The sequence below is a fragment of the Dasypus novemcinctus genome, chromosome 20 (assembly GCF_030445035.2).
Source record: "Dasypus novemcinctus isolate mDasNov1 chromosome 20, mDasNov1.1.hap2, whole genome shotgun sequence".
NCBI classification, from domain to species: domain Eukaryota; kingdom Metazoa; phylum Chordata; class Mammalia; order Cingulata; family Dasypodidae; genus Dasypus; species Dasypus novemcinctus.
The window spans coordinates 16,324,183-16,432,434 of NC_080692.1; the positions used below are offsets into that span (position 1 = coordinate 16,324,183).

At 39.5% G+C, this 108,252-nt stretch overlaps 1 long non-coding RNA gene and 3 pseudogenes across 1 annotated transcript; 1 reads left to right on the top strand and 3 right to left on the bottom strand.

Annotated features, from left to right (window-relative positions):
* Positions 1–14,431: 14,431 nt before the first annotated feature.
* On the bottom strand, positions 14,432–24,931 carry LOC101439569 (aldo-keto reductase family 1 member C23-like protein; annotated as a pseudogene).
* Positions 24,932–35,937: 11,006 nt separating this feature from the next.
* Positions 35,938–67,786, bottom strand: LOC101439143 (aldo-keto reductase family 1 member C1-like; annotated as a pseudogene).
* Positions 67,787–69,433: 1,647 nt separating this feature from the next.
* LOC105744589 (uncharacterized) lies at positions 69,434–87,703 on the top strand. The gene is made up of 3 exons (XR_001117600.3): positions 69,434–69,558; positions 75,909–76,077; positions 84,171–87,703. It is a non-coding gene; the product is annotated as an uncharacterized lncRNA (long non-coding RNA).
* Positions 87,704–91,816: 4,113 nt separating this feature from the next.
* Positions 91,817–98,837, bottom strand: LOC101438716 (dihydrodiol dehydrogenase 3-like; annotated as a pseudogene).
* Between the last annotated feature and the right edge of the window lie 9,415 nt (positions 98,838–108,252).

Below are 108,252 nucleotides of genomic sequence, written 5' to 3' on the forward strand. Positions count from 1 at the left end.
CATTGAAATATCTTACAACACATGCACATATCAATGAACAACTAAAGAGCATTTTTCAAAATTTCAGTTTCAGTTAAAAACAAATTATTAAATTAAAGGAAAAATTGGCCTTTAACCATTTGCATTGGTTTTTTTCTCCTTTTCTTGTTTTGTAATAAGATTATGTCATCTGTTGATGGTGCAATAAAACCAGGGCCTCGCATGCAGATTGTTTTCATATAAATGTTTAACAGATTTTGGATGTCATTTTCTGTTAAGTAACCAGAGACTTTGAAATATTTGTGTCTCTGACACAATTTAAAAACTTTTAGAAAAATATCATGTAGTGACTCTTAAAAAATGTAAAATAGAGTTTATATAATGTATGATCTTTCTCAGCTGAATCCATGAGAGGAAAACTTGGAAATAAATTATATAGACCTAGGAATGGTTAGGTTAACTATGATGCTTGAATACAATGGAATATTATGGAGCCATACAAATTGAATATATAACATGGTATTTATGAAAAACTTAAAAATATAGGGTTGAGGGTTTTTAATGTGATAATTTAAAAAGGCAGACTGCATATTATACATACAGAATGATAACATAACATAACATAATATATTTTAAAAGGAGGGCAACCCACTCGTGTTTACTTATAAAAGGAGAAAATTCTGATCCTGGCAGAATTGAACAGAATGAACATGGCAGATGTCTAATACTTTAAACTTTTATCTCAAAAGTGCCACAGGTTTTGCTTTTTATCCTTAGCATTTATTACTTGCCCATCCATCCCTTCAATTTGTTACACAGTTTAGAATATGGTGTCTCCTGACTTTTACCATGGCTGGGTTTCCTGAACTGGCACCACGTCTCTTCTATCATGTGTTCAGCATTTTTCCTGACAACCTGGATTTCTGCCTTCAGCTAATCCTGGAATTTCCCAGTTACCTAGATTTTGTCCAGGTCTCTATTCAAGTGGCCCAGACTTAGGATGCGAACTACCTGCTGTGCACACAACACACTTAGCAAGTCAGTGTATGCTCTCAACAAACTTGAACAGCCAAGTCTGTATCTCTTCCAGATTTTTTGAAATTCAGTTTTCTATGGACAGCATCCAAATGAAACGAGGTGATCATTATTTCCAAGTCAAGGTGGCCAAGTGTGCCCTGGTCTCTTCCCCTAATCTCTGTTTCTGTTCCCCTCCCACACCTCTGCATTTTCAGAGATATGCCCTGCGCCCCCGCCCCCCGCCGGCTCCCTGTGCTGTGAAGTCTTGCTACAGGATAAATCTTTGCTGCGACACACTTAAGTGACTCCAGGTGTGAGGGGAAACTGAAGTCCACCTTGAAGCATAGTGAAAGAATCAGGTGAGAACCAGGAATAAATTAGGACAGTAGAGACACATTTTTATTTTTAAAGCAGTTTATATTACTCTATAAGAAAGATTCTCATTTTCTCCAAAGATAAATCCTGAAGAGCTCACCCGTGGCTCAAGTGCCTTCCAAACCTTCTTTAGGTATTCCTGTGGGCTGTGCCTCAGTGCGGAGTTTCATCAAGTCCTGGAGAAACCACTCCATTGTGCTGGCTCAGATAGTTAGAAAAATTTTCATTGTATAGTGCATGAAAATTTCCATCCACAAGTTCAGGTGAGTAATGTTGGAGATTTGGACCCAAAGGGTATCGGGAATGAAAGAAAGTGAAAGAAAGAACGAGAAAGATGGGATCAGGGGGTCTGGGAGTAATAACTCTTCAGACAACTTTATTGTTTTCAAGGGGCTCTTTATATACCCCAGTGTATGTGCTAAGAAGCAGGCAATCATAGCCTACGTGCCAATAAGCACAAACATAGGGTACGTGACATTAGGCAGTAACATGTATTAACTATCAGCATTACCCATAGTCTAAGGAATTTTTAAAAATCTTATCTCAAAGTACAAAGTCTAAGTGTTCTATTTACTACAAAGGTATATGCTCATCTTTTCTTTCAGCCTTTAACAGCTTCATCCTATCTGCTGGGAACTCTTAATTATCACATTCCTTAGGTTGCAAGCATAGCCATGGAGACAGCACTAGCATGGAGACAGCACGTCTCTCCTTGTGAGGCCACTGTGCCTCAGTTTCCAACAGAGTAAGATAATAGCGCTCTTTGTTTCTTGAAGTCACTTTTATATTTCAACCTTCATCATGCTTGGGTACTGTTAGTGGAGGACCCTGCAGTCTCAGAGACTTGGGAAGTGTCTCTGGTCTCAATCCCTAGTTCCACTGAAGGAAGACAGTCAATATTTCTCAGCAATGTATATTGATTTACTTGGAAAAATTGATCTTGGAAGGAGAATTTATCCCTAGGAAGTGGATGATTTAAATGAATGTATTTTGGAGTTTAAGATGGAATGACGTTTTGTCTGTTGTGAACAATGAATGCATAAACTTGCATAATAAAAGTTTCGGGGGTCTGGTGTGAGGGGTAAGGAGCTGTATCTTCCAAGAGACAGAATTTAAATGCTTTGGAAATGGGGTGATGGTGAAAGGTGTATGGGAGAAGGGAGTAGAGAAGAGGGCTGGATGTTAAAGGAGCACCATTTTAGCCTTGGGAGTGATGTGGGCTATAGGTGGGAGGCTCTTTGTCTCTTCAGAGATAACCTAAACTATCTGTGACTTGTGGGTGTGGGATGATAAAAGGCTGCAGTCCTGCCCTTGGTGACCATGGCAAGAACTCCAGTCCCGGGAAACAGTTTAACAATGCAAGGTCTATAAACTTTAAATATTCAGGGGAAATGCAAACAAAATATGCTAAAAGCTTATCTAGAATGCCTGAAGTCCATGCTAAAAGCTTACCTAAAATGTGAAAGATATATATGCTAATTCAAGCCTATTGAGAACTGAAACAAAGGGACCATTTAACCTTTCCTCTCTGTACGAAAGGAACTTAAAAGTCTTGTTCAGGGCTCAGGATTGAACAGAAAGCTCCCGAGTCCAGCTGGCCATCAATAAACCATTTTTCCTTCTCAAAATCATTCCTGAGTCCTGGCCTCTCTATACGCAAGTAATTGAACCTCTCTCAAATTCTACAACAGGAGCAACTTTGGGAAAAAGAAAAGTGGTATTTAAGGGGATTTCATGATGGTTTTCTTCTGGTATCTAAGGAAATTTATATCCATGGAATTTTAAGTAAATTCCATTTCACTAACTCTTGTGTCATAGATTCTGTTCTGTCTGAACATTCCCACATATCATCCCCTATGTGAGTGAAGGAGAAATCTGAGGGTATTCATAGAAATATTACCTTTTCTGAATCATTTTTATTTTAATATCACCCAATACTTGATCCAAAATATTAGAACACACTGAGGATCAGTCATTTCCATATATGCTACCAATTGGTCTTTCAATATGAGACTTTAATGCATTTACATTTCAATACTGAAAGTAACCACATACTTCAGACATTTTCCTATTTGTTTTTAAATGTATCTTCTATATTTTTGATCCTCTTACTTATGTTGTGATTTTCTATTGCACCATTTTAATTCCCATCTCATATTTTTCCATTATTTATTTTAGTTGTTTTTCTTAGTGGTAACCCTGAGGATTAAAATTAACATCTTAAATTGTTAACATTCTAGTTAGAAGTCACACAGATCTATCTTTAATTGTATGAACTAATATGTTATCTATGGCCCCTAGTGTTCTTTTGTTTAGTGGTACTGCCCTGTATTTGTTAAATTGATATTTGAGAGTCAAAGACAGAACATAACATTGCTTTGTGTTAAATTTGTCTGATCATTTTCAACCGTCCTTCTGGTTGACTGATTCTGTTATTCAGTGAATTTGGCACTCATAGCAACATTGTGTCAGGTATAAATCTGAATAATACACCCTTTGTGTTTCATAGGTAAAAGTATCAAATAAAGCAGTTTCAAATTATGTGCCAAACCATTTTTTAAAAACCCTCTATTTTAATTAGTGTTATCAGCCTTGAGACTGGCATCCAACAGGTTACAAATTGTTCAAAACCATTGAAATACTCACCTGAACTTTTCACCAAATGTTTTGATGAAAGGCTTAGACATGATTCCTTCCTCATTTTCCTTATTGAGCTTTAGGAACTTTGTGTTATTTAGCTTTCATAAGTCTATGGACTTTCCTGTTCTCTGCCTATTAGTAATTTCCAGTTTCATTCCATTATGACCAGAGAAAGTGCTTCATATAATTTCAATCTTTTTAAATTTATCAAGACTTGTGTTGTGACCCAGCATGTGGTCTCTCCCATTTTCAAGGAAAGAATGTCTTAGACTTATGAGAGAAGTGTTGAAGACCCATATACTTCTGCCCAAATGGCAAGGAGTTCATCATGAAGGAACAAAGGGAAACATTGCCACACTTTCTGTGATGACCCATTCCACCCCGACTTCACCACCATGCACAAACCAAGCAGTCCAAATGATTGCTAATCTTTTAGGTTTCTAGAATGGTCCTTGGAGAATCTGGCCCGGTTCAGGCCTCCTCCTCACTGTGCAAAGGCAGCCGTTGGAGCAGGGCAGGCTGTGCCCTGGGGAGGCTCCTGCCACTCCCTCCCAGGCCTTGCTGCTCCTATGCCAGGATCGACCTGTGGTTCTCTGGGCTAATCCCAGGTCACTCCCTGGACAAGTAGAGCCAATCATACACCCTCCCTCCACTGCAACAATGTGTCATGACATCATTCTAGTCAAAGAAGCTCCCAGTTCTCCACTTCTCTTTCCATTGCATCCCTTGGTCTAATTTCTTTGGAACAATTACCATTCTCTGAAAGCATCTTATTTTTTTCATGTATTTGCTGGTTTGTTTTCAAATATAATGTATAAATTACTCAACACTGCAACAGCCATGCCTAGGATGTCTCCCCAGTACATAGTTCGTGCTCAAAAGGAATTTGTGAATGAATAATAGTGAGTTCTGAGCATAATCGACTATAATGGTTTTGAGTTATTCTGTTTTCTTCTTACATTTTATGATCCCCAACCTCTCAAAATCCTTATTCAGAGTTCCATGCAAGTTCCACATGCAAAGGGAAATTGATATGCATATCCCAATCTTGGGGCATTTTAATGGAATTGTTAGATGAGTTTTATTATTAGAAAATTGATGCAGTTGAGCAATCATCACCACAATCCCATTTGGAATCCTTCCATCACTCCAAAAACATTGCCATGTGCAGGCAATAACTGCTCCCAATCCACAGCCAAGGAACCTCTTACTTACATTCTGTTTATAGAGAATTATTCTTTCCCGAAATTTCATATAAATGTCATTGACAGTATGTAGTCTTTTTTTGTTTCTGTTATTTCACTTAACAAAATAATTTTGAGCTTAACCCAGGTCATTATGGGTAGCAATAGTTCATTCCTTATTTTTACCAAATAATATTCTGTTGAATAGATATACCACATTTTGTTATTTCACTCACCATTTGATGGCCAGTTTGATTGTTTGTAGTTATGGGTTATGAAGAATATTGCTGCTATGAATATTTGTGTACAAGTCTTTGTGTAAACATAAGTATTTATTTCTTCGGGTGAATACCTAAAATGTGGAATTCCTGGGATATGATAAGTTTATGTTTACCTTGGTAAAAAACAACCATATCATTTTCGGAAGTGACTGTACCACTTTATTTCCCACTACCCACGTATGATGGTTCCACATCCTAGTCTAGTCTTATCCTGCTTTTGTTGGTTTCCTTGCTTTGTTGTTTGTGCCCACTGGTGTTTCCACTTTGTGAGCCTCTCCATTTCCAGACTGGTACATATAGGAGGCTAAAGGAAATCCCAGGAAACCTGCTACCCAGCTGGTAATTGAATCCTGAGGTCTAGGTCCCAGGACACTTCACTTTCTTTTCTCCACCATTCAGAATCCTCAGATGCTTTTAGGTATAGTAGGGACAGAGGAATAATGTGGAATGTGGCTCTCCCCTTTGTTGGCGCCAGCAGCCGGTGCAGTTGTTAAGAGCATGGACAACTCTAGGGCCACACTGTTTAGGATCAGGCCTGGCTGTAGCACTTCCTAGCTATGTGATTGGCCCACAGTCCCCCTATTCCTAAAGGGGGGATGTTTGAGGATTAAATAAGTGCATTCAGATAAAAGCCTTGAACAGTTGTGAGCATGTGCTAAGCATATAAGGCTGTGGTCATAGCTATTGTATGAATGCAAAACCTGACTCCTTCTCCACAACATTCTTCTGCCTCCCTGGAAGGACAGTCGTCTGAGTCATCAGCATTCCCTGTCTTGGTGTGGAGATCCTGATGTCACAGAGCTAGTCACTGGGCTGTAACTGTACCGGAGCTACACTTTCAACTTTATAATTGACATTCGAAACCAGAAATAATGTAAATGACTTACCAGTTTTAACTTCTTGTTTACTGTTGCGTTTTTAGTACTTAACTTAGTGTCAAGCATATAATAGGAATTCAACAAATTTTTAAATACTAATACAATTTTTTAGAGCCTAATACATTGGTGTCACATTCCCATTTCTCCCAGTCATGTTGCCTGGTAACCTCGTGGTCATCTTGACCTCGTACACTATTAGAGCTTAAGGGAAGCTGAAAGTTCAGCCAGGATTAAGACACTTTAAAATAATAATGATAAAAGCTAATAGTTATTGAATGTTCAGTTTGTGTCACACATATTAACTTGCAACAATACCATTAAATAGAAATTATAATTATTGCCATTTTATACATGAGGAAACTGAGTCAGAGAGACAATGTAATTTCTGTTGAAGCACCCTGGAGGTGACTGGATTCAGTGTCTTTTGTTTGTTTTGAAGTTTGTAAAATGAAAGTCAGGTGATTATGTTCACAAGAGTGTCCTTTGCAATCTCTGGGTAATGACATTTCATCATTTTCCATGCATAGCCTTCTTTTATTTTATCATTTTTATTGAAAATTAATATAATAATAATTGTGACTCCCATTCCATGTTTAATTCAATATGCGAATTGTACTTTTTAATTCCACGAAGGGTTAGTGAATTTTCTATGCTCACATATATGTTTTGTAGAGCCAAGTCTTAAACCCATGTTTCCTGAGTAATGAGCTGGAATTCCTTACAGCTCCTCTTTTCCTTCTATTTCCCTCATTCATCTCTATCTTTCCCTCCTATTCCACCCCCCCGCCCCGCCCCATCCCACCTCCAGCGTTTCTCTTTCTGACTTTCCAGAAGTGAGGCTGAGAGTGAAATGGATAGTCTGGAAGGGCAACAAAGTAACTGGACAGGGTTGCTCAGCTAATTAATGAGTATTTAACATTTTTTCATTACCACATATTGATTTTTTTTTTCACCAGAGAAACTCAAATTTATAAGATGCTGTTAGATCACAGCTTGCCTACCACATCCCCTCCAAGATACCCTGAAATGGAACTTGAATCTGCACAGAAGAATCACTTCTTCCCAGGGAAATTTATTTATTTCAGTAGTTCTTAATGGTTATACCAAGTTTTGTCCCTATAGTTGCCATTCCTTCTGGTTTTCATCACCTGCAAAGTTGATGAGCATCTTTTTTGAGCCTCTATTCAAGGAGGTGAACAACAAAATGGGGTTAAAGACAGGACTGTAAATCTTTACAGAAAACAATCAGATAGGCCAGCGTTGGCCAGTTAATTCACTTTGATCATAAACATGTAATAATTAGCCCAACTGATTGCCTTAACTCAAGCCCATGTTGCTCCATTCTACTCAAAACCTGGAAGAGTTTAAAAACACTGGGGTGATTGCATATCTGTTGTCCATCCAGGCCTATGTAATATTGGTCATCATCTTTACATTTGCCTTACCTTCCAAAATATATGCCAGGCATTTTCATGTTCCCCAAAGTGCTAAGGAAACACCGGGGGATACATATCAGCTAACATTTCTAACATACTACATTTCTAAGAGGGTGAAAATCATACCCTTGGTCCCACCCTAGAATGTCTATAAAATAGATGCTATCTCTCTCATTTTTTCCTTAATCTCTAGACAAATCATAATTTTGGCCTTATTGAACAAAAGGAAACAGAGACAGAGACTGGATTAGGTGGAGATCATTATGTAAAATTAATTGTAATTCTTTTTGCAGAGACTAAAGATTTTCATGCCTCTCCTATAGATTACAGACTTGCTGAGAGTGAGTTGCTAAATAACATGGATTTCACCACAGGAGATGTTTCCAATGTCAATCTGCACATGCCGGAGATCTTCGTAGGAACATGGCAAAGTCTTCCTTGTTAATATTCTTCAGTAAATGGATAATTAAGGTGGCCCACGAAACTAAAATAAGAAAGAATGTTGGGTATGTCAATCCAATGTTTTTATCTCTATTATGAGGCAAACATGGTTTCCGTGAAGATGACATATGGTGAAAATTTTAAATTTTATTTACTGGCTTTTTGATATAGTCTACCTTTCTAAATTCTGTAAACTTGATGTTCTAATAAGGTTTCTCTTCAAAGGAATTGAGTAATCAATTTATATTCCCGTACATGCAATTTGACACACATCAATGGAATACTGGAAATATTCAAATACATTCTCTTCCCTTAACTACCTCTATGACATAATAAAGAGATTTCCTGGTTTTTTAAAATTTGGAATCTCCCTGAAAGCAGGAACTCATTCTGACTTATGATTAAAAAAAAAATTTCTAACTACATATTCAGCACTAAGAACTATTTTGCATGCTACACATTACTGGTAGCAATTTCACTTTCATTGTAATAATTCATTAATTATTTGCTAACTGCCATGTGCAACATACTATATCAGATTCGCAATTGGATAAAATGAAATGTAAAATATTTGGTCCCATATCCAAGTAGATTATTATACCTTAAAGATGATTTTTGTATAGTAATAACAGTACATGATATAAAGAGATAACAAATGATTATGACTGAAATATTTAGTTGGTGGTCAGACTTACTTGTTTCTTCTCAGTTTCCTGTACTTTTTCCATTAGTTCCCTATTTTATTCTTCTTTCTTCTTTATTCCATAAAAGATTATCAATACTATATAACAGGTTTTGAGTAATTAACTATCATTGTTACTCTTAGCATGCATTATCACTGGTATTCAGTATGAATTAAATTCCAAATAGCTTTCGATACTTTTTATTGCACATCTATAAACGTAGAACCTTAGAGCATGAATGAAGAGTAAGTATCTATTGGCTGTAAATTATCTCCATCAGTGGAAGTTTTTCCTCAACATTCTTCTTTTGGTTTTAAATCTTTCTTCCCTTAACCTTAGTCATTATTTGCACTGAGATTTCCATAATTCAGAAAATGAAAACCAGTGGTTCTTAAACACCAAACCAAGGCCAGCCTTGAAGCGTAAAATACAAAATACAGTCTTTGGGACCTGCAGTAACATGGAATGGGAAGAAAGGGAGAGATTTGAAAACTATTAAAGACATAAAATTTACAGAACCTAGTGAGTTATTACATATTGGGGTGATGGTAATTTTTGATTGAACAAATATAGAAATGATGGAGATGTCTCTTTTCATCATAAGGAATTGCACGGGTTTGGAAGAACAAGATCATTTAACTGAGCTACATTTGCAATTACCATTGTGTATTTCCACCATTTTGTTGTGGAAATAAGAAGCTAACAGAGAAGCTGCAGATTCAGCAATGACATTGGGTTGCTCTGTAAAGTGACATGGAGTGATGAGTGCAGAGGAGCATATGTGGAGGTCAAGTCTGACGCTGGCCATGCTCACCCCCTTGCTGAATCAGTTAACAGAGCTCTGGAGTATATCCAGTTTGAGCATTTCAGGAAAACTTCTGTCTCATCCCTATCTCAAACTGTCCTCTGCCTTCCTGGTATTGAGACAAATTTTCAGAGCTCTCTTCGATTCCTTACTTGAAAACATAATGAAGCAATAATTAATTTCACTTATATTTGAAAATTCATATAGTGAAGATTTTGGTTTATTCCATCTAAGACCTCCATGACCTATATGACAATTGAAATTCAAAAACCTGTTAGGAAAGTAGGAAAACATTTATTATATATTAGATTATATAACTGTCAATTGGATAAAACAAAGAAAATACTATTAAGAAGGAAATTACAATATATCAGTTATAATATTTTAAAGATATATAAATATATATTTGATACTACAGAAACTCATCAGAAATTAAAATGGAATGTAAGTTCTCATCCATAATGGCAACAGTAACATAGGTTTTGATTTAGTAGGACATATAGAAGAGATTTAAGTAGAAAATTCTAGAATGTTATTAAAGAATATATTAAAACAGCTGACTAAATTGAAAGTGATAATTGAAAGTTATCACTTTCAATTATCTCCTATGGAAAGTTGATAGTATAAACATGTCATTAATTATTACTTTTTTGTATTGCAAACATCACTAACATATGCCCGAGTAAGAGGGAGTTCTAGTATGGATAAGACACTGCTGTCCCTAGAACAGGTACACACTGCATATCCCTGGGAAACCAAGACTTCTGTTCTCCTTAGCTTCAAAATATTTGTTGAATCCCATGACTGAGCATCATTGTGTTCATTTGTTTTGCTTCTACCAATTGAGCAATAGAGAACAAATAAAAGGAGTCAAAGGCTGGAGTGTTCCACAACTTGAAAATTTAATAGAAAATTCTCTGCCATAAACTTTAGACTCTAAAATGCTGTATAATCCAGATAAGCATGAACTACTCCAATAAAATTGGTCTGTTTAAATATTGGCATTGTGGTAATATAAAAGACAGCTTTAATAGCGCATTAGACACAGTTGAAATGAGAATTAACTAGTTAATCCTTCTAGTTAACTAGAAGGTAGTAATGAAGAAGTTATCCAGAATGATGTACATTGAAACCAATATATGGGAAAATAAAAGTGATTGAAGACCAAGGGGAACAAGTATAAAGTTCTATGATATATCTATTCAGAGTTCCTGGAAGGATAGAGGGACACGTGTTCATAGAAATACTCAGAAAGGTGATAGATGAGAGGATAGATAGTACATAGACATAGAGAAATCATGCATAAGTGTTAATATTTTAAAATCGAGGACTATAGATAATAGGGCTTTATTGCACTATTATTTTAACTTTTCTAAATATTTAAAATTTCAAACTGAAAGTTTAGGAAAAAACTACCAAGGAACAAGCGAAAAATTATTATTAATCTATGAATGAATTTACCAAAAATGATACATCAATGCATTTATGGAGATAAAATTGGTATTAACTAAAAATATAGGCAAGCGGACTTGGCCCAGTGGATAGGGCATTCACCTACCACATGGGAGGTCCGCGGTTCAAACCCCGGGCCTCCTTGACCCGTGTAGAGCTGGCCCATGCGCAGTGCTGATGTGCGCAAGAAGAGCCGTGCCACGCGGGGGTGTCCCCCGCATAGGGGAGCCCCATGCACAAGGACTGCACCCCATAAGAAGAGCTGCCCAGCATGAAAGAAAGTCAGCCTGTGAAAAAATGGCGACGCACACATGGAGAGCTGACACAACAAGATGACACAACAAAAAGGAGCACAGATTCCCGGTGCCGCTGATAAGGATAGAAGCGGTCACAGAAGAAAACACAGCGAATGGACACAGGGAGCAGACAACTAGGGGGGAAAAGGGAAAGAAATAATAAATAAATCTTTTAAAAAAATAAAAATATTAAAGAACTCCTAAATAATTCGATATTCTTATTATGATCATAATTTGGAATTTTCAGTCTTGTAAAGAAGTCCCTTGTCTACATTTTGATCTATGGTTTCAATGCATCTTATGGAAAACCTTACATTTTTTGGAAATTAATGATGTTATTGTAAATTATATATAAAAGAAAAAGCAGTCAAAATAATCAAGACAATCTTAGGCAAAGAGAGGAATAATTATTATCATTTTGGATGGCAAGATTTATTTGGTAAATAAGCCAATAGAGAAAAGTGAGCTCTGAAACAGAATATATAATAGGACAATGAACATTTGTGGGAATACAGTCACTTTAGAAAAAGTTTGATGTAATTAAATAAATATAAACCTCCTCATACTATATTTTCCAGCAATTCCATTCCTAGATCTTAGAATATACCCAATGGATAGACTTGTAGCAGGAGACACATGGAAAATGTATCTAGAAGCATTATGCATAATGACCAAATAAAACCACAAGTAAACAAAAAAAATTGCAAATGGTCTTAAGTGTTTTGATAAATTATGGTGTATTCATCAAATGGAACACTATGGAGATGTAGAACTGAACAAAGAAAAACCACATGCAATAATATTGATGATTATCATACTTACTGTTAACTAAGGGAAGCAAATTATAGAAGAATACAGTTTGATTCCACATATACAAAGTTCAAAGAAGTCAAAATGAAAGGCATCTTGAGTGATATACTTGTAGGTAATAAAATATAAAAATAATCAAGGAACATAAGGATTATTATAAAACTTGGTAAATGGAAACTCTGAGAGAAAGAGATGATCAGTAAGGATCAGAGAAAAGATATGCTATTTCATAACCTGATAGTCCAAGGATTTTCAGTTGATTGTTGTTATTTTGGATATACTTCTATGTATAGACATACTTTATGTTTTTGATATATTTCTTATTTTTAGATAACTTTTGGCAAGCAAGTTCACCTGCTCAACTCACTGCTCAAATTCACAACACATAATTCAAAGCCATAGTTTATCTTTTTCATGTCAAAATTGAATTTTGTGTCTCTGAAATAAAAATTTTAAATCTAAGTGTATATCATTTTGCACTGATTTTTAAGGAATGTATATAATCAGGGAATGTCTCTGAAAGTGATACAGGAATAGGCCAACTGATACTGACATGGGAAGAAACATGAGGTAATTTTGATTTTTTAAAATTAAATTATCTCTTTTTTTTTTAAAGATACATAGAAACCAAAAATTGTTACATTAAAAAATATAAGGGGTTCTCACACCCCAACTCCCCATTCATCCCACATCAACAACCTTTTTCATCATTGCGGCACATTCATTGCATTTGATGATTATATTTTGGAGCACTGCTGCACCACATGGATTATAGTTTACATTGTAGTTTACACTCTCCCCCAGTATATTCAGTGGGTTATGGCAGGATATATAATGTCCAGCATCTGTCCCTGCAATATCATTTAGGACAACTCCAAGTCCCCAAATGCCCCCACATCTCATCTCTTCTTCCCTCTACCTGCCCTCAGCAACTATCCATGGCAACTTTCTCCACATCAGTGTTACAGTTTCATCTTGTAGTGTTTAAATTTTTAACATAATTTTTTAAAAAACAAATCATTAAAAGTTTAAAATACCAGAGATGAGAAGAACATTTCACTTTACTATAAGAATGGGACCACTTCCTGCAGGAATTCAGGGAAGAAGAGATTTTCATCTGGACATTGATTTTCTCACTTTTAAGATAACAGCAAATATGCTGGGGATTATCCACTGTGGTGGGTTAGGTTGTCAGTTCTGGCTCAGAGCTGGCAATTAGGTCTTGGCAAAAGTATCTGCAAAATTTGGGATCTGAATAACACCTAATCAAACAGCTTTATGTTAGAAAGGAAGAAAATTAGATGTCACTTGACCAGGGTAACAGATTAAATTATAGAGAGATGGCGAGAACCCAAATTTCAGGCTCTGGCCCAAGCTTCTCTCTATCCAGTTATACTTTTCCTGGTTTTGTGGAGGAAGGAGAAAATATTGGTAGTGTAAGTGGCACATATATGAATGTGAAAATTTTGGGAAATAAATTAGGCCAAAAATGTGCTGAGATGCTTACAAATCAGAACACATGTGAGTTAATATAGAGGCCTCCTGAGGCCCACAGCATTGCTAATTTCCCAAGTTTTTAGAGTTAAGTTAGAATGACTAACCAGTCTGAGAATAGATATTTTAAAAGTTAATTTTAGAATATGGAGGAGAACTGGACTAAGATGTAGATGAAAGATTTGCCTTATCTTTCTGAGAATAGTCCCTTTGGTTAGATTTCCTCCACCTTTATCATCAACATAAACTGCCTACTTAATGCCTGAACCATGGATTACTTTAATAGTTTCACGTTAATTTTTGCCATATGGATGCTTCCTGTGTCAAGAATCAGAACAAAGGAATATGGTTTTCCAAGCCCAAGACAAACCTTAAAACGTCTCTCATCTTATTTTGACTTATCCTTAGTTTTAACTTAAGTTTTCACACTTAATGAATGTCCTTACTAAAGCAATTCATGCCAAACCACCCTCACCACCCAATCTCTGGTCATGCCTAAAAGCTCAGATAAAGTCCATCTTCATCTTAAAGGTGTTTTTAACTCTTCCAGCCCTCCTTGATCTCTTCTCCTTTCCTCTAAATTCTGTCATATACTTATGTGCTAATGTCTCCCTATCATTTTCACTAAGACTTTACAAGGCACAGATACAATTAACGGTTCTATGACTGCCCTTCGAGACAGGTAAGGTGCGCTTTAGAATATTCTGGTCCACAAAGGTAAGATGAGTAGGAGGGGAGGATAATAGGCATCTGGAAGAAGTGGAGGAAGAAGTATGTAAACAACAGAAAAAGAAAAGTTCCCAATGGGCTAAGTAGGCTACTCACCTGGTTGCAAACAGGCTTGTACTTGAGTCATGGCTTGTTCAGGATCTTTTCCAGCTGCTTGTGGTTAAAGTTGGACACACCAATAGACTTGGTCAATCCTGCATCCTTACACTTCTCCAGGGCCTGGAAGGAAGAGGCTGTGAAGACTGGTTATGATAAATTCAAGAAACGATGAAAGAACAAGTGCCAAGAAATGACCATGAAGCTGACTGAGTTTGGTTTTCTCAAAGAAGAAAGTGAGAAATGAAAAGGGGGAGGAGAAGAATTACATAGAAAGAAATGACTATTTTCTTCTAGGCAAAAAAGGAGAGACTTGTACATTGAGGGAAATAGCTGCTTATACTCACTTTCTCTATAAAACTCCAATAAACTCCCCTCCTTGTTTTCCTCCAGTCTTTGTCAAAATCATGAATTGCTAAATTCAGTGTTGCTTATCTCTTTTGACCAAGCAGCAGCATTGGACACAGTTGATAATTTTTTCCTTGAAACACTTTCAACACTTGCTTATAGGCAATGAACTATTTTGGTGGTCCTCTTAATCCCTTGGATCTCCTCTTGCTAGGGTTTCATTATCGGTCTCATTGGAAGCGTCTAGTCTCAGGCTTCAGAACTCATGTCTTCTCTATCTTCTCTCACTCTCAAGTGATCTCATCCAATTCATGCTTTACATCCCATCTATTTTCCCAGATTCACAACTTGATATCTCCATCTTGTACCTATCTCTGTTGGAATGTCTGAATAGTCATCTAATACTAATAACCAAGTCCAAAACTGATCTACTGATCTTCTCCCTAAACTGTTCTTCCTGCAGACTTCTCCATCTCAGTGAATGCCAGTTCCACCCACCCATTTCCTCAGATCAAGGAACTCAGGATTAATCAGTTCTTCTCATTGTCTCAAACCCCTCTTCCATTGTAGCAGAATCCCTGTCTTCTCTGCCTTCAGAACCGGTCCAGAATCCAATCTTCATTGCCTCCATGCTGTCATATCATCTTCACTCTTCTTGATTGTTTCAAGTGTGTCCTAGCCAATCTTCCTGCTCTTGTCCTCTACTCTCTTGTCTGTAGTCCACAGGATTTAGATACAGTGCTCTTCAACAGAATTTTCTCTTATGATGCAAATAGTACCTGTACACCCTGTTTAATATGGTAAATACTAGAAAATTGTGGCTATTTACCAAATAAAATATGTGCTTGAAATACTGAGTTTTTCATAGTTTTGATTTATATTTAACTTAAATGTAAATAATCTTATGTAGCTAGTGGCTGCTGGATTAGAGAGTGCAAAATACAGCAGCCTTATGAAAAACTAAACCAGATCAAAACCCTCTGATAGCGTCAAAGTTCATATTGAACAAAAGTCAAAGTCCTTCCTAACATGCCCTTCCAGATCTGATCTCCCATTTACCCTCTGGCACTCTACCCTCTTACAGTCCTATGAGCTCTCTTGCTGTTCTTTAGTTACAACCACTCTAGCACTTAAAGGCCTTTGAACTTGCTGTCCCCTATCCTTAGGTAGGCTTCCCTTAGATATGTCAAGATTCACACCTCATTTATACCTCTGCTCAAATGTCTGAATTTAAAAGAAGATCTCACTTAGATGTCTATGAAATTGCAAATCCACTAGATACTTCCCCCAAAATATGCCCCATCTTCCTTATCTTATTTTATTGTTTTCACATAACTTATCACCCTCTGACCAGTTGTGTTTATCTTTTCATTTGTTTATTTTCTGTCTTCTCTGATGTGGATGTGGGAACAATGAGGGCAGAGACTTTTATTCCCTGTGCCCCATACATAATAACTGATCAGTATGCCTTCAGTATGTCAGAATACCTTCAGTTTGAATGTAGAAAGAAGTAGGTTGAGAAATGGTAGAACATACTAGATTGACACACGGAATACCATATGATAGAGTGGGTGCCAGGCTGAAAACCATAGTGATGGGTAAGTCAGTGGGAAATCACTTCCTTATCTCTTGCCAGGATAGGTACAGATTCATTGGCTCAGTGAGGAGCATCAGATAATAGACGAAGGATAGGCATTGGCAGTTATTGAGTTAACTGGACATTTTATGATTAAACTTATCAATGAAATTCTGTTCAAGAGGTAAAACTTCTATGCAGCAAATAGACACAGAGAACAGACAACTGGGGTGGGGGAGGAAGGGGAGAGAAATAAATAAATCTTTAAAAAAAAAGAGGTAAAACTTCTACCTAGGTTATGTTAATTAAAATTAGCAAGAATCAGGTTAACTAAGCAAAGTAAGATTGTTCGGAAAAAAACTTCATTTCTGAACTTTTGTCAATATGCAAGTGGAGACATAAAAATTCTACATGTCTTACTCTCCCTTCTAGCGGAGGTTTAGGCTGAAGGTAGGAGTGTAGATGATGTTGCAATTCCAGTTACTTTTCTGAGATTTTATGTGTGCCAGACACTCACTAGTCTTGGGAACAGAGGATTGATGAAAGCCATAATATTAATATAACTCAAAATGCAATTTCAGGTGCCTTTCTAGAACCAATAGACAATTTCCCTCTTCCATCCTCCAGAAGGTTTTCCTGTTTGTACAGAACCTCAGTAGCCATAGGGTTGTGTCAGCTTCACTTATTAAGACAGGTCACATGTGTTACCAGGAAACTGCTACTAAAGAATAAACCAATTTTAGAGCTTCTAGAGAATTTTGTGATCCTTTGTCCACAGCTGACTATAAATTTGAGAGCACTCAGGTTAAGATTCATCTAGGGACTATCCTAAATTCTTACTGGTCCAAGAGTGAACCACACCACCCCTCTCTTGGCTTTCTCACCTGAGCTTACTCTTCTGAGGAACAACACTCACCTCCCACATGGCACAGAGATCCACTGTGTTGAATATAGGTTTTCCATGTTCATCTTTTGGCAGAAGGTCCTTCCTGGGCCAGAATAGAAGGAGTTATTACAGGGAGCTCACAAATGAATGCCTCTGTCCTTGGTTGTACTGACAGGTCATCAAGAGTTGGGTTGGGACCTTGAGGATCCATGAGGTTAGTAAAACGTTCCAGTTCTAATTTTTTCAATGTGGTTTGTATATGCAGTGGTAATAAATGTCTTCAGAGACAGGCTTTATAATCTCTTCAATCTATTAAATGTTCAATAACTATATTTTGCCCAAGATTCTAATGGGGAATTATAATGGACTTATGTTACTTTTGCCTGCCCATTCTATTCTGGAAAGGTCTATCATTCATCTGAGAATGCAGTCTATTATGTGTCCTCAATTTGCACCAAAAAATGCAGTATAACCTTGTCCCAAACTGATGATCACATTTCCTTATCCCATAGACACATGAAGGCCCAGAGGTAAAGACACAGAACACAGTCTATCTAGATTGTTCTTAGGACAAACATGGAGGCTGGAAGAGTCTCTAATATTAATCTCCATGTGTTACTCCAAGGGCATATTGGACACCATGGAAAATCTGGGACAAAATAAAGCTGAAATGAGAGAATTCAGAGATAAGAGTAGGAAAAAATGAGGCATTTCTGAAAACATTGAATCATTAAATCTAGCATTCTCTTGGATATCCCATTTGCATAATAAAAAAACCTCTTACTTTTGCATAAGTAGCTTAATCATATTTCTGTTATATATATTTAAGAATCCTTACAACAAAGTCATTGGATGAGAGCAGGATACCAAGCCCTGATTGAAGTGGTGCCAACCATAAGAGCAAGGGCTGCAGGACCCTGTAGAGCCTGCTAATTTTAGGCCAACCCAGAGAGCAACGACAAACCTCTTTTCAGCTTCAAATTGGTGAGAGATGAGAACACATTGTAGACCAACATGAGGCAGTTTCATTGTGTACAACAGCTACATGAAAACTGTGTCTGTGAAGGTCCCCAATGGATTCAGAAGACATAATTATGTCTATGCCTTGGACCCAACCAGGGATATTTATTCAAGATTTTGAGGCAGAGGCTTTGAGTTGCTAAACCTTAATCATTTGGAGGCATGGTGTAGGGAATTTAGGGATATAAACATTCAATAAAACAGAGTTGAATGAATGCAGGTTCACAATCCCTGCATCCAACTAAAAAGTATATTTCAATCATTCATATGAATGAAAGGCATGTGGCTAGAGAAAGTAAAAATGGTTTGATCATGCAAATTGCTGACCTTCAGAGCTGTTGGGAAATTAATGTGTAGAGGTCCACACAGTCCAGCTGGAGTTTCATCAGTGATCTTTCCAAGGCTGGTTGGACCAACTCTGGTCTAAAGAAAGTGATCCAAAGCTGCAGAGGTCAAATAAAAGACAGGTTGCATTATAACTTCAGCTGACTTGGTGAATGAGATCAAGGAAGAGAACACAGATGGAGTGTGACTAGTTGAGCAAATCCACAACTGAAACTTTTTTTTTGGATGTTTTGATATTTATTTATTTTTTATTTTTTTTGTCATTTCTTTTTTTTTTTTTGTAATTCATTTTTTAAAAAAATATTACATTCAAAAAATATGAGGTCCCATTCAACCCCACTGCCCCCACCCCCCACTCCCCCCACAGCAACACTCTCTCCCATCATCATGACACATCCATTGTACCTGGCAAGTACATCTCTGGGTATCGCTGCACCCCATAGTCAATGGTCCACATCATAGCCCACACTCTCCCATGTTCCATCCAGTGGGCCCTGGGGGGATCTACAATGTCCCGTAGTTGTCCGTGAAGCACCACCCAGGACAACTCCAAGTCCCAAAAACACCTCCCCATCTCATCTCTTCCTCCCATTCCCCGCACCCAGCAGCCACCATGGCCACCCTTCCCACACCAATGCCACATTTTCTCTGTGGACATTGGATTGGTTCACAACTGAAACTTATTCACCATTTTTACTAAATATAAGTTATACTTGGATCATTGATCAACCCAGAATGTAATCAGTATGTATTGACCTAATCTTTGAGTTTCATTCACAATACCATTCCTTTGTTAATATCTTTTATATTTTATGGCTCTCTACAGTGTAAAACTGATATGAAAATTTTTGAAAGGAAATAGAAGAAAATGAGCAAAGTATTATGAAAGAGATGGAAATCTTGACAAAGTAAAACAGATGATAGGGGAATTCTAGCGTGCATAGTAAATGATGAACACTGAAAAATAGGCTTGCTGGAAGACTTTGGTACCCAAAAAAAATGTTTCCCACAGGCATTTTTTTAAGGACTTTAATGTCAAATCTTGAATGGTTTACTTGAACCAATATTTACAGTTTTCTACTACTTGAACACTTGATTACCTCAGAAAAGAAGTTTCCTTTTATCTTGGGTTTTCTTTTCCCATGACATATTAATAGAAACTATTATTTTTTGAATATGTTCCTCAATGGAAGGAATTAACTCAAGAAGTAAAAATCATTATCAAGTAATAAGAATGTCCATCATTTGATTTATATTTTGTAGAGTTTACAAAGCACTTTCTGGCAATTTTTCTAGTTCCACCTTCATAAAAAGAGTTAGAATGAATATTTTATATTACTCTGGCATGCATAAGGAAAGGGAAGTTGGTTTTCCATGGTGGTATGTGCTGACACATTTTGAGAAACTTTAGAAATCTATTTTCAGACACTCTGTAGGCTCTTTTATATTGCTTCCCTTTTCATTTTTATTTTTTAAAAGCCTCTTTTATTTATTTATTTATTTTTCTTCCCTTTCCCCTCCCCCACCCTGCTATTTTTGTTGTGTCCATTCACTGTGTGATCTCTGTTTCTAGCTCTCATTTTGTCTTCTCTTCTTCTCATTCTCCTCTGGGATTCAAAGGGACCTCTGATGTGGAGAGAAGCTCCCTGTGATTTGTACTACCTCAGTTCCTGGTCTGTGCTACGCTTCATCTTGACTCTCCCTTTCATATTTCTTTTGTTGCATCATGTTGCTACGTAACTCACTTGTGCGGGCACTGGCTCACCATGAGGGCATTCATTTGCTGCATAGGCACTCGGCTTGCCAGGTGGGCACTGACTCACCATGTGGGCAGTCATGAAAGCACTCGGCTTGACATGGGGCATTTGGTTTGCCACATAAGCACTCACACAGGCACTGGCTCACCACATGGGCACTCAGCTCACCATGCAGGTACTTGACTTGCCACATCAGCACGTGGCTTGCCACACATGCATTCGCATGGGCACTCAGCTTACCACATGGGCACAAGACTTGTGACATGGGCACTGGGCTCACCATGTGGGCACTTGTTCACTGTGAAGAAAGCTTTCTCTTCTTCTTTTTCACCAGGAAATCCCAGGGATTGAACCCAGGTCCTCCCATACGGAAGGCGAGGCCTTATCACTTGAGCCACATCTGCTTCCCTGTTCTGTCATTTTGCCTTTGAGATTTGAAATTCAAAATGTTAAGATATTTCACACTGTCTCAGAAACAAAAAGGAAATCCATCCTGTTACCATAGGTCTGTCTGAGGCTATACTCCATGCCATACCATAGTGTTTTAGGCTAGGCTCAGAAAAGTAAAGTGATGAAACTTAAGACCACAAAATATGAGAAACCCATAATACATTTGTGAATAAAAGTCACACAAATTAACATAATTCATAAAATAGCTACTCAATTGATCATATCATTCCACGTCTACACACAATCACATTTCACAAATGTTCACACACACATGTACACACAACATATACACACACCTTCAAAGTATAGAATATGTCTTCTCTCTTCAGAGTGCCATCTGTAATCTTGACTCAGATGGCCCGTCCAACCTCCTCTTCATTTTGTACACATAGGCAGCATCAATATAATACCCAGCATCAATAGCTACTTTGGTGGCCTCCCCTACTTTACTCTTAGAAATCTAGAGGAGCAATGAAGGCAGTAGTTAGAGATTCGTTTTATTAACAGATAGTCATGTCTCAATGGCAGCCTTCACCAGAATCAGTTATTTCTCACTTCTTGTGTTAGTACTCCATGTAGGTTGAACGATTTATTCCAGTTTGTTTGGGACTTTCTCAGGTTTATTTTGGACTCTTATGGATGCAAGGAACACTTTCCGATCTAGAAAAAACTGAATGGTAGTTCATAGGCATTGGAAGTCCCCATGACCACTTTCAGGTCAAGCAATTCACTAGAAGTTCTTAAAGGACTAAGAATATAGTTGTTGTCATAGCTATGATTTATTACCATGAAAGGATACAAAACAAAATCAGCCAAGGGAAAAGATTCATACAGCTAAGTACACAGGAACTGGGTGCGGAATTCAAAGATTCCCCCTCCAGTGGAGGTACACTGCACTCACTTAACCCTTCAGTATCAAACTTTGACAATATATGGGAAATGTTGTCCACCAGGTAAGTTCACTACAAACTCAGTTCCCAAGCTGTTTAGAGGGGGATACTCATATAAGTCCACTCTGCCTAACACATGACAAATGTTCAGTCCCCTGAAGAAAGGAGCATTCAGCATAAACTTTCATTGTTTGTACAAACACATTCCACACAATCAATCACTGTTCTTGATGAGAAGACTATTGAACACTTCCTGAAATACAAGTGAAACTTGTAAGCAGGCACTTCTGACAAGAGTGGACAGCTTCGTTAATTCTTTTCTACACAGTCACTTTAGTCACATGACAGGATTATATATTAGAAGGAAAAATGTAATTCTACAATATAGGTTTACATAAGAGGTTATTGAAGTACATATGAGTCCTTACCAAGGCCAAGGATCCTTACCACATGGACTTCACTGTACTTGGTAAGAGGAAATATTTCTTGAATTATAGAAATGTACAGAGAAGCTACTCACTGCAATCAATCTAAAGCAGACAGCTGACAGCAAGTGCCCTAACTGCTGAGGTTCATTTCTTCTAAGAAGTTGGAAACAAGAGGAAAAGTCATGCCCAGAATAATCTATAGGTGACCAAACTCAGACCCTGAAGCACTGACTGAAGACTTTATCCCTGGACTGTCTCTAGCATGGTGAAACAGTGACAAAGAGGATTCCCCAGTGTCACACAGGAGCTGAATCTATGGCAGCCTAGGCTGGAAACCACCCATCCACACTAATTTCCTTTTAAAACCATGACCCCAAGCCCTGTACTGTTACCTCTTCAGGTGAATAGGTGCCAAACTCAGCACAGGCATGAAGTGTCCATAGTTTAGTTGCACACAATGTTTGAGATCCACTGCTTCTCACCCTTCAAAATACACAGGGACTGCTTTCTTTCCTTTTCTCCAGCAGATTTCTGAACAGCACCAAGACAATACCCTAACTGGAAAGGAAATGTCCTAATGGCAAAAGACATGCCCTAACTGCAGAAGAGATGCCCGCACTGCAAATGAGAAGCCCCAACAGCACTGTACAATTTTTAACAAAAAACGTGGTAGGAGTGGCCATGCTTAAAGGGAAATTACATTGAGTGAGAATAGAACTGGCACCATTTCACTTGTTTTTCTTTTCTCGTCAAAGGATTTACTAAAGTTAATTTTTCTAAGTGAGAAAGAAATCAGTTACCTGTTAGCTCATGGAGTTATCAAAGGCCAGTCACACGCTCCACTGGAGCCTGGATTCACTGCATCCTCCTGCTATCACTAAGCCTAATCCCTACAGCCACTGGTTGTTCAGTCTTTTCCCAAGTTCACTTTCTGTTCTTATATGATGCAGTGTCCTGCTCACCCAGGCTGTGGGTATATGAGATTTATAACTTCTGTCCATCTCAATTGTCCAGCATTTCATGTCACACATTTATCCAGACTGATAATCCTAGGATGAGAGCCACTCTTTCGACAGCAGGTGAACAGTATGTGAATAAAACTATTGGAATCATGAACAAGAGGGCCAATCATCCACCAAGGTCCCCTGGTCAATTGTAACAAATTGCACTTTGCTAAGTAACTGATTCGTTGATATGGCAAATTTTTCTGGAATTGCTAGATCAAGTAAAGTGTTGTTGCTGGGTGAATATCCACTATGACCTACCTGTCCTCCAGGAACAAATTTGATTCCTGGAGGAGGCCTTGATGTTAGGCTTAACTGAGATACCCTCAGGAGAGAAATGAGATGTAGGTGGAATCATCCTAAATATTCCTTGGAGAATTACAATATACTCTGAACTCTAGAATCTGAGAAGACTTCCAGTTTAAAAAATTTTTAGTAAGGATTATACTAATAAATATATTTGTACAAGGAAAGAATTTGTTCCATACTTATAACTTGCTTTTACATATAAACTCACTCAGTTTTCCATCCACACTCCTTAATCAGTATCTCTTCCTAAACCTCTACCCTAGCCCACATGTATGCAGATGGGGGAAGGGGTTGACAAGGGATTTGTTTTAGCTATAGGGCTCATAGTTATACCCATTATTTTTCCTTCCTAAAACCATTGAAATAATCAGGATTGGGTAAATTTGGTACAAATCCACAAGACAATTGTTTCTTAAATATTAGCAGCCTTGAGCTTGTCATTGAATAGGCTACAAATATGTCTACTACCCCATGCATATTTTTCTGTTTTTCACTAATTCTTTTCTGTAGTGCAAAGACATCCTTTTTCCCTTCATTTACCTGAATCAGAAGTCTAGGATCTTGATCAGTGAAAGAAAACAGGTCAGTATAATGCAGGTCTTCTTTTGTGAAGCCAAGGAAGATATTTATTTGTCTTTTAAGAGGCCTTATAAAATGTGCATTTAAAATTTATCCAAATACTTTTCCATAATCTGATATCATGGCTTATAACATGTTGTTACAGAATCTATCTTCCCTTCATAATGGGAAAGATATGTATCTCAGGCTGCCAGGCACCTCTTCTTTTTCTAATATTTCTTAAAGGACACCAGTGACAGATGATGCTCTCAAGATGCTCATAATTCTTAAGTGAACAGGGAACAGAATTCAAGATAGTCCACAATGATGCCCACCTCTTGTATTCACACCCCAATATAATCCCTCCTCTTGAGTGTGGGTTGTACTTGTGATTCATTTTTTAACCAATAGAATATAGAAAAGGTGAGGGGACATTAATTCTGTCATAATGTTTACAAGATTGATATGTCAATCCTGCTAGCAGACTCCTCTTTTGCCTGCTCAGATCACACACTTTGATGAAGCAAGTGGCCAATTGGTAGAGGTCTAGGTGGCAAGGAACTGGGAGAGGACTCTGGCCAATAGCCAAAAGGGAACTGAGAGCTTCAGTCCAATCACTTGCAAGGAACCAAGTTCTGCCAGTGAGTTTGGAAGTGGATGCTTCTCCAATCAAGCCTTCAGATGAGACTGCAACAGCTGAGGCTGGCACCTTGATTACAGGCTATGAAGGACCCTTCATGTAATGCATAGCTAAGCAGTGTCATGTTGACAAACATTGCTACAAACTTAGTAGCTTAAAACTGATACAAGGGAGACAGGTCAAGTCAACCACAATAGAGCATCATGTGTGCAATACAGAAAGACACATATAGAATAATAGGGCAATATATAGCGAGGAACAGTTAACCCAACCTGAACTTGTCAGACAAAGTTTTAAGATGATCCCTTAGTAGAATGTTCAAGAATTGTGTGACAAGTTATAACATTAAAACAATAATTATTGAATAGATGTAACCACTTAATGTCTTAGTAGACGCTAAGAATATAATAGTGATAAAAACAGACAATATCTGTGACCTCATGGAGCTTACTTTCAAGGAGAGGATTAACTTCTATACATGTAGGATGAAGAGAACATCAAATGATGAGAAGTGCTATGAAGAAAAATAAAGGAGGGGCAAAAGGATAGGAAATGGAAGGAGAAAAACTTCATAGAGAACCATGCCCGAACTGTACAAGGTATTGCCACCTAAGTGCAGTGTAACCGACTCTTCAAAAAGCCATTCCACCCTTTATCAAGCTAGCTATTTCAGGATGATGAGAAACATGGTAAGTCCAAGGAATTCCAGGAGCATGGGCCCATTGACACCCTTCATTTTTTGTGAAGTGAGTTCCTTGATGAGAAGCAATGCTGTATGGAATACTGGGATGGTAGATAAGGCTATCTAAATCCATAGATGGTAGTTTTGGCATAAACTTTGCCTGCAGGGAAGGCCAGTTCCCTGCCTAGTAGCTATTCCAGGATGACTAAAATGCTGCTCTTTCCATGATGAAAGTGGTCTAATGTGATCTAGCTACCACCTGGGTACCTGACCTGGGGGAATGGGGCCATATTGGAGACACCCATCAACTAAAGGGGCACTGACGCAAAATACCAGAAATCTATTGAATTTTATAAAGGGCTTTTATTTGGGGAAGGAGTTTAGTTACCAGGCCATAAAGCATAAGTTATTTCCCTCACCAAAGTCTATTTCCATGTGTTTGGGCAAGATGGCTGCTGATGTCTGCCAAGGTTGAGATTTCGTGGGTTTCTCTCTTCCCAGGTCTTGCTTCTCTCTAGGATCAGTTCCTCTGTTTTCTCCACAAGGTCAGCTGTAGAATATGAGGCTCTCTAGACTTTGTCTCTCTCCACATTTTCAGCTGTAGACTATTAGGTGAATGATTTTGTCTCTCTCCCTGGGGTTTCTGCTGTGTCCAAGGAGCCATCACAATTCCTCTGTGTTCTCCTGACTCAGGTCCTCTCTTCCCGAAACTTGCATTTCTTTCCTCTGTGAGCTTACTTCCTGGGGCTCCAGCTAAAGACCCCAGCATCAAACTCCAAATCAAAAATCCAACATCAAAATCTCCAGCTCTATCCTTTGCCATGTCTTTTATATGTGAATCCCCACCCTTTGGTGGGTGGGGACTCAATGCCTACTAACATGGCCCAATCATAATTCAATCACACCCAAGTATAGACCAGTTTACAAACATAATCCAATATCTATTTTTTGGAATTCATAACTGTATCAAACTGCTACACAATGTCAGTCTCCATTGCTGGAAAATTTCGCATTAACCTGTGGCTTTAACCAGGTCAGCCTTGGTGAGTGGAAGCCCATGTTACTGATCCAATTCATAATCTCCATCCGTGTCACTGGGGAAACATTGTTTATGATCTTATTGGACAATGATAGGAGTACCTGGGTGAGAGATGGACAGCTATCCACAGAATGGGATAATACTAATACAAAAAGAAAACCCTCATTTGCTAAGGTCAACCTTTGGTGACCATTCATATGGGTCAAAAACTTCTTTGTGGTTTTTGTCCATTCAGAGAAATTTATCCACCTGCTTTTTCCACAGATCAACTTGTCACAAATTTTACAATCATGTTCCTTCTAAGTTCCATACCATCCATCCAAATCACTGAATCAGTATATAGCTATGCCTCTGGTCATTTCTTCTTCTTTCAACCATCTGTACTATTTAACTAGTTGGGTCAAAAAAAAAGTCCGTTTATGATGGGAATCTTTGTCCATTTTAGTAATCCCAAGTATTTATTCTCTAATAAAGCCAATTAGGAGGCCAAAGTTGTTCTTCAAAAGGAGACTATTTATCTCCTGGATTATTGCCTTTTCAGTGGATTATAGGACTTTGTTCCAAAATTCTAGGGTCTGCACTGTGATTCAACTATTGGACCTCCCAAATACTCCAAACAAATTATTCATCTGCCACTGGTATTTCAAGAGCCATTAGATCTGCTGCAACATATGGCCCAAGTGACAGAACAGCTTGCATGGAAGACTGGACATGTTGCAGGCTACTCTTGTTCTAGAACCCATTCAAAACTAGCAGGAACAGCACACATAAAAAATTGCCTCCAAACTTCAAAGAGGCCAACTAGGTGTTGTGCTCCTTTTTGGGTATAGAAAGAGCCACATGCAACAACTTATCATTCACCTTAGAATGGATATCTTAGCATGTCATACACTACTGGACCCCTAGAAATTTCATTGAGCTGGAAGGCCCCTGATTTTTTTCAGATGTATATCCAACCCTCTTTCATGTACCAGTCTTACAAATAAGACTGGAGTACTTCCTGCTCACTAGGTCCAATCAGCATACTGTCAAAAATGTAATGGAACAGTATGATGTTCTGTGAAAGGGAAGTTGACCAAGAACCCTGCAGATCAACTTATGGCCTAAGACTAGGGAGTTCTTATACCTTGAGGTGTGATAGTGAGAGTGTATTGCTAGCTAAGCCACCTGAAAGCAGACTGCTTCTGATGCTCTTTACTAACTGATATTGAGAAAAAGAGCATTTTCCAGATCATATATGCCTATCCGGTACCAAGGAATGTATACTTTTCATAAGCAATGAAACAAAATCTAGAAGAGCAACAGCAATTGCATACACTCCCTGATTAAAATTCCAATGATCCATTATCATTCTCCAAGATCCATCTGTTTTCTGCACAGGCCAAATATGCAAACTGAATAATGATACAGTGTTATTCATTACTCCTGCACCCTTTGAGTATTTGATAATTAATTTCTGCAATCCCTCCATGGAAGCTATTGGTTTACTATTTTCCTAGAAAGAGGTAGCTCTGTGGTTTCCTTTTGTCCTTTTTTTACCATAATATTCTTCATTCCACAGGTCAGAGAAGCAATATCAGAATTCTTCCAGTTGCTATGTCTATTCCAGCTATGCATTTTGGAACTTGGTAATTAACTACAGGAAGCCTTCAGGGACCCACTGAACTAGACCTAAATTAAAAACAATTGTTCATCTGACCTCCATAAGCCTGATGGACCTCTGTCTGGTAGACCACAGTTTTGATTCTCCTGGATTATTGTCTTTTCAGATCCAGTGTATAGTGCTCTCACAAAAGTCTGATTATTTTTTTCCTCTGTGACTAGTTCAACCTGGTAAAATGCCATACATCCTTTGGGGAAGTCTGAAAACAAGATTAGCAGTAAAAATTTGTGGCATTATATCAGAGTCCTTCTTGAAGGGGATCCAGTCTCCTTTCAATCAATGGGTTCTGCACCTGTAAGCTGGCACAGGTCTGGGCATTTTTTAAGAGACCATGACTCTCTGATTTGGTGATTCAAGTAAACCTTCTCTTCACTTGTCCTAGAACACTTCCACTATACAGATCAAGTAAAAATTAGTAGACTACACAAATATTTTTCTTTTAGCGACACCATGATCAACTAGCCACAATAAGCCTCTGCAAGTCAGACTATTTGGACTACTGCTTTGAATCTGCTGTCCATTAAGGTACCCTTGCTTACATTGTCCTTACCAATTAGTTGCCACCATTTTGCCCTTGCTACACTGGGATCCAATTATCTAATTGCATTAATGGGTCCTTGTTTAGTAGCACCTGCTCCCATTGTAATTCTCTACCTACAGGGAAGAGTGACCACAGAGTTCTTCAAAGATGCTGGGGTGCTCTCACAAATTTACCTTCTCATTGTGAAAATCATTGTGAAAGTCATGTCCTCTGGATTCTCCCAAGTTGGATGGAGTGATTTATCATTATTAGTCCATCCTACAGAGCCAATCTCTATAAGGCTCTGGATACCTGACTCTACAGTGTATTAAGGCAGTTGTGGCATTTCAAATTCATTTAGTGCAGCCCACTTTTTGGAACATGTTTTTTACCAATCAAACAAACAAGCAAACTGTTAGAGCTCTTTCTAAACCCTCACACTATGATATTTAATATATGAGCCTATGTTAATAAATGTTCCTACCATTATTATCCCACACTTTTAATGTCCTTTCTAACACATATTCCCCAGATTTCTGTCTGTATCAATTGGAGAAATCATGCAGTTATTTTGGTGTGTATCACATTACTTCATGAGTCACATTTTGTACCTTACCTTTGGGGCTACTGGGACTTGAGTCTAACTATAGGTCTTAAAGAAAATAGAAGTGATGGGGATAGATCCCAATGAAAACCAGAAATATTTTGAGTGGACACTCCCTCAGTAGGGGCCAAGAATTTTGTAAAGGGATGCTAGATTAGCCTCCTGGTGTGGGTGGAAAGGCTGCTTCTATGGGAAAGAAGACTCAGCAGAACTGAAGGGTTCATAGTCCCCACCTACATCAGGATATTCCCATATGTCACCATACCAATTTTCAGAATCCTAATCCCACCTGTTCGGTGCTCTCACTTTACCAGCTTGTTGGGAATTCAGTTTATATTGCAATTAATACATTTTCAGGATAAGATTATGGCTTTAGTTTTCTGAAATCCCAACCCTGTTATTATAGGAGATAAAGGTTTCTTTCAAGGCAGACATAGAATAATCTCTTTGCTCATTTATATGTACATGAACTGGAAATTTAAAGTATTGAAACTCAGCCTATTATTTTCCTACTACATCAATTAGGGTTTTCTCAATAGGCATAATTAGGAGCAACAAGTCAATCACATTATATTTGCCAGTTTGATAAAAAATTTGCAAAGTAGCAATACCTATGCGACGGTTTGCTCGGTCGGTAGAGGTGGGGTCTGGCTGCAGACGAGGGGTGGGTCCAGCTCTGGATGAGGGGTCGGTCCCGCTTGGGACGAGGGGTCGGTCCCACTTGGGACGAGGGGTCAGTCCGGCAGCAGACGAGGGATCGGTCTCACAAGGGGTTGCGCGGTTCGGCTGACGGGGTTGCCCGGCGAAGCCGGCGACGAAGGGGTCACCCGGAGAAGCAGGCGATGAACTGGGGACAAGGGAGGCCAGGCCCTTGTCAGGGGCTCTCAGGACTGGAGGGCGCACGGCAGAAGAACTACCGCGGAGACAAGGTAAACACGCAAGTCCACTTTATTGAGGGAGAGGCAACAGTTTTATAGGGGCTGGGGAAGGCTGATTGGTCGAAGCCACGCCCTGTTCTGATTGGTTGCCAGAGAAAGGTCAGTGGGTGGTACTGGACGGGGGAGGGGTGGTGATTAGGGATTGGCTGTTGCTGTTGCTGGGGGAAGTGGCAGGGTTTAGTGATTGGTGGCTGCTGTTGCTGGGGTAGAGGGCAGACTTGAGTTTCCCACCCACGCCTGGCTGTTGCTGCTGTCGGGGGAGGGGAAAAGGGCAGACTGGATTTTTCCGCCCACGCCTGGCTGTTGCTGCTGTTGGGGGAGGGGAAAAGGGCAGACTGGAATTTTCCGCCCTGCGCCTGCGCAGGGAGAAAGAAGAAGAAGGGTGCCACCCCACAGGCATCGTGTGGCGCCATCTGGGAGGAGGGGCGGCCGCAGAAGCATGGCTGCCGAGAAGGGGAGACCCGAGGGCACTCTGCGCCCATGCCGAGCTTCCTTCAGAGGTGGCGGTGAGTCCGACCAGCCACCCTATTATGGGGGCAGCGGCTTGGCCTGCCGCGGCTGCTCCCCCGCCAGGCCAGCAAACCACACTTCAGCCCGAGGGGTGACCGCAGAAAACAAAAAAGATAAACAACCCATTTAAAAAATGGGAAAAGATTTAAACAGACACTTCTCCAAAGAAGAAATACAAATGGCTAAAAAGCACATGAAAAAATGCTCCAAATCTCTAGCTATCAGGGAAATGCAAATCAAAACTACAATGAGATACCATCTCACTCCAATAAGATTGGCAGCTATGAAAAACAGAAGAATACAAACACTGGAGAGGATGTGAAGAAAGGGGAACACTCATCCACTGCTGGTGGGAATGCAGGAGGATCCAACCATTCTGGAGGACAGTTTGGTGGTTTCTCAAAAAACTAACCATAGATTTGCCATATGACCCAGCAATACCACTGCTGGGTATATACCCATCAGAACTGAAAACAAGGACACAAACAGATATATGTACACCAATGTTCATAGCAGCATTGTTTACTATCGCCAAAAGTTGGAATCAATCCAATTGTCCATCAACCGACGAGTGGATCAATAAAATGTGGTACATACACACAATGGAATACTACTTGGCTGTTGGAACAAATACACTACAGTCACACATGATAACATGGATGAACCTTGAGAATCTTATGTTGAGTGAAGCAACCCAGGCATTGAAGGACAAATACTACATGACCTCAATGATATGACATAAGCAAACTGCCTCAGAGAGCTAGACACTGGAAAAGAGGCTTACAGGAAATTGGGGGGTGGAGGAAAGATGTGAGTTAACGTCTGGAGGGGTGGAATCTGTGATGAGCTGGCAGTAAGTATGAGCACAAAGAAGGGACAAAATGGGGGCAAGGGGTTACCTTCGGGTGGGGCTTTGTGGGTTTGAGGGGGGCTGGGGATGGGCAGAGGGGTAATATTGTCCAAAAATCGGGGGGAGGGAGGGGCAACATACGAACATGAGAGAGTGTCAGGTGTTAGTTGAGAACAAAATGTTGAGAAAATCATATCAAAGTATAAGTAGGAGGGTTACCTGTTTAGGATGCTCAGGGGGTATGGGCTGATGCGGGACGGACTCTGGGCGAATAGGTGAAGGCTCATTTTGCCAAGGTGGGTTGTACCATTGGGAAGAGACCCAAGAAGTGAGAGTTGGGGTGGACCCACATCCTGGGGAGGACTAATGCCATCAAATAGAGAGAACTGTGTCTCTAGTGAGAAAGGATGGCTCCCAGGGCATTAGGGCAGTTGAGAAAGTCAGGCCCTGAATACTGCTGCAAGTATCTCTGGACATGGCTTCTCAGGAAAGGGAGATTGGCTGGCGTTGTGGGCCCCAAGGGGAGGGGAAAATGGATGTGGAATGGATGGAAACAAGGTAAATATGGGGGCAAGAGAGGAGTTTTGTGAGAGTACACAAAGATGAATATAAAACATGTAATATTACTCCAAAAACATATAGGGGATGACAGACTAATAATGTAAACCATAAGGCAAAACATAGGATAACTAAAAAATTTTAAAAACTGTACAACCTAAAGTATGGACCACATAGTAAGCACAGATGTCATCTTGTTTGAAAGCTATTGTCTCGGAATCTGTACACCAGTTTCAGGAAATATGATATGAACAAGTTAAGAGATTATCGCTGTGGAAGGGAAAAGGTTTTATGGTGAATCTGGGGAAGTACTGTATATTGTATATATGAATTTCGGTGATCTAAGACTCTTGTGAAGCTGACATTATGCTGGGATTGACTTTACAGGAAGTTTTGGATCACAGAGTGGTTCAACAATGGCAGCGGAGGAATACTGATATAGGATGTTATTGACAGGATATATATGGTTGACAGGGAGTTATACAGGGCATATGCCCAGGGTATATAATAATGTCTAGATATACTCATAGTGGAAACAATTAAAAACAATAGCTGGGGGGGGTACTGGGCCCTTGGCTGGGGGGTCACTGTCATGGACCCTGGGGGAGCAGCGGCAGTCCCCCAGGGGCAACAGCAAGAACCAGGAAGGAAGGAGGGCCCAACAGTGGGCTCCTGATACTAATGGCTATGCTTTTGAGCCTATACACCTGCAATAAGAATAAGGCCTAGAGTAGCACTGTGCCTGGGAGTTTCCTCCTGACAGCCTTCATGTTACTCAAATGTGGCCACTCTCACAGCCAAACTCAGCATGTAAATGCAATGCAGTCCCCCCAGCGTGGGACATGACACCCGGGGATGAGCCTCCCTGGCACCGAGGGATCACTACCACATATCAGCTGAAGAAGCAACTAGAAAAGGACCTTGAATTAAAGGTTCAACACGGATCAGCAGAATATCCCTGTCTACATATAATAACAAGACTTCAAAATGCTGTTTGACCTAATGTAAGAGGGAAATGGAAAGGAGAAATGAGAATATAAGGCTATGAGTCTCTAAAAAAGAGTCTGGAGGTTGTCAGAAGGAATGCCCTTATGCACAACTGAGCAGAGTCTGAGAGACAGATAAAGTAGATACAACCCCAGGTATTGGTTCTTTTGAGGACTAAAGAGACCCACGGGTTCTATGATCATGGCAGATGGGGTTCACTACCATGGCAGATGGCCCTTCTTTGGAGCTGGTGTTTCTGCATGATGGAATTGAACTCAGAGGGGATCTCTTTTCACAAGACTTGCATGCTACTTTAATGGAATTGTAGTTGGTGCTGGGGTTTTAGATATATTTAGGGGATTTGAATCTCTGGACTGATAATATGACACCCAGGCCCAGAGCCTCAACAGACTTCAGCTCCTACACTTTGATTTATTGGACTTACCCCACTCAGCTAACATCGAGTTGAAGAAGGTCAATCACCACACCATGGAGCCTAGAGTGCCTACAACTGAAAGCAGGAGGATTGCATCCAGTATCCATGTGGAATCTAAGCCCCCACTTCACATAGATGTGCAATGGACACAACCAATCCAATGTCCACAGAGAAAATGTGGAATGGGTGTGGGAAGGGTAGCCATGGTGGCTGCTGGGTTTGGGGAATGGGAGGAAGAGATGAGATGTGGAGGCGCTTTCGGGACGAGGAGATGTCCTGGGTGGTGCTTCATGGACAATTACGGGACATTGTAGATCCCCCCAGGGCCCACTGGATGGAACATGGGAGAGTGTGGGCTATGATGTGGTCCATTGACTAGGGGTGCAGTGATACTCAGAGATGTACCTACCAGGTGCAATGCATGTGTCACGATGATGGGAGAGAGTGTTGCTGTGGGGAGAGTGGGGGGTGGGGGAGGTGGGGTTGAATGGGACTTCATATTTTTTTAATGTAATTTTTAAAAATAAATAAATAATTAAAAAAAAAAAAGAGGGGTCTTAGATTCCACATGGATGCTGGATGCAATCCTCCTGCTTTCAGTTGTAGGCACTCTTGGCTCCATGGTGTGGTGTTTGACCTTCTTCAACTCCATGTTAGCTGAGTGGGGTAAGTCCAATAAACCAGAGTGCAGGAGCTAAAACCTGTTGAAGCTCAGGGCCTGGCTATCACGTGGTCAGTCCAGAGATTCAGGTCCCCTGGGTATATATTAAACCCCAGCACCAACTACAGTTCTGGTAAAAGTAACAGGACAGTCTTGTGAACAAAGATCACATCTGAGTCCAGCTCCATCACACAGAAACACAAACTCCAAAGTAGGGCCAACTGTCATGGCACTGAACTCGATCTGCCATGACCATAGAACCTATGGGTCTCTGTAGCCCTCAGAAGAACCAATACCTGGGGTTGTATCTACTTTATCTGTCTCTGGGACTCTGGTCAGTTGTGCATAAGGGCAACCCCTCTGATAACCTCCCGGCTCTTTTTGGAGACTCATAGCCATATAAACTCATTTGTCATTTCCATTTCCTCCTTTGATTCAGGTCAAAAAGCATTTTTAACTTCTGGTATTATATGTAGATTGAGATATTCTGCTGGTCTGAGTTGACCCTTTTATTCAAGGTCATTTTCTTGTTACATCTTAAGCTGGTACTTGGTAGTAATCCCTGGGAGTCATGTCCCACACTGGGGGGAAGGCAACACATTTACATGCTGAGTTTGGCTTCGAGACTGGCCACATTTGAGGAACATGGAGGCTCTCAGGAGGTAACTCTTAGGCACCCTGCAGCTCTAGGCCTTTTTCTTCTTTCATGTGCACAGGCTCACAAACATAGTCATTAGTATCAAGGGCTCATTGTTGGACCTTCCTTCTTATTTGGTCTTTGCCGTTGCACTTGGGGGATTGTTGCTGTTCCTTTAGGGACTGTGATGGAGCTCCCCTGGCTAGGAAGTCAGTACTTCCTCAGTTGTTATTTTTAGTTGTAACCCCTATGAAAATATCCGAACATTTTTATGTACCCTGGATATATGCCCTATAGAGCTCTCTGCCAACCATGTGAAAATGACAGGTATCTTAAATGACATGCTCTTAGGTATAAAACTATAAAAATAATCAAGGAAACATATGATTATCTAAATGTTAGGAAATGGATTCCCCTGAGGGAAGGAGATATGATCAGTAAGGATCAAATTAACAAAATGTGCTCTTTAATAATATGAATGGTTCTATGGATTATGTTTGATTGTTTTTATTTTAGGTATAAATGTACGTCTTACACAGATTTTGTGTTTATGATATATTTCATATTTTTAGAAAGCTTGTGGCAAGTAAATTGACTTACTCAACTCAATGCTCAAATTGACAGCATGTAATAGAAATAGAAAGCTTACATCTTTTTATATCAAAATTAAAATTTGTGTCTCTGACATCAGAATTAAAAATCAAAGTGTATACCATTCTGTACACTCTGCTTCATTATTATATAGAGTATGTACTCAGGAACGTCTCTTGGAAGTGTTACAGGAAAAGGCAACAGGAATTGATATGAGAAAAAAAGATAAAGCAATTAGGGACTGAGGAAGAGATCAGAAGAGACTTACTTTTCACTTGATATCACGTCATACTGTTTAGAATTTTTTAATTAGTTTTTATAATTTTAGAATTATTTAAAAACTAAATTCACTAAAAGTTTAAAATTTCAGAGATGAGAAGAATAGTCCATTATTCTTTATAATGGACCTTTTTCTGTAAGAATTCAGGGAGGAGATTGTCATTGAGAGTATGGTCTACAAAACCTCAGAAAATAAGTAAATACAAAGGGAGATTATCCATTCAGTCTGGTTGGTGGACACTTCTAGCTCAGAGCTCTCATCTACATCCTGGAAAATAGAGCCTACAGATTCAGATATAGAAGATCACATAATACAACTCCTTTATTTTAGAAATGAAGAAAATGAGACGTCATTTCACCAAGGCTACAGATTAAATTACAGAGATAGGGCTGGAACGCAAACCTTGTCCAATTCTCTCTCCATTCACTTAATCTTCTCCTGATGTTGTGGAAGAAGGAGGAAAGTATTGGGACTGCACAATGAGACATGCATGCGTAGGAAATGTTAGCGAAATCAGTGTGCCCAAGGATGTGTTGAATTGCTTACAAAGCAGAACACATGTGAGGATGATACAGAGGCCTCCTGAGGCCCCCAGCGCTGCTCCTCACCTGCATGTTCTCTTTGATCTGCTTCTCATTGAACTCTTGCCCAGGACCACGACCCCACGCTGGATCTGGTAGCGAAGGGCAATCAGGGCTGGGGTTCACTTGTGCTTTTTTGCTATATCACAAAGAACTGGATTATCCAAGAGAACAGGTGAGTTCTGGTCCACCCTGGAAGAAATTCAGAGAGACTGAATATATGTTGCCAGGCAATCAATTTTTTACAATGCTCCTAACTGAATAAGGTGATCTGTATTAGAGCAATAGTTATCAAAATATGGTCCCTAGAGGAGCAAAACTATACAAACTGGGAAATTATTAGAAAGGCAAATTCTAGAGCTTCATTCCAGATTTATTGAATTAGAGCCCCAGATGTGGAGTCCAGCAATCTGTGTTTTATCATGTCCTCCAGGGTCTGGTTTTGTTTTTTATACACTTTTTTTTATTGATTGAAATATATCACTCATATGTACATACATAAACAAATGTATAATAGTTGTGAACTTACAAAACAAACATATATAACATCAAACAAACATATATAACATCTCACCCTACCACCAATAACTTGCATTGTTTTTAAACCTTTTTGATTAATGATTAAAGAGCATTGTCAAAATATTACTACTAAACAAAGTAGTTTTTCCCTAACCAATCCTATTATTATTATCTTTATATCATTTATATATGAACATGCATAAACAATTAAGTGTGTAGTAAAAGTTGTGAACTTACAAGGCAAACATGCATAACATCATACAGGGGTCCCATACATCAACCCTCCACCAACACCTTGCATTGTCATGAGACATTTGTTATAAACTATGAAAGAACGCTGTCAAAATCTTACTACTAATCATAGTTCTCTTCTTACATTTGGTGTGTTTTTCCCCCAACTCACTCTTTATTATTTTGTAAATATATTTTTTATGACAGAAGTTGTAAACTTATAAAACAACAGTGCACATGTGCAGAATTCCCAAACAACACCCCTTCATCAACACACCACAATGTGGTCTGTCATTTGCTGCAGATAAAATAATATCATCTGATTATTGCCATGTCCATAGCATACATTTGGCTCACATTTTCCATACTGCCTCAGTATCAACACAGTACATCTTTTGCATAGATGCAAGAATATTATATTATTACTACTAACCACAGTTCCTAGGACACTTCAGCTGTAATTTCCCATGCTTCTCCACATTACCAACACCCTGCAGTAGTCAAAGACATTTGTACTAGCTAACAAAGGACACTCTTGCATCTGTACCATCAACCACAATTCTCACCCACCTCTTGGTTTATTGTGCTATCCAGTTCTTAGATTATTCTCAAACATTCTGTCAATTGGCATTTGCATAACTAGCTACCATTTTCAGTCACATCCCCATTTATAAACTAGCTCTTACTCACTGTGTGTTACCATCCACTCTATACATTTCCACACTTTTACAGTAATGCTAATTAAAACTCCTACATACATTAAACATCAGTAGTCCACTCAGTCCTTCTCTTATCTCCTTTAAGAATCCACCACCAATCATCAGGTCTTGATGATATTTTCCAATAATTTCTTCTAGAAGTTTCATGGCTCTTCCTTTTATTTTTAGTTTTTGATCCATTTTGAATTAGTTTTTGGATAAGGTGTGAGATAGGGGTCCTCTTTCCTTCTTTAAGGTATGGATGTCCAATTCTTTCAGCACTATTTGCTGAATGGATTGTTCTGCCTTAGCTGTGTGAGTTTGACAGGCTAGTCAAAACTCACTTGACCATACATGCGAGGGTCTGTTTCTGAACCATCAATTTAGTTCCATTGATTTATTGTGTCTATCTTTTGCCAGTACCATGTTGTTTTTACCACTATAGGTAGGTATTATGATTTAAAGTCTGGAAATGAGGGTTTACTTTTCCTTTTATGATGTTTCTGGCTCTTCTGGACTCCTTACCCTTCCGAATAAATTTAATGATTGTGTTTTCAATTTTTTCTTTAATGCTCGTGGAATTTTTATTGGGATTGCATTAAATCTGTATATCAATTTGAGTAGAATTGGCATCTTAGTGATATTTAGTCTTCCAATCCATAAGCATGGAATGTTCTTCCAGTTATTTAGGGCTTTTTTGATTTGTTTTAATATTGAGTTGCAGTTTTCTGAATACAAGTGCTTTACATCATTGGTTAAGATTATTCCTGACTGCTTGAGTTTTATGTGTCATATTTTATTTTCACCACTCTTTTGACACTTTTAGTTACTTTTATCAATATAGTCTTCATTTCTAGACTCTCTTCCAGACCTCTCTCTCCTGTCTTTTCTTTTTGGACTCTAGCACACCCTTTAGTATTTCCTGAAAATCTGGTCTCTTGCTTAGAAATTCTCTCAGTTTCTGTTTATCTGTGAATATTCTAATTTTGCCCTCATTTTTGAAAGACAGTCTTGCTGGATATCAGATTCTTGGCTGGAAGTTTTTCTCTCATAGTATCTTAAATATATCAGACCACTGTCTTCTTGCCTCCATGGTTTCTGGTGAGAAATCTGGACTTAATCTTATTGGATATCCCTTATATGTTATGCATTGCTTTTCTCTTGCTGCTCTCAGAATTCTCTCTTTGTCTTTGGCCTTTGACATTCTGATGAGTATGTGTCTCAGAGTTGGTTTATTTGAAATTTTTCAGATGGGAGTATGTTGTGCTTCTTGGACAGGGATTTCTATGTCCTTCTGGGACACCCATGACATGTATGTTTGCATGCCTTTTGCTTTCATTTAGTTCCCTGAGACCTTGTTCAATTTTTTTCCATTCTTTTCTTCATCTGTTCTTTCGTATGTTCACTTTCAGAGGCCATTTCTTCAAGCTCACCAGTCCTTTCTTCTACCTCCTCAAATCTACTATTATATGGTTCCAATGTTTTTTCTTTTCATTTATTGCACCTTTCATCCCCATAAGATCTGCTATTTTTCTATGTATGCTTTCAAATTCTTCCTTTTTACTCTTCCAATGTCTTCTTAATATCCTTAATCTCTTTAGCCATCTCATTGAATTTATTAAGGAGATTTGTTTGAGCATCTATAATTAGTTGTCTCAACTCCTTTACGTCATCTGGAAGCTTATCTTATTCCTTTAACTGGGCCATGGCTCCCTGTTCCTTATCATTTTTTGTTGGCGTCTTCCCCGCTGGCTTCCTAGAGCATTTATTCTGGGTGCAGTTTTTCTCTCTAGTTTAGGGATTCCTATAATTTCTCCTTTGCTGGTTATGCAGTAGGAGCCAAGCATGTAGTTGGTGCTGTAAGCTGTGGAGGCTCAAGTTGCCCTCCTCACCAGGAACCAATGAAGCTTCTTCCAACTGTCTCCTTTGCCAGAGGTAGTGACAGAGTCACAGCTTTGTGGAATAATTCACATGCAGGCCTAGAATGTAGATGCCCAGAGAGACTGATAGAGCTTCACATCCCTTTTTCCCCTACCTGGGGCAGGGATGGGGCTGCAGGTGTGGGCAGCAGTCTATGCAGTATGGGTCCTAAGATGACCACAGTTACCCTGGAGACTTCTGATTTTCAGTCTATGCCAGCCAAAGTTCCCTGCGGTTACCTGTGTAGGCTGGTGCAGGGCTCCTCAGCCTCCTCCCTGCCAGAGGCGGGACTGAAGCCTAGGCTTAGGGCTGCAGTCTGATCTGCGTGAAAGAAACTGTCAGCCTGGCTTCCCCTCAGGCTGGGGGCAGAATCAGAATGGTGGTTACTGGCCTCTTTCAGACTTGGGCTGGTTCTCACCCCAGTTTTTCCCAGGGTTATCTCTGAGCCAGCCATGTCTCCCAATCAGTAGCTGAAATCAGCAGCCAATCGTCTCCTCCTCACCTATCGCTCATCTAGGGTTTTTTAAGTGTTTCACTTTGTGAAAAATGGTTCTAGGCCCATCAATTTTCTTTTCTACTTCTCTTTGTTTATATTCTTCTCTTCGTATAACCCTAGAAGCAGGACAAGAAACTGCATAGAAGAAAGAGAATACTTGGGTCACTTTCATTTTAACTTTTCTAACATGATGTTGAAATCATGTAGGCTATAAATGAGAACTATTCATTATCATTAAGTATAATGTGCAATATTTCAATAGAAATTTATGAAATATTTTCAAATAGTTTTTTCTAGCCTCATATAGCTGGGAGTTACATAATATCATTATTATTTAGAGATAAAGTGATGCTTATAAAAGATGTTACTTGAACAGTGTTAATCAGCCAAAAAGTAGCAAAATTATGCCTTAAGCTTATGCCTTTGCTATTACTTTTATGTATTATTAAACAAACTATGTACAATATACATACACACAATGTAAAAGCAATGGGCTGGATTTGGGTTTTAAAGGAGTGTTTCTGAAGTCCCTATTGAACATTTAAACAAACACTTGAGAGCTATATACAGGAAACAGAGCTTGGTATAATTGAAAATGTTTCACCTATAATGGAATTTTAGGTAAATCCCCTATTCTCATTACCATTTTTCATCTCATTGGGATCCTAGAGCACTATAGGCAACAAGCACAATATCTTTTGACTTGCAGAAGTCCAACAGTTTTCTCTGGTTGAGATAAGGATGACATTCTACCTGTGGAATGCCAAGACAGAAATGTGTTAGCATATATGAAAAAAAATCACATTAAAATGTGAAAGAAAGGGTAAAAGTCAAAGAAGGCAACCCCCTTCATGTTAAACATGAACAGAAATTAATAAGAAGAACTAATGAATTGAACAAAGGTAAAATTTCTATCACGTTCCACTGGAAAGTCAACACTGTGATGTTCCAGAGAAAAAGCAACTCCATTGACCAGATCTTTCTTCTAAATGTCATTGCCTTCCACAAGGAAAAATGGCTTGTCCTGGATATGAGGTAGGGAAAGAATCATTTGGGCTATGGAAATCAAATTGTTACAGAAAGGAAGAAATCAGTCAATGACTTAAAAGGGCATGTGAAAAAGACAAGTAAACCATTTTGGGAGTGGAAGCTCATTGGCCACATTTGGATAGATATGATCATCAAATGGAATTTTCTCCTTTTTTTTTTTTAGGAGGTACCAGGGATTGAACCTGAGACCTCTTACATGGGAAGCAGGCATTCAAACCACTGAGTTATACCTGCTCCCAATAGTTGGGTTTTTTTTTTTTAGGCTTAAACCACTGAACTCAAATGTATTTTGAATACCACATTTCTTAACACATTGAACCAGTAGATATATCCATGAGTCCATCATGATGAGAGACAGAATCATTACCATTGAACATGATTATTACAATACTCCTCATATATTTATAATTAAAGGAAAAGAGATAAGTATTTACCTTATCTAATAATTATAATTTTGACTTATTCTGAGTTGATGAACAAAATTTTCAATGTAGAAAAATCTAAGCTAAGAAAATTATAAACAGTGATTGTATTAGCCAAAGGAGTGCTGATATAAAATACCAGAAATTGGTTGGTTTTTATACAGGGTATTTATTTGGAGGGGGCGCTTAGAGATACCAGGCCATAAAGCACAAATTATTTCCCTCACCAAAGTCTATTTGTACATGTTGGAGTAAGATAGTTGCCAACATATGTGAGGGTTCTGGCTTCCTGGGTTCCTCCCTTCCAGAGTTTGCTTCTCTCTAGCTTCAGGGTTCCTCTCTTCCCAGGGCTTGCTTCTTTTTCCTCTGTGAGCTTACTCCTCAGGGCTCCAGCTTAAGGCTTCTGCATCAAACTCCAACATCAAAACTCCAACATCAAAACCCCCAACTCTGTCCTTTGCCATGACCACCAAGCGGTGGGGACTCAACTCCTTAAAGACATGGCCCAATTAAAGAACTAATCATAACTTAATCATGCCCAGGTAATGACCAGATTACAAGCATAATCCAATACCTATTTTCAGAATTCATAACCATATCAAACTGCTACAGTGATAAAAATTGGAAATTATTATTATTATACTCCAATCAAATAATGATTTCAGGCAAAAATCTTATGTGGATATCAACCATTAGGTCAAATTACCACCCATTATATTACTTGGCAATTGCAAAGGGAAAAACATATGTAATAGAGTAGCTCTGGCTCCCAGGTAATCCAGAGATTAAATCTAGCCTCACTAATAACAGGACAACCTGTCATTATATGCTTCCTAATGAACTGCAATTGTAAGGACTTAGCATCTTGATGATATTTTGGTCCCAAAAATGTTGACTCTGAAAATCATTAAATCTTCAGATGTAACTTCTATTGCATAGAATTATGTACTAGAGAAACAAATTACCCAGTATCACAAAGGCAGCAATTCTGATAAATCTACATTATTTAATGAAAACCTGTCAACATATCATGGGATAAGAAAGGCCTGAGTGGTGGCTACAATAAAAAGAGCATAAAGAAACATAAAAAGGAATATACAAGCTGCAATGGATCCTGTTCAAAAAAGAAGAACCATAGATGGCAATATTAGGACAAATGGGGAAATACAAATATGAATTTGATAGTATATGTTATTGGAGAATTATTGTTAGTTTGCTAAGGTAAATAATAAAATTGTGAGTGTATGGAAGAAAATCTTCATTTTTATGAGCTGTATCATGAGGTAGGTAGGGATGAAGTGTAATATTTATGCTTACTATGAAACAGTTCAGTAAACATGACACATATAGATGCATATGTACTTACATATATATATATACACATATGATTTAGCTTGCTAAGCTGCTCAAACAGATACCACGAAATGTGCTAACTTAAACAATGGGAATTTATTAGCTCACAAACCTACAGTTTTGAGGCTGAGAAAAATGTCCAAATCAAAGCATCACGAGGTGTTGAGGTATTGTTTTATTCCCAAAGACCAGCTGCCAGGGATCCTGAACTCCTCTGTCACATGGCAAGCACATGGCAGTGTCTGCTGGTCTTTCCCTTTCTTTACTCGAGGTTTCAGTGCTTTCAGCTGCTTGCTTCCATGGCTTTTTTGTCTATATTCATCCCACTTTGAGAGGATTTCAATAAGAAAACTAAGATCCAGGCTGAGCCATGACCCAATTAAGAAACCTAAACAAAATTTCCACTTACAATAGGTTCACACCCACAGGAATGGTTCAGCTTTAAGAACATGATTTCTGGGGTACCCAAAGTTCCAAACAACCACGTTTCACCCTCTATATTCCAAAATGACATGTTCTTTCCATATACAAAATGCATTCATTCTATCACAATATCCCAAAAGCCTTAAATCATTCCAGTGACAATGTTGAGTACAAAATCTGATTAAAATTCTATTTCTTTAATGTGGTATTTGTATAGGCGAAAGCGCATTTAAAAATTTAAAAAAAGAGTTTAAAAAATCAATTACAGATGTGATCTGTCCTGGGACACAATTCCCTTCCAGATGAAGACCTATGAAACTTAGAGGACAAGTTATCTGCTTCCAATGCACAAGGAAGGGACAGTTATAGGATAAATATTTCCATTCTTATAGGGAGAAATTGGAAGGAAAACAGGAGTCACAGGTCCCAAACAATTTTTAAACCCTGCAGGGCATAATCCATTCGATTTCAAGGTCTTAGAGTCATCTATGGAAGGACGGCTTGTCCTCTGGGTCTGAAGGGGTGGTAGCTCTACCCTCTCTAAGGACTTGCACCATGGCCACGCTCTCACCAAACACTGGGGTAAATGCTCCAACATCTTTCAGCACTGAGGTCATGACCAGGCTCTTGGCTCCATCCTTGACAAACCTTGAGATGGTATCCAGGCTCTCCTCAATCTCCTAGACATCTGAGAAAACTGGGGTGGTAACCCCCTTCCTGAACAACAGGGTAGAAGAACCATCCTCTCCAAGCACCCGTGCATCCTCACCCTTTCCACACATGTGTGGGTTTGCATTCCTGGTTTGAGAAGATATCTTCAGTCTAGACCTCAGCATCCATGGTCTTGCGTTCAAAATTATGTTTCCTTCAATGTGCCCCTTTTCTGTCACTTTCAGTCCTGGCTGGCAGTGATTCCTTTCATACAGATCTTGCAATAAACTTGGTTTCACAAGTGGTACACAGGAGCCCAAATCATCAGACAAAAGAACTTTCTGGATAACTGCATATAAAATCCTGACTTTCACTGAAATAGCTGTTCTGCTTCCATGTTCAATTAAACTCTCATGGAGCACTATTCTCTGGGGAATTCCTTTCTGGAGGTTCAGAATTTTTGCAACCATCAATTTTCTGGGTTTTTGTTTTTTGTTTTTTGTTTTTTTGTACCCAGGAGTTCGGTCCACAGCTTACCCCTTTCCACTCATATTTTATTAGAAACTGCAAAGAGAAACCAGGTTTTACTTTCCACATTTACTTTGGAAATCTCCTCAGTCAAATACATAAGTTCATCACTTCAAATTCTGCCTTCTATCTGACATCGGAAATCAATTCTGCCAAGTTCTCTGCCACTTTAAAACAACAATCACCTTTCTTCAAGTTTGGAATAATACATTCATTATTTCTGTCTGTCTAAGACTTCATTGGAAGTACTTTTTTTTTTTTAAAGATTTTATTTTTATTTTATTTAATTTCCCCCCCTCCCCTGGTTGTCTGTTCTTGGTGTCTATTTGCTGCGTCTTGTTTCCTTGTCCGCTTCTGTTGTCGTCAGCAGCACGGAAAGTGTGGGCGGCGCCATTCCTGGGCAGGCTGCTCTTTCTTTTCACGCTGGGCGGCTCTCCTCACGGGCGCACTCCTTGCACGTGGGGCTCCCCCACGCGGGGGACACCCTTGCGTGGCACGGCACTCCTTGCGCGCATCAGCACTGCGCATGGGCCAGCTCCACACGGGTCAAGGAGGCCCTGGGTTTGAACCGCGGACCTCCCATATGGTAGACGGACGCCCCAACCACTGGGCCAAAGTCCGTTTCCCTGGAAGTACTTTTCACATCCATATTTCTACCAACAATTTCTTCAAAGAAATCTAGGCCTTTTCTCTATTGCACCTTGCATTTCTTCCCAGTTCTGCTCATTACCTAATTAGAAAGCCTTTTTGACATGTTTGGTAATTTGAAGATCACCCCATCTACTGTAACCAAAATCTGTTTTAGTTTGCTGAACCACTCATACAGACACCATGAAATGCATTGACTTTAAAAATGGGAATTTATTAGCTTGACAAGCTTACAATTTTGAGGCTGAGAAAAATGTCCAAATCTAGGCATCGTGAAGTGATGCTTCATTCCTGAGGACAGGCTGGGAGGGAGCCTGGATGCCTCTGTCACATGGAAAAGCACATGGCAGTGTCTGTTCTCTCCCTTCTCTCCCAGGTTTCATTATTTTCCATTGCTTCTTTCTGTGGCTTTTCTTCCTCTGTATTCATCCCATTTATAAAGGACTACAGTAAGAAGATTAAGACCCAACCTGGGCCATACCCTACTGAAGAAACCTATTCAAAAGGCCCTACTAACAAATGGTTCTCACTCACAAGAATAAATTGACAATAAGAACATGATTTTCTGGGTTATGCGAAGTTCCAAACCATACACATAGCTTTGGCAAAAGTGGCAAATCATTTTTTATATCAGGATAAAATATGTAGGTTAGCTATATCATACTTTAATATTATTTTTTTGGAAAATTTTTATGAAAATTAGAGGCAAAGTTAATGCTAGAACCCAATAACATTTTAAATGTTTTTTTATTTAAAGCCATTGTGCTGCATCACTAAATATAAAAAACATGTTCTTGAACTTTGTGATTATATTGTCCAATCTAGGACCATCTACCTCTCCTAGGTTCCAAGTTCTTAAAAAGTAAGTTAAAGCAAGGAACAGGTCTCAGAGTAGATACCTTTAAACAGTTAATTTAATGGTAGAAAGCAGAGAGGAGAAACAGACCAAGATCTCATCAGTGACAAGATCTGCCTATATTCTTACTAAAGGCCCCTTACACTTGGTTTCCTCCACCTTTATCTTCACCATAAACTGGTTATTTCATCTTTCAACCCGGACTCTTGTTGATTTTTGCCATATGTATGCTCCCTTGGTCGTGCTTCCTTGGTCAAGAGTTGGAACAAAGGATTCAGGCCCCAAAACCCAGCAAAAGCCCTTAACACCTATCTGATCTTATTTTACACTTCCTTCGTTAATACTCACACTTCCAAGATTAGTGGATTTCCTTACTAAAGGCAATTCACTCCAAATCATTTTCACCCACCAGTTTCTGGTCATGCTTTAAAGCTCAGGTAAATGTCCACCTTTCTTCTCAAGGTGTTAGTAAATCTTCTAGCTCTCCGTCATCTCCTCTTTTTTCCTCTAAATTCTTTCATATAATTAAATGTTAAGTCAAACCACCACCACCACCCCCTGCTCCTTTTCACTAAAACTTTACCAGGCAGAGATACGATTACGGGTTCTATCGCTGTCCTTCTAGACAAATGATCTGCTTTCTAGAATATTCTGTTATGCAAAGGTAAGATGAGTTAATGCATAGGCATCTGGCAGAAGTGCAGGAGGAATCTTCTGAAGAACAGAAAAAGGAAATTTCCTGATGGGTTAAGGAGGCTACTCACCTGGTTGCAGACAGGCTTGTACTTGAGCCCTGGTTTGTTCAGGATCTTCTCCAGCTGCTTGTGGTTAAAGTTGGACACACCAATGGACTTGGTCAGTCCTGCATCCTTAATTTTCTCCAGAACCTGGGAAGAAGAGATTGTGAAGAAGGAATATGATAAATTGGCTATACATCAAGAAATGCTGAGAGAACTGTTTGTGAGAACAAGGTCGAGAAACGACCATGAAGTTGACTGACTTTGACTGTGCCACAGAAGAAAGAAGTAAAAAATGAAAAGGAAAAGAAGAAGAATTAAATAGAAAGAAATGACTGTTTTCTTCTATGGAAAACAGGAGAAACTGCTGCATAATGAGGGAAATAGAAGCCTATACTCACAGCTCCCAATCCTTCCCTCCCTTTCTCTCTTTAACTTTGAGAAAGGCTCTCCCCATCACTATTCCACCAAAGAGACTTTGTCAAGCTCATGCATTGCTACATCCAATTGTGCCTTTCTCATTTGACCTAGCAGCAGCCTTTGGACAGAGTTGATAATTTTTCCTTAATCCGCTTTCATCACTTGCTTCCAGGAACTGAACTATTTTGGTGGTTCTCCCAATTACCTGGATTCTTCTCTTGCTAGAGTTTCATCTTTCTCAACTGTATTATATTGGAAGCTTTTAGGTTCAGTCTTCAGAACCTGTCTCTTCTCTGTCTTCTCTCCCTTCTTAATGACCTCATCCAGATTCATTCTTTAAATACCATCTATTTGCCCAAGACTCGCAAGTTGGTATCTCCTCCCAGACCTTATCAAGACTTTGAAATTTATAGAATCCTAGATTCCCCTGCCTACACAACATCTTTATTGGGATGTCTGAATAGGCATATCATAGTGAAGAAATCCAAAACACAGCTCCTGATCATCTCCCCTAACCTGTTTCTCTTCCAATCTTCTCCGTCTCAGGGAATGCCATTTCCATCTATGGCAGTTTGAAATTCTTTTATGAATCCCAAAAAGAGAACAATTACGTTTGTGAACTAAATTAATTCCATTGTGTATGAGACACTTTCAAATTGGACTACATCAGTGAGGCATGACTCAGGTTGAGTCTCTGCCCCCTTGCCGAGTCTGATATAAATGGAGACACACAGGACAAGGCAACTCCAACATATTTGATCCTGCCATGTGAGAGATAGGAGAGGCTCAAAAAGCTGAGGCCCAGGGAGAAATCACCCATATGCCAGCTGATCTCAGAAAGAAAGCAGAGAAGCCAGAACTGAGAGGCCCAGTAAGAGATAAGCACTCTGCCTGATTTGCCCACAGCTGTGGAAAAGCAGAGACCTTGGAAGAGATTGGTGGCCATCTTGCTTCACTACAAGGCAGCTGACTTTCATGAGAAAGCACCTCTTATGGTGACTTGAATTGGACTTTTCATGGCCTTGAAACCATAAGCTTTATCCCAAACAAATCCCCCTTATAAAAACCAACCTAGTTTTGGTATTTTGCATTAGCAGTTCTTTGGTAATTTAATATTCCACCTTTCCATTTGACCAGGCCAAGGACCTCAGTGTTAATCATTCCCCTCATTGTCTCACATCCCTCATCCGTTCCAGAAGAAAACTCTGTCATCTCTGTTTTAACTATAGAATCTAAAATCCAAAGTGATTCTTACAACCTTCACAGCTTCTTTGTATAATACCATCATTTCGCTTCTTGATTATTTTAGCAGCACCTTACCTATTCTCCCTACTTCCAGTCTTATCCTGCTAGATTCTAGTCCACAGCCTTTAGATACAGTGCTCTTCATTGGAACTTTCTCTGATGATGTAAATAGTCCAAGTCCACCCTGCCCAATAAGGTACCCACTAGACAAATGTAGATATTTTCAATTAAAATATGTTATTGCATGTAGCAGTTTGATGTGGTTATGAATTCCAAAAATAGATATAGGATACTGCCTGTGTTCTGATCTGTACTTGGGCATGATTTGGTTATGATTAGGGCATTGAGTCCCCACCCCTTGGTGGGTAAGGACTCACAGGTGAAAGGAATGTCAAAAAACAGAGCTGGGGTTTTCTGACGTTGGAGTTGTAAGGTGGGAGTTTGGTGCTAAAGACAAGCTGGGGCCCTGGGAAGTAAGCAAACAGAGAAAAGAGAAGCCAGCCCCAGGAAGAAAGGAACCTTGAACCCAGAGAGAAGAAAGACCCTGGAGGGGAGGAACCCAGGAAGCCTGAACCCTCACAGACGTTGGCATCCATATTGCTCCAGCAGTTGAAAATAGACTTTGGTGAGGTAAGTAAATTATGTTTTATGGCGTGGTATCTGTAGGCTCCTACCCCAAATAAATACCCTTATGAAAACCAACCAATTTCTGGCATTTTGCATCAGCACCCCTTTGACTGTCTAATGCAGAATTTGGTACCAAGGAGAGGGGAAGTGCTTTTGCAATTACCAAAATGCTGGAATGGTTTTATAAATGGGAAAGGCTATTTTTTGGAGGAATTGTGGGATGCTTGATGAAAAGGTCTAGATTGCTTTGAAGAGACTGTTGATACCAATATGGATGCTAAAGAGATTATTTATAATGCCTTATACTTCGGTGAGGAAAATAATTTATGCTTTATGGCCTGGTATCTGTAGGGTCCTACCCCAAATAAATACACTTTATAAAAAACAACCAATTTCTGGCATTTTTGATCAGCAACCCTTTGACTGACAAATACATTGATGAACTGATTTTTTCATCTTAACGGTTTAAAATTAATGTAGTTAAATAGCCACATGTGGTTTTTCACTAATGTGTTAGACAGTGCAAATGTATGGTGACCTTACTTAAAAGTAAACCAAGTGAAACCTGTAATGGCTTCCAAGATCATACTGAAAAAAATTAAAACTCTTCCTAAAGGCTCTCCTTCAGCTGGTACTCTGTTTTCCTTATGACTTCGTCAATTGCCATCCTTTCCTCTTCCAGTCTTCTGAGAACTCACTATTCTCATACTCAAAGCACTCTACCACCTAAGGGCTTTTGAACTTTCTGTCTCCCTCCCCAGATTATCTTTCCCTGGATATCTGCATGACTCACGCCTCTGCCTATCTCTCCTCAAAGTCTCCATTTAAATAAGGATTTCACATAGAACCTTCTATAAGATAACAAATCCCCCTCCTCCATGAAACTCCCCCTTCTCCTTATGTTGCACTACTTTGCTCCACATAATTTATCACCATCTGACAAACTTATGCATACCTTTCTCCTTGCTTATTGTCTGTCTCCTCTGACTTGAACATAGGATTATGAGGGCAAGGACTTTTTTTTGTTCCAATGCCCTACACAAAATAACTGTTCACTAAATATTATTTTGAATAATAGATTAATAGATATATGTCATAATTTCAAGTCTATGTGTAGCAGACAGAATAAAGCAAAATTATCAGAAGGTCTTTGGTTAGATTACAAAAAGAAATAGGTTGAGAAATGGTAAAATATCTACTAGTTCAGCAAACAGAATAACCAATTGTAGGTGGGCACTAGACAGGTAGCCAGAGCAATGGGAAAGTCAGTGGGAAATATCTCTCTCATCTCCTGCCAGGCAGTTACAGAGATTCATTTTTCCAAGTAGGAGCATGGGACACTAGAAGAAGAGTAAAATATTAATAGTCTTTGAGTTACCAGGGCATGTTGTTCTTCTTGATTAAAATTATCAGAGAAATTCTGTTCCAGAAGTGAAATTGTAACCTAGTTTATGGTAATAGACATTCCCAAGAATTGTATTAGCTAAAAAAGAGCAAGATTTTTTAGAAAAATTAATTTCTGTTTGTCAAAACCTGTGAGGGAGTCCACTAAAGTTAAACATGTCTTACTCTACTTCCCAGTGGAAGTGGAGGTTTGAAATTGGGCTGTACTTGATACTCCTAATTCCCATAGTTTTTCTGTAATTTTGCATGTGCCAATATTTTTGGCAGCGCATGATTGGTAAAAGTGATATTTATCAGTGCAACCATAAATCTGTTGTCCAAGTTGCTGCATCCTTATAGAAGGGATAGATAATTCCCTCTTTCACTTTCTAAGAAAAGGTTTTTCTGTTTGCTTCCTGATTGCCATGGTGTTGTCATCTTCTTTTATGAAGGAAGTTCTGCTTTCTGACAAAAACTGCTATACAGAATAAGTATATGTTAGTGCCTGAAGAGAACTTTGGGATCATTTGGCCAATTCTTGACAGTAATTTGAAAGCACTGGGTGGAAAGGCATCTAGTGACACTCCCAAATTCTTACTGGAACATGAGTGAAACAGATTCCCTATCCTGGTTTCCTTGTATGAGCTCAATTCTCTGAGCAAAAGCACTCACCTCCTATGTGGCACAGAGATCTACTATGTCTAATATGTATTTTCCATGTTCATCTTCTGGAAGAAGCTCCTCTCCAGGCTGGAATATAAGGAGGCATAATAGGAGGGTCACGAAATAATGCCTCAGCCTTTCAGTCGTGGTGTCATGAACACCTAGAGCTGGGACACTAGGGCTCCATGAGTTAGGTGGAGCAAACTTCCCCGATACTAACTGTTACAAAGTCGTGGGTGTATAGAATTGTAAGGAATGTCTTTTAGAAGACAAACTTCTTATAATCTCATATCTATTATGTTTTAATAAATATCTTTTTGTTCTTAGTCCCAATATGGACTCATAATGGGCTTATGCTATTCAAATTTGCTGTTTAGAGTTTGGAAGCCTCTCTTCTTCACCTGAAAAAGCAGTCTTTTACATGATCTTAATTTCTACCAAAAAGGGATTGTTAACTTGCCCCAGGCTGACAATCACAGTCCCTTATCTCCTGAACACATGAGGGACCAGGTAATAGACACATGGACCAAAAAGAGCCTATCTAGGTTTTTTTCAGGATTAATATGGAGCTGGAAGAGCCAGAGATGTTCTCAAGAATTAATCCCCAGACTCTGACCTGCCCCAATGGCATATTGGCCATTGTGGGTCAATAGTAAAACTGAACTGAAGGAATGCAGAGACAAGGGATGGAGAAAAATAGATACTTCTGAAAACAACTTTGATTCCTTCAATCTAGTATCACCTTGGACCTCCCATTTACATAATCAAATAAACTCTTAGTTTTACATAAGTAGCTTCTGCTACTTAATCTAGACTCTTACAGCCATTAGTGGTTAAGAGCAGGCTACAAACCCGACTTTGAAGTGGTGTCAACAGTTAGAGCAAGGGCCAGTAGGTCCCTGTGGAGGCTGCTACTTTTAGATCCAACCAGAGTGAGGAAAAACAGAGAGGTTTTTTGTTGAAATTGTGAGAAATGTGGAAAAGACCTGGTAGGCCAACATGAGGGAGTTTCATTGCTCACCATAGCTGCATGAAGTCTGCAAACTTCCCCAAGAGATTTGTGGGCCAGAATCAGGCCTGCGCCTTGGACCTAGCCTAGTAATTTCCTCAAGATTTTGAGTCAGAGACATTGAGGTTATTGAACTCTAATTTCTTGTAGGTGTGGAATAGGGAACCAGGGATATAAAGATTATTCAGTAAAATGTGAATCATGGAATATTATTTAGGATTCTTCCTCACTTTTATTACCTTCTATAAAAGGATAATTCAACCATCTGTGTAAGGTGAAGATCATACTGCTATAGTAAGTAAAATTGGTTTGATCATGAAAATTTCTAACCTGCATAGCAACTGGAAATGTACAATATAGAGGTCAACATAGTCCATCTGAAGTTTTTTTAGTGATCTTTCCAAAGCTGGCCGGACCAACTCTGGTCAAAGGAAAGTGGGCCAAAGCTGCAGAAACCAAAAGAAAGGATATATTGCATTATTACTTTAGCTGCAAGGAGATCAGGAACTAGATAACATATCTAGAGCAACTTGTTTAGCATATTCAGAAGTAAACTTGTTTGCCATCACTATTGACTTTACCCTAAACCTGGGTCATTGATGAACCTAGACTGTAATCCGTAGTAATAGAACTGCTCTTCAGATTTTTTTTAGAATCTTACTCCTGTATTAATATAAATGTCCCTTTAATTATGTGGGTTTCTACAACCTAAGATTGATATAGCCTATTTTGTGCTGCAATAGAGCACAGAGATCAAAGATACATACAAGAAATAAGAACAAGGCCTAGAGCTGCAGGGTGCCTAAGAGTTCCCTCCTGAGAGCCTCCATGTTCCTCAAATGTGGCCAGTCTCGAAGCCAAACTCAGCATGTAAATGTGTTGCCTTCCCCCCAGTGTGGGTCATGACTCCTGGGGATAAGCCTCCCTGGCGCCGAGGGATTACTACCAAGTACCAGCTGATGATGTAACTAGAAAATGACCTTGAATAAAAGGGTCAACTCGGACCAGCAGAATATCTCAATATATATATAATACCAGGAGTTAAAAATGCTTTTTGACCTGAATCAAAGGGGAAATGGGGGGGAAGGGAGCAAGATGACATCTGAGTGAGTGCACCTTATAATCTCTCTTGCAAGGAAGCGGCTGAGTAGTGTTGGAATTTTGCTGGACTGGGCTGTTTCAGGTGTTTGCAGGGCAGGAGGTGTCTGGACATCGATTTAGTAGGATGGTGACAGAGAAGATACCTGTAAAAGATAGAATTTTAGGTCTCTTTTATGGAGATCAGGGCTGTGTGTGGGATGCTTTCCCTTCAGGCTGGGAGCCCAGTGGCAGCAATTCCTGGAGGCTTTACTGTACTGGGGAGTTCCCAAGCCCTGAGCAGGCTATTCAGGGGCTTGCAGGGTGGGAGGTGTCTGGAAGTTGATTTGGTGAGACAGAGATGGAGGCAATTCTTGCAAGACATGGAATTTTGGGTTTCTGACATGGAGATCAGAGCTTCCAGCTAGAGCCCCTTCCCCTAGGGCAGACGGCCCATTGGCATCATCCCCGAACTGCTTGTAGTACTGTGATACTCCCAGCAGGCTGTTTCGGGGGCTTGGAGGGCGGGAGGTGTCCTGAAGTCGATTTGGCGAGACAGTGACAAAAGAGACTCTTGTGAGAGGTGGCTGGTGCCAAGCTGCGGGGATCCCTGAAGGCTGTTTTGTGCTACAGTGCTCCCAGGCTCCGTGTGGTGTGAACTGGATGCATGGTTCCCGGGTCTGTGTCCCCTAAACCCTGGTGGCCCACACCCCAGAGACTCACACTTCTTGAGTCTGCAATATCACAGACTTCCCATCCCTGAATCCACCATGCTCTGAGGTCCATCTGAGGTCCTTGATTGTCCTAGCCCTCAGTGTTTCTGGGTTTTTTTTCCTTTTTCTCTTTTTTCTTTTTTTTTATTGCCTTGGTTGATAATATTGCATTATCTCCTGGTCTTTTCTCCCATTGTATCCCCCAAGGTCCTTTTTTGTTTATTTAGGTTTTTTTCTCTTTCTTCTTTTCTTTTCTTGCCTGTTCCCCCTTCCTTTTCTTTACCCACCCCCCTTTTTTTCTTCTCTTTTTTTCCTTTTCTCACTTTTTCTTCTTATTTTATTTTATTTTATTTGTACAATAGGTGCTGCAGGGAGCGCCCCACATTTGCTGTGTTTCTTCATCCTCCTTTTCCTCGTTTCTCTGTGAATTGATTTTGGCCACTTACACTACCCCTTTCCCCCACATCTTGCTATCCTCCATCATCTACTATCTCTCTTACATTCCACCTCCCTTTCTTTGGCCCCAAATTGTCTAACTTTTAATTTCTAATACATTTGTTCTGATTTCTGTCTTTTATCCACTCTTGATATTATTGTCTTTCTTTTCTCTTTCCCTCTCTCATGAAAACACTGGATTTTTAATTCATATTATATTCCTCCCCACATTCAGTTGACTATTTCATTATAGGCACTCTACTTATTGCTATAACTCTACAAAACGTACATGAGTCTAATATCCATTCTCCCAGATCTCAAATAGTTGCTCTGTTAACATTTATTACCAATACTACTTTACACATTTTCTTTTCTTACACAATTTCCTTTCCATGGCCCTAATATTTTCCTTCAAAGTGAACTCATCCAGCAACAAGAAATTAGAATAAGAAGAACAAAGTGACAAAGAGAAGACATAACACTTACACAAGAACAACAACTAAATAATCCCCAAGACTAGACAAAGAAGCTAAGGAACTGATTAAACTGATCAAGATAAAATGATGACCAGAGAGCAACAAAAAACTACAAACCAAACCAATAATCAGGGAAACATGACTGAATCCAATGAACAAACTAAAAACCAGAAAGGGGAGCAGAACATCGGACAAGTAATTAAAGATCTCAGAACATATATTAGAGACCAATTTAATGAAGTAGGGAAGAGTTTAACAATATGAAGAAAACACTTGAACAGGAAATTGCAGACATATGCAAAAAGATAACAGATATGATGGGAATGAAAACCACACTACAAGAAATCAAAAATACATTCTCAGCAAATAGCAGCAGATTGGAAGAGGCAGAGGAGAGAATTAGCAACATGGAAGACAGTACATCAGATATCAAACAGATAGTAGAATTGATCGATAAAAAGATAGAAAAAATCCAGCTAGGACTTAGAGACCTGAATGAAAATGCAAAAAGTACAAACATATGTATTATAGGCATTCCAGAAGGAGAAGAGAAGGGAAAGGGGACATAAGGGGTGTGGCAGGAAATAATGGCTGAAAACTTCCCAAATCTACTGAGAGAGACGGATGTACATATCCAGGAAGCACAATGCACCACAAAAATCATAAACCCCAACAGGCCCACTCCAAGACATATAGTTGTCAAATTATCCAATGCTCCAGACAAAGAGAAAATTCTAAAAGCAGCAAGAGAAAAGAAAACCATCACATACAAGGGAAGCTCCATAAGATTAAGTGCTGATTTCTCATCTGAAACCATGGAGGCAAGAAGGCAGTAGTATGATATAGTCAAGGTATTAAAAGAAAAAATTTCCAACCAAGAATACTCTATCCAGCTAAAATATCATTCAAAAATGATGGAGAGTTTAAAATATTCACAGATACACAGAAATTGAAAGAGTATGCCAACAAGAAACCTCCCCTTCAAGAAATTCTAAAGGGAGTTCTGCAGGAATAAAGGAAAAAACAGGACAGGCAGAGTTGGAGGAGAGGGTAAGACCAACAAAAAAGACAAAAAGAGAAGAAAAAACAAACAAAATTATGACAAACACAAATCCAATCAAAATATGGCTAACATAAATAATTCCTTGAAAGTAATAACACTGAATGTCAATGGATTAAACTCACCTATCAAAAGATTCAGACTGGGACATTGGATAAGGAAATATGACCCATCTATATGCTGTCTACAAGAGACACATCTTAGACCCAGAGATTCATGGAGGCTGAAAGTGAATGTTTGGAAAACAATCTTACAAGCAAACAATAACCAAAAAAAGGCAGGAGTAGCTATATTAATATCAGACAAAATAGACTGTAAATGTGAAAAAATTGTGAGAGACAAAGAAGGATACTACATATTAGTGAAAGGGACAATCTAACAAGGGCGCCTCCAAATACGTAAGGCAAACACTGGAAAAACTAAGTGAAAGAATAGATGCCCCTACACTTTTAGTGGGAGATTTTAATATACCACTATCAGCTTTGGACAGAACATCTCAAGAGAGAATCACTAAAGAAACAAAATATTTGAACAGTATACTAGAGGAGCTGGATCTAATAGACATATACAGGTCATTACACCTGAATAGAGCAGGATATAGATTTTTCTCAAGTGCACATGGATCATTCTCCAAGATAGACCATGTGCTAGGCTACAAAGATGGGCTCAATGAATTCAGAAAGATCAAAATCATACAAAATAATATCTCTGACCACAGTGGAGTGAAGCTGGAAATCTGCAAGGGCCAGAGACCCAGATTTCACACCAAGATATGGAAATTAAACAGCACACTCCTAGAAAAATAGTGGGTCAAAGAGGAAATCTCAAAAGAAATTAATAACTACCTTGAAACTAATGAAAATGATAACACAACATACCAAAACATATGGGACGCAGCAAAAGCAGTTGTGAGGGAATTTATAGCCATAAATTCATACAACAAAAAAAGAAGAAAGAGCAAAAATTGAAGAACTAACTGCACATTTGCAGGAATTAGTAAAAAAACAACAAAGTAACCCCACAGGAAGAAGAAAGAAAGAAAGAACAAAGATAAGAGCAGAACTAAATGAAATAGAAAACAAGAAAGCACTTGAAAACATAAACAAGACCAAGAGCTGGTTCTTTGAGAAGATCAACAAAATTGACAAACCCTTAGCTAGACTAATGAAGAAAAAAAGAGAGAAGATGTGAATACACAAAATAGGAAATGAGAAAGGAGATATCATGACTGACCCCATAGAAATAAAGATTATCATAAAAGGTAACTTTGAAAAACTCTATTCCAGCAAAAATGACAATACAGAGGAAATGGACAAATTCCTAGTAACACATAAACAGGCTATATTGACGAAAGAAGACATTGATGATCTCAACAAACCAATTACAAGTGAAGAAATAGAATCAGTCATTAAAAACCTCCCAACTAAGAAGAGTCCAGAGCCAGACGGCTTCACAGGTGAATTCTACAAAACATTCTGGAAAGAACTAACACCAATCCTGCTGAAACTATTCCAAAAAATCAAAACAGAAGGAACATTACCAAACTCATTCTATGATGCCAACATTACCCTAGTACCAAAGTCAAACAAAGACACCACAAGAAAGGAAAACTACAGACCAATTTCTCTAATGAACCTAGACGCAAAAATTCTCAACAAAATACTTGCTAACCATATTCAACAACACATTAAACGAATTATACACCATGACCAAGTGGGATTCAATCCAGGTATGCAAGGATGGTTCAACATAAGAAAATCAATCAATGTAATACACCATATAAACAGATTGAAGGAAAAAAATCACAGGATTATATCTATAGATGCAGAAAAAGCATTTGATAAAATACAGCACCCTTTCTTAATAAAAACACTCCAAAAGATTACAATACAAGGAAATTTTTTGAACATAATAGAGAGTATATATGAAAAACCCACAGCCAATATTGTTTATAATGGTGAAATCCTAAAATCCTTCCCTCTAAGATCAGGAACAAGACAAGGATGCCCACTCTCTCCCCTCCTATTTAACATTGTCTTAGAAGTACTTGCTCAAGCACTGAGGCAAGAATCAGATATAAAAGACATTTAAATTGGAAAGGAAGAAGTCAAAATTTCATTATTTGCAGATGACATGATCCTATACATAGAAAACCCTTAGAGGTCTACAACAAAGCTTCTAGAACTCATAAATGAGTTTAGTAAAGTCTCAGGTTATAAGATCAATGTGCAAAAATCAGTAGCATTTCTGTACACCAATAATGAGCAAGCTCAGGAGGAAATCAAGAAACAAATACCATTTACAATAGTCAATAAAAAATCAAATACCTAGGAATAAATTTAACTAAAGAGGATAAAAACTTAAACACAGAGAACTACACAAGACTGTTCCAGGAAATCAAAGAAGACCTAAATAAATGGAAAAATATTCCCTGTTCATGGATAGGAAGACTAAATATTCTTCAGATGTCTATCCTACCAAAACTGATCTACACATTCAAAGCAATCCCAATAAAAATCAGCACAGCATTCTTTAAGGAACTAGAAAAACTAACTATGAAATTTATTTGGAAAGGAAAGAGGACCCAAATAGCCAAAGACATATTGAAAAAGAAAAACGAAATTGGAGGAATCACACTACCTGACTTCAAAACATACTACAAAGCTACAGTAGTGAAAAGAGCATGGTATTGTCACAAGGAGAGACACACAGACCAATGGAACTGAATTGAGAGTTCTAATATAGATCCTCACATAAATAGCCATATAATATTCGATAAAGCCACCAAACCCTCTCAACTGGGAGAAAATGGCCTATTCAACAAATGGTGCCTGGAGAACTGGATATCCATATGTAAAAGAATGAAAGAGGATTACCATCTCACACCTTATACAAAATTCAACTCAAGAAGGATCAAAGACCTAAATATAAGAGCCAAGACCATAAAGACTTTGGAAAGCAGTGTAGGGAAGCGTATACAAGACCTTGTAATAGAAAATGGCTTCATGAACTTCACACCAAAAGCACGAGCAGCAAAAGAACAAATAGATAAATGGGAGCTCCTTAAATTTAAGCCTTCTGCACCTCAAAGGAGTTTATCAAGAAAGTGAAAAGTGAGCCTACACAATAGGAGAAAATATTTGGTAAACACATATCAGATAGGAGACTTATAACTTGTATATATAAAGAACTCCTATATCTTGAAAATAAAAAGATAAACAACCCATTTTAAAAAATGGGAAAAAGATTTAAAGACACTTCTCCAAAGAAGACTAAAAAGCACATGAAAAAATGCTCCAAATCTCTAGCTATCAGGGAAATGCAAATCAAAACTACAATGAGATAGCATCTTAATCCCATAAGATTGGCAGTTATGAAAAAAACAGAAGACTACAAATGCTGGAGAGGATGTGGAGGAATGGGAACACTCATCCACTGCTGGTGGGAATGCAGAAGGATCCAAACATTCTGGAGGACAGTTTGGCAGTTTCTCAAAAAACTAACCATAGATTTGCCATATGACCCAGCAATTCCACTGCTGGGTATATACCCAGCAGAACTGAAAACAAGGACACAAACCGATATATGCACACCAATGTTAATAGCAGCATTGTTCACTATCACCAAAAGATGGAATCAACCCAAATGCCCATCAACAGATGAATGGATAAATAAATTGTGGTATGTACATACAATGGAATACTACTTGGCTTTAAGAACAAATACACTACAAACACACGTGATAACATGGAGGAATCTTGAGAACCTTATGTTGAGTGAAGAAACCCAGGCATTGAAGGACAAATACTACATGACCTCAATGATATGAAATAAATAAACCAAGCTGCCTCAGAGAGCTAGAGACTGGATGATAGGCTTACAGGAAATCAGGGGGTAGAAGAAGGACATAAGCTGACATCTACATGGGTGAAATCTATGATAAGCCGGAGGTAAGTATATGTACATGGAAGGGATAAAATGGGGGCATAGGGTTACCTTTGGGTGGGGCTTTGTGGGATTGAGGGGAGCTAGGGATGGGAGGACGAGTAATATTGCCCAAGAAATTGGGGGGAGGGGGGGCATCATATGAATATAGGAGATTTTCAGGTGTTTGTTGAGAGTATAATCCTGAGAAAACCTTTCCAAAAATATAATAAGGAAAGTTACCTGCTTAAGATACTTAAAGGGGATAATCTGACAAGGACTCCTAGGGAATATGTGAATGCTCATTTTACCAGAGTGCATTATATCATTGGGTAGAGACCCATATAATGAGAGTGAAGGTATACCCACATCCTGGGGAGGACTGAGGCCATCAAATAGAGGGAACTGTATCTCTCAAGAGAAATGGTGTCTCCCAGGGCATTAGGGCAGTTCAGCATGTCAACCCCTCAACAGTGTTGCAAGTATCTCTGAACATGGCTCTTCATAAAATGAAGATTGACTGTCACTGTGGGCCCTAAGGAGAGGGGGAAATAGGTACTGAATAGATGGAACAAATGTAATTGTTTGGGCAATAGAAGTGTTTCACAAGAGTATGCAAGAATGGATATAAGACATGTAAAATTACACCAAAAATAGGGGCTGATAGGCTAAAATGTAAATCATAATGTAAAACATAAGATAACTAAAAATTTAGAAAATTGTATAGTCTAAAATATAAACCACATGTAAACACAAATGTTACCTTGTTTGAAAGCTATTGTCTCAATATCTGTACATCAGTTTCAGTAAATATGGTATGAATATGTTAAAAGTTTATTGTGTGGAAGAGAAAAGGTTTTATGTTGGATATGTGGGAGTACTGTATATTGTATGTATGAATTACTGTGATCTAAGACTCTTGTGAAGATAAGCTTAATAATTAGAAAAAAGAAAAGAAAAAGATAGAATGTAGGATTTTTCCAAATTAATATGTATTCTATATCTAACCTTTAAGCTCATCGCTATATTCCATTTTACTATTAAGGGAACCTGGCAGTATATTGGGCTTCACTTTTCAGGAAGTTTTGGATCACAGAGAGGTTCAACAAGGGCAGTGGAGAAATACTAGTGTGGAATGTTATTGACAGAGGACACACGGTTGGCAGGAAGTTCTACAGGGCATATATCCAAGGTACATAAAAATATTTGGATATTTTCAGAGTGGAAAAAATTAAAAACAACAACTGAGGGAGTGCTGAGATTCTAGCCAGGGGAGCTCTATCACAGTCCCTAAAGGAACAGCAACAATCCCCCAAGTGCAATGGCAAAGACCAAAAAAGAATGAAGTCCAACAATGAACCCCTGATACTAATGGCTATGCTTGTTAGCCTGTGCACCTGAAATAAGAACAAGGCCTAGAGCAGCAGTGTGCCTAAGAGTTCCCTCCTGGGAGCCTCCGTGTTGCTCAAATGTGGCCAGTCTCGAAGCCAAACTCAGCATGTAAATTCATTGCCTTCCCCCCAGCATGGGACATCATTCCCGGGGATGAGCCTCCCTGGCACCGTGGGATCACTACCAAGTACCAGCTGATGACGTAACTAGAAAATGACCTTGAATAAAAGGGTCAACTTGGACCAGCAGAATATCTCTGTCTACATGTAATAACAGGAGTTTAAAATGCTTTTTTACCTAAATCAAGGGGGAAATGGAAAGGACAAATGAGTGTATATGGCTATGGGTCTCTAAAAAAGAGCCAGGAGGTTATCAGAGGGGTTGCCCTTATGCACACCTGAGCAGATTCCCAGAGACAGATATAGTAGATACAACCCAAGGTATTGGTTCTTCTGAGGGCTACAGAGACTGACAGGTTTTATGGTCATGGCAGATGGAGTGCACTGCCACGTCAGGTGGCCCTTCTTTGGAGTTTGTGTTTCTGTGTGATGGAGCTGGACTCAGATGTGATCTCTTTTCACAAGCCTTTCCTGTTACTTTACCAGAATTGTAGTTGGTACTGGGGTTTAAGATATACCCAGGGGATCTGAATCTCTGGACTGACCATATGATAGCCAGGCCCTGAGTCTCAACAGACTTCAGCTCCTACACTCTGGTTTATTGGACTTACCCCACTCAGCTAACATGGAGTTGAAGAATGTCAACCACCACACCATGGAGCCAAGAGGGCCTACAACTGAAAGCAGGAGGATTGCATCCAGCATCCATGTGGAATCTAAGCCCCCTCTTGACATAGATGTGGAGTGGACCCAACCAACCCAAGGTCCACAGGATGGAGGAATAGAGTATGGATGAGAGTGGACTTACTGATATTCTATTCATGAACTATTGTGGTTAGTAATCAAAGAAAATGTGACATTGATGTGGAAAAAGTGGCCATGGTGGCTGCTGGGTGTGGGGAATGGTAGGAAGAAATGAGATGTGGAGGCATTTTCGGGACTTGGAGTTGTCCTGGGTGGTGCTGCAGGGACAATTACCGGACACTATAGGTCCTCCCATGGCCCACTGAATGGAACGTGGGAGAGTGTGGGCTATGATGTGGACCATTGGCCATGAGGTGCTGCAATGCTCAGAGATGTATTCACCAAATGCAATGAATGTGTCATGATGATGGAGGAGAATGTTGCTATGGGGGGGAGTAGTGGAGTGAGGGGTGTAGTGGGTACATAGGGACCTCATATATTTTAATGTAATATATTAAAAAATGAATTAAAAAAATAAAATAAAGTAAAATAAAAAAGGGGGAAAATGGAAGGGACAAATGAGTTTATAAGGCTATGAGTCTCCAAAAAGAGCCAGGAGGTTATCAGAGGGATTGCCCTTATGCACACCTGAGCAGAGTCCCAGAGACAGATAAAGTAGATACAACACCAGGTACTGGTTCTTCTGAGGGCTACAGAGACCAATAGGTTCTATGGTTTTGGCAGATGGAGTTCAGTGCCATGACAGTTGGTCCTACTTTGGTGTTTGTGTTTCTGTGTGATGGAGTTGGACTCAGATGTCATCTTTGTTCACAAGCCTCTCCTGTTTCTTTTACCGGAACTGTAGTTGGTACTGGGGTTTAATATATACCCAGGAGACCTGAATCTCTGGACTGACCACGTGATAGCCAGGCCCTGAGCCTCAACAGACTTCAGTTCCTACAGTCTGGTTTATTGGACTTACCCCACTCAGCTAACATGGATTTGAAGAAGGTCAACCACCACACCATGGAGCCAAGAGTGCCTACAACTGAAAGCAGGAGAATTGCATCCGGCATCAATGTGGACTCTAAGCCCTCTCTTGTTACCAATGTGGAGTGGACACAACCATTCCAAGGTCCACAGGATGGAGGAATAGAGTATGGATTAGAGTGGACTTACTGATAATCCATTCCTGAACTATTGTGATTAGTAATCGAAGAAAATGTGGCATTGGTGTGGAGAAAGTGGCCATGGTGGCTGCTGGGGTAGGGAATGAGAGGAAGAGATGAGATGTGGAGGCATTTCCAGGATTTGGAGTTGTCCTGGGTGATGCTGTAGGAACTGTTACCGGACATTGTATGTCCTCCCATGGCCCACTGGGTGGAACGTGGTAGAGTGTGGACTATGATGTGGACTATTGACCATGAGGTGCAGTGGTGCTCTGAGATGTATTCACCAAATGCAATGAATGTCTCATGATGATGGAAGAGATTGTTGTTATGGGGGGAGGAGTGGGATGAGGGGGGTGGGGGATATATGGGGGCCTCATATTTTCTGAATTTAATATTAAAAAATAAAGACAAAAAAAGATACATACAAGAAGTGAAAACATTTTCACATGGAATCAGATTAGAGGATTTGGAATTCTTGCATAAAAGGATGTATATAGTACTGAAAAATACCATGCTGAGAGAGTTCTATTAAGGTTCTATGAAAAAGTATTTCTGGTAAGCGGACTTGGCCCAGTGGTTAGGACGTCCGTCTACCACATGGGAGGTCCGTGGTTCAAACCCTGGGACTCCTTGACCCGTGTGGAGCTGGCCCATGTGCAGTGCTGATGCGCGCAAGCAGTGCTGTGCCACGCAGGGGTGTCCCCGCATAGGGGAGCCCCACGCGTGAGGAGTGCACCCTGTAAGGAGAGCCACCCAGCACAAAAGAAAGTGCAGCCTGCCCAAGAATGGTGTTGCCCACACAGAGAGCTGTCATAACAAGATGATGCAACAAAAAGAAACACAGATTCCCGTGCTGCTGACAACAACAGAAGCGGACAAAGAAGACGCAGCAAATAGACGCAGAGAACAGACAACCAGGGCAGGGGCGGGGAGAGAAATAAATAAATAAATCTTAAAAAAAAAAAAAAAGTATTTCCCACATGCATTTTCAAGGGCATTAAAGCTACTCCTGGACTGGATTACTTTATGCAATATTTATAGTGTTTCCTACTGGTTGAATACTCAGTGAACACATGGAAAAAAATTCCTTTCATCTTGTGTTCTCTTTTAACATATTCAAAACAAACTGTATTGTTTGAACTATACTGTTAGTACATCTGCTAGGCAATGGAAGGTATAAAATTCATCATCAAATAATAGTAATGACCATCACCTGTTTTATGTTTTAAAGAGTTTACAACATTTTCCCACTATTTATTTAGTTCCATTCTCATACAACACTATAATTAAATTTGTAGCATTCCTTTTGTGTATATAACAGAAGGGAAAAATTGGTTTCAACGTGATAATACATGTGAACAAAATACAAGAAACTTCAGTTATATCTTATTTAATACTCAATTAGCTCTCTTATATTGCTCTCTCTTACTGACAAAGTGAGAACTGAGGATGTTAACATCAGAATGTTAAGAATTTTTACAAAGTCACAGAGATGATAAAGAAAGATGTAATCTGATCATAGATCTGTCTAAGCTATAATCCCTGCCAAATCCCACTACCTGAGCTGAGGCTTGGGAAATTTACCAGATTTTATTTTGATATAAAGTCACAAAATGTGAACGTAGCAGTGATTAAAAACCCACCATATATGTATGAATAAAAGTTGTATGAAAATGCACAATTCAAGAAACAAATACTCAATGAATACTATCATGTCTTTTCCACATAAAATCACACTTCACAAATGTAAAAAAAACAAACACACAAAATAGATACATACCTTCAAGGTGTAGAATATATCTTCTCACTTCACAGTGCCATCTGCAATCTTTGGATGGCTCCTCCAACCTCCTCTTCATTTTTATAACTATAGGCAGAATCAATATGATGAAACCCAGCATCAACAGCTAATTTGGTGGCTTCCTCCGCTTTACTCTTAGGAATATAGAGAAGTAACAAAGGCAGAAGTTGGAGATCCATTTGATTGACTGGAAGTCATGCCTCAAGTAGTGGCTTTCACCAGAATCAATCATTCCCCTGCTCTTGTTTTGGTTTTGCATGTAGGTTGATCAAATTTGAGCCAGTTTTCCTAGGATTTTCAATTAGTATTGAATGTTGGTCATCTGAAGGACTGAGTCCTAGGAAATAGGCATTGCTGTTCAGTAGCATTGAAGTTCCCCAAGAACAACCTCAGGGTCAGAGATTTGCTATACTCACAGGACTGAACATTAGTTGTATTAACAGGTATGATTTATTACATTGAATGTCTACAAAGCAAAATCAGCAAAGGGAAATGGTTCATATGGCAAAATATGGAGAAAACAATCACAAAAGTTCAAGAGTCCTCTTCCAGTGGATACAGAGAATATGCTTAGTTCCTCCCGCATCAATTATATTTTTTTTTTGGTATGAGATTATTTTGTTTGTTTGTTTTTGTCTTTTTTATTAAAGGTAAATAATTCACACAAAATCTTACATTAAAAACTTAAGAGGTTCCCACATACCCCACTCTCCACCCAACACCCACGCCCCCACACCACCCCACTGCTCCTCCCACAGCAACATCCCCTTTCGTCAGTGAGGCACTTTCATTGCATTTGGTGAATACACCCTGAAGCACTGCCACACTGCATGGACTATAGGTTACATTGTAGTTCATACTCCCCCTGGTCCATCCAGTGAGTTATGGCAGGATAAAACAATGTCCTGCATCTGTCCCTGCAATATCTTTCAAGACAACTCTAAGTACCAAAAATGCCCCATATCACACCTCTTTCTTCCTCTCCTGCCCTCAGCAACTCCAGTGGCCACCGTCTCCATATCAACAATACAATTTCTTCCATTGCTAGAGTCACAAGAGTTCTATAGTAGAATACCAGGGAGTTCACTCCAATCCATATTATATTCCTCCATCTTGTGGACCCTGGAATGGCGATGCCCACTCCACCTCTAAATTGTGAGAGGGCTTAGATTCCACATGATGGATGGATGCGATTCTCCTGCTTGCAGTTGTACACACTCTCGGTTCCCTGGTGTGGTGGTTGACCATTCTCACCTCCCCGTCAGCTAACCTGGGTACTTCCAACCAACTGGAGAGTAAGTGTTGCAACTCTGCTCAGGCTCAGGGCCCAGATGGTACATGGACTGTCCAAAGATTCAAGTGTCCTGAGCATAGACAAACTCCAGCACCAATCACAGGTTCAGTAAAAGTGACAGAAGAGGCATGTGTAGAGAGGTTACATCTGAGTACAATTCCATCACAGTCAGGAGCACAGTTTCCAAAGTAGTTTCCACTGGCAAGACAATGAGCTCAGAGCCATCTGACATGACCATAGAATCTGTCTCCATAGCCCTCAGGAGAACCAGTACCTGAGGTTGTATCTCCTTTGGCTGTCTCTCCAGCATCAAATTTTGGCAACACTTTGGAAATCTACCAATGAAGCTCACTACAGTCTCAATACCCTAACTTTTTACAGGAGAATTCCCCATATACACTCAGTCTGCCTACTGCAGAAAAAAATTCAGTTCCCTGGAAGGAAAGCAGATATTCAACATAAATTCATTGTTTGTACACTGTAGACACACTTAACCGCCCTTGTCAATTAGAGGAAAGGTACACATCTCCCAAAGTCCAAATTCCTAGACCAGTCACGGACAATCTTTTTAACAGAAAAGTCTAAGTATAGCAGTCTACCATGGTAATTCTTCCCTGCAACCAATCCAGTTGCATGACAAAATATTTATACCTTAGGAGTAAAAATATGCATTCTGAGTATATAGATTCACAGTAGAAATGAATCATATCTTGTTAGGGATTAGTGAAGTCGACATGAGCCTGAAAGTCTCTACCTAATTCCTTTAAATTTAAGTATATTAAAGAGGACAGTGAACTGAAGACTTGACCTTGTAAGACAGCATTTCCCCTGAGAGATGTCATATTTCCCTTTTAGGCCAAGTTTTCCAGGTCCTATCAAGAAGGAAATGGCACTCAGGCCAGATTCTCTTATTTCTTGTCTTGTGCTCAGCAACCTACCCTACTCCACAGCAGCATTTCCCTTCCATCACCCACTTTCAAGTCCAGGACTCCTGACACAGGAACTTCTCTTGACCATGTGTACTTGATATCATTCTTAATTACAATCAATCTCAATGCAGGTGATTGACATCAAACTTCCTGGCTGATGAGGTTCATTTCTTCTAAACAGCCATCCCAGAATAATGTGTAGATGACTACAGTATGAGACCATGAAGCACTGGCTGAAGATTGTCTCCCTTCTCCCTTTATCAGTAGAATGGGTCTAACCTGGTGAAACTGAATGGATCCCCAGAGTCACACAGGAACCGGGTTCTATGAAATCCCACCTGGACACACACCCTTCCTAGGGCTATTGCTATTTCTACCCTTGTACCCAAATCACTGCTGTTACCTCTTCAGGTGCATAGGTGACAAATACCGGTACAGGAATGAAGTGACCATCGTTTAGTTGCACACAATGACATTTGAAATCCATCACTTCTCACCCTGTGCTAGGCACACTTCTTCCCTCTACTTTCACCAGTTATGGATAACTCTGAGCAATGCTCTGACTGCCCTGTTCAAGTGTTAAGAAATAATGCGCTGGGAGGGGCCATGCATAAAAGCCACATTTCATGGAGTGAGATAGAATTGACATCATGTCATTTGGATTTCTTTTTTCACTAGAGTGTACCTAAGTTTATTATAGTACCTGATACATCATTAATCATTTGGGGGACTCATTTACTCTCTTCAGAATCTGCAATCCATTATCCTAAATTATATGAAGAGATTTCTTGACCATTTCATAAACTGAAAACCTCCAGATAACAATTAAGATTTTATCTTCCACATGAAGCCAATCCTTGATAATACATACTTCAAAACATTTAAATGTCTTATAACACACACAGCTATCAATGAACAGCCAATGAGCATTTTTCAGAAGTTCAGTCTCACAATCTAAACTATTAAATTAGAGAAAACTAAACTTTCACCATTTGCAGTTATTGTATTATTTGTTTTCTCCTTTCTTAACTTTATAATAAGGTTATGCAATCTGTAGATGGTGCAATAAAAACAGAGCCTGGCATGCAGCTCATTGGCATATAAATGTATAACAGGTTTTCGACATCATTTTCTTTTATGCAATCAGAGACTTTGAGTTATTTGTATGTCTGACCCAGTTACATAACTTTCAGAAAAGTATCATAGAGTAACTCTCAAAAAATGTAAAATTTATTATATATAACCTATGGTCTTTCTCAGGAGTATTCATAAGAGAAAATTGGAAACAAATAATTATAGAACTGGTATTGTGTAGATTAACTATGATTCATGAATACAAAGGAATATTACAGAGCCATCCAAATTAAACATATAACATGGTACTTATGAAAAATTTTAAAACATAGGGCTGAGGGCTTCTAATGAAATAACTTTAAAAAGCAGACTGCATATTTTATATACGATGATATCATAACATAACCTAACATGTTTTAAAGGAAGGCCTAGTCCTAGTGTTTACTTATAAAATGAGATAGTCTGTTCCTGGCAGAATTGAACAGAATGAATTTACTTGGCAGATGTCTAATAGTTTAAACCTTTATCTTTAAATGTCAATGCTCAACTGCCACAGGTTTTGTCTGCTGTCCTTAGTCTTCTTTATTACGTGACCACCCATAATAAAACCTGTGCTCGATCTCCCCAATTGGTTACAACATTTAGAATATATTGTCTCCTGACTTTCACTTCGGATGGATTTTCTGGACACTGGCACCATCTCTCTTCTCTCTTCAGCTCAGTAATTTTCCTCACAATCTGGATTTCTGCCTTCAACTAATCCGGGAACCTCCCAGTTGCCTAGATTTTGTCCAGGTCGCTCTTCAAATGGCCTGGACTTTGGACAAGAACGACCTGTTGTGCACACAATGCACTTAGCAAGTCAGTGCATGCTCTCAACAACCTCCAACATAGACCTCTGTGTCTCTTCTGTTTTTTTTAAACTCAGTTTTCTATGGACAGCATCCAAACAAAATGAGGTGATCACGATTTTCAAATCAAGAAGGCCAAGGGTGCCCTGGTCCCGCCCCCCACTCTCTGGTTCTGTCCCCCTCTGAGACCCCCACAATTTCTTAGTTGAGCCTCCTCCTGGCTCCCTGTCCTGTGAAGTCTTGTTGCAAGATGATCCTTTGCAGTGACACACTTAAGTGACTCCAGCTGTGAGGGGAATTTGAAGTCCACCTTGAAGCACAGTGAAAGCATCAGGTAAGACAGGAATAAATTATGACAAGAGACATATATTTATTTTTAAAGTAGTTTATATTAATCTATAAGAAAAATTCCCAGATTTGAAAAGATAATCCTGAACAGCTCACCTGGGCTCAAGTGTCTCCCAAACATGTATTCCTCTCAGTGAGGAGTTTCACCACATCATGGAGATACCACTCCATTGTGCTGGCTCTGATAGCTAGAAAAGGTTTCACTGTATTGTGCATGAAAATTTCCATTCACAGGTTCAGGTGAGTAAGAAATAAACTCAGTTCATTTTCTTGAAAACAGTTTAACTTTTCAAGCTTGATCATGTTAAGGGAATGTTAGTGGAAGACCCTGCTGTCTCAGAGACACAGAAATCAACCTCTGATCTGCATCCCTGATTCCACTGGGAAGTCAGTTTTCCCGTGTCATTTGGCCTCTTCAGGCCGAGTGGCTGTGCATGTCCTTTCTCACCCATGAGCTTGGAGAGGTTGCTCCAGGGAACAAACAAGGTTCTGCTCGCATATTAAAACACGTAAATGGGGATATTGAAGAGCCTCTGATGAAAAATCATCACATCATTGCACGAAAGTGCTAAGGATGGATGTATGGGAAACTGTAAGGAACAGAAGGCTCTTTTCTTGTTTTCCAGTCCATGGGGATTTTCTATCAGTCTCTAGTCTCTCAATGTCTAGAGCTTGTCCAAACTCAAACACAATAATATTGGCATTTCCAGGATAAGCAGGCCAGGAGAGCAGCCACTAAGTAATGAAGTTTCATGTGCTTTATTTTTCATGGTCACAGGCGTTTGAAGTTGCTCTTGTGTGCTTTTTGGCTGTACTTTTGATCTTATCCTCTCTGTCATGAGATAAGCCAGATTTCACAACATAGACAACAAGAGTTGTCAGATTACAGTATGGCCACTTGTCACTCCTGATCCAAAACCGACAATCTGCAGGAACATCAGCATGGTAGCACTGGTGGTACTGTCCCCAAACTGTGGGGGAACACGATTAGCTCACTGATGACATTGCATACAGTGGGCTGCACTGCAGCTGAGGAACCCAAGGCTATGTGCTTCCTGGCACACTCTGCAAGGACATGCAGAGATACTCATGCCCATGGCAGATGGCCTGCCCCAAAACCTGTAACCTCTCTCATGTCATTTCCTCAGGTTTAATGGGAAATTTGTTCCTCATCATAAAAAATTGAGGGGTCAGAATCTTAAGTACCAATTATACATACTACAGAAAATGGGGAAAGAGAATTTTGGCCTTCCTTTCATTCAAGTAGTTAAAATCACAACCTGTTCCCTTATTGTGTTTGTTAATTTCATAAGTCACTTTGACTAGCTTTAGGTGTTCAGTTGTTTGGTCAAACAAACTCTGGTCTGATTGTTACTGGGAAGCTATTTTACAGGTGGATTTATATCTATAGTCAACTGACAGCATCTTCAATTGTATACATCAATAATCAACAGAAGACAGTGGCCCTATTCAATCAGTTGTATGTCTTAAAGTCATCGGTGAGGTTTCAGAATCTATAAAGAATAATTTGCATCTTTTGAAGGCAGACATTTGCCTGCAGAATTAACCTTTACATTATTTGAAGTTTTCAAATTGCCTCCTGCTCTATAGAGTTTGCAGTTGCCAGTGCACACAGTTAATGAGCCAATTCCTATAATAAATGTCTTAATATATAGTACTTATTTATGTATGTATAGAGATGTTTCTATGTATGTGTGTTTATGTATCCTGTCAATATTTTGACTTGGAAACTTGGATCAATGAAGATTTTGCTCCCGAGAGTGGGTTTCTGCTATTACCAAAATCTAAAATTGTGCAAGTCATTTTGGATTTGGGTAAGAGATAGTGGTTAGAAGAATTTTAGGTGCTAAGAAAAAAGTCTAGATTGCTTTGAAGAAATGATTGGTAGAAATATGGATAAAGGTGCTTCTGGTGAAAGCATAGCAGGAAATGATGAATGTGCTATTGAATGCTGGAGAAACTGTGATCCATGTTGTGAAGTGGCAGAGAACACAGTAAAATGGAAGGCAGAACTTGTAAGTGATGAACTCAGATACTTATTTGAGGAGATTTCCACGCCAAGGTTTGGAGCGTGCTCTGGTTACGCCATGCAGATCCAGGAAGGATCTGTGGAAAGTCCTTTTCCTGATGTTTTGGACCCCCTTGAACTAAATGCAAATCTGTGAAAATTTGTGTGAAATGTCTATGCAAAGAGTCACCTAAAGCATGGACTGGCAGGGACAAAGACGGATGAATTGAAGGACGGCGACGTTAGGGCAGAACCTTGGCTGCAGGATGTCTGGATGGAAAACATCTCCTTGGGCCAAGAAAGAGGATCCAGCCATGCATGTGAAGAGTGATTCAATCCCTGTGCTTGGAAGGGGCATGCATCTGTTCCTGCCCTAATATGTGGGAGAGTTTGACAAAAGCCCAGTACTCAGAGAGTGTGGGTTCTATGCCCAGATATTGAGAGATAGTTCATCTACCACCCAAGTGCTTGGAAAGGGTGGGGACTACACCCCAGGTTTTGGCAGAGCAAGACCATACTCCTGTGCTCAGAGAGGGTGGATGTAAGCTTGAGCATTCAGGGAGAGCATGGTCACTACATCAGCAGGAAAGGTTAAAGCTGCCATTCTAGCAGACCCACAGAATAAACCATTGATCCACAGATAATTCTCATACCTTTAGATCTAATGGAGTTTGTCCCTCTGGTTTTCAGAAGTATTAGGGACCCATGATCCCTGTTTTCCTTCCAATTTCTCCTTTCTGGAATTAGAATGTCTATCCTATGCATATCCCAACATTGCATTTTGTTCTCCATGTTTCACAGGACCACATATAGAGAGGAATTTTACCCCAGGATGGATCGTGACCATAACTGATCTTGAGGAGACACTGTACTTAGAATTGCTGTAGAGTGGCTTAAGGGTTTGGGGATGTTGTGATGGAATGAATATATTTTGCATGTGGGAAAATAAGTCTTTTTGGTTCCAGGGTGTGGACAGTGGTTGACTGAGTTATGTAATTTGGAGAAACATGATCTCAATCTAATCCACACTCCTGTGGTTGAGAATGCACTGTAAAAAAGACCTCAAGAAAGTGTTATTTTTAATTAAGGTGTGTCCCCACTCGATGATAATAGGTCTTAAATCCTGATTCCTGGAAGTCACAAGCAAGGAGAAGACATCCCTTCATGATGAGGGAGACAAGGAACCTAGTAAATGTCAGCAAGACCCATGACTATCTACCCTGCAGGAAGCAAGCTTTCAACCCTTGAAACCATTAGCCAATAAATTCCTGCTTTTCTTAAAATATATATATGTATGTGTATATCTGTTCCCCTCCCTGTCTTACAAACATAATACTTAAATTTACACAGCAGTACTTAGGTTAAAAAATATCAAGAAGGCTAGTGAAGACCACATAAGAAATTTGCATCCCCTTCTTGAGAAAGGGTTAGTGAGTTCCTGGCTGTGCACAGGATAGGTGTACCATGTTTGACATAAGTATGATTTTGTGATCAACTTTATGTGGAGATTGTTTGTGGCAGGAGATGTATGTGGTAAAAGTTGACAAGGGGTGGACTGTAAACATTAGTCTTTTTTGTCATCTTCAATCAAGCACTAAATTAGGTGATGTTGTGAATCCTTTTGTGGATGTGGTTAACTTCTACATTCCATTGACTTTAAGTAAAGGAGATTATCAGTTATAATGTGGTGGGCCTTATCCCATCAGTTGCAAAGTCTTAAGAGTAAACATGATGGGAAACGGACTTTGGCCCAGTGGTTAGGGCGTCTGTCTACCACATGGGAGGTCCGTGGTTCAAGCCCCGGGCCTCCTTGACCCGTGTGGAGCTGGCCCATGCGCAGTGCTGATGCACGCAAAGAGTGCCGTGCCACGCAGGGGTGTCCCCCGCGTAGGGGAGCCCCACGCGCAAGGAGTGCGCCCCATAAGGAGAGCCGCCCAGCTCGAAGGAGGGAGCAGCCTGCCGAGGAATGGCGCCGCCCACAATTCCCGTGCCGCTGACGACAACAGAAGCGGACAAAGAAACAAGACGCAGCAAAAAGACACAGAAAACAGACAACCGGGGGAGGGGAGGGGAATTAAATAAATAAAAATAAATCTTTAAAAAAAAAAAAAAAGAGTAAACATGAGGTTTCCCTGTGTACTGAAAAGCCTGAAATCAAGAATCAATATTAGTGGTGCTTTTACATTTGGTAAACTGTGTGTTGTGTGTTATGTGCGTGTCTGTGACTCAAATACCTAAGTGAAAGTTCCCAATTTACTATGCTTGAAAGGAAATGGCCTGTTCCCTGGCCAGTCTATCCTCCTTATCATGGTACCTGGCACTCTGCCTGCCTGAGTAGTGGGCCTCAGTTTCCTATTAACTCATGGGTTTATGAAAAAAGACTATCACATCTTCTCATAGGATTCTGGACTCACTCCTACAATCTGTTATCACAGCTCTACTCCCATAGCCACTGCTTGTTCAGTCTGTTCCCAAGCGAAGTCTCCATGTCACCTTGCATGATGCAGTTTCCTGCTCCCTTAGGCTGTGAGTGTATGTGACTACTACACTCTTGCCCATCTCACATGTCCAGTGTTGGGTGTCATGCATTTGACCATTCTTATAATGCTCGGATGGGGACTCTTCTCTCTCAAACAGAGTGAAGAGGAGGCAAATAAGACAAATGGCATCATAAAGAAGATGTCAAAACAAACACCAAGGGCCCATGGTCAGGTTAAGTGACCTGCTCTTTGCTAAAAAATTGACTCTTTCATATGGTGAAAAGTTCCCTGGAATGGAACTGCCAAACATGGACTAGATGGGATTTTAGCTTCTGACAATTTCTATTGTCTCTGTCAGGTACTGGCATTTCCATCATCCAAGCTCCTGAAGTGAGAGCTATTGCTAATTGACTCTATCCCAGCCTAAAGTACAATCAGTTGCAGCCTGTGATTAATTGGAGGGCTACCAGGCTCCCATTGGATGGTCTTGACAACACATTCTAACCAGTTGGTGCTTGAGTCTCAAATACTGGGGAGTGGGTGATCTGGTCACTGTAGCTACCCTGGTGATTGTTACTGGCTTCCTGTGGCACTCTTTGAGAAAGTTCCCCAAGCTGTGGTCCTGGAGATAAAAACTTGCATGGTCGGTGGAAGGGAAGGAGGCCACCACCCCATAAAGAATTCGAAATCATTTCTTGGGTGCCATGTAAGAGTTGTTGTTTAGGCAAGCATTGCAACCTCTCCCAATCATGTGCTGTCCTTCCCTTGCTGTTTTGTGCACTCTCCTGACCTCAGAGAATATCACATACATAACCTTGTGGCAGAATGAGATTATTTTATGAATTCTCAAAAGAGAAAGACTATGTTTGTAAACTAATATATTCATCTGTGTATGATACCCTTCAATTGCGTCAAATTCAGTTGAAGGGACTTTGATTAGATTACCTGTTAAGGGTGCCATAGGGCATTTTATGGACACAGATAGGCAGTATCAATAGTTTATCTGTTGGCCACTTCTGCTTTACTCTTAGGAATCTAGAGGAGCAATAACAGCAGAAACTAGAGATCCATTTGACTGACTGGAAGTCATGGCCCAAGTAGTGGCCTTCACCAGAAGCAATCATTCCCCTGGTCTTGTGTTGGTTTTGCGTGTAAGTTGATCAACTTGTCCCTGTTTCCCTAGGATTTTCGGGTTTTGTATAGAATGTTGGTCATCCCAGGGACTCGTGAGTCCTGGGAAAATTGGAGTTGTTGTTCGTTACCATGGAAGTTCCCCAAGACCAACTTCAGGTTAGCCATTAGCTAGAAGTTCTCACAAGACTGAACATTAGGTGTATTCAAAGAATGATTTATTGCATTGAAGACCACAAAACAAAATCAGGAAAGGGAAATGGTTCATGTGGCAAGGTACAGAGGAAGCAATCACAAAAATTCAAGAGTTCTATTCCAGTAAAGACAGAAAGCACACTTGATTCGCCTAGCATTAAATTGGAAAAACTTCGGAAATATTGTGTTGTGGAAAACTGGCTTACCTATTAGTTGCTTCCTGTTATTGTAGAAAATGTTGTAAATTGCTTCCTGTTATTATAAATTACCTTATTGTAGATGTTGCAAATTGCTTCCTCCTATTGTAGAAGATGTAGTAAGTTGCTTCCTGTAGCAAACAGCTGCTCATTAGCTTTCAAATAAATACAATGTGGAAACTAGGGTTGAGGTTCTCAGTTACAGAAGCTGTTGAGTCCTCTTGTCCCATCTCTACCTCCTCTTTTGTCTGTTTCTCTCTGTCCTTTATTTCTTTAAGTTATACACCACCTTCCCTTCATACAGACCTATTGTGAGCTGATGGCAGCAACTGGCACCCAACGTGGGGCATGAACGGAAGCTCAGCAACTGGTGCCTGAACAGGGACCCAAGGGGAAGAAGAGCTTCAAGCTAAATTAAAGGTGCTGTCATGGTGCAGAGCCCTGAGTGGTTTAGAAGGCCTTCCAAGTCCTCGGTGAGTAAGGACACTCTCAGGTATTCTAGCAGGGTTATGATGGGAAACAGAGACAGTTCAACAAAATATCACCTATATGTCTCTCTCCTCAAACAACTCTTCAAGGCAGGAGGAGCCAAGGCCAGTGAGTCTTGTATTTTAGAACTTTTTCTATTGCTCATGGTTCCCAGCAGTAGGAAGTTTAGAAATAAAAGACTGGGAAAGAGTAGTAAAAGAGTTAGAAAAATTACATGTACAGGGTATCCATTCGCTGTTACTATTTGGTTCACTTGGATGATTATTAAATCTGTTTTGGAATCCAGAACCTCCAGTCATGCAGATGGAGAAACCGACACTGAAAACTGCACGACTGGGTCCCATTCTGAAGGTTAGAGCCACTTCATCTCCCACCTGGGGGTGAGTTAAAAATCAAGTCAAGAAGCTGAACAACAGCTGACCAAGAGCTCAGTTACATCTTATATCAGGGTTGAGTCCTTGCCTGATATGTATGCTTTGCTAGTATTCTTACAAAAAGTGTTTAAGCACACAAAAAAAGTTTATAGGCTAGAACGGCTTAAGTATTAACCAAAAGAAAGAAAGGAAGAAAGGACTGCTTTTGTGTTTATCTGTTTGTTCAATGTGTGTGTGGTAATTGTTTCAGTGTGTGTTGTAATGGTTTCTGTGACTGTTCATTGTCAGTGTATATTTTGATATCTCCAGATGGTGATATAATTTGATAAACAAAAATTGTTAAAAGAACTCTTTTCAAAAACAAATAATAATAAGTGCTTATATTATTATCTAAGTTTAAGGTGTTAATGAGATCTTTATAGTTGTAAGTTTTGATTAATAAAATGCATATAGCGGGAAACGGACTTTGGCCCAGTGGTTAGGGCGTCCGTCTACCATATTGGAGGTCTGCGTTTCAAACCCCGGGCCTCCTTGACCCGTGTGGAGCTGGCCCATACGCAGTGCTGATGCGCGCAAGGAGTGCTGTGCCACGCAAGGGTGTCGCCCGCGTGGGGGAGCCCCACGCGCAAGGAGTGCGCCTGTGAGGAAAGCCGCCCAGCGTGAAAGGAAAGAGCAGCCTGCCCAGGAATGGTGCCACCCACACTTCCCGTGCCGCTGACGACAACAGAAGCAGACAAAGAAACAAGACGCAGCAAATAGACACCAAGAACAGACAACCAGGGGAAGGGGGGAAAATAAATAAATCTTTTTTAAAAATAAATAAAAAATAAAAATAAAATGCATATAGCAAGTTGTAAAAGTACTGTGGTAGCATTCAGTGAGATACTGTTTTTCATAAAAGCAAAATAATCTGAATGAATACAAAATGTGCAAAAATTGTGTGAAAAGGCCAACAATGGACTTTTGCAGTTCTTCAAGGCTTTCTGCCCTGGCCTGATGGCAATGAATCTGGCTGCATAGAGGAAACCTGTGGTAGTGACCCTACTAAGAAACATCAGAGACAATGGTATCTTAAGGCCCTGGAATAGGCAAATACTTGGGACAAGCTCTAAGGCCCCTGCTACTCTGTCACATTACTAAATGTTGTTTGGTTGGGTAAGACAAAACTATAATCTCTGCTATAATTGATAAAGTACAATGTTTTCTTGTGTTAATAGAATTTGTAATATTGTTGAAATATTAAAAATCTTTTATCCCCTGCTAAGATGTGTTAATTAGGAAAGGTCCTTCATGGAAGTAGGAGGACCTCCAACAGGCTGCTTTAAAAAAAATAATTTAAAAGAAAAAAAAAGGGACAAGGTGGATATTGACCTAGCCTATGAATTGGATATGGCCAGCACCAATATTAGCTTTAGGTGGGGTTTGTGGCAAAGGCAACATCCTAAGCAATTGTGTGCAGCATAGGAAGCCCTGCTAAAAGTGAAAGGCTTAACCCGATAGTGTGTGGTTACTCTGAAGACTGCCATCCCTATTGAAGGGTGGATTGCAAATACTAAAAGCAAGACTAAAACAATGGACTTTTGTGAATCACCCCTATGGGGGAGACATCTGTGGAAGAACATCTGGGACACCTGCCAGCAGTGACAGGTAACTGTTGGTCATGTCCCTACCCACTCCTCTAACATCCTTCTCAGGACTGTTGAAGCAGATGCCTCATGAAGATCCAGAACCATACAATTAGACCTGGGAAGAAGCTTAGTAGCTCCACTGGAAAAATGAACATCATGAGTACCAGATCTTGTGGTGCCTAGCCCAGCAGTTCCAGCTGCCTGTTGTCTACCAGCAGTTGGTGAACATCATCCATGAGTGTCCGTCATGCTCACTTCAATGACTGTGACATCAGTGCCCTCCTGCTCTTAGGAAGGGCAAGATATGCTTTCACTGCTACAGACACTACATCAAGACTCTTATAACAAGCCAGCTATTGTTTTCTGCCTGGAAAATGAGTCCTCACAATGATGGACTAAGATAATTCAACACTGAGTTGTGGCCTCAGCTCCAGTGAAGATGGTAAGAGCAGGACCAAAGAAGGAATTGAAATTATGTGATAAGAGGTGGGGTAAGATGGTGTCTGGGTAGTTATACCATTGTCATCTCTCTTACAAATGATCGGCTGTGTGGTGACAGAGTCCTGCTGGAGCAGGCTGTTTCGGGAACCTGCAGGGCAGGAGGTGTCTGGACATCGATCTGCTGAGACTGCAGCAGAATTGGTGCTTGCTCAAGGTAGAACTGCAGGTTTCTAACAGTGAATTCAGAAGCCGTGGGAAGGTAAATCGCTTCCCCCTAGGGCTAAGAGCCACAGCATTCACTGAGAACTGCTGGTCATGGGGCAGAGTTTCCAAGCCCTGTGTTCCCCCAATGCGGGAACCCCAAGCCTGTGTCCCCTGAACCCCTGCGGCCCACATTCCACAGACCTACATACCCTGAGTCCACATTCTCCCATGCCTCTGTTTCCCTAGCCCAGCACTCCCAGAAATCCAGCATTGCCCTGCCCCTCCAGTCTCGGACTAACTCTGGGAGTGGGATGATTTAGGTGGGAGGTGCAGAGGGGCCAAGGAGTGTAGGTTCAATTTTCTGGTCTCCCCCTTTTAATGCATTTGGAGAAGCAAATCAGCCGACTTGGAGAGAGCCTAGGTAGAGAGGAGAGGTGAATCTGGTGAGAGAGCCCAATTTACCTAAATGCCCTGGGATAGGAAAATTATTCTGGGAGAAGATGGAGTCAGAAAATTAACAAACCCCCCTGTAGAACACCTAAGGGAAAGGGACAGTAGGACATGCTTTACAGGCTTCCAATAGCATATTTAGGGTTCCTCGCAAGGGCTGGAGCTCTTTCAAGAAATTAAGAAATCTCTCTCAAGAAACTGAGACATTATTTTCTCAGGTGATTTGGTTCACCAGGGACCCATTTGAATTTCATAGAGAAGCACTACACAGCCTTACTGCTGCCTTGGGGGAGAGGAAAGTGAGGAAGGGACAAGGGGGAATGTCAGACTCCTAAGGAGTTTATTCTATTGCAAAGAGGATTCTTTCCCTGAGGCCTTGTCTGGTCTTTTTTGTTGGCTTGTTTTCTTGTATTTCCTTCCTCTTTATCCTGCCCCCCCCCCACTGCCCTACTTTTTCTCTTTTTTTTTTTTCCCCCTTCTCTTTTCCATGCTCTGCTTTTTCCTTTTTCTTTTTTTCTTTTTTTGTATTAGTGCTGCAGGCAACATTTCTTATTTGCTGTGCTTCCTCATCCTTAATTTTGTCTTTTCCATGTGTACTAATTTTGGCTACCAATGTTATCCCCTTTCCTTTACAGCATTCTCTCCTCCATCATTTATTGTTTCTCTTACATTCCACCTCTCTTTGTTTAGCCCTCAATATTTCTGACTTTTTATCTCTAATACTTCTCATCTCTTTTCTACCATTTATTCACTCTTTATATTATTGTCCTTTCTTTTCTTTTTTCCTCTATCCTAACCACACTGACCTTTCAATTCATATTATATTCCTCCCCATATTCAGTTTACCATCTCATTTAGGTACTCCACTTTTGTAACCATACACAGCTTACATGAGTTCAATATCCATTCTCCTAGATCTCACATAGTTCTTCTGCTAACATTCATTATCAATACTACTGTTATATTTTTCTTCTCTTACCCCTTTTGGACCTAATATTTTCCTTCAAGGGAACTTAGCCAACAACAAGGAAGTAGAATAAGAAGAACAAAATGACAAAGAGAAGACTTAACATGCACACAAAAACAACAACCAAATGAGCCCCAAGACTAGGCAAAGAAAATAATCAACAGATAAATCCAACAAGATAAAATGATGACCAGACAGCAACAAAAAACTATAGACCATACCAATAATTGGGAAAACATGGCCCAATTCAATGAACAAACTAAAAACCAGGAAGAGAAGTGGAACATCAAACAAGTAATTAAAGCTCTCAAAACATGTATCATGGACCAATTCAATGAAGTGAAGGAAGAAATTAAGCATATTAAGAAAACACCTGGAAAGCATACAGAAGAAATTGTGATCATGCTCAAAAAGATCATGGATATGATGGAGATCAATAGCACAATCCAAGAAATCAAAAATACACTCTCAGCAAATAACAGCAGATTTGAAGAGACAGGGGAAAGAGTTAGTGATGTGGAAGACAGTACATCTGAAATCAAACAGATAATAGAATTAATTGATAAAAAGATAGAAAAAATCCAGCAGGATATTAGGGACAAGAATGACAACAAAAATAGCACAAAATACACGTTATAGGCATCCCAGAAGGAGAAGAGAAGGGAAAGGGGACAGAAGGAGTGTTTGAGGAAATAGTGGCTGAAAACTTCCCAAACCTATTGAGGGAGATGGATGTACATGTCCAGGAAGCACAACACACCCCAAACAACATAAATCTCAACAGGCCTACTCCAAGACATACATGTCAAATTATCCAATGTGCAAGACAAAGAGAAAAGATTAAAGGCAGCAAGAGAAAAAAGAACTATCACATACAAGGGAAGTTCCATAAGATTAAGTCCTGATCTCTCATGTGAAACCATGGAGGCAAGAAGGCAGTGGTATGACATAGTCAAGGTACTAAAAGAAAAGAATTACCAACCAAGAATACTCTATCCAGCAAAGCAAGCATTCAAAAATTATGGAGAGTTCAAAATATTCAGAGATAAACAGAAACTAAGAGAGTATGCCACCAAGAATCCTGCCCTTCAAGAAATACTAAAGGGAGTGCTGCAGGAGGAAAGAAAAAAACAGGAGAGTCAGAGTTGGAGGAGAGTGTAAGAACAACTAAAATTACAAAAAAGGGGGAAAATCAGACAACATATGACAAACACAAATCCAAGGAAAATATGGCTAATATAAGTACTTCCTTGAAAGTAATAGCGCTAAATGTCACTGGATTAAATTCACCTGTTAAGAGGCACAGATTGGAAGATTGGATAAGGAAATATGACCCATCTATATGTTGTCTACAAGAAACTCATCTTAGACACAGGGATTCAAGGAGATTGAAAGTGAATGGCCCCAAGAGCAACAGCAGAAATCAACAAGGAATGATGGTCCAGTGATGAGACCTTGATACTGATGACTATGCTTAGGAGCCTGTGTGCCTGAAATATGAACTAGGTCTAGAGCTGTAGGGTGCCTAACAGTTACCTCCTGAGAGCCTTCATGCTGCTCAAATGTGGACACTCTCTAAGCCAAACTCAGTATGGAAATGCATTACCTTCCCCCCAATGTGTGGATGTGACTCCTGGGGATGAGCCTCCCTGGCACTGAGGGATTACTACCAATCACTAACTGGAGAAGTAACTAGAAAGAGACCTCAAATAAAAGGGTCAACTCAGACCAGAAGAATATCTCAGCCTACATGTTAGATCAAGAGTTAAAACCTGCTCTTTGACCTTGAATAAAAAGGGGAAATGGCAAAGACAAATGAGTTGATATGGGGAAGAGTGTTCTAAAAAGAGTCGGGAGGTCATCAGAGGGGTCATGCTTACCCACACCTCAGGAGGACCCCAGAAAGAGCCAAAGTACATACAACCCTAGATACTGGTTCTCCTGCAGACTACAGAGATCCACAGGGTATATAGTCATGGCAGATGGATTTGGAGCTCTGAGCCATGTCAGAGGGCCCTACTTTGGAATTTGTGCTCCTGAGTGTGACGGACCTGGACTCAGATGTGACTTTTCTACACATGCCTCTTCTGTCACTTTTACTGAACCTGTGGTTGGCACTAGGGATGGTCCATACTAAGGAGACTTGAATCTCAGGACTGCCCATGTGCCAGCTAGGACCTGAACCTCAGCAGAATGGTGACTCCTAATCTCCGGTTCATTGGTCTTACCTAGGTCAGCTAACAGGGAGGTGAAGATAGTCAACCACCACAGCAGTGAATCAAGAGTGCCTACAACTGAAAGCAGAGGAATTGCATCCATCATCCATGTGGAATCTAAGCCCCCTCTTGATCTAGAGGTGAAGGGGACATCATCACCCCAGGGTCCACAGAATGGAGGAATAAAATATGGACTAGAGTGGACTTACTGATATTCTACTACAAAACAATTGTGATGAATAGTAGAAGAAATTTTAGCATCGAGGTGGAGAAAGTGGCCACAGTAGTTGCCGAGGGCAGGGAGAGGGTAGAAGAGATGTGATGTGGGGGCATTTTTGGGATTTTGAGGTGTCCTAAATGATATGGCAGGGTTAGATGCTGGACTTTGTGTGTCCTCCATAACCCACTGAATGTATGGGGAAGAGTGCAAACTACAGGGTAAACTATTATCTTGTAGTGCAGTAGTGCACCAAAATGTGTTCACAGAGTGCGATGAATGTGCCACAATGATGAGGGAGGTTGTTGGTGTGGGAGGAGTGGGGTCGGGGGTGGGGAGGAATACGGGAACCTCTTACATTTTTTAATGTAACATTTTTTATGTGATGTATATATCTTCAAAAAAAAATTTATAAAAATGGTGTGGTGGGGGGTGGGTTATATGGGGGAAAGAAAGAAAAAAAAAAAGAAAGAAATTATGTGGTAAACTTCCAGCTGCCCCACATTCCAAAATGGGGAAGTAACAATAATTTGTCATTGCCAATGCCTCAAACTATACAAATTGGGGGAAAAGAGGTCATTTTTGATCGAGAACTGGCCTATACAGCCTTGCTGGTAGGAAAATCTTAAGCCCATGAGAAATAAATCATCAGCTATTGGAAAGTTTGTACAATCTGCTGTAATTATGGATTATGTATAAAATGTTGTTCTCTGTTTTTAAATTGTTACTTAAATGATAAGCACACAATGAGCTCTTCAGGGTATGAGGCAGTAAGAAACCACCTCATCTGTCTTTGTTACTTTATAAAAACAAAAGGGGGGAGATGTGATGGAAAACTGGCTTACCTATTAGTTGCTTTCTGTTATTGTAGATGTTGTCAGTTTACGCTGCCTTTCCTTCGTGCAGATCTATTGTTAGCTGATAGCAACAATATTGTCTACCACCGAAGCTCACTACACACTCAGTACCCAGTCATCTACCAGGAGGACTGCTCATATGCCCTCTCTGCCTAGTGCAGAAAAAAAAAAATTTCAGTCCCCTGGAAGGAAAGCAGATATTCACCATAAACTCATTTTTTGTATACTTAAGACACACTTAACCACCCTTATCAATAAGAGAAAAGGTACACAACTCCCAAAATCCATGTTCCTAGATTCTAGCCAAGGGCAAGCTTTTCAGCAGACAAGTCTAAGTAGAGAAGTCTACTATGTTAATTCTTCCTGCAGTCACTCCAGCTGCATGACAAAACATTTATACATTTGAGTAAAAATATGCACTCTGAGGATATAGATTCATGGTAGAAATGAATCACATCCTATAAGGGATTAGTGAAATAGACATGAGCCTGAAAGCCAAAGCCAATTCATTGGAAGAAGATATAATTCTGGAGAAATGTGGTAAGAATTTATCTATCAACATTTAAGAAAAACTTTTAAGGGCTTTTCATAATGGACAAAAGAGAAATGAAGCAAAAATCTTTGCATTCATTTGTTGTTGACTATGTCTTTATTCAACAGTTACAAGGAATTAGATATTGAACTCCAAATTCTGCTAATTCTCCTCCATGTGCTTTTTCTTAGGTGTCCAGCATGTGGAGACTCACAAGGCTGAAGCCTCAGTGTTGTCCATGGACTGCCTCTTTCTTCACACCCCAGTGCATGACCTAGAAAACAAGCCCTGCCTGCTGTTTTTCAGAAAATCTGTTAAAATTTTCTGTCCACATTAGAAAAATGAGACTGAAAGGTAAAGTATATTGTCTATTTTCATGCTTTTAAGTAGTCTGAAGAAAAATTTGGAATGCAAATTTTCTGACATCCTTCTACTCATGGATGCCCACCCTCAGGTGAGAGGAACAACTCTACCTACTTCCTTTACACCTAAATATATTAATGAGGACAATGAAGACTTGCCCTTGGAAGATAGCATTTCCCCTGAAAGATGTCATATTTCCTTTTAGATTGAGTTTTCTAGGCCCAAAGGGAAAGGAAATAGTACTCTGTCCAGGTTCTCTTATTTCTTGCCTGGCACTCTGCGACCTACATCACACAGCAGCATTTCCCTTCCATCATCTAGCACACACTTTCAAGTCCACGTCTCCTCACCACATGAATTCTCTGGGCCTAGTGTACTTGGAAGGAGGAAAGATTTCTTCAACTAGAAATTGTACCAGGATTTCCTCATTGCAAACAGTCTCATACCAGGAAGCTGACATCAAGCTCCCTGATTACAGAGTTTTATTTCTTCTAGACAGCCATCCCAAAATAATGCGTAGGTGTCCACGGTATGAGGCCCTGAAGAACTGGCTATAAAGATTGTCCCCCTCTCCCTTTATCAAAAAAATGGTTCTAACCAGGTGAAACCAAGACAAAATGGATCCCCAGAGTCACACAGGAACTGGGTTCTATGACAACCCTGCTGGACAACCACCCTTTCTAGGGCTATTTCCATTTCCACATATGAACCCAAATCTGTACTGTTACCTCTTTAGGTGCAGAGGTGCCGAATCCCAAAACATGAAAGAAGTGACTGTCATTTAGTTTCACACAATGACGTTTGAGATCCATCACCTCCCACACTTTGGTAAACACACTTCTTCCCTCTAATTTCACCAGAGTTATGAAAATCAATAAGCAGTGCTGTGACTGCCCTGTTCAACTGTTAGCCAATAATGTGCTGGGAGGGGCCATGCGTAATAGCCACGTTTCATGGAGGGAGGTAGATTTGACATCATTTCATTTGGATTTCTTTTTTCATTAGATAGTACACTTAAGTTTATTATAGTAACTGATACAGAAATCAGTAATTATTTGGGAGACTCGTTACTCTTCAAAATCTGCGGCCCCTTATCCTAAATATTTGAAGAGATTGGTTGACCAATTCATAGATTTAGAAACTTCCAGATAATAATTAACTTTTTTCTTTTTTCTTCCCCCTGAAGCCCCTACTTGATAATATGTAATTTAAATATCTTACAACACATGCACATATCAGTGAACACCTAATGAGCACTTTTCAAATTTCAGTCTCAGTTAAAAATCGAAAGTATTAAAGTAAAAGAAAAATTAGCCTTTAACCATTTGCATTGATTGTATTTTTTTTTCCTTTTCTTGTTCTGTGATAAGATTATGTCATCTGTAGATGATGCAATAAAACCAAAGCCTCGCATGCAGTTCATTGGCACTTAAATGTGTAAGAGATTTTGGACATCATTTTCTGTTAAGGAACCAAAGATTTGGAGTTATTTGTATCTCTGACACCATTACAAAACTTTTAGAAAAATATCATGTAGTAACTCTCAAAAATGTAAAATATAGCTTATATAATGTATGATCTTTCTCAGCTGAATTCATAAGAGGGAAGATTGGAAATAAATTATTGTAGATCTGGGAATGGTTAGGATAACTATGATGCTTGAATGCAGTGGAATATTATGGAGCCATACAAATTAAACATATAATGTGGTATTTATGAAAAATGTAAAAATATATGGTTGAGGGCTTTTTATGTGATAACTTAAGAAGGCAGACTGCATATTATACCTACAAAATGATATCATAACATAGCGTAATATGTTTTAAAAGAGGGCAAGCCCCCTAGTGTTTACTTATAAAATGAGATAATCCTATTCCTGGCAGAATGAACAGAAAGAATTTACATGGCAAATGTCTAATAGTTTAACTTTTATTTCAAAAGTGCCACAGGTTTTGCTCATTGTCCTCAGGTTTTATTACTTTATTACTCCCTTCAATTTGCTACAAAATTTAGAATATGGTGTCTCCTGACTTTAACCGTGGCTGTGTTTCCCAAACTTACACCATCTCTCTTCCCCCTTGCGGTCACCATTTTTCCTGACAGTCTGGATTTCTGCCTTCAGCTAATCCTGGAATCTCCCAGTTGCCTAGATTTTGTCCAGGTCTCTCTTCAAGTGGCCCAGACTTAGGATGCGAACTACCTGCTGTGCACACAACACACTTAGCAATTCAGTGTATGCGATCAACAACATTCAACACCGGTATCTGCATCTCTTCCAGTTTTTAATTAACTCAGTTTTCTATGGACAGCATCCAAATGAAATGAGGTGATCATTATTTCCAAGTCAAGGTGGCCAAGTGTGCCCTGGTCCCTTCCCCTATTCTGTTTCTATCCTCCTCCCACACCTCTGCATTTTCAGAGTTGTGCCCCTTCCTGGCTCCTTGTCCTGTGAAGTCTTGCTGCAGGATGCATCTTTGCTGTGACACACTTAAGTGACTCCAGATGTGAGGGGAAGCTGAAGTCCAACTTGAAGCACAGTAAAAGGATCAGGTAAGACAGGAATAAATTATGGCCACAGAGACACATCTTTATTTTTAAAGCAGTTTATATTACTCTATAAGAAAGATTCTCATTTTCTCCAAAGATAATTCCAAAGAGCTCACCTGTGGCTCAAGTGCCTTCCAAACATCCTTTGGGGACTCATGTGGGCTGTGCCTCAGTGAGGAGTTTCACCATGTCCTGGAGAGAACACTCCATTGTGCTGGCTCAGATAGAGAGCTAGAAAAACTTTCGTTGTGTAGCGCATGAAAATTTCCATCCACAAGTTCAAGAGGGTAAGATACTAGCTCAGTGTTTGTTTTCTAAAAGTCAGATTTATATTTCAACCTTGATCATGCTTGGATAATGTTAGCAGAGGACTCTGCTGTCTCAGAGACTTGGGAAGTGTCTCTGGTCTCAATCCCTAGTTCCACTGAAGAAAGCCAGTATTTCTCAGCAATGTGTATTGAGATGCTTGGAAAAATTGATCTTGGAAGGAGAATTTATCCCTAGGAAGTGGATGCCTTAAATGAATGTATTTTGGAGTTTAGGATGGAATGGTGTTTTGTCTTTCGTGAACAATGAATGTGTATCCTTGCATAATAAAAGTTTCGGGAGTGAGGGGTGAGGGATAAGGGGCTGTATCCTCAAAGAGACAGAATTTAAATGCTTTGGAAAATGGGGAGATGGTGGAAGGTGCATAGGAGAAGGGAGTAGGCAAGAGGGCGGATGTTAAAAAAGGACCATTTTTGCCTTGGGACCAACTTTAGGAAAAAGAAAAGAGGTATTTAAGGGGATATTATAATGGTTTTCATCTGGTATCTAAGGAAATATACATCCATGGAATTTTAAGTAAATTCCATTTCACTAACTCTTGTGTCATAGATTCTGTTCTGTCTGAAGAATTAAACATTCCCACATATGAACCCCAAAGTGAGTGAGGAAAATAATTTTCATCATTTTGGATGGCAAGATTGTTTCCATAGAAATTAAGATAGTACTCAAATGTAAACAAGCCAATAGGAAAAAGAGAGAGCTCAGAAACAGAATATGGATACTTCATATATAATAGAGAGGACAATGAACATTTGTGGGAATACAGGAAATTTTCAGTCATTGGTGTTCAGATATTTGGATATCCATTTTCACATGCACACACACATATTTATATATAAACACATATATATATTTATATACTTATGTATAAATACACATATACTTGCTTGTGTAGTATTCTATGTGAATTCTAATTTCACACAACACTAAAAATCAACTCCAGGTGAATTAAAGATGTATATTTGAAAGGAAAGAATATAAATAATAGAGAAGAATATTGTCTGATGTCAAGGTATGAAAGTACACAATGATCATAAACCACATGTTTTTTGTTTTGTTTTTTTTAATTATTCATTTTTTTTAAATATTACATTAAAAAAATATGAGGTCCCATTCAACCCCACCGCCCCCACCCCTCACTCCCCCCACAGCAGCACTCTCTCCCATCATCATGACACATCCATTGCATTTGGTAAGTACATCTCTGGGCATCGCTTTAATGCATGATGAATTTGACTACATTAGAAAAGAACTTGGTTCATGAAAATATAACATAAAGAAAATTAAAAACTAAGCACAAATGAGGAGAAGATATTTCAACTAATGTGTGGCTTTGAAAGCAATTCTTCCATTCTCGGATAACTGCCACTGTCATAATGTAACTTGTGGGCTAAGTTAGCTAGAGGATGAAAAACTATGTGGAGGAGAGAGAAATCACGCTTACCAAACTCAAGAAGCAGAGCAGTCTGGCTGCTCTGAATTTGATGGCATTAAGAAGTGATCCCAAGCAAGAACAGAATTGTTCAGCTGAGTCAAGATTAATCATGAATGCAAAGTCATGTGTTAAAGGAATTTTTTTTTAATGCTAAGCACCTAAGTTTTGGGGGTGTTCAGTTACAAAGCTGTAGCTAATGGGACAAAGGAAATCTTTTATAAGTGAACGAAAATGCACAGCCTAATGAAACCCAGCAAAGTTAAGTTCCGTTAGTATTCAGAAAAATGAAAAATTCACAATGAGAGGCTCCACCTATTCTGCAGACAGGCCAAAAATGGAAAGGTTGGCAATATTTAGTGTTGGCTAAAACATGGAAAGAGGAGATACCGCATATGTGGCTCCCCAAAAATCACTTTAGATAAAGTTTGATGTAATTAAATGAATGTAAACCTCCTAATACTATATTTTCCAGGAGTTCCATTCCTAGATCTCAGAATATATCCAAGAAATACACTTGTACCAGGAGACACATGGAAAAATGTATCTAGAAGCATTATTCATAATGGCCAAAAAAAACCCACAAATAAACAAAAAACATCGCAAATGGTCTTAAGTGTTTTGATAAATTATGTTGTAGTCATCAAATGGAACACTATGCAAATGTAGAACTGAACAAAGTACAACCACATGCAATAACACAGATGATTGTTATACTTACTGTTAACTAACTGAAGAAAGTTGTAGAACAATACAGTTTGATTCCACATATACAAAGTTCAAAGAAGTCAAAATGAAAGGCATGTTGAGTCATATACTTGTATGTAGTAAAATATAAAAATAATCAAGGGACACAAGAATTATTATAAAACTTGGTAAATGGAAACATCTGAGGGAATGAGATATAATCAGTAAGGATCAGAGAAGACATATATTATTTCATAACCTGATAGTCCTAGGATTTTCAGTAGATTATTATTATTTGGGGTATAATTCTATGTATAGACATATTTTGTGTTTTTTATGTATTTCTTATTTTTAGATAAATTTAGCAAGCAAGTTAACCCACTCAACTCACTGCTCAAATTCACAACACAGAACTGAAAGCCATAGTTTATCTTTTACAATCAAAATTGAATTTTGTGTCTCTAAAATAAAAATTTTAAATCTAAGTGTATACCATTCTGCACTGATTTTTAAGGAGGGTATATAATCAGGGAATGTCTCTGAAAGTGATACAGGAATAGGCCAACTGATATTGGCATGGAAAGAAACATGACGTAATTTTGATTTCTTTTAATTAAATTGTCTTTAAAATGTTTTTAAAGATACATAGATCACAAAAATTGTTACATTGAAAAATATAAGGGTTTCTCATATATGCCACACCCCAACTCCCCACTCATCCCACATCAACAACCTTTTTCATCATAGTGGCACATTCATTGCCTTTTATGATTCCATTTTGGAGCACTGCTGCAACACATGGATTATAGATTACATTTTAGTTTACACTCTCCCCCAGTACGATCAGTGGGTTATGGCAGATATATAATGTCCAGCAACTCTCCCTGCAATATGGTTTAGGACAACTCCAAGTCCCAAAATGTCCCCACATCTCATCTCTTCTTCCCTCTCCCTGCCCTCACCAACTATCATGGCCACTTTCTCCAGATCAATGCTATAGTTTTGCTTCATACTGTCTAAAGTTTAAACATAATTTTTAAAAACTTAAGTCATTAGAAGTTTAAAATACCAGAGATGAGAAGAACATTTCACTTTACTATAGGAATGGGACCACTTCCTGCAGGGATTCAGGGAAGAGGAGATTTTCATCTGGACATTGGCCTTCTCACTTTTAAGACACAGCAAATATGCTGGGGATTATCCACTGTGATGGGTTAGGCTGTCAGTTCTGGCTCAGAGCTGGCAATTAGGTCTTGGCAAAAGTATCCAAGAGTTATGGAATCTGAATACCACCTAATCAAACAACTTTATTTTAGAAAGGAAGAAAATTAGATGTCACTTGACCAGGATTACAGATTAAATTACAGAGATATGGTGAGAACCTAAATTTCAAGCTCTTGCCCAACCTTCTCTCCACCCAGTTTATCCTCTTCCTGATTTTGTGGAGGTGGTAGTGTACAGGGCACATATATGAATGTGAAAATTTAGGGAAATAAATGAGGTCAAAGATGTGCTGAGATGCTTATAAATCAGAACACATATGAGGATAATATAGAAGTTTCCTGAGGACCATAGTGCTGCTAATCATCTAAGTTTTTAAAGTTAAGTTTGAACAAATAATCAGTCTGAGAATAGATATTTTAAATGTGGGAAACAAGGGCATGTTGTTTCCATAATAGCAAGTTATTTCTTTAACAACTGGGTCATGCTGTCCCTAGAGGTGCACGTGCAGGGAGATGTAACATCCTGATGGAACTTGATAGCATGGATGTAACATCTTGGCGGGACCAGTACATGATAGCACGGGACGACTTGGTCAACAAGATTCATAAGTATATTTGTTTCAGTAACATAATAGAACATTGTGAGCTTTGGTTTCTATCTAATCCACTGTATTATTTTGAATGAGCTAATGGTAATAGTTATTTAGAATAATTCCTGTCTAATGGTAATAGTTATCTAGAATAGTTTCTGCTTCTCACGGCCTGTTGGAGTATATAAGCAGGCCTCTGAGACTAATAAATTTGTCTAATGAACTTGAGAAATCAATACTCTCAGATCCCCTAATCCCAATCTCTCTTTATCTTTCATTTCCAATACCCTTCATGTCCACGACTCCGACATTAAAAGTCAATTTAACTGTAGAAGCAGGGAGGAGAACCGGACTAAGATATAGGCGAAAGACCTGCCTTACCTACCTGAGAATAGTCCCTTTGGTTGGATTTCTTCTACCTTTATCATCAACATAAACTGATTACTTAATCCCTTAACCATGGAATACTTTAATAGTTTAATATTAATTTTTGCCATATGGGTACTTCCTGGGTCAAGAAACATGACAAAGGAATATGGGTTCCAAACCCAAGACAAACCTTAAAACCTATCTCATCTTACTTTGACTCATCCTTGGATTTGACTTAAGCGTTCATGCTTAATGAATGTCCTTACTAAAGGCAATTCATTCCAAATCACCTTCACCACTCAATCTCTGCTCATGCCTAAAATCTCAAGTAAAGTCCACGTACCTCTTAAAGGTGTTGTTAACTCTTCCAGCTCTCCTTGATCTCATCTCCTTTCCTCTAAATTCTTTCATATACTTACGTGCTAATGTCTCCCTATCATTTTCACTAAGACTTTACAAGGCATAGATACAATTAAGGGTTCTATCTCTGCCCTTTGAGACAGATGAGCTGTTCTCTGGAATATTCTGGTCAACAAAGGTAAGATGAGTAGGAGGGGAGGATAATTAGGCATCTGGAAGAAGTGGAGGAAGAACTGTGTGAAGAACAGAAAAAGGAATGGCCCGATGGGGTATGTAGGCTACTCACCTGGTTGCAGATGGGCTTGTACTTGGGCCTGGCTTCTGCTGAATCTTCTCCAGCTGCTTGTGGTTAAAGTTGGACACACCAATAGACTTGGTCAATTCTGCATCCTTACACTTCTCCAGGGCTTGGGAGGAAGAGGTTGTGAAGACTGGTTAAGATAAATTCAAGAAACAATGAAAGAACAAGTGCCAAGAAATGACCATGAAACTGACTGAGTTTGATTTTCTCAAAGAAGAAAGTAAGAAATGAAAAGGGGAAGGAGAAGAAGTAAATAGAAAGAAATGACTATTTTTTCTAGCAAACTTGTACATTGAGGGAAATAACTGCTTATACTCACTGCTCCCAATTCATACTCCCCTTTCTCTATAACATTCCAATAACCTCCCTTCCTTCCTTTCCCCCAGTCTTTGTCAAGATCATGAATTGCTAAATCCAGTGTTGCTTATCTCTTTTGATCTAGTGGTAGCATTGGACACAGTCGAGAATTTTGTCCTTAAAACACTTTCAACGCTTGCTTCTAGGCACAACTATTTTGGTTGTCCTCTGAATCCCTCAGATCTCCTCTTGCTAGGGTTTCATCATAGCTCTCAATTGGAAGGTTCTAGTCTCAAGCTTCAGAACTAATGTCTTCTCTATCTTCTCTCACTCTCAAGTGGTCTCATCCAATTCATGCTTTGAATACTGTCTATTTGCCCAGATTCACAACTTGATATCTCCATCTTATAGCTGTCTCTGTTGGGATGTCAGAATAGTTATCTAATACTAACCAAGTCGAAAACAAATCTACTGATCTTCTACCCTAACCTGCTTGTCCTGAAGACTTCTGCATCACAGTGAATGCCAGCTCCACCCTCCCATTTGCTCAGATCAAGTAACTCAGGATTAATATGTTCTTCACGTTTTCTCACACCTGTCTTCTATTACAGCAGAAATCCCTGTTATCTCTGCCTTCAGAACCGGTCCAGAATCCAACCTTTATTGCCTCCATGCTGTCATATCATGTTTATTCTTCCTGATTGTTTCACGTGTATCCTAGCCAGTATTCCTGCTTCTGTCCTCTCCTCTCTTGTCTGTAGTACACAGGATTTAGATACAGTGCTCTTCAACAGAACATTCTCTTATGGAAATAGTACATGTGCACCCTGTTTAATATGGTAAACACTAGAAAACTGTGGCTATTTACCACCTAAATTATGTGCTTGAAATACTGAGTTTTTTATAGTTTTGATTTGTATTTAATGTATGTGTAAATGACCTTATATGGCTAGTGGCTGCTGTATTAGAGAATGCAAAATACAGTGCCCTTATGAAAAACTAAATCAGATCAAAACCTTCTGACAGCTTCCAAGTTCATATTGAATAAAACTCAAAGTCCTTCCTAAAAAAGCCCTTCCAGATCTGATCTCACATTTGCCCTCTGGCACTCTATCCTCTTACACTCCAATGAGCTATCTTGCTGTTCTTTAGTTACAACCACTCTAGCACTTAAAGACTTTTGAGCTTGTTGTCCCCTATCCCTAGATAGTCATCCCTTAGGTCTCTCAAGATTCACACCTTATTGTATACCTCTGCTCGAATATCTCCATTTAAACGAAGATCTCACTTAAATGTATGTGAAATTGTAAATGCACCAGATACCTCCCCCATGATATGCCCCATCCTCCTTATTTTATTGTTTCCACATACCTTATCATCATCTGACCAGTTGTGTTTATCCTTTCCTAGTTTATTTTCTGTCTTCTTTGACATGAATGCAAGAACAATGAGGGCAAGGACTTTTATTCCCTGTTCCCCAACATAATAGCTTCTCAGTATGCCTTCAGTCAGAATACCTTCAGTTTGAGTGTAGAAAGAAGTAGGCTGAGAAATGGTAAAACATACTAGATTGGCACATGGAATACCATATGATAGAGTGGGTACCAGGCTGGGAACCAAAGTGATGGCTAAGTCAGTGGGAAAGTTCTTCCTTATCTCCTGCCAGGATAGGTACAGAGATTCATTTGCATCAGACAATAGAGGAAGGATAGGGGTCGGCAGTCATTGAGTTAACTGGACATTTTATGATTAAACTTTTCAATAAAATTCTGTTCCAGAGGTCAAAGTTCTACCTAGGTTATGTTAATGAAGATTAGCAAGAATCAGATTAACTAAACAAAGTAAGATTGTTCAGAAAAAAACAATTTCCGAACTTTTGTCAAAATGCAGGTGGAGACATAAAAATTCTACATGTCTTACTCTCATTTCCAGTGGAGGTCTAGGCTGAAGTTAGGAGTGTAGATGATGTTGCAATTCCAGTAGCTGTTCTGAGATTTTATGTGTCCCAAACACTCACTATTCTTGGGAATAGAGGGTTGATGATTGTGATAATATTAATATAACTCTAAATCCAAATGTAGGTACCCTTCTAAAACCAATAGAAAATTTTCCTCTTCCATCCTCCAGGAGAAGGTTTTTCTGCTTGTACAGAACCTCAGTGGCCATGGGGTTGTGTCAGTTTCCCTTGTGAAGCAAGGTCACATTGTATGACCAGGAATCTGCTACTAAAGAATAAAAAATGTTCAAGCTTCTAGAGAATTTTGGGATCCTTTCTCCAACCCTGATTATAAATTTGAGAGCACTTAGGTTGAGGTTCATCTTGGGACAATCCTAAATTTTTACTGGTCAAAGAGTGAACCATAACCCCCCTCTCTGGACTTTCTTGTTTGAGCTTAATCTTCTGAGGAACAGCACTCACCTCCCACATCTCACAGAGATCCACTGTGTCAAATATAGGTTTTCCATGTTCATCTTTTGAAAGAAGATATTCCCTGGGCTAGAACAGAAGGAATCATTATAGGGAGTTCACAGATGAATGCCTCTGCCCTTGGTTGTGCTGACAGGTCATCAAGGCTTTGGACCTTAAAGATCCATGAGGTTGGTGAAACCCTCCAGCTCTAATTTTTCAATGTGGTTTGTATATGGAGTGGTAATAAATGTCTTCAGAGACTGGCTTTATAATCTCTTCCATCTATTAAATGTTCAATAACTATATTTTGCCCAAGATTCTAATGGGGAATTATAATGGACTTATGTTACTTCTGTCTGCCCATTCTATTTTGGAAATGTCTTTCCTTCATCTAAGAAAACAGTCCATTATGTGGCCTCAATTTCCACCAAAAATGCATTATAGGGAAGCGGCTGTGGATCAATCAGTTGGGCTCCCGTCTACCACATGGGAAGCCCTGGGTTCACATCCCGGGCCTCCTTGTGAAGGGAGGCTTGCCGGCAAGCTGTGGAGAGCTGCCCAGCCTGCAGGCACTGCAGAGAACCAACTCACCAAGATGACGCAACAGAAAAGGGAGACAAGCAAAAAAAAAAAAACACAGAAGACAATGCAATGAATGGCACAGAGAACAGATAGCAAGCAAGCAAGCCAAAGGGGGGAGGGGAAATAAAATAAATAATATAGATACAGAAGAACACACAGCAAAAAGAGAGAGAAAGCAGATAGCAAACAAAAAAAAGCTACAAGGGGGCAAAGATATTTAAAAGATGCGTTATAACCTTGTCCCACACATAATGATCACAGTTCCTCATCCCCTAGACATGTGAAGGCCCAGAGGTAAAGATACAACACAGTCTATCTAGATTGTTCTTAGGACTAATATGGAGGCTGAAAAGACTCAAGTATTTATCTCCATGAGCTTTGACCTACTCCAAGGGCATATGGACACCATGGAAAATGTGGGACAAAAATAAAGCTGAACTGAGAGAATTCAGAGCTAAGAGTAGGAAAATTTTCTGAAAACAACATTGAATCATTAAAACTAGCATTATCTTGGATATTCCATTTGCATAATAAATAACCTCTTAGATTTGCTTAAGTAGCTTAATCATATTTCTGCTACTTTTATTTAATAATCCTTACAACAGAGTCATTGGATAAAACCAGGCTACAAAGCCCCAAATGAGGTGGTGCCAACCATAAGAGCAAGGGCTGCAGGTCCCTGTGGAGCCTGCTAGTTTTAGACCAACCCAGAGTGAGCAACGACAAACCTCTTTTCAGCCTGAAATTGGTGAGAGAGGAGAAAAACCACCTTGCAGACCCATATAAGGAAGTTTCATTGTGTCTAACAGCTACACGAAAACTGTGAATGTGAAGGAGCCCAATGGACTCAGGAGTCATAATCATGTCTATGCCTTGGACCCGGCCAGGGATATTTGTTAAAGATTTTGAGGCAGAGACTTGGACTTGCTGAACTCTAATCACTGGGAGGCGTGGTGTAGGGAATTTAGGGATATAAACATTCAATAAAAAACAGACAGATGAATGCAGTTTCATAATCCCTCCATCCTCCTAAAAAAGCATAATTGAGTCATTTATATGAATGAAAGGCATGTGGCTAGAGAAAGTAAAAATGGTTTGATCATGCAAATTGCTAACCTTCATAGCTGTTGGGGAATGAATAATATAAAGGTGCACATAGTCTAGCTGACGTGTCTTCAGTGACCTTTCCAAGGCTGGTGGACCAACTCTGGTCTAAAGAAAGTGACCCAAAGCTGCAGAGGTCAAATAAAAGACAGGTTCCTTTAATACTTCAGCTGACTTGGTGAATGAGATTAAGAAACAGAAAACAGATGGAGTGTGACTAGTTGAGCAAATTCACAACTGAAACTTATTCACCATTTTGACTAAATATAAGCCATGCTTGAATCATTGATCAACCCAGAATGTAATCAGTATGTATAGACCTAATCTTTGAGTTTCATTCATAATACCATTCCTTTGTTAATATCTTTTATATTTTACGGCTCTCTACAACATCAAAATGATATGGAAAATTTTGAAAGGAAATAGAAGAAAATGAACAAAGTATTACAAAAGAGATGGAAATCTTGCCAAAGTAAAACAGATTAATGTTAGGGGAATTCTTGCATACATAGTAAATGAAGAACACTGAAAAATAGCCATGCTGGAAGAGTTCCATTAAGGTACCTAACAAAAATGTTTCCCACAGGCATTTTTTCAAGGACTTTAGTGTCAAATCTTGAATGGTTCAATTGAACCAATATTTTCAAAGTTTTCTACTACTTGAACACTTGATGAGAAAAAGTTTCCTTTTACCTTGGGTTTCCTTTTCCTATGACATATTAAAAGAAACTATTCTTTTTTGAGTATGTTCCTCAATGGAAGGAAATAACTCAAGAAATAAAAATCATTATCAAGTAATAAGAATGTCCATTGTTAGATTTATATTTTATAGATGTTACAAAGCACTTTCTGGCAATTTGTCTAGTTTCATCCTCATAAAACTCATTAGGATGAATATTTTATTATTACTTTTGCATGCATAAGGGAATGGAAGTTGGTTTTCCATGGTGATATGTGCTGACACATTTTGAGAAAATTTAGCATTCTATTTTTAGATACTCTATTGGCTCTCTTATATTGCTATCTTTTTTATTTTTTTAAGACGTCTCTTTATTTATTTTTTATTTTTTTATTGTTTTTTTCCTTCCCTTTCCTCTTCCCTGCCCTGCTATTTTTGCTGTCAGAAAGTAAAGCGATTAAACGTAAGGGTCATAAAATATGAGCATAGAAATAATAATAGAACCATAACACGTGTGTGTGAATAAAAGGCATACAAATTAGTATAATTCAGAAAATAGCTACTCAACTAATCATATCATCCCATGTCTACACACAATCACATTTCACAAATGTTCACAGACACACATGCACACAACATATACACACACCTTCGAAGTATGGAATATTTCTTCTATCTTCACAATGCCATCTGTAATCTTACTTCGGATGGCCTGTCCAACTTTCTCTTCATTTTCATACACATAGACAGCACCAATATGATGATACCCACCATGAATAGCTACTTTGGTGGCCTCCTCTACTTTACTTTTAGGAATCTAGAGGAGCAATGAAGGCAGTGGTCAGAGATTCATTTCATTAACAGATAGTCATGTCCCAACGGCGGCCTTAACCAGAATCAATTATTCCCTCACTTCTTGTGTTAGTTCTCCATGTAGTTGGAACAATTTATCCCAGTTTGTTTGGGGCTTTCTCAAGTTTATTTTTGATAGTTGTGGATCCCAGGAACACTTTCGAGACCAGGAAAACTGGAATTCTAGTTTACTGGCATTGCAAGTCCCCCGACCACCTCCAGGTCCAGAGATTCACTAGAAGTTCTTAAAGAACTAAGAATACAGTTGTTGTCATAGCTATGATTTATTACCATGAAAGACTACAAAGTAAATATTTCCTGAATTACAGAAATGTACTGAGAAGTTACTCATTGCAATGAATCTAAAGCAGACAGCTAACAGCAAGTGCCCTAACTGCTGAGGTTCATTTCTTCTAAGAAGCTAGAAACAAGAGGAAAAGTCATGCCCAGAATAATCTATAGGTGACCAAACTCTAAGACCCTGAAGCACTGGCTGAAGATTTTATCCATGGACTGGCTCTAACCTGGTGAAATCGAAACAAAGAGGATCCCCCAGTGTCACACAGGAGCTGAATCTATGGCACCCTAGACTGGAAACCACCCATCCAAATTCTTTTCTTTTTACAACCTTGACCCCGAGCCCTGTACTCTTACCTCTTCAGGTGAATAGGTGCGAATCCCAGTACAGGCATGAAAGTGTCCATTGTTTAGTTACACTCACTGTTTGAGATCCATTGCTTCTCACCCTTCAAAATACACAGGGACTGTTCTCTTTCCTTTTCCTCCAGCAGATTTTTCAACAACACCAAGGCAATAACCTAACTGCAAAGGAAATGCCCTAATGGCAAAAGACATGCCCTAACTGCAAAAGAGATGCCCAAACTGCAGATGAGAAGACCCAACAGCACTGTTCAATTTATAACAAATAACATGGTAGGAGTGGCCATGCTTAAAGGGACATTACATCAAGTGAGAATAGAATTAGCACCATTTCACTTGTTTTTCTTTTCTCATCAAAGAGTTTACTGTAGTTCATTTTTCTAAGTGAGAAAGAAATCAGTTTCCTGCTAGCTCATGAAGTTATCAAAGAAGCCAATCCCCCTCCCCCCTGCTCCTATGGGGCCTGGATTCACTGCACCCTCCTGCTATCACTTAGCCCAATCCCTATGGGCACTGGCTGTGCAGTCTGTTCCCAAGTTCAATCTCTGACCTTGTGTGATGCAGTGTCCCGCTCACCCAGGCTGTGAGTATATGCAATTCATAACTTCTGACCTTCTCAACTGTCCAACATTACATGGCATGCATTTAGCCAGACTGATAATCCTAGGATAGAAACCACTCTTTCAATAGCTGGTGAACAGTAGGTGAATAAAACTATTGGAAACATGAACAAGATGACCAATAACCACCAAGGTTCCCTGGTCAATTGTAATAAATTGCACTTTGCTAAGTAACTGATTCATTGATATGGCTAAAGTTTCCTGGAATGGCCATATGGGGTAAAGTGTTGTTGCCGAGTGAATATCCACTACGGCCTACCTCGTTCCAGGAACAAGTTTGTTTTCTGGAGGAGACCTTGGTGTTGGGCTTAACTGAGTTACCATCAGGAAAAAAGTTAGATGTAGGGAGAATCTTCCCAAATATCCCTTGGAGGATCACAATATACTCTGAAATCTAGGTTCTGAGAAGACTTCCAGTTAAAAAAAATTTTAATAAGGATTATACTAATAAATATATTTGTACAAAGAAAGGGTTTGCTCCATACTTAGAACTTGCTTTTATGTACCTACTCACTCAGTTTTCCATCTGCGCTCCTCAATCGGTATCCCTTCCTAAACCTCCACCCTAGTCCACATGTATGCAGCTGGGGGAGGGGTTGACAAGGGATTTGTTCCACCTTGCGTTAGCCATAAGTCTGATAGGTATACTAATTATATTTCCCTCCTAAAACTGTTGAAATAAACAGGATTAGGTCAATTTTGTACAAATCCACAAGAAACTGTTTCTTAAATGTTAGCAGCCTAGAGCCGGTCATTGAATAGGCTACAAATATGTCTAATACCCCATGCAATATTTTTCTGTTTTTCACTGATTCTTTTCTGTAGTGCAGAGACATCATTTTTCCTCTCGTGTTCCTCAATCAGAAGTCTAGGATCTTGATGAATGAAAGTAGACAGTTCAGTGTAATGCAGGTCTCCTTTGGTGAAGATTTATCAGGCAATTGTGATATTCATTTGTCTTTTAAGAGGCCTTATAAAATATGCATTTTTAATTTATCCAAATACTTTTGCATAATCCGATATCATGCCTTATAGCATGTAGTTACAGAATATATCTTCCCTTCATAATGGGAAAGATGTTTATCTCAGGCTGCCAGGCACCTCTCCTTTTCTAATGTATCTTAAAGGACATGAATGACAGCTAATGCTCTCAAGCTGCTCATAATTCATAAGTGAGTAGTGGACAGAATTCAAGATGGTCCACAATGACCCCCACCTTTTGTATTCACACCCCAATATAATCGCTCCTCTCGAATGTGGGCTATACTTGTAATTCATTTCTAATCAATAGAATATAGAAACAGTAAGAGGACATTAATCCTGTGATAAGGTTTACAAGATTGACATGTCAGTCCTGCTAGCAGACTCCTCTTTTGCCTGCTCAGCTCACGCACTTTGATGAAGCCAGTGGCCAATTGGTAGAGGTCTAAGTGACAAGGAATGGGGAGAAGACTCTGGCCAATAGCCAACAGGGAACTGAGACCTTGAGTAGAACCACTTACAAGGAACTGAGTTCTGGCAACACCAAGTGAGTTTGGAAGTGGATTCCAGTCAAGCCTTCAGATGAGACTGCAGCCCTGCTGCTGACACTCGATTGCAGGCTATGAAGGACCCTTCACATAATACACTGCTAAGCTGTGTCATGTTGACAAACATTGCTACAAACGTAGCATCTTAAAACTGATACAGGCAAGACAGGTCAAGTCAACTACAATAGAGCACCATACATGCAATACAGAAAAACAAATATAGAATCATAGAAGAATATATAGAGAGGGGCAGTTAACCCAAATTGAACTTGTCAGAGAAAGTTTTAAGATGATCCCTCAGTGTAATGTTCAAGAGTTGTGTGACAAGGTATAATATTCAACAATAGTTATTGAGTAGGTTTAGCCACTTAGTGTCTACATAGACTCAAAGAATACAGTAATGATAAAAACAGACAAAATCTGTGACCTCATGGAGCTTACTTTCCAGTAGAGGGGATAAATATCTATATATGTAGGATGAAGAGCACATGAAATGATGAGAACCGATATGAAGAAAAATAAAGGAAGGGGGAAAGGATAGGAAATGGAAGGAGAAAGGAAAGTAATTTTTAATAGCATGCTGAGGGATATTATTGTTGTGAAAGGGAGGAGGTAACTCATGCAGATTTCTGAGAATATATATTTCAGGCAGAGAGAGCATCAAAGGCAAAATCCCTGCAGCAATAGCATGATAAGCATGTTCTTGGTAATAATAGGAAGGCGTTGGGGCTGTAGTGGCATAAGCAAGATAGTAAAGATGTCAGGAAGTTAATGAAAAGATAAATTGGGTACATTCTTTAAGCCACTGAAGTGGTTGGAGCTTTTACTCTGTGAACGAGCAAAAAGTATTGGAAGATTTTGAGCTGTCCTCTCAGGAATGGAATATAGATGGACAATGGCAGACTGAGGCAAAATAGTTAGGAGGCTATTTATTAATTTTGAAGGTCATAAAAGTGATAAAATTTTAGTTTGAAAGTGAACATGGCACAGCATTTTCATAGACTGTAGATAGAAAGAGATTGAAAATTAAAAATATGCAAGTTATCCATCAGGGAATACCAGAGAAGCAAAACCAATATCATTAGGTAAGTCCAGCATGTTAGAAACTCAGATAAAACTTGATCATGACTGAGATAGAATTTCTTCATCTCAGGTTATCCTATTTTTTGCTTTTAAAGACTTTGACTCTTTGGATAAGGGTCACCCACATTATCAAGGATAATATCCTTTACTTTATGTCAAATGAAGGTACACTTTAATCAATATGCCTTAAGTACAACATCTGGATTAGTATTTTTCTAATCAGCTGAATGTGAGACAATTTGAATTATAAAAATAACCATCACAGTTCACCCCTTCTCAATTTGAAACCCATACATGTCTCCTGAAACCGTATTGAAGGTCTACATAAATACAACAATGGATAGTTCCTCATCCATTTCTATTGTTTGATTCCTACTTGTGAGTCCTAGATACAGGAGAAATGAAACCATATGATAGACACTGATGAAAAGCATATACACTTTCATAGAGAACCATGCCCCAACTGTGCAAGGTATTGCTACCTAACTACACTCTAACTGACTCTTCAAAAAACCATTTCACCCTTTATCAAGCTAGCTGTTTCAGGATGATGAGATACATGGTAAAAGCAGTGAATCCAGGATCATGGGCCCATTCACACCCTTCATTTTTCTGTGAAATGAGTTCCTTGATGAGAAGCAATGCTGTATGGAATACTGGGATGGTGGATAAGGGCAATCTAAATCCATAGATGGTAGTTTTGGCAAAAACTTTGCCTGCAGGGAAGGCAAGTTGGTACCACTAGTAACTGTTCCAGGATGAATAAAATGATGTGCTTTCCATGATGAAAGTGGTCTAATGGATCTAGCTGCCACCAGGGTAGCTGACTGATTACCAGGGGGAATGGTGCCATATTTGGGACACTGTGTATTAAGTAATCAAAGGGGGGCTGATGCAAAATACCAGAAATCTGTTGACTTTTATAAAGGGTATTTATTTGGGGCAGAAGCTTACAGATACCAGGCCACAAGGCATAACTTACTTCCCTCGACAAGGTCTATTTCCACGTGTTGGAGCAAGGTAGCAGGCAACGTCTGCCAGGTTCAGGCTTCCTGGGTTCCTCTCTTCCCAGATCTTGCTTCTCTCTGGGCTCAGACCCTCTATTTTCACCACAAGGTCAGCTGAGACTATGAGGCTCTCTAGGCTTTGCCTCTCTACACAAGGTCAGCTGTAGAGTATCAGGTGGATGGCTCTTTCTCTCTTCCTGGGGTTTCTGCCGTGTCTAAGGAGCCATCTCTATTCCTCTATGTTCTTCTCCTGGCTCATGACTTCTCTTCCCAGGGCTTGTTTCTCTTTCCTCTGTGAGCTTAATTGTCAAGACTCCAGCTAAAGACTCAAGCATTAAACTCCAAATTAAAACTCCACATCAAAACCTCCAACTCTGTCCTTTGCCATGTCTTTTAACTGTGACTTCCAGCTCTTTGGATGGTGGGGACTTAACTCCCTACTGACAAGGCCCAATCAAAGCCCTAATTGTAATTCAAACATACCCAGGTACACACTAGTTTACAAACGTAACCCAGTACCTATTTTTTCAATTGATAACTGTATCAAACTTCTACACTATTCCAGTCTCTGTTGCTGGAAAATTCGCATTTACCTGTAGCTGTAACCAGGTCAAACTTGGTGAGTGGAAGCCCAGGTTAAAGATCCCATTCATAATCTCTATCACTGTCACTAGGGAAAATTTGTTTATGATCTATTGGGCAATAATAGGAGTGCCTGGGGAGAGAGATGGACTACTATCCACAGAATGGGTTAACTACCTACTAATGCAAAAAGAAAATCCTCATCTGCTAAGGTCAGCCTTTGGTGACTATTCGCATGGGTCAAAATTTCTTTGTGTTTTTTGTCCATTCAGAGAAATTTATCCACCTATCTTTTCACAGATCCCCTTGTCACCAATTTTACAATCATGTTCCTTCTAGGTTCCTTACCATCCATCCAAATCACTGGATTGGTATATATATATTCAACCATGTATACTATTCAACTAGTTGGGTCAAATAAAAGGCAATTTATGATGGGAATCTCAGCCCATCAGAGTAAACCTAAGTATTTAGTCTCTAGTAAAGCACATCAGGAGGCCAAAAGGTGTTCTCCTTCGAAAGGAGAGTATTTCTCTCCTGGATTATTGCCTTTCAGTGGATTATAAGAATTTGTTCCAAAATCCTAGGGTCTGCACTGTGATTCAACTAATGGGCCTCCCAAATACACCAAACAACCTCATCATCTGCGACTGGCATTTCAAGAGCCATTAGATCTGCTGTAACATATGGCCCAAGTGACAGATTAGCTTGCATGGAAGACTGGACATGTTGCAGAGCCCCCTTTTGTTCTGGGCCCCCCTCAAAACTAGAAGGAATAGCACACATAAAATATTGCTTCCAACTCCAAAGAGGCCAACTAGGTTCTGTGCCCCTTTTTTGGGTGTAGATAGACCCACATGCAACAACATATCACTCACCTTAGATAGTATATCTTAGCATGTCATGTACTACTGGACCCCTAGAAATTTCACTGAGGTGGAAGTCTCTTGATTTTTTTTCAGATTTTTTTCCAACCCTCTTTCATTCAGCAATCTTACAAATGAGACTGGCATACTTCCTTCTCACTAGGTCCAATCAGCATAATGTCAACAATGTAATGGACCACTATGACATTTTGTGGAAGGGAAGTTGACCAAGATCCCTGGAGATTAACATGTGATATAGGACTAGGGAGTTCTTCTACACTGAGGTGGAAGAGTGTAAGTGTTTTGCAGTCTATGCCAGCTGAAAGCAGCCTGCTTCTGGAGGTCTTTACTAACAGATATTGAGGAAAAAGTCATTTTCCAGATAATAAGTACCTGTCAGGTACCAGGGAATGTATCATTTTCATAAGCAATGAAATCACATCTAGAACAGCAGCACCAATTGGATACACTCCCTGATTAAAATTCCAATAATCCATTGTCATTTTCCAAGTTCTATCTCTTTTCTGCACAGGCCAAATAGGGAAATTGAATAGTAACGGGCATTAGTCATTACTCCTGCATCCTTTGAGTACTTGATAATTAATTTCTGCAATCCCTCCAAGGAGGCTATTGGTTTACTATTTTCCTAGAAAGAGGCGGTTCTAGTGGTTTCCATTTGTCCTTTTTTTACCATAATATTCTTCACTTCACACGTCAAAGAAGCAATGTCAGAATTTTGCCTGTTGCTGTCTTTTCCACTGTTCATTTTGATAGTTGGTAATTAACCACAGGGAGCCTTCAGAGACCCACTGAACTAGACCTGAATTAAATATGGTTGTTCACCTGACCTCCATAAGCCTGGTGGACCTCTGTCTGGTGGACCACAGTTTTGATTCTCCTGGATTATTGCCTTTTCAGATCCAGTGTATAGTACTCACACAAAAGTCTGATTATTTCTATTCCTCAGTGAACAGCACATCCTGGTAAAGGACCATACATGCCTTGGGGAAGTCTGGGAAGAAGAAAAGCAATAAAATTCTGAGGCAGTATAGTAGAGTCCTTCTTGAAGGGGACCCAGTCTCCTTTCTTTTTTTTTTTTTTTAAGATTTATTTACTTATTTATTTCTCCCCCCCCCCCCCCCCGTTATCTGTTCTCTGTGTATTTGCTGCATCTTCTTCATCTGCTTCTGTTGTTGTCAGTGGCACAGGAATCTGTGTTGTTTTTGTTGTGTCATCTTGTGTCAGCTCTACACATGCACAGCACCGTTCCTGGGCAGGCTGCACTTACTTTCATGCTGGGCGGCTCTCCTTATGGGGCGCACTCCTTGTGTGTGGGGCTCCCCTATGCGGGGGACACCCCTGCGTGGCACGGCACTCCTTGCGCTCATCAGCACTGCGTATAGGCCAGCTCCACACGGGTCAAGGAGGCCCGGGGTTTGAACCGCAGACCTCCCATGTGATAGACGGACGCCCTGACTACTGGGCCAAGTCTGCCGCCCCAGTCTCCTTTCATTCAAGGAGTTCTGCACCTGTAAGCTAGCTCAGGTCTGGACATTTTTTATGAGACCATGACTCTCTGATTTGGTGATTCAAGTAAACCTTCTGTTCTCTTGTCCTAGAACTCTTCCACTATACAGGTTAAGTAAGGATTAGTACGCTACCCAAATATTTCTCTTTTAGGGACACCATGGTCAACTAGCCACATTAAAGCTCTGCAAGTCAGACTATTCGGACTACAGCTTTGACTCTGCTGTCCATTATGGCAGCCTTGCCTATATTGTCCTTAGAATTAGTTGTCACTATTTGGCCTCTGCTACACTAGGATCCAATTATCTAATTGCGTTCAGGGATCCTAGTTCAGTGGCACCAGCTCCCATTGTAATTTTTAACTAAAGGGAAGAGTGACCACAGAGCTCTTCAAAGATGCTGGGGCTCCGCTCACAAATTTAACTTCTCCTTGTGAAAGGCATTGTGAAATTCCTATCCTCTGGGTCCTCTGAAGTTGGATGGGTGATCTATCATTATTGATCCATCCTAATATTCCAATCTCTGTAAAGTTCTGGTTACCTGGCTCTACAGTATATTAAGGCAGTTATGGCATTTCAACTTCATTTAGTGTAGTCCACCATTTGAAACATGTTTTTCCAATCAACCAAACAAGTAAACTGTTAGAACTCTTTCTATACCCTCAAACTATGACATTGAATATAGAATTTCTGCTTAATGAGCCTATGTTAATTAACATTCCCACCATAATTATCCCAGACTTTTAATGTCCTTTCCCCAGATTTCTGTCTGTCTCAATTAGAGAAATCATGCAGTTAATTTGGTGTGTAGCACATTACCTCATGGGTCACAATTTGTTCCTTACCTGCGGGCCTGCTGGGGCTTGAGTCTAATTATAGGTCTTGAAGAAAGAAAAAGTGGTGGGGATAGTTCCCAAGGATAACCAGAAATGTTTTGAGTGGCAACTACCTCTGTAGTTGCGTTTTCTTAAGGAAAGCTAGATTAGGCTCCTGGTGTGGGTGGAAAGGCGCTTCTACTGGGAAAGAAGACTCAGCAGAACTGAAGGGTTCATAGTCCCCACCTACATCAGGATATTCCCACATGTCACCATACCAATTCTCAAAATCCTAATCCCACCTAATCAGGGCTCTCGCTTCACCACCTTGTTGGGAATTCAATTTGTGTTGTAATTAATACATCTGCAGAGTGAGGTTATGGCTTTAGTTTTCTGAAATCCCAGCTCTGTGGTTATAGGAGATAAAGGTTTCTTTCAAGGCAGTTATAGAAGAAACTCTGCTCATTTTTATGTATGAGAACAGGAAACTTAAAGTGCTGAAACTCAGCCTATTATTTTCCTACTTACTCAATTAGGGAATTTCTCAATAGGCATAATTAGGAGCAACAAGTCAATCACATTATATTTGTTGTTTGATAAAAATGTTGCAAAATATCAAATAGAGAGTCACCGAAACCTGCTGAGGAATATGCAATGGTGACATTTTGCATATCTCTATTGCCACATCACCCTATAGACTTTCAGTATCCTGTTTAACACTGAAAATAAAGTCATTAAAACCCTTAAATCTAATCAGATTAGGAAACTAATTTGAAAAATCTCAGAACAATTTCTGAAAAGTCATTCTTAAGATTTGGTCCCTCTGGAAACATTCTCAGCAACAAAATAGGTATCAGTGGTGTTCTCTCTCTCTCACTATATATATATGTGTGTGTGTATTTATATATTATTGACTATTATATCATATATATAACATTTATGATTTCCTTTAAATAAAAAGGTCATGGATTGTGTTAGTCTTGAGGCAGAAGAGTATCTTCTTCAATGGAAAGCCTCAGTATTTTTCTCCTTGGGCCTCATCTTATTGGATGAGCCTACCACTATATTCACTATAACCTCCTTCATGTAAGAGCAAATGACTGGATATCCTAATGACCAGGTCAGAACACTTTTTCAGCAACATGTATCTAAGTGTTTGACATGATAAGTGGACATTTCATGGAGATATAAAATTACTTATATAATGGCTATACAATTTTTTAAACTCTGAAATTCTAGGCCTTTATGGCTAAAACAATTGAGTTTCCAATTACTGAAACTTGACATTTGAAGCTAGAGCAGGATTACAGGGATACTAAAGGAGAGTAAAAGAGTTTTGTTTCAGGCATGTTAAGATTGAGGTGTTCATTGATGTTCAAGTAGACATTTGGAGTAGATCATTTGATATTCCAGTCTGGAATGTGGATAAAGGGATGAGCAGGAGACATTGATTTCAAGGGTC